Below are 121,896 nucleotides of genomic sequence, written 5' to 3'. Positions count from 1 at the left end.
TGCCGCTTATATCGGCGAGACCAAACGCCCCCTAGGCATCAACGGATGCCAAAATCCTGGATACGGACCCTTCATGGGAGGGCAGAGGAGTCCGGGAAGCGGCTCACATCAGACAGAGCAGGAGTAGCTTGAACAGGGACGGAGGCCGGTACTATCTACCAGCAGTTTACACCTCGCTATTGAGATGTCCAGCACCGTCTGACGGTGCTGAGTCTCAATAGCACATCCAATAGCGCCCCCACGTGTTTATTGGGGCTGAAGAAAGTCTAGCGAATTGCAGACAGAACGTTACCCAAAGGTGAGCTAATTTAGCTATTTGAAAAAAAAAAGATCTGTTCAATATTTTTCACTATTACTGTAATTATTACTAAAGTGAACGGTTGCCCAAAACAAGCGAAGACGGCACTTGTTTGTTTATCCATACGCAGGGTGTCTTCCCCTCTGAAGTTTTTTTTTCAAAATTGAAACTAATTGAAGCCATTTGGTGCATTTAGTTTTAGTTTTGTACACTATTATTCTTTTTAAAAAATGCGGGTGTCCAAAACAGAGGCGAAAACAGCCACCTTTTCAGTGGTGGGCACACTCGAAGTTAAGCCGCTACCATCGCGTCGCGCTTTGCTTGACGCAGAGGATGTGTCTGAGGGGATGTGCCCCCCAAAAAGAGAGAGTCAGAGAGACAGACACGCAAGTGAAGAGACTGAGAGAGAAAATTAAGCTAATGCTTTTAAAATTCATTGAGTCGAGAGTTCTTTAAAAAGACGACATTTATAATATACATAAGAAAAATCTCCTTTCATATTTTATGAAGGTCATATTATTAAGAGAAAACCTGCAATGATAAGAAGATTAATTTTTTGCCTTTAATTGTCTGAAATGAAAGCCAGTTTAGAACACCTCATTATAAAATTAAATATCAATTTTGCTATTGTTAATCTACAGTGTAAATGCTTTTAGAGGTTCGTTAGATGTTTTGTTCTATTTTTATATACATCGTCATCATCATCAACAACTGTCTTCAAGACTGGGCTATTCAATTGAAATCCATACCCCCATATGGAAGACTCAAAATCCACCCCGTACATGTATATTTCAAATAGAGTCACCCATTCAGGTAACCCCATTTGAAATTCACACCCTGTGTGGAAGATTAAGGTAATATCTTCCATAGGGGTGTATGGATTTGAACAGGAATAGCCCATTTTGACTAGAAGTAACTATAGCTAATGCATTTTTTTTTTTTTTTTTTTCCCTTAAGGTGGGACAGGTGGAATTGACATTTTTTCTAGTGGAAACATACTAGGAAACCCTTACTAAGTATATGAAACAAGTATATGCTGAAATACACATTTCATACTTAATTACATATTTTACGCATATTAATTAGCTAATTTGCATAATTAATTAGCGCAAATTGGCCATTTTTCAAAAAAATGTGGAGCCACTATGCAATGTCCTATGAAGTTCATTGAGGTGTCAAAATAAAGCTCTTTGAAAGATCTAGAGCATGGACCTACTTCTGGTTACATACATGGTTAGGTAGGGTTACCCCATTGGATTTTCCAATTTGAGGTGAATGCAATTTTGAAAATGTACCAAAATCACAATTTCAGGTATTTTGAATTTACTTCAATTTAAGTCCATGCCCTAGATAATTAAATAAGCTTTATTTTGATACCTCAATGGGCCTCATAGGATTATTATAGCGGCTCCACATTTTTTCAAAATTCAATATTTGCTGAGAAAATGAAATGCGTAAAAACGTCATGCAACGGATTCGTAAACAATGAAAATAATAAGATTTTTGTTGTAATTAGCATGTTTTTATACAATTTGCATAATTTTTCCAGATTTTTTTTATGTTATGAAAACTACATACATTAATGTGTCTAAAATGACAAAACTCATTTTTGATGAAATGATGATTTTGGCCTATCTGATTACACCTGTCCCACCTTAAAAGGGCATTTCGTGATCCACAGCCTCATCCCCCACTTTTCTCAAAAAAGTTGAGATTTTTATATCACTGGAAACCTCTGGCTACATAATGTTTATGTACACAATATTTCTTGCATATTTATTCGTTTAGCAAAGATATCGTGAAATTTGAATTTCGTTCTGGTGCACCAGAACGAAATTACAACGTATTGTCTATGGAGCAGAGTAATACACCTAATCATGCATAACTCGCAAACGCAATATCGGAATCAACTGAAATTTTGGGAATATGCTTTTTTCGTGGATATGTACTGAAAAATGTCATAAAAAGAGGATGCTAGGATCACAAAATACTCCTTTAAGTGCTTTCGATTTGGATTTAATTCCATTAATAAATAGTTATAAACATCACATTTTTACACTTGTTTGAAATGCAATGCAACAATATATATTTTGTCTGTATTTTGTCCATATAAATAAAAGGAAGCAATTATATTTGACTTTGAGTAGATTGCCTAACACTCTAATAAAGTGTTCTTTGTGTTGAACTACAAGAAAAGAGAAGCCTCTCCTCTACAATAAATATTGCCAATTTGTCATTATTGATTCTACAGGGTGTCCCTGAAAGAACTGAATACATGAATACAAAAGCCACCCAAGTCCATGGGAAGTGATTTTGAGAGAAAAACCTGTGTATCATTTTAATTCCTTAAGTTAGATTTACTTGGTCAATATGGTAAGTTTTACGTGCAAATGAGTGTATTAAACTGTATAAAGTATGACGATTTTGTAGGGTTCATTTTAAATTTTGGACTTGGGTGGTTTTTTGAATCATATACAAAAACAACAACGTTGGAATGAGATTACCACTAGTAAGATAATACAAAATAAAGCACACAGGTATGTATAATGTTGATAAACATTCTGCCATGTAATATAAACCACATGTAATAAATAGTGAGGCATAGTCGATGATCATGGGTCCGGGGGACCGATGGAAGATCCCCTTGGTCGAAATCCAGCAAAAGAAATCACAAAACGCAATAATTCATGATAATTACTGAGAGCCAGTTTCAGAATGTATTGATGGTATATCAGATCAGCATATGAGAGAGAGTTATTTTAGATGTTTCTAAATCTACACATAATAATTAATAAATATGAAATATCAAGATACCTTTTTATGAGATCATGAGAGATCTGGGAAGGAAGTGATGTATAATAATGGAATGAACAATTTGCAATAAATAATAAATAAAGTTGACAAACAAATAAAAGTTTACTTAAGAAAATGTAGCAGAAAGTTAGGGCCTAAAGTAAAGTAAAACACTGCCAGGGGTGCCACATGGCAAGCATCAAACATGTGGGTTGACCAAGGCCAAAAGATCAAATTAGGGGATTAGGTTACCTAGCTGATAGAGGGCAGGAATCAATACCAGAGGATAGTGCCAGCCAGGGTCAAACATTAATTTGGTGAAATAACAATTTTACTACACACACATGTTCCTTTATTAAACCCATTTTTTTTTCAAAAGTCACTCTCCAGCAATGAATGTGTTACAAGTGGACTTTTATACATACTGGATTTCAATCAATGTGTAACAAGACTCAAATCACGGAATTGGGTGGTTCTTTCATACGTGCTATTTCTCACATGCTCAATAGGGGGGCACTACACTAAATCCTTCTGCATTTGGTGTAACCTTGTATAGTCCCGGTAAAAAATAGCGCCTGGGCGAAATATATCAGCCTCTAGAGGGTACTGAATTTAAGTGAATCGTGCTTGCTTTTATGAAAAGAATAAAGTAGAACCTCAACATTAAAAATCTGTTCCAAAAATGTTTCAAATCGATTGTGAATTAGTGACAGGCTGTCGGAATAATATCAAGGCCGGAACTGGTAAAGAGGCGAAATTATCGGCTGAAATTCGTGAGGGCGCTGTTCAGGTGCCCGTAGCTCAAAAGTTCGACTGAAGGGACCCCCAAAAAATAAATTTTTATTAAATTTCAGAGTTTATACTTTTAGAAAATCCATACGACATTTTCTCAACTTTAGGCAAAAGGGTAGAAAAACGAATTTACTTTCTTGTGTTTTCACGTGTATTTCAATGGGACGATTATTTAGTGGTGTGCCCCCTTCGAAGGCGCTTTTTTTCAACTGGGGCTATAATCGGCTTTTTGATAAATTCAGGCAAAATTAAAGTCGGCTTTTGCTTGAATTATGTTAATTTCGATTTATATTGATAGTTTAGATGTTAATGTGTAATTTTAAATCAAATTAGATGCAAATCGTGCTTGAAATAATTCCGTCAGGGGTCTTCAAAGCTGAACAAAGTGTCGAGATATGTGAAAAAAATAAGATTTCTATGATTTTAATTGATTTGGTTTGAAGGTTATAAATCTGCCCGGGTCCTTAAACGCTTCCAAACTTGTTTTTATGAAGGGGGGGGTAATTACTGCACAATTTTTAGCTACTGCAGCCTTACAATTAATTATTGACGTGACCTTCTTTTATTTAAAGAAAATTTGAGCATTTAGAGGTAAAACTAGATAGGCCTACATCACGTGTTTTGGGTATAGGCCTAATGCAAGATAAAACGTGTTTTTTTGGCTTAAATTTGACAAAAGCGGCATTTGCCATTTTTTCGGAAAAAACGCTCTCATTACGTAATTAAGATACATAGAAGAAAAATATTTGACCCTTTTTCTTTAAACTGTCTATTCTTTCAAAATATTTAAAAAAATAAAGAAAAAAAATAAATTGTTCTCCTTATAAGGGGCACTACACTAAATCCTTCCGCATTTGGTGTAACCTTGTATAGTCCCGGTAAAAAAAATAGCGCCTGGGCGAAATATATCAGCCTCTAGAGGGTACTGAATTTAAGTGAATTGTGCTTGCTTTTATGAAAAGAATAGAGTAGGACCTCAACATTACAAATCTGTTCCAAAAATGTTTCAAATCGATTGTGAATTAGTGACAGGCTGTCGGAATAATATCAAGGCCGGACCTGGTAAAGAGGCGAAATTATCGGCTGAAAGTCGTGAGGGCGCTGTTCAGGTGCCCGTAGCTCAAAAGTTCGACTGAAGGGACCCCCAAAAAATAAATTTTTATTAAATTTCAGAGTTTATACTTTTAGAAAATCCATACGACATTTTCTCAACTTTAGGCAAAAGGGTAGAAAAACGAATTTACTTTCTTCTGTTTTCACGTGTATTTCAATGGGACGATTATTTAGTGGTGTGCCCCCATAGACACAAAGGATGAATTTGAGTTGTTCTTTCATACATATGACAGGCCTATGTATAGCAACAATTTCCCATGCTTAACTCAATTTGGCCAACGTATGGACTTGGGTGGGTTTTGTATTCATATATTCAACTGTATCGTCGGAAACGTATTTATTGGGGTATTTTAACGCCACAACTCAACGTAACTAAATACTTGGTGTGGTTGAGGAATAAATCAGCTATCACATGTGCTAGTAGATTGCATTGGAATCGTTGAGAACGTGGGGGTTGGTAACTTCAGAGAGGCGATTAGTGACAAGAGGGCCTGATGGAAATGGAAGTGGAAACTTATAGTTAATAGATCGTCGCCAGAGTGCTACACTATCGTAAGTGACATTTTTGGCCAAAATGAGATTTTGACGAATTATTGAAGGCCATATAAAAACACACATTTTAAACTTTAAGTTTCAAAATTGCTTAATTATTTTTCAATTAATAAAATAAAATATCGTAAGTGCAATGCAATTTTAATTGATGCATGCAAGACTATCGTATGTGCCACTTACGATAGTCTTGCACGCTAATTTTGTTTTTCATTTCCTGCAAGACCATCGTATGTGCCACATACGCTACTTTATTGGGCCTAAACAACAAAATCACGGAATGCTACACCATCGTAAGTGCAAAATAGTCTCTAACACATCACTGGCTCTGACGCTGACGGCTGTATGCGTTGTCATCATACTGGACAAGTTCATAGTTCCCATGACTGGTAATAGAGACGATAAATCCGGTGTTTTTATTTTTAGATTCAGTAATAAATCTTGAGAGACAACATTACGCCAAAAGGTGTCTTGCTATTGTAAATATTATGTGCCAAAATAAATTAACACTTGTTAAGAAACATAAAATGACAAAATATTGGACATTTGAGCCGATATTACGCACATCCTAATTTAGCAATGAATGATACACTATCGTATGTGGCACATACGATAGTGTTACTCTACACATATTTCTATTTGAGTGCAACACTATCGTATGTGGCACTTATTTATCTAAATCAGTAAATAATTCATCGATTTATTAACTTTAACACCATATATATAGTTTATATTATTAAAATGAAATAATTTTTTTGCTTTACATTCCCATGTCATTTTATGGCTACTTGGAAACAAACAGCTACGCAAAATACAAATATGCTCCTCCTGTAAAACTGTCCAAACTGCACTTACGATAGTGTAGCACTCTGCCGACGAGATAATCAGCAAAAGGGTATGAGGAATGTAAGAGCAATAAGCAGATTGAATTTACTCAACATACAGCCAAAAAATACCACCCATATTATTGATCCTTTTGTTTAAACACAAACTGCTTTCACACATTCTGTCAAATTACACCATGGTTATTACAGAGTCATTTATGATACATGTGCTATTTTCTTAATGGGGTACTACACCCCTGGCCAATTTTGTGCTTATTTTTGAATTTTTCTCAAAAATTATAGCACATTGGTGACAAGTAAGATATGTATATTATAGGGGCAAGGACTACAACTACTGTACTGAAAATTCAGCAACTCAAAGCAATTGGTTATTGATTTATTGATCAAATATTGGGTTTCCCTCATTTTTGACTGTAAATCCACAACTGATGTCTGGGCTGAAATAAAATTTCCAGTGCAGTAGTTGTAGTAATTGCCCCTATAATATACATATCTTACCTGTCCCCAATACACTATAATTTTGCGAAAAATGCAAAAATAGGCACAAAATTGGGCAGGGGTGTAGTACCCCCTTAAACCTGCCATTCTAAGCAATATAGTATTTTAAACACAATTTCAGCAACATGATTAAAATATTTGGAAAATAATAATTTTGACACATATTGTATTTGGTGCGATGGATAGCTACCCAGCAAATACAAAAAATACAAATACAACAAATCGAAAGTCATTCTTTTTAGGACTGACCCTCGAACTCTATGATGTCTGAGAATTACCTAATTTACATGCAAAATCATTACATGTGTTTGTATAGAAAGGGCTGCTAAAAATCATTAAAAAATAATCGATCTCTCTAATCTGTTGTACACTTGCAGGATACAACATTACTAATAATGACCAATCCAAATTTAGCCAAAATTGTACAAATTTCTGTTCACAGTAATGCTTGCTTTAGGCGCTTACTTTAATGCTTACTTTAAGGGTGCACAACCATAATAATACTAGTTGGTGGTGCGCAATCTGAATGCTCAAAATGTACGATTTTATCAAAAAAAACATTTGTAGCCCACAACCCCCTCCCCTCGGATAATACCAGACCAGTATTTGATCCGGATTTCATTAGAGAATGAATTTGGAGAAAACCTTCTGATAATTACAAACACTCGCTGAGCAGCAAGACCTTCCCTCTAAGCTTTTAATCCGATAAGCTGATTATCTCTTTGTTTTCATGAATTGGAAGACATTCTTTGATGTATTACTGAGCTCAATCATCTGAAATTACTGGAGCGCGAGCCACCCAGGCTGGTGGCTCAGCATAGTATTTTATTAACAGAAGGTTTCCTCCAAATTCGTTTCCTAATGTTGGAAGTCGCATAGCATAAATGTCGCTAACTTTGGAATTCATGATGATTACAGTTGCGTTATCAACTATTTTCTCAGATTTGCGCATGATAATTAATCGTTTGCTGTCGCAGTTCAAAATATCCAGATTGGAATTATTACTGGTGCATTTTTATGCATGCTACATGAACAATTATTGACTGTGATTTATCACATCATTGTTTAAAGTACACCTTAAATGTGTGATATATATTTCCTTCTAATATCCTAAATCAATAAGACAATAAATATTAATGATAAAAACTATCGGCAAACAAAAGTGACTTGCCCCTCCAAAATTGTGGAATATATTGTAATTAATTGCAGAATACTTGTTCGATATTGGACTCTCGGTATATCCCATGTTATCATGTATAGACCTTTTTACACAATATTCAGTATCATATGGATTGATACTTTTTGGTATGACTGGATTGCGGAGACCATAAATATACATTGATACCAAAAATAATGGTATGTGACGTTTAACCCTATTTCTAAATTGGTATATGACGTTTAACCCTAAGATTTTCAACCGTCATAAAAACAATGCGCGTCTTTACGTCCAAGCGACGCGACTTAAGCTAATCGTAGATCCATTCCTTGCGCTCAGGAGCAATTTTTTTCTCAACATTGTTTTTAATATTAAAGAATAAGAGGTGTTACCTCCCCCCCCAATGTGGGTGGCTCTGCTCGCGACCAAAAAGGTATAGTTTAATTATGTTTCACAACTTTAATCAACCTTTTCCATAATTTTCAGCCCTTTTTTTCAATAATTATTCTTCTTGCCGCCCCTTCTGCCCACCCTTTTTTCTTTAATAATTCTTCTTGTCGCCCCTTCTTTTTTGATGCACCTTGCTTTTACCCCGAGGGGTTTAGCGTCAATAAAGCCCCATCCACACCCCTAAAAGCGCATGATTGGTTATACGACGATCATGATATACAATTATTCTGGTTATTGACAACATAAAAGGACGTCGTCCTTTTCATCTTCACCATGTCAACACCTGTTGAATCAATCGTTGTTGGTACGGTTACATGTACTATGTTATCATGCATGATTACGTTTTAAACAATAATTATATCTAATATTGTTATTTACAGACAATCGATGAAATAATATATCACGTATATCTACACGTATATTTCAACTGGTTGTGATTAAAAATAATTTAAAACATTTTCATTACCAGTTGCGGTACCAGCAATTCTCTTGGGTGACAAGGAGGGAGTAATATTAATTTCAGGCGGTCTTTTAATTTACCTATATTTTTGCCTAAAATAATACCAAGCAAGCACAACAAAAATGTTTTTAAAAACGTTTTAAACAAGTTATATTGGGTTTTGGGTTAGGTGTAAACGTTTAATAAAATTAAATGTCAGGTTATATAAAGGTCATTATTCATTAAAATGTTTTAAAACGTTTTGTATGAAAACACACTATAACAATATTTTTTAAACATTTTCAAAATCTTATTGCATACTATTTTTGCAAACATTTTTTGCCAAATAATTATGTTTTCAACACTTAAAAAACATCATGTTGAAATATATGCAGTAGATTATCAAAAAATATGTTTTAATGTCATGAAAACCTGTATACCCTTTATATAACCCGACATTTAAACGTTTTGTGACAACCTTTTATAACATTTTGCGAATGATGTCGAAAACGTTTTGTGTTTGCTGAGTGACCTTTTTGGTTTTGATTTTGGGAAACTGAGAGAAAAGTCCATGTTTTGTTTAATAACCGACAGTTTAGCTACGTTTTTCAAATGATATTCATGGATTGATTTTGCGCAAATCGGTATCCGAATATCACATGTTTACATAATCAATAACAAAAAAAACATAATACATTATTAGCCGCTTATTGCAATGTAAATTAACCATAGCAAACCTTTTAGTAGCTTTAACAAGTTCTTTAGCTGTTATCACATGGGTAGATGATGAGATTTCTGATTCGAATGCACTTGCATAGCAAGAGCCTCGGGACCCATGGATAAGGAGCAGTGCGGGGTCTTTTAACATATTATTTATCAGCCCTTTCTATGACCCAAGTCCATAAGTGATTCTTTCCGCATTCAAAGAATTAAGGCCTGTATTACTACGGATTTTCTTTTTACAAAGTAAATAATACCATCGCATAAGATTAATTCCTATGACACGTCTAAAGCAAAATTATAAAGTAAGAGTTTCCATATTTGTATTTGTGTTACTTGACAATTATAAACAAACATATATATCAAAACATGAAGGCATATACATTCATATAATTATATAGTAATTAACTGAACTAAAGTAATAATCAGGAAGGTCTGCGTTGGATCTAACGATTTATTTAAAAAAAACAATTTAGGTCTTTTTGAAAACTTCCTGAAATATCTACAAACACTTTAAGGGATCTGGAATGAGCGTTTTAAGCGTTTCGACAGTATTTTTTGTGGGACATGAGAGCACATCAGACATATCGAATTGCATTCTGAATACGAAGAATGTCACGGTCTTTCTGATATCAAATAATTTTCATTTTTTGAAATTCACGATATAATAGAAATTTTATGACAAATTATAAAAATTTGATATTTTTCACATTTTTGATATCAGTCCTCGAAGTAAATTTTATAAATCTAATCATATATTCTTAAAGTGTATGTAGCTGGGAGGAAAAGCCGACGATCAATTGCAAATTTTGACCTTTCATATTGAAGATATGGATTTTTTTCCCAAAAAGACCTAATTTTTGTTGGTGTTTTGGGAAAAAATCCATATCTTCAATACGAAAGGTCAAAATTTTCAATTGACCGTCGGCTTTTCATCCCACCTACATACACTTCAAGTATAAATCATCAGATTTATAAAGTTTATTTCGAGTACTGTTAAATATCAAAAATATCAATTTTTAATGATTTGTCATAAAATGTGTATTACATTGCGAATTTCAAAAATCTAAATTATTTGATATCAGAAGGCCATTCTTCGTATTCAGAATGCAATTCGATATGTCTGATGTGCTCTAATGTCCCACAATAAATACTGCCCAAACGTTCATACCCCAGCCCTTAAGTACATAACATTAGATTATACCTAGTTTATTTCAAGTACTGTTAAATGTCAAAAATGTCAAGTTTTAATAATTTTCCATAACAAACCGTTTTGGGGGGAGTGGGGCCAAAAATGAGCATGTTGGTCCAAATTTGACCTCATAGACGAACGAATCTATCAAGTCTTTTCTATTCTAAATATGCATACTATGATACTTGCATATACTTCAGACCAACGATATAGCAGTTATGAAGCCCGAAGGTTTCCATAAATCCAGAGTGAAAACCACCTTAATTCCATACAGATCGAAAACACCGGCGGAAGCTACTACTGACGCCAAATCATGTGATATCGACAATCATTGTATTCAATTAACGATTCGTTTCGATATACATTGTTATATTGTTAAACAGACGTGTATATGGTTGGTTCAATCAATCACAATAAATCTGACACTTGTATACCTGCACGAAAGCATATTTTTCATATATCTGGGAGTTTTAACACCTGTTATTTACACATGTAAGTCGGGGCTTTGTCTATCCTGAAAAAAGACAAAATAAATCTTTTGTGGATACATTTAATCACTTTAACTACTTGTTTCTATAGGATCCACAACTTTCTGAAGCAAAATACATTAATTTACGAAATAGTTGGTTTATACGGTACAATTCTGGTTTACCCTGCACACCCTGTGTTTTAGGGTCAGGGTTAGGATTAGGGTTAGGGTTATAATTAGGGTGGATAAGGATAAGGGTTATGACTATAATTATGGTGGTTTAGGATTAGGTTTAGGTTTATACTTGTGCGCAGGGTAAACCAGAATCATTGTGGCTGTACGCAAAGCTGTCTGACGCTATAAATCGGTTTACATTCCATATGAGCCAACTCTCAAATAATGTAATAGGCCAGCATTATTCATGTTTTTGTTAAGGAAAACATTGGACTCAGGTGTAACTTTTGCATATTTTGAAACGGCTTCTTTTTTACATAATGAACCATTGTAACTGAACGCTATTATGTGTGACGCTATAAAGTAGTCCACACGTGTAAAGCAAATAAAGCAACACATACATTTTTAACACTTCGTCAAACATTTTATTTATTTCAAAAAGTGCGAGAGAGGAACTTTTAAGTTGTGTAGGACCTATTTAAACAAACATACAGTTAATAATGAGCTATTAGCTCATTTGACATGATGCAGTCATGTCTACAGTAGAATTCATCTCGACCTTTGCAGGACTTAACCCCATTAAAAGCTATCAAACAAAGATAACACTCATTGAAACAGCTCAACTGATTAAATCGGATCTTCTCTGGTTGTGCACAAGTGTCTGTTTTCATGTGCGATATCGCAATAAAGCTGGTATTATAGCTTCAGTTGGGTAACCGATTATAAAGGAAACGAAAGGAAACAATTGTATGTGTACCTTTGTTCACGAAATGAGACAATGGTCTGCTTTTTGTAAACCAGCATTCTTGAAAATGAGCAACATAATGATTGTTGACTGAACACGGTTTGGAAATAATTTCTTCATATTTTTGGTGTTATCTGTCGTTTACATATCCTTCCTAAAACAAAGTGCGACCCTCTCCAAACACCTAAATTACCTAAAAATTTAGGACATGTTACAAAACTATATTGTCTAGAATTTTAGAAGAGTACTTTTAATATTGGCCGGTTATTTTTCACACAGCGACGTTAACTAGGCAATGTACTATTACCTATAACATTAACTAAAACACCAAAGTACGAATATTTCCAAACATCTAAATTAGCTAAAAATTTAGGACATGTTACAAAACTATATTTTCTAGAACTTTAGAAGAGTACTTTTAATATTGGCCGGTTATTTTTCACACAGCTACGTTAACTAGTCATATCCCCATACTTTTAACGTAGGGCTATTTGTAGAGGTCACGCGTCAATGGGAAAGAGCACTGTGTATTGTGTATAGGAAAACGGACAGTAACTGCAGTATGACATAAGTGTAATTTTAGGCACAATCTAAGAGTGCCCTCCGTAAAGTTCCCACCAGCAAATAAGGGCACGGAACTTTATTTATTATTGAGATTTCAGAGGAGAGAACTCTCTATTTGCACATGAAATCTACTCCAAAGCAAAGGGGCCCAAGTGCGCCATTAGGCGAATCTTAACGGTATTGGAATACTTCATACAGTCACATCAAATAGGTCTTTCTCGACCTATAGACATTTAGCCATATACAGGGGCGTAGCATGAGGGTGGACATGGGCCGAGGGTTCAGGGGCACCGAGCAAAAGCGAAAATGATATAGGGCAGATAAAGGAGATGTTAAAAGGGCCCCGCACTGCTCCTTGTCCATGGGCCCCCGAGGCTCTTGATACACCCTTAGCATATGGCGCTGCACTCAGTCTGGTATAAAAATATTCAACGGCGCCACAAAAAAAGGAAATGTTGAAGGCACTGTTTGTCACGTTAAACTCCGTTTGTTGGAACTTCTGGAGTGACTAAAAAAAACTGGCATCAAGGGAGAAAGTAATTTTAGATAAACACTACACTGTCTACACATTCTTAGTCAGTCACTGTAGTCCCGTAACAAATATTTAACTTAAGGAGGATCCGGTGACATAAAAGTGGAGCTTTTGTATTTTTTTTTTCTTGCTTCAAAAGGGCGCTGATTGCAATGATTTTACCAGAACAAATGGAACTTTCTTAATTTGTTCTTCAGAAAAAGGCTGAATTTCAACGTATTTTTACAGAAAAGAAATGGAATTTTTATTCGTTCGGATTTGCGACTCTCCTCCGTACTCCCATTGGCTACGTGATTTAGCTTGTAAGTTGAAAGCGCTGAATTTCATTGCTTTCTGGATGTCGTTTATCACGCGTCATCTCGGAACATACTTGCGCGTTGTAAGCGTAGTGCATAATGCGCGACGCAGCACTTTTGTAATTTATAAATAAGTTTCGCTTACTTGAGAGAGAGTACGAGAAGTCTTTTAAATAAAACTAATTCTTCTAGTTATCAAAATTAAAGTTTCACCTTATAAGTGCAAAGTATGAATAATGATATGCATTTTTGTTTTTACTATCTTCTAACAAATGTTATCGTACTGGATACTGGGCATTTGTTCACTTATTCATGAATTGATTATTTTGACAACATGCTGGGTTTAAGCCAGAGATAAAATATCACACTTTTGAGGTACGAGTACCATGGACAATAACGTCATAATCAATAGTTTCATATCGTCACTGGGCAGGAAAAACCTTATATGTACTTTTGGCCCTTGAACATGGATAAAGCCTTTTATGTGTAGACTTTATATTGTAGAAGTTGCTCCATCCATGTTCAAAGGCCAAAAGTACATGCAGGAAACACCTCATATTTAATGGATAAAGCATAAAGAATATAAAATGGATAAAGCGTTGTAGGTGTAGACTTCATATTGAATGGTTTGCTTCATCCATGTTCAAGGGCAAAAAGTACATTATGAGGTTTTGCCCGACCAGTAACGATATCTGATATGTCAGTCGTGATCATTTAGTAACAGCTCCATTTTGAACATCGACATCAAACGATTAAATAGCATCCACACATTTGAGAAGATTGTTGGTAACTCAACTGTAATCACCATGAATTCCAGATACCTCTTGGTACTGTGTCTCCTACTGGGAATTACAATGTTTGATTCGTCTGTAAGCGTTAACCCACTGCTTCGAGCAAAACGAGAATTAGTACGAGTTAAACGATGCGCATGGTATGGTGGTAGATGTGAGTTCAGGTTTTTTTTATATACATTTGAATACATGAATTCAAAACCCACCCAAGTCCATGGGAAGTGATTTTGAGAAAACAACCTGTGTATCATTTTAATTCCTTCAGTTAGATGTACCTGGTCAATATGGTAAGTTTTACGTGCAAATGAGTGGATTAAACTGTATAAGTTATGACGACTAGCATTTCAGGGACTTTGTGAGGGTTCATTTTAAATTCTGGACTTGGGTGGTTTTTTTAATCATATACAAAAGACAACAATGTTGGAATGAGGTTACCACTAGTAAGATAATACAAAATAAAGCACACATATATGTATAATGTTGATAGGCATACTGCCATGTAATATAAACCACACACTTTTCTTGATTAAACCCATTTTTTTTTTTTCAAAAGTCACTCTCCAGCAATACATACTGGATTTCAATCAATGTGTTACAAGACTCAAATCCTGGTCATGCGTGGTTCTTTCATACATGTTATTTTTCACATGCTCAATAGACACAGAGGATGAATTTGAGTTGTTCTTTCATACATATGACAGGCCTATGAATAGCAACAATTTCCCATGCTTAAGTCAATTTGGCCAAAGTATGGACTTAGGTGGGTTTTGTATTCATATAGTTCAATTTTCAAGTTCAATTTTATTAAATACAATCAGGCCTTTGGCCCATAGTATTACAAAATATTTTGCATTATAGAGCATCACAAATACACAAACAACACCACAAATTATTTTAAATAATTATATAACTTGTATATATTCATTTGTATGTTTTTAGGTGTAAGTGGGTACGTGTATGTATTTAGGTATGTGGCCAGTGTGATTTAGCCAAAAATCTAGCAAGCACCCAGACATACGTACATGGTTTATAAATCCGTTTACTGATCTGTGATTGAGCATACGTATTAATCTTAGCAACTATTTTATTGGTAGTTCACAGCTGCATCTTGCGAATGGTAGTGACCTTTGGCTGGCAAAAATGGCATTGATCATTTAATAGCGAGTGTGAAGAAGAATTCAAATATCACAGATATACTTTTGTAGGTCCTTGAGTTATGTTGTAAAGAGGGCTAAAACAACAACACTTTTGTAAAACGTACACAACTCATTAACAATAATAAATCAAGCAAGTCTTAAAAATATATGATTTGTAGAATGAACTTTTGCAAAACATCAAAGTCTTATATTTATATTGATTTAGATAATGAAAATCGATATTTTGGATGCTTCGACCAACAATACTGCGTCTACCCTAAAGTCATTGTTTTATGATTTCCAATGAGTTAAAAGTGCAAAACAACACCTCGCATGCCCACCTAGCTCATCAAAATGGTCATCTATTTCTAAAGTTCGATATCATTAATTTAAAATAAGGTTTGCTGTCTCTAATTTCAAATAAGGTTTGCTATATCTAATTTCAAATCAGGTTCGCCATCTCTAATTTCAAATAAGGTTCGCTATCTCTAATTTAAAACAAAAGATTTCTTGATTTTTTTTCTATTTTATTTAAGATAAGAACCTTAATTAGACAGTGAACCTGATTTAAAATTAGTGATAACGTACTTTATTAAAAATTAGTTTTTAATTAGAGATATTGAACCTTAAAACCAAGGAATCTTCATCATTCATTTTCATCATCATTTATTCATTCGTCATCATCATTTCGTCATATATTTCCATATCAAATATATGCCCACATCAAAATCAGACAAAATACATCAAAATCAGTAAATCAACTTAATTCCTTCAAATAACTTCAAGTTCAAGACTGGAAGGCCAAAGAGGCCGGTAAAAGCCTTCCATATAGGAGTAAAAACAAACAAAAAATACTTTTAAAAAGACAGATAAAACAACTACGGAACAAAACAAAGGACGGGGCTCAAATAAATTTATAAACTATAGTTTAAGTTTTGGATAAAGTGCTCAAAAGAAACAAATCAAACGTAATTTGAAATTAGCGTTTGCTTTAATTGATTACGGACATTTATAATTGATTTAGACTGCTTAAGTTGATTTTCTAGAGAATTCTTAAGATAGGGACCACTAGTACAAACCTTATTGCTAATTACATCGGTCGCATCACCTACTGTTCATTACGAGATTTTTGACTGTTTTGGTGCTCTTCAAATCTACCAAATTACAGACCTTTATAATTATAATTATTAATGAGATATAAAATATTGCTTTTGGTCTATTTGCTGTTGTGGGTTTTTTTGTGTGTGTTTCACGTAAAACGACGTAAGCTAATTTTACCCGTTCATCACATACAGACATATTAATACACTCTAATGACGGCCTATTAATTTTTTTGAATAGAAAGTCTATTCATTTTATTTTGAATAGAAACTCGTCAATTTGAATAGATCCCTTATCATTTTTAAATCGAATCATACCGTTTGATGCGATTTAGTATCAACATCGCAGAAAACTTTGAATCGACACACTCATCAAAATGACGTCAACGATAATGAGGGATTTCATTGGTCAAAAGTACGCACGCTGCTGTATCCGGGGTCTTTTGCTTCTTGGTCGGCCGCCATTACACATTTTACAAATTTAATGATATAGTCTTAAAGTGTATGTAGCTGGGAGGAAAAGCCGACGATCAATTGAAAATGTTGACCTTTCATATTGAAGACATTGATTTTTTTCCCCAAAAGACCTAATTTGTTTTGGTGTTTTGGAAAAAAAATCCATATCGTCAATACGAAAGGTCATAATTTTCAATTGATCGTCGGCAATTCATTCCCCCTACATACACTTCAAATATAAATCATCAGATTTATTAAGTTCACTTCGAGTACTGTTAAATATCAAAAATATAAATTTTTAATGATTTGCCATCAAATGTGTATTACATTGCAAATTTCAAAAAATCAAAATTATTTGATATCAGAAGGACATTCTTCGTATTCAGAATGCAATTCGATATGTCTGATGTGCTCTAATGTCCCACAATAAATACTGTCCAAACGTTCATACCCCAGCCCTTAAGGGTTAAATGTCAACATTTGGATTATACTCCACTTGCAAGAACATTTAAAAAAGAATAGTTTGGCATATCTCATATGGCTTATCAACTTGGTCAAAAGATCAAAAGCCATTGAGCCCTGTTCACCTATTTCGTGACGTTACCTATGTATAAACATCCATTTATTTTTGCCAAAGGAACAATTTGAGACCAGCTGGATTAAAATTAGAGCATTCTTCAACTGTAGACGCCTGTGGACCCAAAAAATTTGACATTTGACCTTTTCGTCTATAACTGTATGTCGGATACACATAAAACTATACTTTTACTGAACCCTAATGATGAGAGAAAAATACTGGTATGGCTTCCAAATTTTAAAAGATTTTACCGACTTTAAAATTTCACCCCTGCATAAACGGACATTTTTATTGTGTTATTAAATATGATTATGAATGAATGGGTTCTGTTGCAATTAGTGGTGAGTTGACCACTTATCTTTCTTATTTTGACTAGCCTATAATCATACCATGTTAGGATGGCGCCTTGCTATGGTCTTATTTCCAAAAAGGATAGACGGTGAACAAAATGTCACTTGGTACCCCCGCGAATTGACCCCACAGGTGTCAAACGTGAAATCACCTACCTCTAGCCAAGGGGGCATCGATGGCCTGGCCAACGATTCCATGCGTATTATGGCCTAGGGTGATTGAGTCATGACCACACGTAGTATCCTTGCATTGCAGTGGTTTTCCTTGCAAATTTATGTAAGATTTTTGGATGTTTGGACCGTATCTTCTTTAGTGCCCTGGCGACTTTATGCTCTCGAATTTTACTTTATATGTCAATTTAGCCAAAATGAAACTTCCAAGTCTGTTCTTTATAAATACCCTGTCGAGGAAAATATGGGGACTTAGAATAAGGGACCGTTTTTTAGGTATACCCTTTTCTGTTTTAGCGAACACTATTGGATTTACGCGCAGCTTACCTGGTGCCAGATATGTTGTCGGTCGCATCGCGTAGCGACAAAAACCATGACATAACTGCGCATGGGACACATAGTGACACATAACTGCGCATAACTTAGATACACGTACGCCAAGGTGGGGACCGTGGGCCATGCAGTTGTGTCGTTTTTATCGTTCAGTCAGGGAAATGCACTCAGTTGGGAGAAAATGAGGGTTTGACAATTATTGTCGGCGAATAGAGGCGAATTCTCGAGCCCCCGCCCACCCCACGCACTTTTGAAAACCTATGGATACTGATTTGTAACAGCTGTGTTACTTTTTAAAGCTCTTTACATTGCGTGCGTTTCTTTAAATGACAATTTGCGACAGCAATGTCAAACGACCGACGATATTAAAGATTCGTGTTTGTCAAGATGGCGGACAGCAATTGATATATCAATAATGTGAGAAGGATCAATCAGGGGCTGGATGTAGCCCTAGGTGATAACCGATTCAACAACCCTTATGGCAAAATACTAGTACGTCGTCACTGGGCGGGAAAATCCTCAAATGTACTGTTTGCCCACAGTCGATGCGAAGAGATGAGGTCCGACCGAGTCTCCTACACAGGTTACGCTCCCTGTGGAGGGAGCGGAACCAAACTGGCTGATGTGGAGACTAAGTCAGTTTGCGTCGGTCTGATACTCGTCTATCCTCGTCTTTGACCATGCGCAGATCTGGCTGGTCAGGAAGATATTTAATATCTCGAATTTATAATATGCCTACCAGTTCCATCGTATAACCGATTTGCTAGAGAATATTTGTTACCATGTTTAATAAATTCGTATTTATCGTATAATAAAATGTGGCCAAATGTATTATGTGTACATAGTTTGTTGATCACAAGAATAATATCTTCTTCGGACTTGGCTACTAAGCATGTCGGGAAGGATATGGCCGTATGCTGACCTGGTTCAATATGTTTTGGCCAGATGAGGTCCGATTGCCTACGTCACTGTGTGCGATCATGTGTGACAGGCAATTCCCGATATCATAATAAATTCCCTAACTGGGATGATCTTTGACCTTTCAGACAACTGATACACAACAGTATTTTTTTATTAATTTTCACATTGTAATTCTTTTGTTGCTGCTGTGTTTGTTATTATGTATGCATTATATTATCCATTATTTTATTCGTTATTCAGGTAATATTCGAGGTGGTATTGCTGGAACTGGGGTAGGTATACTGGATGATAACGTAATCAAAATAAAATAGAAAAAAAATCAAACTATTGAATAACTGAGTGGAAGAAGGGCCCAGCTCCATCAAAAGTCGTTTTGAGAAAAGAAAAAACTTAATAATATTTGGAAAAGTTTCATAAACAGAATGTTTTCATCTTCAGGGGACCTTTAATACATGAACATATAGTATAATATACATTCAAAATTATATATGATGTTTCCATGGCAACGGTACAGGTCTTAATACGAGCTTCCACTAATATACTGCAAGTGCCAGTTCCGTAAGCAGATGCGTTATAAATAGCTGCAGAAATTTGGTAATTATCCATTAAAAGTAGATTTCATAGATAAACACAATTCCTCTATAATCCAATATTTGTGGAAGAAGAGCCCAACTCCATGGAAACCATGATTAGCTGTACGTGGAAGACTACTTTAGAGAGTGGACTTTGGCTCATCTTTCACATACAAGGAAGAACAGGCTGCTGGCAATAAAATGCTGCAATCCCGCGCGAAATGTTTGGGACATTTTGTTTATTTTACGTATCCCCCGCTCCCCTTATTCAATGTTGAATGCTGAAAAACAGTAAGAAGTGGTTGCGCTCAATGTCTGCTCCAACATTGTTTCTAGGGGAGGAGAGGGAGAGTAAGCAAGTACATAACATGAGCTATGAAACGTATTATATATTTTCAGCCTCATGTTCAATTCACAGGAAATTGATCTATAAAAACATCATCTGTCCCAACGATTTTCGCACAAGATTGTGGGTGTAACTCATAAAATCGCAATTGTACCACTTTACTATAGGGCTGTACATGGAAATAAATGATAGCATCGAGTTTATCAAGAGTATCTTTTATGAAATCAAAAGAATGCATTGATTACACAACAATACAAAATTGTTTTTACTGTTTACTGGTATTTTCTCATGACACAATTATAACGATTCCCTTTTGCCACATACGACAGATTAAAGATAAATCAATTATAATTATGTATCCAGCCTACTATGGGCCATTGAGGAGAAAGTTGAAGAGGCCGCTTACAGGTTCGAATTTCAACCAGCCTAATCATAACGCTAGCGTCTGAAATAGAACATTTTTTGAACTGTCTATGAAAACCGGAACACCCCCCCTTCCCGACCCTACTAAGTGTAAATAGGGAAATTCCCTATTACCGCCTCATCATCAGATAAAAATGTTTTCTCTTTTTTAACCATTACATTACAGGACCCCCCGCCCAAGGATGATAGCACATCAGGTAAATAATTATTTTTGTACAACCAGTAAATGATATGCAGCGAAGCACGTGGCTCTATGCAAAACTGCTGTGTTACAATAAGTTGAAATCATACTGCGCGGTGAACGATTGGTATTTGACCAATAATGTACCTCGCTTTTCCCGTAATTCTATCTCGTAGGGGTATCCCGTAGTTCAATCTCAATAGCTCCTATTGTTGCACGTCGGACAACAAGACTGTATTTAAAATAGCGTTTCGCTGTCTGTATAGAATTGTACATTGCTAAACCACATACTAGCATTGAGATGATTTGATTGAACGCCACTTGGATTTATACCTGGTATCTATTCCTAAATTTCTATTTCTAAATATAATGAAAAAGAGTCACGTGTATATGGTGGTGTGTTTACTATTGATATTCAATGTATGATTACACAGCCGTGACGTTAGTCACGGCTGTGTCTTTTTTCTTACAGGTTCTTTCTTCTTTCTTTAGTCTAGCCGAGCGGCGGCTAGACTCCTGTTTCCCAGTAGTTTCTTTCTTCTTCTTCTTCTTCTTCTTTCTGTCAACATTTAACATAATTTGCTCTAGCTCCTTTATTATTTGACCGATTATGACCAAACTTGGGCACAAGCTCCACTATCCCAGCCTTTACATTTGACATGACCCATTTGGGGTCAAACGTCATGCATGAGTAATTTTGGCTAAAAATGTGATTTTTACCAAAAATGCTTCTTCTCCTACAGATTACATGGTACAGTAATGAGATTTATACATTGACCTTGGCTATAGCCGGGGCCTATGGGGTCCTCACAGATTTGGGGTCAAAGGTCATTAAGGGGTATTTCCGGCACATAACCAAATACCTTCAAAATGCTTCTTTTCCTACAGATTCTATGGTACAGAGATGCGACTGACACATATGCATTGACATTAGTTGGTGTCTATGGGGTCCTCACAGATTTTGAGTTCAAGGTCAAACAGGGGACAAAAATGGTTGATTACTGAAAATCACTTTAAAATTCAATATTTTCTGCATATTACGTGCTGTGACCATCAGAATAATGCCAAAAGGGCTCTAGCATTATGTTCATATACGATTGTAATCAGATTTGGCTTAAACATGGAGGAGGGGGTCTGTTTTGGGGTCAAAAAGGGTAAAATTCTAAAGTTTGTCCAATTTAAATGAAAATTAGTATATGTGATCTTGATATGATTCAAAATATATTGGAGGTCATTTCAAGGTCACCAGAGGTCAACGAAAGGTCAAAGGGGTCAAATTCTAATATTTGTCCAATTTAGATGAAAATTAGTATATGTGATCTTGATATGATTCAAAATATATTGGAGGTCATTTCAAGGTCACCAGAAGTCAACTAAAGGTCAAAAGGGGTCAAATTACAAAGTTTATTCAATTTGAATGAAAATTAGTATATGTTATGTGGATATGATGCAAAATGTGGTGAAGGTCATTTCAAGGTCATCAGATGTCATTTCAAGGTCACGGCTAGACTTCGCAGCCTTACTAAGGATGCAATATATCTAGTTCTTCTTTCTTTCTTCTTTCTTCTTTCTGCCGACCACTTCATTTGCTCTAGCACTTACATGCTTACACCGATTTTGACCTAACTTGGTCATAACCATCATTGACCATGCCCCTACATGTCATATGAAACTCGTGGGGTCAAAGGTCACGCAGGGGTCATAGGGGTCAAAAACGTGATTTCAACTCAAAATGCTTCTTCTCTCACAGATTACATAGGACGGTGACACCACTTGCACACATGAATTGTTATTATCCCGTGTCTATGGGGTCCTCACAGATTTGGGGTCAAAGGTCATTAAAGGGTCACTTCCGGTATAAAACGAAAAATCTTCAAAAATTTTTATTTGCTAAGAAAAACATAGGACAGTAACGGTATGTTCACACATAAATTGTAGTTACCCTGTGTATATGTGGTATTTTTTTTATTTAGGGTCAAAGGTCATTAAGGGGCCACTTCCGGTATAAAACTAAAATACCTTTAAAATGCTTCTTCTCCCACAAATTACGTAGGACAGTGATGCACACATGCATTGTTATTACCCAGTGTCTATGGGGTCCTCACAGATTTGGGGTCAAAGGTCATTAAGGGGTCACTTCCGGTATAAAACGAAAAACCTTCAAAATTTTTTATTTGCTAAAAAACATAGGACAGTAACGATATGTTCACACATGAATTGTGGTTACCCAATTCATATGTGGTATTTTTTATTTTGGGTCAAAGGTCATTGAGGGTTACTTCCGGTCTGAGACGAAAACCTTCAAAATGCCCCTTCTGCCACAAATAACATAGCAAAGTGGTGCCACGTGCACCCATACATTGACATTAGCCACTGTCTATGGGCGTTTTATATATTTTGGGGTCAAAGGTCATTAAGGGGTCACAACACGGCTGTGTTCGTGGTCTTAGACCACAGCTAAGTCTAGTTACATCTCTACCTGGTTAGAAATCCTGGAACATATCCCGTTGTTTTTGGTATCTGTAAAAACCTATTGTAAGACTTGCAGTTGAATATATATGTATTGGAAGGAAATGACAAGCTTCTTCTCTGTGCCTATTTATAACTCCCAGCCTGTGCCTTGGTCACAGAAACTGACAAAAATCCAATTTTGTAGCAAACAAACGAGTTCTTAAGCCGATGAGTGGCTACGACGCATGCGTAGTGTGGAAGAAACGTACCGATCTATCCAGGTGTCTATCGTATTTTTATCATATGGAAAGGTTTCTATACAAAAACGATTCTTTTATAAACCGAGAAATTTGCGAGGACACTATAGTATGTGTGCAAAAACCACTCAAGTCCATGGACATGGGTTTTTGGATTTCACATGCTCAATAGATGCATGTAGATGGTGGATTTGTGTTGTTCTTTTATACATATGATAGGCCTAAGTATAAGCAACAATTCCCCATGCTTAACTCAATTTGACCAAAGTATGGACTTGGGTGGGTTTTGTATTCATGTATTCAATTATTGTTCGCTATAGACAGGTATGTAGAACAGAGATGATTTTCATTTTGGACTTTACTAAGTCCAGATTTATTTTAAACTTGAAATTAAATTCACTTTGTGTAACAAGTATGATTTTGAATGTCCAATTTATTATCCATTCCAAAAGGAGCACCCCTTCCAAGGCTATATGATTAGGATTTGGACTAAGGTTAGGAATTGATATAGGAATATGGTTTGCCTGTTAAGGGTATGTTAGGGTTAAGGTTGGGATTAGGGTTAGGTTAGGGTTAGGATTAGGATTAGGGTTAGGATTAGGGTTAGGATTAGAATTACGGTTAGTGTTATGGCCCATGTTTAGGGTTTAGGGTTATAGGGTACCGTATGTAGGAGGGGTCTGCAATTACCTTGGATAAAATACAGTTGTTTGTGTGGGTGTGTGTACATCTGGACAGGTACATGTATGGCTATGTGAATATAGGCCTGTGATTCATATGAAGAATGTGCATGGTCTTTTTATAGTACAAGGACAAATTGGCCAATGCCAGAGGCTATATGCATACCAATGTGTGTACATCTACAAATGGAAAATTGTTGGTGGTTTGCTTTTCATTGCAAATTGCAGTCATTTTAAATTATCGCAGTTTTTTTAGTTGCAACTTCCTACGCACAAAATGGCGTTTAATTTACTCGCAACATTACGCGTCTGGTAAAGCCGTGAAATTGTGCCTATTTAGAGGATATCTCATCATTTGTATAATGTACATCATCACTATACTTGTCCATGTTATCAAAGATATGGCTATATGCAGCTGTGAATTTCCAGCCCCCCCCCTTATGGCCAGGGTACCAGGGGGAGGGGTGGCTGGGACTTATACCAGGGCTAAATTTCAAAAATGTTAAAACTCCCGGCCAAGTCCCGGACCGACGGGAAACAACACATGGCCGACCCTACAGGGACAAATTTTGTGTCAATGCCCGTCTGTTATAAACTGCCCGGCTATTTTTTCGGGTACTCTGCACTGCAGGCAGGGGTTGGAGTGGGTCAGAGACTCAGGGTTTCAATTGACAAGTGCATTATCAAGAGTCTTCATTTTCACGTGCATGAAATCTATAAGCTTAACTACTGAACATACGGGCCTATGCACCACCCCTACAATCATAATTACTCACATCACTAGTATCACAGGGTCAGGGTTTCAATTGACAAGTGCATTATCAACAGCCTTGCATTTTCACGTGCATGAAATCTATAAGCTTAAATACTGAACATACAGGCCTATGTAATAATTACTCACATCACTAGTATCACAGGGTCAGGGTTTCTATTGACAAGTGCATTATCAACAGCATTGCATTTTCACGTGCATGAAATCTATAAGCTTACGGAACATACAGGCCTATGTACCCCCCCCACACACACACCCCATCATAATTACTCACATCACTAGTATTACAGACATTCAAATTCCATCATGAAATCTATTCGGCTTTCACAGTACACCGATTTTCAAGTTCAAACGCTAGCTCTTCAAAGGTGCTGAATTCGACCATCGTGCATATCGCCAGATATCGCATGAGCAAATTAACATAAGGGCGCACATCACTGAAAATGATGCCAGTTTTTCTCTATAAAAATGCTAATTAAAATCATTTAAACAATTTTTGATATCTGCCATCTGTGATACACTTGTAGGATTTAATATTACTAATCATTACCAATCCAAATTTAGCCAAAATTATGCAAATTTCTGCTCATTTTAATGCTTACTTTTATTATCTATGTTTTTTTCTTAGAATAAAAATTAATTAAGATTTGTTCCAATTCTACCATGTTACAATACTGATAATTCAATAAAAAAACTTTTTAGACTGCAACAAGTCTGTCCTAAAACATTGTATTTATTTGGATAATGAATTGGAAATTCAAAATCATATTTGCTACACAAAGTAAAATTATTTGAAGTTTGAAATATATAGTGGATAAAATAAAGTCCAATATGAAAGAATTTAATGTTGTAGGTAAATAGCTAGTAACATTCTCCAAGAGATCCAAGTCGGTATTTTTTTGCCACACCCTAATGTACGGTTACCTATAAAATAATTGTTCCCTTTCCAGGACTCACTCAATGTCAGACTGACATTCAGGCAGCTCAAAGATTGCTAGATGCTTTCACCCCACAATGCAATGCAAATGGTGATTACGTGCCCAGACAATGCTACGGATTCACAGGCGAATGTTGGTGTGTCGATCAAAAAGGTGAAGAACTGCCAGGAACTAGAAAGGGTCACGGACAAGGAGATGTTGTATGCAGTGGTACGGGTAAGTACCGTATGATTGCATTGCAGGTGTCGGTGTGTGCATGTTTTTCCAGCAATTGAGGATGTTAGTATGAAAGCACACATGGAATTACGGATGGTCCTTGGTCAAACTTATGCAAGGCACTAGAAAAACCTTTTTGACAAAAAGTCTCGTTTTGGTTTAGCTCTACATGTAGGTGCAACCACGGCTTTGGTTAGTAGTAAGTCCTCGGTTGGGATGTACTAGTGCATATAAATGTGTCTATAATTGTGGGGTGTGTATGGGTGGTAAGATGTTTTGCATATCAGATGACAGATTTGACACATAAAATGTCACTTCAGAAATGTACAGTAGGGTGTGAGAAAAAAACACTCGACTTGGAACTATCTGGGAATTTTGGTTCAGATATTTTTCGGAAACCGCTCTACTTACAAACAACAGAGGGCGCTGCTGAATATATAATATGCAGCAGGTGTGCATTTATTAAAATGCTAAGTGTACACATTTTAATAAAGGAATCATGTTTGCGTAATATACACATTTTAACACCAAAATTACACATTTTAGGCTGTGAATATGTATTATTATTATTATTATTATTATTATTATTATTATTATTATTATTATTATTATTATTATTATTATTATTATTATTATCTTTAAAGATGAAAACGAACCTGAAGATAGTGACGAAACTGAAATAGATGATGACGGCGAAACGGAAGTCGATGATGGAGATGACGAAAGAAAAAACAAAAACAACAAAGATAAAAACAAAAACAAAAACATAAACAAAAACAAAAATACAAACAAAAATACAAACAAAAACAAAAACAAGAACAAAAACAAAAACAAAAACAAAAACAAAAACAAAAACAAAAACAAAAACAAAAACGATTAAAGTTTGGACTATGGCTTAACTCCACAGTACAGTCATTCTATTCAAACCATTTCAAAAAATGTAGTTTTATCTTATCTAATAGTTACTATGTGAACAAAAAATCTCGCATCTGATTTGCGGGCAGGCTAGGACAGCATCCTTCAGTATTCAACTGTAAATTCCAACTGAACTGCACTGAACAGATACCCGATTCCACAGAATAATATAGCAGATGAATTTCCACTGGAATTATCAAATATTATTTATTTACATGACTATTTACATGACCATTTACAACGCAGCCGTTATAAATATAGTACTATTATTCGTATTCACAGTATTTGAACATAGAAAGACAGGTGTTTTTACAAAAATCCCGGAATTTAAAAGTTGTACTTAAATGCAAGTTTCATCAGGTTATAAACTTAAAATTAGTTAAAATATAAACATCTACCAAAAAAAATAATTACCCCGCCCCCTTAATAAATGACCCTATTCTAAAACGGTTGTTCGTATACCGAATTTGGGATATACATTCGAAGTAGAATTTATTTCTGCGCATTAGGACATTCCATTCAGATAAACGTATCCCAATATTTGAAAGTTGCCGTAAAACCCTATTGCCTTGTATCAGTATTCATTGAAGAAAATCTGTTCAGCTCTGATTGGATTATCATTTCAGTTTCATGCTCTTGGAGTGGATCAAAACATGCGATAATCAATAATAGTTGAAGACCTGAGCGCAAGAAGACCGTAAATCCATACTTGGCATTTTGAGATATGATCGTTTAAACTTTTTAAAATAAGATAATTTGGAAACCAAAAAAGCCATAATACTGATACTTCTCAGGTACATGGGTATAGGCAAGAAGAATCATTTTGTATATCAACCAAGTAAATATCTGGACTTTTTTTTATTTTTGGACTTACGGGCTCAAAATGTATGATAAATTATATATTTTCGTAATCGTTGTGATGAGACGAGTAATTTGACATGTCTCTTGACGACATTGGACAATTTTTCATTTATGACCCCTCTTGACCCCTCACGCGAACCCTATGGGGAGGGGCCAAATGTCAAAAAAAATTGTCAACATTTTTGTCTTCATCCAATAACTTCAAAACCACATGTAACTCAATTTACGTCAATTGCTGCTGTGTCAGTTGGACAACTGCTTGGTTACTGACATGTGTTTAGAGTAGAGTATTAAAATGATCATGTATGTAATTTTGGTTCATTAGGATGGACAGGATTTATAAGTTTCTTTTTGAGCTCAGTTTATGTTATGTACTTGCAGGGCCTCCGTGGGAATCAGTGCTTTGTCATTTACAAATAAATAAATAAATATCTTACAAACAAAGTTAATCATATGTTCATTATTCTTTATTCCCTTTAAAGTATTGTAAAATGTATGGTGCATTCTCGTTTTCGCCTGCATTTTGTACGTGCATAATCTATAATAGCCGCCAGCTCCTATCTGGGTGACCAACAGTGACCGAGTTACATAACGTCAACGTAGCACTCGTCAACCCGCAACAGTGGCCAGCGTGACGAGTTAAGGCCACAACCCCCAACTAATATGGCAGCACAAAGTATGAAACGGCCCTCAGTCCCCAGCAGCTCTCAAGTCCCTGACCACGGGAACGGTTATGGTGAGGCGAGAGTAGATGGTGCTAAGAATCACTGGGAAAGGACAGGCGTCCTAAAGGAATTGACTATTTGCACATATAATGTGCGAACCCTCCTTGGCGAACCAAACCTTTATGAGTTGGAAAAAGAACTTGATCATTATCACATAGGATATCCTCGGCCTATGCGAAGTTAGACGGCGTGGGGAAAATTTTCTTGAACTCAAGAGTGGACACATGCTTTACTCAAGGGGTAAAGAAAATGTCAGCACTGGAGGAGTCGGCTTCCTAATACGAAAAGACTTGGCATCAAATGTTGTAAGCTACAAAAACCAGTCACACAGAGTAGCACAAGTCATCATCAAAATCATCTCCAAAAGACAAACCTTGAAAATCAAGCGTATTTGCCAATAACCAGCTACCCAGATGAAGATGCAGATCCAATCTATTAAGAAATTAACGAACTGCTCAACCAAGACAAAGAAAATCACACAATCATTATGGCAGACTTTAATGCTAAAGGAGGAAAGAAAACAAACACAAATATTGGAAAATATGGTGTGGGAGATCAAAACGAAAGGGGCGAAAGCCAGAATTTAAAAATCATGAATACCTTCTTCAAGAAAAAAGAATCTAGTAAGTAGACATGGCAAAGCCCAAATGGATTGTATCGAAATGAAATTGATTTCATCTTGACAAGTGAACCAAAAAATGTGATAGATGTCTCAGTTCTTAACCGCTTCAACACGGGAAATGACCACAGGCTAGTAAGAGCAAGGATCTCCATCAACTTGAAATTGGAAAGATACAAACTCGTGCAAAAAAGAAGGATGCAGGTCAATCTGGATAAGCTACAACAGAACAAAGAAGAATTCCAAATGAAGCTGCAAAACAAGTTTGATCTCCTGAAGGATGAAGCTGAAGACCTAGAAGTAAATGATGTCTGTGAGAGACTTACAAACACAATCCTAGATTGTGCTTTGGAGACAGCAGGGAAAAAAGACCCACAGAAGATAGACAAGATTTCAATGGAAACTTTTGAAATGGTGAAAAAGAGACGGGAAATGTAGAACACGATTGGAATTTAACATATCGAGTACACAGAGTTATGAAAAACCATAAGGAAGCGAATGACGAATGAAATCCGAGCACACAAGACAAAAATGATTCAGAAAACTCTTGAAGATAATAAAAGCTACAAGAAAACAAAGCAAGGACTTGCTACTGGAAAATCTCAAATAATAGCACTGAAGGGGGAAGACGAAAACATAATCTCAGACAGAGAACTGGTCATCAAGCGGGTAGAAGAGTTCTACCAAGATCTCTACTCCAGCAAAGTGCAAATAACTCCACCAATTATAGACGTTGAAAGGGCAGAAGAAAATATACCACCAATTGGAGAGGATGAAGTTGAAAAATGTCTCAATGACATGAAAAGGGGTAACGCGACATTCTCAAGGATGGAGGCAGCGCAGTCAAGGCAGAGCTTGTAAAGCTGTTCACACTATATGTATCCAGACTAACCAGACACCGGACAGTTGGAATAATGCCCTTATAGTTCTCATCCACAAGAAAGGGGACATCAAAGATTTCAAACACATACACACTTTTCACCAAAGTTCTCACAAATCGGATCACCAACATTCTTGCTTCAACCCAGGGAACAGGCGGGGTTTCGGAGCGCCTATTTAACCATGGATCGCCTTCATGTCATCAACCAAATTGTTGAAAAGATGGGTGAATATAGACAGCCACTGTGCCTGGGATTCATTGACTACTAAAAAGCTTTTGATAGCATTTGAGATCCCGGCACAGCCCTCAAACAGCAAGGCGTCCATCCTGGATACATACAGATAATAATGATATTGCGTCTGCACCTGAAGCACCAGTCATTGCGTCTTGTCTGTTGCCATTGATCGATATTATTTAAAGGCGGAGGCACCCTATTATATCTGTTCTTGTGTATGTGAGTACTTTATGCAGTTCTGATCATTTTGAGAAGGCTACATTTAAAAAAATCTTCTGAAACTTGTGATTTTCTTGCATTTTCTGCTCGTCTACTGGCCTTTTGCTATACTACCGTTGCCAGTATAGAACTCCGTTGATTATCGATCATTGATTAATCGTTTCGGATGTATTGATTGTTGTACTTTGTCACCACAGAAATTCGTATCTGTAACAACTCTTTACCTACACACTTAAGAAAAAAAGTGTGATAAACACTTTTCACTGTGCTTCCTGAAGCGATATTGAAAATGGCCCCACTGTATTATCAATGTTATGACTGTAAACAAAGAAAAGGGAAAGAAGTATCTATTCGTCAATGTGAGGAATTTTTATGTAATGCATGTGATGATATCCGACACGGGATCCAACCCAAGCAAATGCCCTCTCCAATAAAAACTATAGAGGAGACTGGACTTGGCAAATATGTTGCTTCTCTGTCTGCTGCTACCAATCAAGCACATATTGAAGATGAGGCGACTCCCCCCAACACTAGCTGCTTCAGTCCCAAATGCAGTGCTGACCCAGAGGATTCCCGAATAAGTTGTGCCATCTGTGCAAATGATTACCACATCTCATGTACCACCCTAAAAAAACGGCCCTCCAAATCTACAAAATGGACGTGCCAAAAATGCAAAGACTTTCATGAAACAATGAAAAACTTACAAAAGACAGTAGCTTTTCTAACGAGTCAACAAAAAGAAATGAACACTCAACAACAGACAATTCTGAAAACCCAAGACATCCTCAAAAAGGAAAATGAATCGCTCAGAAAAGACCAACAGGCACTGTTGAAAACTCAAGAAACTCTACTAAAAGAAAACGAGACGCTAAAGAATGAGATAAAAGAGATCATAAACTCAAATTTGGCGACAAATTCAGCTGACAAAAACAAGCTGAACTCCCTTTAAAGAGTGACAAAGCACATCCTGAGACTGAACCTTCTGGTACTTTCATCATTGGAGACTCAATGCTGAGAGATATTCACAGTGATATGTTTGAGAATGCTGATGTCCAGCCCATCAGTGGTGCCACAGTGTTAGACATTTTCAGGGAACTGAATTGCAAAACAGACCTAAAAAGTTATAAAAACATTGTCATTCATGCTGGCATAAATGACATCTCAAACAAAACCCCCGCTAAAAAGGTTACAGAATCCATGGAAGCCTTAATCACACTCCTTCTGGTTGAAACTCCTATGTCAAGTATCTATGTATCTGCTGTCTGTCCACGAGGTGACAAGCGCTACAGAGATGAAATACAGCAACTAAATCAAGAACTTCATGATCTTGCCGTCGTGTAGACTGCAATTTCATCGATGCAGGAGATAACATGACCTATAAGAACGGGTCAATTGACTCGTCACAGTTTGTAGACGGACTACACCTTAGTGCGCGAGGTAATGAAACCCTAATATCCGCGTTCACAAACGCTGTTGATGATCTAAAGCACTCCGGCAATTGGACCCAAGTCAAGTCACAGTCCAACAGAAGACGTCGCCGATCTGCTCCAAAAAGTCAACATGAACGTCGTGACCAGGGACATTTACGCGAACGCGCCTATGAAGCTCGAGGCTCCAGAAATCATGGATACCACATTGCGAACACTCAAACCCGCGATAATACCGCCCAGTATTCGGCATCACAATATCGCAAACGCGCCTACGGATCTCAAGTTTCCAGACATCATGGATCCCAAGTTGAGATCACCCGGGCCCGCGATAATACCGCAGGGTATTCGGGTTGCTTTAATTGCGGACTCAGAAATCATAATCAAAAAACTTGTAGATTTGACCGTCGTGTACGCTGTCGTGCATGCAATAAGTTGGGCCATAAGGAGCGTTATTGCATAAACTTGGCAAATAGGAAATAGGTTTCTGGCCACGTAAAAATGTGTGCCGAAATAGAGCAGTGTGGTATTGTAAAATATAATGAAGTTCAAGTACAAAACAATGGTGAAAATGATATTTCATTTAACAATGATACAGATGAGACTGTTTTTAAATTCAATGCACACAATAATGATGCAAATAATGATGTACATGTACTGGATAACGATGCAGAGTGTGTTTATGTTAATGAAGTTCAGGTAAAAAACAAGAGTAAACATGATTATAGTGTTATTTCATCTAGTCATGATATAAGTGAAACGAGAACACAATCTATAAGTGTGTGTAGTAATGACATTGAAGTTGAAGCAAAAAATAGTTTTCAACATGGTCATGAGTTTATTCCATCTAGTAATGATACAGATGAGACTGGTTTAGCTGTTTCTTATAACAATGACACAAGTGAAACTGAAACAGAATGTGATATTACATGTGTATATGAATTTGATGTTGAAAACAGTAAAAGTAATCATGTTATTTCATCCAATAATTATGCAAATGAAACTTGTTATAATTGTATTGTATCCAATAATGATGTAATTGATAACGATGAGACTGGTTTAGCTGTTTCTTATAACAATGACACAAGTGAAACTGAAACAGAATGTGATATTACATGTGTATATGAATTTGATGTTGAAAACAGTAAAAGTAATCATGTTATTTCATCCAATAATTATGCAAATGAAACGTGTTATAATTGTATTGTATCCAATAATGATGTAATTGATAACGATGCAGAGTGTGTTATTGTTTATGGTAATGAAGTGCAGGTAAAAATAATAGTCATCATGATTATAGTGTTATTCCATCCAATATTGATATTAATGTCACTGATTTATTTATTTCATCTAGTAATAATACAAGTGACACTGGAACAGAGTGTATAACTGTGTGTGATAATGACTTTGAAGTTCAAGCAAAAATACTTGTCAACATGGTCATGAGGTTATTCCATCAAGTAATCACATTAATGATACAGAAAAAGAGTGTGCTATTACACATGTAAATGAAGTTCATGTTAAAAACCGTAATATTAGTCATGTTATTTCATCCAATAATAATGATACAGGTGATACTGAGAATACAAATGAGTATTTACAACTGCAAGATGGTAAAATCCCTGCTCTAAAAAGCAAGGGTATAAAATTTGCCCATCTAAATATTTGTAGTCTTGTCAGTAAAATTGACGAATTTAGATACATGTGTGGTCATACATTCGATGTTATTGGTGTAAATGAAACTTTGTGTGACTCGACAATCAGTGATGAAGAAGTGAAATTAGATGGTTATAATATATTGAGATGTGATCGTAAAAGAGATGGAGGAGGTGTCGCTGTTTTTATTAACAATAATTTCACTTTTAAAAGAAGAGATGATTTATGTGACAATACTGTTGAATGTATTTGGGTTGAGGTTACTCCACCTCACATGAGTTCAATCTTAATTTGTGCAGTGTATAACCCAGACGGCAAAAACAACCTGTTTTCAAACAAACTGTCTACCATGCTTTCAAATGCGTCTGTTGAGAATAAAGAAATCGCATTGCTTGGTGACTTCAATTGTGATGTTTCAATTGGTGTAAATTGTAAACAAACTAATGACTTAAAATTTGTTTGTAACATGTTTCAATTGCAGCAATTAATTACGGTTCCAACTCGTGTTACACCTACGAGTAGGACAATCATCGATTTATTTTTTACCTCAAAAGGTGAACTGTATAATGAGAGTGGTGTTATACAAACCTCCATCAGTGATCATTATATGATTTATGCAGTGCGTAAAGCAAGGCCTATAAAAATGGCCACAAGTCAATTAATTACCGTTGTTTCAAAGATTTCAATGAACAAATTTTTGTGAATGATCTTTACAAACAGCCATGGTTTGATATTACTAAACATGATAATATTGATGATGCGTTGAAATTGTGGGATAAAATGTTTTTTGATGTCGTAAATAATCATTTACCTAAAAAGGTTAAACGTGTTAAGACCTCTCCATCTAAATGGCTAAGTGCCGAGATTAAGAAAGAAATGTGGAAGAGAGATTCTCTCCACCGACAGGCAGTTAAGTCAAATAACAGTTCTGATTGGAAGGCATACAAAACTGCCCGCAATAAGGTAACTAGTCTTATAAGATCTGCTAAGACTGAGTATTATAAAGAATTGATCAGTCAAAATTGTAATGACTCGAGCAAACTTTGGCAGTCTCTTAAAAGAGTCCTCCCATCAAAGAGAACTTGTAAGCCATCTTCCATCGTGTTTGAAGGTAATGTTTTAACATCTGATGATGATATATCAAATGGTCTTAACACGCATTTTGCAAATGTTGCAACTAAATTGATTAATGGTCTCGATAGTACAAATACGAGTAATGATAATGATCAAAAAAGAATGATAATTTTATGTTCAGGTCCATCCTTGACTTACCTCTCATATCACCTGATTTTGTTGATAAGGAAATTCGTAAAATGAGTGCAACCAAGGCAACTGGTCTTGATGACTTAAGCTGCAGAATTCTAAAGTTAGCTCGTCCTGCAATAATTGAGAGTTTAACATACATTCTAAACCTTTCTTTATCAACAGGCGTGTTCCCATCTGCATGGAAAGAGGCTAAAGTTATTCCGTTGCACAAAGGTGGTGATCTTGATGACACAAACAACTACAGGCCTATATCTATCTTGCCTGTTGTCAGTAAAATTATTGAGAGGGCCGTTCACAATCATGTGTATTCTTATGTATCGCAACATGAAATTCTTAATGAGCACCAGTCTGGTTTTCGTCCTGGGCATTCAACAGAATCAGCCCTTGTTGATATGGTGGACGACTGGCTCTCTAATATCAATTCTGGTAAAATGACGGGCATGGCCCTTATTGATTTAAGGAAGGCGTTCGATACCGTGAATCATGATATCCTGATTAATAAACTTCACGATATTGGAGCATCAAACAACACCCTCAATTGGTTTAAATCCTATCTGAGTGGCAGAATGCAAAGAGTGTCGTTTAACGGAGTTGTTTCAGATACATTACCCATTAATACAGGTGTTCCACAAGGCAGTATCCTTGGCCCACTTTTGTTTATAATTTTTATCAATGATATGCCTAAAGTAATAAAACATGGTAAGATTTCTATGTATGCTGATGACACTACATTGTATGTCAATGAAAATGATGTTAACATTATGTCAAATAAGCTTACGGAGGATCTTGAGGCGATAACTAAATGGCTGCATAAAAACAAGCTTTTCCTCAATACAAATAAGACTAAAGTAATGTTATTAGGCAGTAGTGCAAGATTACGTAAAGTGGATGAAGATTCTTTTCAGTAATTGTTAATGGTTGTAAACTAGAGAGAGTTAACAAGGCTAAATGTTTAGGTGTTTTAATTGATGATGAATTACTGTGGCATAAGCAAGTAAATTGTGTTATTCAGAAATTGTTCTGTAAAATATCTCTTTTAAGACGTCTGAGCACATTTCTTGATAGTAACACCCTTAATATCTTGTACAAGTCATTGATTCAACCCTGTTTTGACTATTGCTGTGTTGTATGGTTTGGTCGATATGAAAATGATGTACACAAACTCAATGTCTTACAAAAACGATGTGCTAGAATTATTTTGAGCGTTAATTCCCAAACCTCGTCTAATGTTATGTTTCCAGTATTAGGATGGAATTCACTGTATGATCGTTGTAAATATTTTAAAGCACTGCTGATGTTTAAATCTTTAAATGGCCTGGCGCCATCATATCTTTCTTCCAAATGTAAATATGTATCTGATAATCATGGCATTCATACAAGACAAGCTGCAGCTGGTCTGCTAGCGTTGCCACCTTGCTCTAATGGTAATGATACCGAATATTTTAAATTTTCTTTCTCGTACAGTGGTGTTGAGGTATGGAACAAAATTGATTATGATGTTAGGAACGCCTCAAATGTACAATGTTTTAAGAATATGTATAAGTTTAAGCAATGAAGTACTTCCATGGTTTAAGCCGGGGTTTAAGCTATAATATGATGTTATTAGTGGTTTCATATGTATTTAACAGTGTATTTATATAATAGAGATGTTCAATTGTTTGGTTTTTTTTTTTGGTCAAATAATTGTTCCTCTAGTTGGTGCTATATTATTTTGTCATGCTGGTTTGATTTGATATGTGTTAATAATTTTTGTTGTATTATATGTAATTTTAAATTTCTGTTGTGCAATTGTTATATGATGCAGGGCCCCGTGTAAGAACAGCATTTTTGCTGATCGGGTTACCCTGGGTAAATATGATGTAATAAATAAATAAATAAATAAATAAATACTATCTACAGCAAGGGCACTTCAACAATCCGCCTCCACAAGGACAGTGATAAGATATATATCCAACGAGGGGCGTGACAAGGTGATACCATTTCACCTAAACGGTTTAATGCAGCACTTCAAGACATTATATGTCACCTGGACTGGGAGAGTAAGGGCATCAGCATAAACGGAGACAACCTAAGTCACCTTTGCTAACAGACAATGTTAACGATCCAAGAGAAATGATCAATGATCTGAACCAGAGAAGCAACCAAGTGGGACTAAAGATAAACATGAAAAAGACGAAAGTCATGTTTAACCAGTTCGCCGCAGAACAGCTGGTCATGGTAGGGAACACAGAAATAGAAAAGGTGGACCAATATGTGTACTTACAATCACACGGATGAAATAAAAAGGAGACCTAGGGCTGGTTGGTGTGCATTTGGTATGCTCGATGACATCATGAGAAGTAAGATGCCAACTTGTCTGAAACGAAAGGTTTTCAACCAATGTGTACTACCAGCCATGACCTATGGAGCTGAAACATGGTCACTTACTAAGAGAACTGCACAGCACAGCATGGAAAGATAAATGCTGGGCTTAACCAAAAGGGACAGGAAAACAGTGGCATGGATCAGGAGCCAAACAGAAGTTACAGACATAATCCACACAATTAAGATGAAGAAGTGGCATTGGACTGGCCATCTTGCAAGATCAACAGATAATAGATGGACAAAGAATGTCACAGAATGTAGGCCTTGGCTGGGCTCAAGACACCAAGGCAGACAGAAAGTCAGATGGAGGGATGAGATAGCAAGTTTCATAGGGATCAGGTGGATGGCAAAAGCAAATGACAGGAATCTTTGGAACCAACTTGAGGAGGCTTTCTCCTGCAGTGGGCTGAATACGGCTGATGATGATGATGATAAATCTTCAATGATGGCTAAATACGTGACCTGGCATCGTGACAGGAGAGTGGTTTTGAACAGTTGCAAGGGCGTATGATCACGATTTCTAGAGAGTTAACGAAATGCAGTTCAAAAGCACAAACTTCAATGTCTAGAAGATTATAGAGGATTATCTATTCAAAACTACTATGAAGAAGTCGAAGTCTATAGTGAGCAGTAAAGTATGCACGAAAATACGTCAATTTAACAAGAGTTTTAATAGTTTCCTCATGCAGTACAAAATTACAAGTTTTGTATTATCTAGTATTATTGGAAATCTCTTTTGGTTTTGCAAAAAACACGCATCTATATTAGTGATTGAATTAATCAGGTTAATATGTTTTTGTTCTAAACGTCATGCTTGGTATATACTTTTGTGTGTGATCAAGCGACTTTATTACAGATATTATAAAGACAAAATATTGTTCAATAAAATATTTATAACAATAATCTTTGGGTTTTTATTCCTATGTGTCGTTATATGACGTTAAAGTTAACACATGTTTATACATGTACCATGTACTTGGTAATAGGTAGAGGTGAATGAGGCAGTTTCAATAAAATACAACTATTGGTTTGTTAAAATGACCTTTGATTATCCTCAGTGACGTGTGACTTAATTTAAGTATTCACTTAAGGGATCTGGAATGGGCGTTTTGAGCGTTTCGACAGTATTTTTTGTGGGACATAAGAGTACATCAGACATGTCGAATTGTAAGCTGAATACGAAGAATGTCTTTCTGATATCAAATAATTTTCATTTTTGAAGTTCACGATATAATACAAATTTTATGACAAACTATTAAATTTGATATTTTTAACATTTTGATATATAACAGTCCTCGAAGTAAATTTTATAAATCTAATGATATATTCTTAAAGTGAGTGTAGCTGGGAGGAAAGCCGACGATCAATTGCAAATTTGACCTTTCATATTGAAGATATGGATTTTTTCCAAAAATACCTAATTGTTTTTGGTGTTTTGAATGACATCGTACATTAGTATTGATTTTTTCCGTTAAGCATTATCAAGAATTAATATTACAGGTTTTAGTGCAGATAGGTTGGCTTAGTGATACTATCCGTTGATTCAGAACCGGAAGGTGCCGGGTTCGATTCCCACCTATGCCTATTTTGTTTAAACACTTGGAAAATTACTGCAGTAAGTTTATTTGGCGCGCGATCTCAGTTATTCATTTTCTGATGGCTGTGCCTCTTACAGACACCCTCCCTGTGGAATCCAAACCACGGTTCGCTCATTACACCTCAAAAGGCCTAAAGACTTGTATAGTATAGTGCATGTACTGAGTACATCATGGCTGGATACATAGGACAAATGGTACAATTTGATAGTTCAGTGGAAGACTGTGAATCTTAATGTGGAACGTTTCAAACAATTTAAAACAGTGTTGCAAATGACAAGAAAGTAGCAGCTATCACTTCAGTATTCAAACTTTTTAAAGAATGTGACTGCTCCAACGGATGCAGCAACCAAGACATTTGATCAATTATTTACGTTCAGATTTTGGAGATTTTCCCAATCAAGCCCTTTGTGATCGTCTGGTTTGTGGTCTTCATGCAGAAAACATTCAAACAAAATGTCTGACAGAAGAAAAATTAGATCTTCAAAAAGCAAGTATTTAGAAGTAGTATATGTAATTTTTTTGGTAAGCAATTTTATTTGAAAATTATTTAATTTATCGTGTTTTTCAAAATGTATTTGTAGGTGCCATATTATTATATGCTAAATTGCAAACCAAACCAACTGCCGTCTTACAATTTGCCGCAATTCTATCATGCAAAGAAAATATTAATGTTCACCAACTAATTCATAAAACATTCAAGCCCCGTCGTATCTGTAAGTCTTTCATATCCTTTTTTACTTCAGGTGATTTTTACCATTTGCACAGTACCTGTGAAGTATTATGGCCACAGAATAAAACAATTGTAATATGTTACATACTACTTATTATGTGTGTTTTATTATATCTCCATTCTTATTTTAGCCAAAAAATAAGTAGTTATTCCTAGCATTCATTTCCTACTTCATATTCACAATTAATAATGCTTTATACATCTCTTCCTACACGTGAGCTTGTCCTTTTTAAGGACTCTTCTTGTTAACATTACTTTTCAGACTGCCCCTAAAAATCAAGACAAACTTGATAGAGGAACTGAAATTGATAAACATGATGACAGCAAACGTCGACGATGAGATGACGACGGGAAAAACAGAAGGAAAAAACAAACAAAAACAAAAAAACAAAAAAATAGAAAATAATTAAGGATTGAACTATGGCTTATTTGTACAATAATTCTATGCAAACCAAAGTTATGTAGTGACAACATTTTATCTAATACTCATAGGTCTGTCACACTACACCGAATAGGTCTTCCGTACAAGAAACGGATGGCATTTTAGTAAATCCGTTGTTGTTCGTCAATGATCGTTTTATGTTCTTTTTATGTCCTGCTATCATTCGCCAAATGCGTTTCGTGTTAGGTGATGTTCGTTAAGTCCGTCGGCAAGTTTGTGCATGCACAAAACTTGAAACGGAGTGTACCGAATCACACATGTTCGGTATTTATCCGATGTGTGTTCGTATGGTGCTGCATATTGCCGGAGTTTGTTCGCTCTCCTTTCGTTCATGTTCGTTCTTTGTTCGTTGCACTCGGCCCGTGTTCGTTGCAAATACGTTCCTGTGAGGCCTTCACCACCGGATAGCATATTTTTGCATTCGGTGATGTACGTTGACCCAGACCGTCTTAGTGTCACACTACACCGGATCGGTCTTCCGTATAAGAAACGGATGGTATTTTAGCAAATCCGTTAGTGTTCGTCAATGTTCGTTTTATGTTCTTCATATGTCCTGTTATTATCCGCCAAATGCGTTTCGTGTTAGGTGATGTTTGTTTAGTCCGTCGACAATACGTTTCAAGTTTTGTGCATGCACAAAACTTGAAACGGAGTGTGCCGAATACACATGTTCGGAAGTTGTCCGATGTGTGTTCGTACTGTTCTGTATATACCCTGGGTTTGTTCGTTATTCTTTCGTTTATATACCGCGGGTGTTTGCAAGGTTTCGCAGGCGCTTGTGCCGGATGTAGGCCTATGGCGAACATGTGCATCGATCATGGGGAGGGGGCTTTCTGAAGGGTGTGTGACGCAATATCATATTTCCCCCAGTACTTTAGTGACTGACAAGTAGAAAAAAGGGGAAAGGAGAGAAAAAAGAAAAGAAAGTGAGAAAAATTGAAGAGAGAAAAGAAGAGAAAAGTTAAATTGCACGTAATTTAGTAGTAGGCCTATGCATGTAAGTAGTATTGAGGAGGGCACTTTCTGAAGGGTAGAGGACGCAATATCAAATTCCTACCAGTTTTAGTGATTGACAAGAAAGAAAAAAGAAGAGAAAACATGGAAAATGTTAAATTGTATACGTTATTGAGTATAGGCCCAGGATAGTAGTATTAGTAAGCCTAAGTATAGGCCTGTGATTATTATAGACAGTGCTTAAATGTGGTTCCTTGGCCCAAAAGCCTGTGAAAATTACTGCCGGCCAGTCCATATGCAGGGCCCGTGATATTTTGTCACCAAAGTCAGTATTTAAGACGGACTTATAGGTCTATTCCTGACTTTAACATATCAATCCATGCATGCTTTACCTGAAATTACGAGTCTAAAGTCTTATATCTAAGTGTCAGTGGATCAGTGTAACATTTTAAATTTTGCAAATTCAAATCGGGCCTTCTTTGTTTTTTGTTTAAGGCAATAATAGTGTAAAAATGATGCACTAAAAACAAGTTTCCATTTTTAAAACTAAATTTATACACAATAGGCCTAGGCCTAATAATGTAAATAGGCCCTACAGTCCCCGTGCAAATGGCTTCAATTGGAAAAAAAAAAAAAAAAATGGACAAGTCTTCCTTTTTGCTTCTGCTATGGACATCCACGTGTTATTTTTAAAACAATTGTTTACATTATACAATAATGGTGAAAACTTTTTAATGGCTTCAATTAGGCTTTCGTTTCACCAATTTGCGGCTGTTTCAAACTAAAATAGTACCCAATAATAGTGCTAAAATAGTGCAAAAAATGATAAATGGCTTCAATTGGGCCTTCATTCTCATTCTCATCTCTATTGCCCCCGGACGTTGGTTGCCCTGATATATCAGATTTGTAGCCCTTTTGTACTTATTAGCCGATATTTGACCATTTTCGTCAAAATTTACACCCTTAAAAGTTGTCTTTCCCCACTTTGTTCACCCTCTGAAAAAGTGCTTGCTACGTCACTGCCTCTAATGGGTCAAAACCCTCTCAAACACCCTCTCCTCCCCCACTTTTCTGATAGGGTGGACGTCCCTGTTGGTGCCACATGCGACGGATTCGACGGTCATTTGTCGGACGTTGAACGATTGAATATAAAACGCCTGCAGGATTATTAGCGGCCACAACGCATAGAGAGAGAGGTATGAGAATCGGAGCCATGAGCCGGTCATTTGTCGGACGTTGAACGATCGGATATAAGACGCCTGCATGATTATTAGCGGCCACAACGCATAGAGCGACGAACGGGAATCGGACCCAAAATCCCACCGAAGCTTCTGCCGGACTGGTGGTTTTTCCACCGAATGAAATATTTTGCAATTCGGTGATGTACGTTGATCCAGTCCGTCGTAGTGTGACAGACCTATTACCTTGTGAAAAAAAATTTCGCATCTGATTTCTGGGCTGCAGCCTTCAGTATTCAACCGTAAATTTTAACTGAACTGCAACTGAACAGATATTTGATTTTACAGAATAATAAAGTAGATGAATTTTCACTGAAATATGACTGACCAATTTACATCAAAAGTGGACACTTTGCGGCAAACATCTTTTCAATATTATTATGGATGAAATCATGCATAAAAAATAAAAGCATAAAAGAAATCATGACTTATTTTCCTGAATTGATGTCTCAAAATAAAGCTGTTAAAATTTTACTTAAAGGGCATATCTATTGCAAAAACAAGTTTATCTCCATTCGAAGAGAGTTATTATTACATTACAAAGTGATACTTGTTGCAATTTTTATGCGTATTTCTCCTGCAAAAAGAGAAATTGTGTTGGTAAGTTCGGGCTCGTACGTGTCCTTCCCCTGTTCAAAGCGAAATTAATTTTCAAGGCAGCGGGCTGAAGACGTAAGTAAATGAAGCGGACACTATAGGGGAGAGTGGGTTAATCCCAAATATCTTTTCATTTAAGCCTATTACTACACATTAAAACAACGTAAGATAGAATAAACCATACCAATATCAAGAGTGGGATTACCCGCCGTTCCCTTATCATGCCTATGTTCATGATAACACAATGAGCCTAGAGCTCTTTTCATGTCATGTTCATTCATGCATAGATCATCTAGATCAACGCTCTGCAGGGTCTATTGTTCTATTGTTTCCGATTAGAGCGCTGACATATTGGAAAATGTTGCCAATCAATATTCATGAGAGTGTACATTCAACGTCCAGTTTGCGAAATTGGGTGAGTTGTGTTTGGTAGGTGTGAAATACATCTGACTGGGCGTTTTAATTACGTAACGAATAAAGGCATTGACATCATCGAATGGCTGCCCAGTGCTGTTATGTGTTTAGTTATTAGCTGTTATTAATAAGGCCTAATAATTATTATTAAATGTATTCATCATTCCTTTCTTTTCCCTTCTCTGTACTTATTCTTTCCTAGGCCTACACTTTATCACTCCCTCGCTCTCATTGTCCCCTCTAACCCTCCCTCTTTCATTCCCATCATTTTCCTTATATTTCTATTTATATACTTGTCTTTATTATATCTTTTAATTTCTCCTTCCTCCAGCCCTCTCTCATTCTCCATATCCCTCCTCCCTCTTCCTCCTCCTCCTCCCTCCCAAGACTTCTCACAGAGGTGAATCTGCCCCTCCCCAACCCCCTCCCTCTTTGGGTACGCCACTATTTCTATACCAATCTCCTTCTTAAAATAAAATTAAATGGAAATTTCTTAAAAACCACCTTTATAGGCCTATACTTGTACTTACATGTATACGTATAGCGATTACCATTATAGTGTAATAGAGATATATGGACTGGACATGGCAGCCTTCATACATTCTAATGTGTATCGATCAGCAAGAGCATTCAATTTATTTAAATGAAACGCCTTATGTCAGGTGGGTGGTAAAGATGATTGCATCGACAGCTAAAGCCTCCTTATAGAATTCAGACCCACACAAGCACACATTTGGGATACATCAGTACAATGGTACCACTTTACACATGACTGCCCTTACACATGACTGTAGTGTGGTCACTTATTGATACTCGCCTGTTGTGTAGAGCGTTAATATGATGCCGGATCAGTGACCAATTTAATGGCGGAACCCCTTTATGCGAAACAATGGTACCACTTTTATGAATAGCCTGTCGCATCTTCTAATCGGCATCAAACGAACAAAAGATTATATAATCTATTGCGACTCTATTTCTATTAAAAGCTCTTTGATCTAGATGATCTATGATTCATGTATAAATGCGCGACCTTCAATGGTCAACAATGGTTAGCTACCAGCTCATTGAAATTGTTTATTTGCATAATAAATACAATATTGATATTTTATTTTTTTAGTCCAAATATTTCTCATGATATTGATATATAACAATTTACTAATATATATATTAAAAAAAATTAGCTTGCCAATGATATGATGTTGTCAGAGCAATATATATGCCCTTTAAATAAATAATATCTCAAATTTGATCAAAGAGGGGTAACCTTTTGCAGTAAGTTAGGCCCGCGCCACCCCTCCTTCTGGAAATCAAATGGCATCAACGCATTCAGGCAGCTGTTTTACATCCGCATCTATGCAGCATATTTAAACGCGTGCGTGTGTACGCCAGCGATTGAAACGTCACTGCAAGGTGAAAATCATGATGGTGACGTTCTTATTGATTCTTTATTGAGTTCATTTTTGGTTCGCAATTTGGAGAAATAGTCTTCAATAACTGATTAATGCTCCTAAATATTTTTACAGTAAGTAAGTATTTTAAGTAAAATATGTAAGAATTTCTATAAAGTAATACCTCCGACGTAATTGTCAACAGTCCATAATCTTTTCATCAGCATAATATTACCATTATGTGTCGCTCAATCTAAAGTCTGCACAAAAAGTAACGCAGCTGTAATACGCCTATTGTGAAAATATTTTCACAATATTTCAACATTAAAAGAAAGATAATTTATTTACGCGCATTTTGGTACCCAATTTGGTCCAATTTTGTTCAATATTAACAATACAGCAGTGTTTTGAAAGAAAGATACACGATTTTAAAAGTTGCAGCTATTTGTATTGATTTGTAGTAAGCGCGAAGATAATGGCATAATAACCATTGATCGATGTAAACTGCAACTTTTAAATTAGGGTATTTTTATTTAAAAGCACTACTGAGTTGTTAATATCGAACGAAATTTGACAAATGCGGTATCAAAATGCGCGTAAATAAATCATCCTTCACTCTATGTTGAAATACAGTAAGCCAAAAAATTAAGGTACCAGTTATGTTCACCTCCTGTATATCATAAACAAAGACAGATATGTCATAATTGCTTTCATTGATTAGAACACAAAAGTGCAACTTTTGATTTCGTTTCTTCATTAGGATTTAGATCACCGTTTCTTTAATTCTCAACCAATTTCAACAAATAAGGTCTTAAATCAGAGCTAAAGAGTACAGGTATTGACTGTTTGTTTTAATTTTGACATATTTGTCTTTATTTGGGATATACAGGGGTGAACATAACTGGTACCTTAATTCTTTGGCTCACTGTATTATACAAAACCATTATTAGTTCTGAAGCTATGGGCGTATTTATAACAGCTGCGTTACTTTTTGTGCAGACTTTATTTTATTTACGCACACATAACCATAATAAAGGCAAATCTACTTTGTAGAAGCTTGCGAGACAGTTGTCCACGATAGTTTCACGCAAAATTGCTCGACATCAATTCAAGTAATTTGCATATAGTAAAAGGCGAGTGGAATGACAGGAGCCATATTTTCCACCTGTGGCTATTTCATTATATAATTGCTGTGCGTTTCTTAATATTAATATATAGATATATATATATATATATATAGAAGCCAAATATCGCAATTATGTCTGCATAGGTCTTGTTATTCTAGCCAATAATTATACCGGTGGAAATTGTAAACATTTTCCCGAACCTGAGATAAATCATGCACATGGGGATGAATTGGGCTAGGTTATTCTCTTCTTTGACCGCCTTAACTCCTTTAATTCCATACTAATCGAAAAAAACCGGCGGAAACCAGTCCTCACGCCAAATCATGTGATGTCGACAATCATTGTTTTCAATTAACGATTCGTTTCGTTATACATTGTTATAGTGTTATATGATTGGTTCAATCAATCATAAAAGATCTGATACCTGTATGAATGTACTTTTGTCAGTTTAACATCTGTTATTTATAGGTCGCATTCAACGCAGTGATGAGTGACGCTATAAATTGGACGTTTTGGAGTCTACCAGACGCCTTTTCTACAATATTGTTGTTGTAGCGATCTTCTGTTTACCACTGAATGCTGGTTGTTGCTTAGCAACGTGGTTGCCAGGGTTTTTTCCAAGAAGGTCGTCAAACACGTGACTGAGATTGTATTGCCCTCGTTTCTGTCATGCGGCCGTATCGTCGCGGAACATACTTGTCGCAGCGCGTTGAAAGCGTAGTGCATAACATGCGACGCAGATTTTTTGTAATTTGTAAAGAAGTTTCGTTCACTTTAGAATAAAAAGCTTTCATGACAGTAACTTATTTTTAAAATAAAATAAGACTAATTATTTTAGCTATCAAAATTATATTTAACTTTATATAAAAATGCAAAATAAGAATAATGATATGACTTTTTTTGTTTTACTTACTAACATCTATCAATATTTTATCGTACTGGATACCGGGCATTTTTTCTCTCATTCTTTAATTGAATTTTTGACAACATGCTGCGTAAGCCAGAAATAAAATATCACACGTTTGAGGTACCCTGAACAATAACGTCATAAACCACAATCAATAGTTTCACATCTGACATATCTGACATGATCATTCCGTATCAGCTCCAATCTGGACATTTTGAACATCGGCAGCAAACGATTAATTAGCATCCTCAAACCTGAGAAGATTGTTGAACGCAACTGTAATCACCATGAATTCCAGATACCTCATGGTAATGTGTCTCTTACTGGGAAGTACAATTTGTGATTTGTCTGTAAGCGCTAACCCACTGCTTCGAGCGAAACGAGGATTAGTACGAGTTAAACGATGCGAGTGGTATGAAGAAAGATGTAAGTTTAGGTTTTTATGTATAATTTTGTATGTTTTATTTGTAAGTAGGTACGTGTATGTATTACGGTATGTTATCCGCGTGATTTAGCAAAAAATTAGCATTCACTCAGATGTACATAGCTTATAAATCACCTCACATGCCCACCTAGCTCATCTGGTAACATCCTGCTATCTCTAAGGACCTAATTTTCGCTATCACTAATTACAAAAAAAGGTCCTTTACTTCTAAGGCTCGATATTACTAAATAAGGTTTCTTTACATCGAAGGTTCATCATCACTAATTTCTAATAAGGTTCGCTCTCTGTAATTTCAAATAAGGTTCGCTATATCTAATTAAAAAAATGTTCGCTAGCTCTAATTTCAAATAAGGTTCACTATCTCTAATTTCAAATAAGGTTCTCTATCTCTAATTTCGAGTTCGATTTCGAACCTTATTTAGATAGCGAACCTGATTTAATATTAGTGATAGTGAACTTTTCTTAAAATTACTGATATCGAACATTTTTTTTTTAGAGATATTGAACCTTAAAACTAGCGAACCTTATTGCTAATTACATCGATTGCATCACATACTGTATTTTCGAGATTTGTGACTTATTTGAGAAAATATAGCAATATGTTTTGGATTTCTTCAAATCCACCAAATTACAGACCATTCTAACCAATGAGATATTTGGATCTATACGGTGAACTATAGATTGAAATGCCTTACTAAAATGCGCATTTAAGCAGTATTTTCTATAGAGAAAGACTGACATCCTTTTAAATGGAGAGCCGATTTGGTGATCTGCGCCCTTATGCCAAAAATAGTTTTCAGCAGAGAACTTCAGCGGTCTGCCAATTTGGCGCAGTTATTGTCGTATACGTAAGTGTGCTTCTGATTGGCTAATTGAATCACGTCATCATCACATCGATACCTCATTCGCTGGTCAAGCTGTGTTGCAACGCGTGACCTAAGTTCTTTTTACGCGATAATCAGACAGAGCAGACGAACATCGCCGAAGTAATTTGTTGAATTGTATCATCATGCCGCGTGAGCAAACTCAAAAATAGCGCGAACGTACATAAAAGTAACTTTTTTACCCGAAATTTACATGTGCCTGCCCATAGACCCCATTCGTAGCATTGAATTGGTTGTCAGGGATTTTAATGAAATTTCAGCATACATGATATGCAGCCAGCACTGGTTACCATTCAACGCCTTTATCAGTGAGAGCGTACATTATAGCTATATGAATTATCACGCCATAGCACTTCGCGCGATGTCGCCAGGTCTGAACGCTGTACCGGCGCGGCGTCAGCTGAATTCAAGTACGCTTAGAGGGCACAGGCATGGAAAATTCCAATCTGTTTATTTATTAATATGTGAGTATAATCCCATTTGGGGTATAATACATGCATGACTGACCGAAAAACTTTTCAATCGAAATTACATGTATCAGGGTGTTATGAAAGCCGGTTAGATTTCATGATGGACTTCGAATGTCTATATGATAGTGATGTGAGTAATAATGATTGTATGGGGGGAGGAGGATTAGCTGGGCAGTTATGCCGGCCATGTGCCCGACCTATTCAATGGAATTGGCCGAGAGTTAGTCGGGGAGTTTTAACTTTTTAGAAATTTAGCCCTGGCATAAGTCCCAGCCACCCCCCTGTACCCATGGACAAGTATAGTGATAGCGTACATTATAGCTACATGATGAGATTATCTTCTAAATAGGCACAATTTCACGGCTTTACCTGACACGTAATGGCGCGAGCTATAATTATTTTTGTAGCGTACACTGATGCAGAAATCATATTTTGCAAAACCTGATTTCAACCTCTGCATCCGGGCTCTGCATTGAATGTTGGTTGAAATCAGGTTGAAATTTCAACTTTCTGTATCAACGTTGAAATTTCTGCACATGATATCAACGTTACTAACCACTTTTAGGTTGAAGGTATGAAATCAAGTTTGGTTTGTAAGTTGTAATTTAAAAAACGGCGATAATTTTGCAATGAAAAGCAAATCCACCAAAAAGTAGAGCTATAACACATTGATATGCATATAAGCCTAGGGCATGAGCCAATTTGTCATTGTACTATAAAGACCACATTCTTCAAAGGCAAACACACACACACCCACCCCCACCCACCAATGACAATTTTTGTTAAAAAACAACTGTATTTTGTCCAAGGTAATTGCAGACTCCAGTCTTCCCATACGGTACCCTATAACCCTAAACCCTACACCTGCGCCATAACACTAACCATAATGCTAGCCCTAATCCTAACCCTTACCTAGCCCTTATCCCAACCCTAACCATAACATCCCTTAACATGCAAAGCCTAATCCTAAATCAATTTCTACCCTTAGTCCAAACCCAAATCATATAGCCTAAGGGGGTGCTCCTTTTGAATGCATAATGGTTTGGACATTCAAAATCATAGTTGCCACACAATGTGAATTTTCTTAAACATGGAATTTTCTTAGTGACAAATTACCGTACATCAGGCTAACATTTTGTTAATATTTTTAAATGTTTTCAAAAATGTGATTGTAAACTATTTTTGCAAACATTTTTGCCAAATATTGTGTCAATATTTAAATAACATTATGTTAAAATATTTGAACCCAGCAAACACAGAAATGTTCTTAAAATGTTTTTTGAAACCTTTTAATAACATTTAAATGTCGGGTTATATAAAGGTCATGAAACGTTTTCATAACGTTTTGTATGAAAACACACTACAACAATATTTTTAAATATTTTCAAAAAATATTATTGTAATCTATTTTTGCAAACATTTTTGCCAAATATTGTGTCAATATTTAAATAACATTATGTTAAAATATTTGAACCCAGCAAACACAGAAATGTTCTTAAAATGTGTTTTTTTCGAAACCTTTTAATAACATTTAAATGTCGGGTTATCTAAAGGTCATGAAAACGTTTTTAAAACGTTATAGAAAATATTTTGGGCAAACATTTTTCGCAAAATATTTTTTCAACCCCAAAATAACATTATGTTTAGAATGTTTTGTATCAAGTTTTCAAGAATGTTTTTGGAATGTTATTAAAACGTTTTTTATACCCTTTATATAACCCGACATTTAAATGTTTTCTGTAAAACATTTTTGTTTGCTGAGCAGTAGATTATCAAAAAAATTTTTAAGGTTATGAAAACGTTTTATACTCTTAATATACCCTTTATATAACCCGACATTTAAACGTTTTCTGACAACCTTTTATAACCTTTTGCGAATGATGTCGAAAACGTTTTGTGTTTGCTGGGAAGTCAACCCCCAACAAAAAAATTCAAAGCCCACTAAAACCAACCCCACCACCCAAAGAAAATTGTTCAACACTCAACCGCCTTTTGTGTAAAATTGACAACTGGCCCGGTAAATACACAATTTATTTTAGGCGAACATTTTAGGCGATTTTTTAATAATATATTTGCCACTTCAGATAACTGAGACAACACTGGGCATGTCAAATACTTGGCCCCCCCCCCCCCGGATTTTTAAAAAGCCAACACTACATACAACATTATATGAATTATATAGTATGATTTTTATTATCATTATTAATATTGTTATTATTGTTGTTGCTGCTGTGCATGTTATTATGTATGCATTATATTATCCATTATTTTATTCGTTATTCAGGCACTACTAATGGTGGAATTGGTGGTGGTGCGGTAGGTATTCCGTAATTCAAATAGCTTAAAAATAAAAATGAATGAAAATAAAGTATGAATCTGTGTATGAACCTGAGCCCTCAAATGGGGGGGGTATTTTTAATGGACCTTTATATTTCGTCGGCAGAGTGCTACACTATCGTAAGTGACATTTTTGGCCAAAAGGAGATTTTGATGAATTGTGGAAGGCCATATAAAAACACACATTTTAATCCAGGTTTTAAGTTTCAAAATTGCTTAATTATTTTTTAATTAATAAAATAAAATATCGTAAGTGCAATGCAATTTTAATTGGTGCATGCAAGACTATCGTATGTGCCACTTACGCTACTTTATTGGGCCTAAACAACAAAATCACGGAATGCTACACCATCGTAAGTGCAAAACAGTCTCTAACACATCACTGGCTGTGACGCTGACGGCCGTATGCGTTGTCATCATGCTGGTTAAGTTCATAGCTCCCATGACTGGTAATAGAGACGATTATTAGATTCAGTAATAATTCTTGAGAGATAAAATTGCGCCCAAAGGTGTCTTGCTATTGTAAATATTATGTGCCAAAATAAATTAACACTTGTTAAGAAACATAAAATGACAAAATACTGGACATTTGAGCCGACTAACACATATCCTAATTTAGCAATGAATGCTACACTATCGTATGTGGCACATACGATAGTGTTGCACTCTACACTTATTTCTATTTGAGTGCAACACTATCGTATGTGGCACATACGATAGTGTTGCACTCTACACTCATTTCTATTTGAGTTCAACACTATCGTATGTGGCACTTACGACATCTAAATCAGTAAATAACTCGTCGATTTATTGTTTCCTTTCGTTTCCTTTATAATCGGTTACTCAACTGAAGCTATGAATACCAGCTTTATTGCGATATCGCACATTAATCAGTTGAGCTGTTTCAATGAGTGTTATCTTGGTTTAATAGCTTAATGGGGTTAAGTCCTTTAACACCACCTTTTTTATATAGTTTATATTATTACAATCAAATTGCTTTAATGCCATGTCATTTTATGGCTACTTGGAAACAAACGGCTACGCAAAACACAAATATGCTCCTCCTGTAAAACTGTCCAAACTGCACTTACGATAGTGTAGTACTCTGCCGACGATTTAACATGTAAAGAATAAAGAGATAAGGATTGAGAAGGCTGGAAATGGCGCTTTAGCGTCATTTTATGCCATTTTAGGCACGTAAAAGGTGCATAAATGAGAATCCCACACAAATGTGTAACAAAATTCGCATCAAATGCTACTTGAGCAAGTACATATATTTAAATACTAAAGAGAGTGCTATAACCAAATTAAAAAATGTCATATACCTTAGTGGTTATAAAATAAAGGTGAATCATTTCAGCAACCTTTTCTAAATTAAAATAATATAACAAATGTGCCTACATGATATTTAAAAACAGTGACATGATCGACGGGAAATATAATAAACACAATTTTTCATCACATTCGCCATCACACATAACAAAGGACGATTATTTGCGACGGTGAACCTGAAAATTCTGAAAATTGCGTTTATTATATATAATTCCCGTCGATCATGTCACTGTTTTTCCACTGTTTTTCCATGTTATATTTTCTCTGCAGGTTAAACACCACTAATTATGTATTACACGGGTTTCAATGGGAAAATGGCTAATTTCGGATGGAATTTTCTCATATTCAGAACTCTCACAGTTAAATGCCACTAATATTAGGTGAAACTATATGGCGAATATTTACTAAAAACCGAAGCCACGCGTATGAATTTTGGTACTATTCCAACAAAAATGTCATGTAATGAGAGAAAATATACCAAGTACTTTTTGGCTATATAACTTGATCAATTTCAGCGATTTTAATGCAGTCTTTTCAGATGCCATGCAAACAAATAGTTACTTGTCGTATTTCCATGTATTGCCCAGGCCTTTTAGTGGTATGTAACCTGCAGGGAGAATGGCAATTTATTTCTCGTACTTATGACTTATGACTCTTCGGGTCAATCGAAAATATTGACATTTCAATCTACCAAGAGTGAAAATCACATATTTTTTTCTCCATACGAGTAAAATTTTCACTCTGCAAAGAGTGAAATTTCAATCTTTTTAGAGTGAAATTTTCAATCTTTTCACAGAGTGTTCCCTCAGCATAATCTCTCTCGATTGAAGTTTATTTATGTTTATTAAATTTAAATGTTTCCACCGCCACTGACTTAACTGAGCAAATTCCCCATGCCCTTATAATCAGTATCATTTTCTTAATAAATTTTAGAATACAATATCGAATACTATTCTTTTACAAATCGCACACTGCTCCCTGTAAGCGAGACCGGGAAGATCAATTGAAGATAATAAAATGGGATCCTTTTCACTGTTAAATTTCAGGAGGCCCCGTCTGGGGATGTGGATAATGAAGAAGGTTCCGATGAGGATGAATCGAACCAAAAGTCCGATGAGAGTAACGAAAAGCAAAGCTCCAATGAGAATGGATCAAACGAAAACTCCGATGAGAGTAAAGAGAACCAAGGCTCCTAAGCGGACAGGGGAAAATAAAATAAGACAAGTATAAAGTGGACAAAAAGAAGAACAAAATTACGGCTTAGCTGCTTTTAAAATCATAGAGAAAAAAACGTCTTATAGACGAATCCAATTTCACGCATTCCTACACCTCAATGGCAGCCATAGCTGGGTCCCCGTCGGCTCCATCTCACCTAAAATCGTATTGTACATTCAACAACTAATGCAACTGAACTGAATTGACACCTGGTTGTGGAGATCTATTAGATAAATTTACTTTTTGTTCCATCACATCACAAGGGGGACTTTTCGGCAAACTGATATCGATATGGTTAAAATCATGCATGACAAAATAGAGAGAATAGAAACAGAAGTCATGACTTATTTTCACTTATTGTAATGCCTCTAATAATTTCAGTATTCACAGCCAATTCCAACTACATTGAAGCGCACTGATACGTGATTCTACAGATATATATCGTCGGCCGTATCACATACTGACGTATTCGACATTTTTAACATTTTTGAGAAAATTGGTATATTAGTTTCTTATGTTCTACTCTATATATTCACCAAAAACCATGCCTCAAAGTGGCTTAAGGGATCTGGAATGAGCGTTTTGAGCGTTTCGACAGTATTTTTGTGGGACATGAGAGCACATCAGACATATCGAATTGCATTCTGAATACGAAGAATGTCTTTCTGATATCAAATAATTTTCATTTTTTGAAATTCACGATATAATACAAATTTTATGACAAATTATTAAAATTTGATATTTTTCACATTTTTGATATATAACAGTCCTCGAAGTAAATTTTATAAATCTAATGATATATTCTTAAAGTGTATGTAGCTGGGAGGAAAAGCCGACGATCAATTGAAAATTTTGACCTTTCATATTGAAGATATGGATTTTTTCCCAAAAAGACCTATATATATTTTTTTTTTTTTGGTGTTTTGGGAAAATAAATCCATATCTTCAATACAAAAGGTCAAAATTTTCAATTGATCGTCGGCTTTTCATCCCACCTACATACACTTTAAGTATAAATTATCAGATTTATAAAGTTTATTTCGAGTACTGTTAAATATCAAAAATATCAATGTTTAATCATTTGCCATAAAATGTGTATTCCTAGCAAACACAAAAACGTTTTTAAAACGTTTTAAATAAGTTATATTTTGGGTTTTGGTTTAGGTAAAAACGTTTTAATAACATTAAAATGTCGGGTTATATAAAGGTCATTAAATCGTTTTAAAACGTTTTGTATGAAAACACACTACAACAATATTTTTAAAATGTTTTCGAAATGTCATTGTAAACTATTTTTGCAAACAAATATTTTGTCAACACTTAAATAACATTATGTTAAAATATTTGCACCCAGCAAACACAGAAATGTTGTTAAAATGTTTTTTACAAAACGTTTTAATAACATTTAAATGTCGGGTTATATAAAGGTTGTTAAGACATTTTAACAACGTTATTGTACATATTTTGGGCAAAATTTTTTTGCAAAATATTTTGTTCAACCCCAAAATAACATTCTGTTTAGAATGATTTGTACCAAGTTTTAAAAATGTTTTTAAAACGTTTTTATACCCTTTATATAACCCGACATTTAAATGTTTTCTTTAAAACAATTGTGTTTGCTGTGCAGTAAATTACCGACAAATGTTATCTAATGTTATGAAAACGTTTTGTACCATTAATGTACCCTTTATATAACCCGACATTTAAACGTTTTCTGACAACCTTTTATAACCTTTTGCGAATGATGTCGAAAAAGTTTTGTGTTTGCTGGGTTACATTGCGAATTTCAAAAAATCAAAATTATTTGATATCAGAAGGACATTCTTGTCTGATGTGCTCTAATGTCCCACAATAAATACTGTGCAGGACTTGGGCATTATATTGTTACATGTATACATGAGCTTGATCGATATGTTACATTATGTTTGTGAATAGTAATTATTGATTAAAGAAAAGTAGGGCACAATCCGGAAATTGAGGTATAATAATAATGATCAATCACAATTGCACATGTTGCAATCATAAAATCCATCAATGACAGTTCCAATCTGGATATTTTAAACTTCGACAACAAGTGATTAAAGGAAATCTGTACCATAAACTAATCAATGGCTAATATAGTTATATACCCCTAAATTAAACATATCAGACCGTCTATATGAATTTCGGAATATTCCTAACAAAGAAATGGCACTTTTAATCCTTTGTTTCTGCGATTCAAGGTAGCCGCCATGATAGCTGCTTGCGAATCCTTTCTGCCACAAGCGGTAGTGTAAGCTTTCACACAGACCCTCGGCTACCACACCACTCCACGCCATACATAAATTCTCCCAGTCACATTTCCCCAATATGAAATTTAAAAAAAGTAAAATTAAATTTGACGGAGGCGGGGTTCGAACTCACGGCGCACCGCTTTGGATACGCTATGAGCCTAGCGCCTTAGACCGCTCGGCCTCTTGTCTTATTGGTATCCATTTGAAACTTCAACATAGGACTACCACGTGACAAGCAAAGGCAGAAAACGTACCATATTTTGGAATTTTATTTGCCTAAAAACATTAATGTGTATTAATAGCGCTCAATTGTTGTTAACTGCGTGTTTTACATACAGAAATCCGTTTTGACACGTGCTCGTGTGTCAGTACATTTCCATGGTCAGTAAAATACTATAGAGGAACCTACCATTTTTCTTGTATACACGTTCGATGTTTTTATCAATCATATAAAAAATCCACATTAGACCCCAAATGTTTTTTCAGGAAATAAAAGATTAGATTACCATAAAAACGAAACAGTAATCTTTGGGGGAGTCTAATGTAATTTTTACATAGAATTTTCAACGTTTTTTCTATCCTTATTCTTGCTCAATTAAAAAAAATTTGGCGTATATAACATTTAAATAAAATTCTCTGCCTCTTAAACGACATCAAATGTGCCACAATTGGGTATCACAAATCGTTATATATGGTGTGCAGAAAATATTCATATATTCTTTTGTACATAGGATGCTTCAATTTTGACACAAAAAATATTTCATTGAAAACCCTCTCACTCGGCTATTTAAAAAGGTAACCACGCTTCCCTAGAATGTGCAATAAATTAGCATTAAAAGTTTTCTTATTTTAGCAGCATTCTAGAAACTCTTGCCGTTTGGCGAAAAGAGGAGTACTCGGCTACCTTCGGCGAGCGTGTGTTGCTGTATGGCATTCGCGACCCCACAGCGAATTTTGGTTTTTAGTGCTGTTTTCACATTTTTCGTTCTCAAAAGACATGGTTGATCATAAATATTACTTAAAATACATTTTTTTTATGTTCTTCTGTAGTTTTATGGGTAAAACGAATGTTGAATCTGAACTTTGGTAGTATTCGCTTCGTGTCACCTCAAAGTTCACGAGGGACGAGGCTTGTGGCACGGATTTCGCTGGTTTCAAAATCGGGGTACCGTTACAGCGTAATAAAAATACATCGGGTATCAATATGGCAGCCACCATGGATTGCAAACTGACAGCTGATCGTCGTAAGGAATTAAGAATTTCTCCTTTATTTGGACGTATATAAGCTTGGGACTTTTACTGTTTGTCGTTTTTATTATTACTGCAACTATATAGCCATTGATTAGTTTATGGTACAGATTTCCTTTAATTAGCATAAGCATGTCTGAGAAGATTGTTGCTAACGCACGCCATACATACATTCGCCTAGCTTCATCTCACCTAAAATGAAATTGTCAAAAATTGAACGTGGCAGAGGTGGGCCTCGAACCCATGCCGTAAACATTTGCTTTCGAACTAATATAGACCCAGAGCCCAGAAGATTTATTCAAGTGAAAAGCGCCGGAACAACGGATCCCATAGGTTGAAAGGGTCATATCCCCACATCACAAAAATAAATTGCTGCCTGGTCAGGGTTTGGGGTTTCGCCCAAATCCGCCCATTTAAGGACGTATTATCGTGTATAGACCTTTTTCGTAGTTGACCACTTCGTTGCCGTTGGCGGCGTTTGGCTCTGCTAACTAATTAGGCCGAGCAGAAAACTGGAAGCGAGGCCAAAGATTTAAATTCCCCTTATACCTTTTTTAAAATCTAGCTCCCCTTGCTTGCTACAATGCCCCCCACCACACACACAAACACAGGTTCTTATTGGCTGTGTTAAAAGCAATGTTGACATGTGTATTCTATTGTTGTTGTATTTCATACATTGTGTTTTGTGTTGCATTTTATTAGGCCCTCCTGTTTGCTTGATTTTCAGCGTGTACTATGGGTGTTTGTACATTCTTTTATTAATTTTGATGTAGTGATTAATGAAGAATGATTGAATTCATAAATTACAAAATGTATATACATGACATCATGGAATATACCAATATGGAATAAAATTTACTCTATTATAATTCTTTATTCCGTTTTTTTATTTTAAACCCCATCATGTCCAGAGTTGAGAGTGAGTAGGGCAAAGCCCCTTTTTTGCTCCAATAATTTTTATATTATGTTCATGAATAATAATTAATTTAGGGAAAGTAGGTCAAAATCACGAAATAGATATCATACACACAATGCTGTGATCAATCATAATCAATAATTTAACATTTAGCATTAATAGAAATCTATCAGTTACCTTCACATTTTCAACATCGACAGCAAACGATAAAGAATCATCCGCAATTTTGGGGAAATTGTTGATAACGCCACTGTAATCACCATGAATTCCAGATACCTCTTCGTACTGTGTCTCCTGCTAGGATGTATCATGTTTGATTCGTCTGTAAACGCTAACCCGCTGCTTCGAGCCAAACGAGGAATAGCACGAGATAAACGGTGTCTCTTTTGTAAGTGCAACATTTTAATATTACCAGATGTTTGAATGTATGTTGGTGTAGGTGTTACGTGTGTGAGAAGGGTTGGTTATGTGGGGGTGGTAAATTGCCGCCATGTTGCTTGTAATATCTGCAATAATTAGAGAGAGCATTTTTGAGAGCATTATTAAGAATTAATTATCTCATATGGAAAGGTTTCTATACAAAAAACGATTCTCTTATAAACCATCAATCCACAGTTTCAACCTCGATACACCTGAGCACACATTTTCGTCCAAGAGCTCTCAAGTAAGCAGTGAATTGTCTACAGTATTTGATTACACTACACGGTTGAGTGCATAGCATCGTAAGAGCTGTGGAGCCTCTAGCTGGAATTGTTTGTCGAAACCTCAAGAGTTCCTTTCATCCAAACAGATAACACAATTCAATTTTACAGCAAGGCGAATGTGGTAAATCTATTAAAACTACCTAGCCCAGCACATTTTTTGACCAAAATGTAGATTTTAAAAGTCAAAACCTTTTAAGAAAATTTGACAAATATTGTAAGGAACACTTAAAAGTGTTCCTTACAATATTTGTCAAATTTTCTGTCATTAAGGGGTGAGGTATGAACGTTTGGACAGTATTTATTGTGGGACATTAGAGCACATCAGACATATCAAATTGCATTCTGAATACGAAGAATGTCCTTCTGATATCAAATAATTTTGATTTTTTGAAATTCGCAATGTAATACACATTTTATGGCAAATGATTAAAATTGATATTTTTGATATTTAACAGTACTCGAAGTAAACTTTATAAATCTGATGATTTATACTTAAAGTGTATGTAGGTGGGATGAAAAGCCGACGATCAATTGAAAATGTTGACCTTTCGTATTGAAGTTATGGATTTTTTTTCCCAAAACACCAAAAAATTAGGTCTTTTTGTTGGGAAAAATCCATATCTTCAATATGAAAGGTCAAAATTTTCAATTGATCGTCGGCTTTTCCTCCCAGCTACATACACTTTAAGAATATGTCATTAGATTTATAAAATTTACTTCGAGGACTGTTATGTATCAAAATGTGAAAATATCAAATTTTAATAATTTGTCGTAAAATTTGTATTATATCGTGAATTTCAAAAATGAAAATTATTTGATATCAGAAAGACATTCTTCGTATTCAGAATGCAATTTGATATGTCTGATGTGCTCTCATGTCCCACGAAAATTACTGTCGAAACGCTCAAAACGCTCATTCAGATCCCTTAAATGAAAAAGCACACTTATATTGTCCATATACTAGCGTCATTAGAATGAGCAATGGACAATTCTCTTTAAATTGCCAATCTTGTGCAAAACATTACTATTTTCGCCTGTTTTGTCATACATCTGTAAATTCAATGAACTTTGACCAATTTTGACTTTGCTAAAGAGCGCTTACAAATTGATATGTTATTCTTTTCTGAAATTAACTTCAATCTGAGTTTCAACTGCAGAGGTAAGTACTGTTGTTCTGTATTCTGCATTAAAATCTGAATTTCTGTATTATATTATTCGTTATTCAGGTACTCGTAATAAGGGCGGTGGTATTGCTGGTGGTATGGAGGTAAGTATTCTGAATACAGGGGAAAGAAGAATTAGATAAATTAGCATCTCACATCAGCACAATTAAAATGAAATTCAGCATCGAAATTGGTTACGTAATTCTCTTGGTTAATGGATCACGCTATTTTGATATGCCTTCAGTGCCATATACTTTGTGTGGTGATTGTTTCGATCGTGGTTCATAACTCAAGCGCGTGATCCCGTTGACATAGTAACATTACGTAACTTCGATACTGAATTACAAATGGCAACATTGCATGCACAGGCAGATATACCAGAGTAAAAACTCGGGACATACCTGTCAGTGGGGCTATGCTAAATTTGATTTACTGTCCCAAAAATCGGTTCAGGGGTTTTCTCGCAAATATGACCTCACAGATAGATTTCTCAAGCCTTTGCCATTATAAATATGTATACTTTTCTTGAGTCACGCGGTAGCGTGACCAGCAAGTTGAAAAAAAAACGTCTGATAAAGAAAAATAAATAGTTGCTCCCGCGAGACTATACTTACACGAACCGGTATAACACATGAGTTTATTGTTCGAATAATATTATTCGCTGGATTCAAAAGGTATCTAAAACCATGTTAAATCTTATTAAGTGTAATATTTTATCAAGTCATTAACTCAAAAAGTGACGTCTATTCGCAGTCAATCATTGTTGCATCATTGCGAACATTCTTGATTATTCTGATATCCAGATTTTTTTCCAGACTGCTACAGGACTAGCGCGAATCACTTTCACACTACTTTTCCAGATTCACTTTCAAAATACCCTAGCATTTTATTGAATACCCTACATACAATGAACCCCATAAAAAAAAAAAAAAAAATCCCAAATCTTTCATTCTTTCCGGAACACAGCATACATTCATATTACTAAATACTCCATTTTCCACAACTGATTTATCGCAGTGGCCTGTGGCGCAGCAGTTAGATCGGTGGACTAGCTACTTATCCATGTCTGATTTTTTTTTCGCTCACAGTTCAAACCCGAGCACCACCTGTTTTTTGGGGGTTTTTTTTTCAATGTTTCAGTAACCAATTTATTGTCTTAAATCACGATCACAAAATTTTAAACACCCATTGCTGTTGTGATATTATTTTTCATCAAATAAAAATGTTTGATTTTCATTCACATTTACTTTGACCAAGCTTGGCCATACTCCCTCTCTTACTACAAAAATAACAGTTACAATTTGCAATCAAATTGGCAACAACTTAAAGCTGACTTTGTCTATAAAATACCTCAATTCACATCTCTGACATTTAGAAATCAAACGAAACTAACAATTAACTTTCCCACATATATACCCACTTCATTTATGTTTATTGTGATTCCAAGAGTTTCAAGCTCTGTTGGATTTTCGAAAATCCTCATGTTGTGGCCGTAAATGAAACTTTTTTAGGCGAGAACATAGCTGACGCCGAAATAGTGGACCCCTCTTACATACTTTTCCGACGTGATCGCAATCGCCATGGCGGAGGTGTCATGATCGCAGTAAAAGACTTTTAAACCCTATAAGAGTTTAAGGAAGCTTCATCTGTATGGCATTTGTGGTCCTCTTTGGCACTGGATCGCCTCCTTTCTTTTAAATCGTTACCAGTGTGTTCAGTTCAGAGGGACATCCTCTGAGTGGGTCCCTGTTAAATCAGGGGTCCCACAAGGGTCTGTGGGTCCTCTTTTGTTTAAAATCTTCCAAATTTTGTTCAGTCTCTTCTTCCACAATATGCAGATGACACGCTCCTTTTATAGGCCTCTATACTCGGGAGATGTCGTCAATACCATTCAAAATGATTTAAATGAAATTGTTAGCTGGTGTAATATTAATAAGATGGCTTTAAACCCAGACAAATGTAAGGTCATGAGGTTATCCAGGAGAAATGTTGCTGGTCGACAGGTCCCATCGTATATCATTCTTTGCCCATTGATGTAGTCCAAAGTTATAATACCTTCTCTAATATGAAATGGGGTGAAATGTTACTTGCTTCATGACTCTTTGGTTTTATTAGGCGGCTGGTCCGTTGTAACGATCAGATATTCTCGTCAGATTATTTTCCACCTTATATAGACCCATCTTGGAATACGGAATACCAGGGTGGCTCACTTACAAATTGGTCATTTAAAATCACTTGAAAAACTAAAAACTTCTGGCTCGTGTTTGTGTTCCTGCTCCCCAATTTCAGATTAGAAATGCTTGGTTTATCTTCTATGCGTAACAGATATATTTACCTTGCTTTGTCTTTTGTTTCAAAATGTTTGTATGGGAGGTATGATATCAATCCCTTTAAGTTTATCTCAGTGGATCCCCGCCACAACGAGAATTAAAAATTTAGGCACACCTATGCTCGCACAGATGGTTTTAAATTCACTGTTTTCAACAGATTTCCTGCTTTTTTTGATCAACTTCCTCAAAATCTCCGTAATCAACTTCTTTTCAGTTTAAATGGGTTTTTAACAAATTCCAAAGAGCACTTCAAAAATCTCAGCTGGAATTGATTTTTATAGAGTGTTTCTTATGTAATATGTTTAGTTTATTTATTTACCCCACCTAGTTCATGGGGAGAAATCCCGTCTCCTTCGGTGTGATCTCTGTTTTGTTGTGTTGTTTTTGCAGAGTTTTTAGGTTTAGCCACTTTTAAAGCGACTTTTGTTACTCTTGGCTATCCCTGCCAGAGGCTCTGTGTCTTGTTCTCCTGTTTTTGCACACCGAGGGAGTCTTGGATTCCTCATCATGGACTGGAGTCTTGCCTTTTAATAACTCCTATATGAAAATAACTCAGGTTAATTGCTGGTCAATTGAAAATGTTATATAATTTTAATATTGTGCAATCATTGTATGTGTTTTACTGTATGGTTAATGTTTTTTTCTGGCAAATAAAATGAAATGAAATGAAATAAAATGAAATGAAATGAAATGAAATGAAATGAAATGAAATGAAATGAAATGAAATGAAATGAAATGAAATGAAATGAAATAAAATAGCCTCATTAAACCTTTTGTCAAACATACTGTATAGTACGGAAGCGTCTAATGCACGACTTACCAAAAATCATGGAAACATAAAGGCTATTTATGAATAGGTGGCTGACCATGAATATTACCTTTGTATAAATAACATGTTTCCTATCAAAATACTTGCAAATCCCCCTCGTTATAAGTATACTGTTCTTGATCTTAAAATACAATACCCGATGCAATGAATGGTGAATGCGATTCTTTTACAAATCACACACTCCTCCTGTAAGCGAGACCGGGAGGATCAATCGAAGATGTTTTCCTCTTTTTACCGCACATTTCAGGCCCCAGATGAGGATAGCGATGAGGATGATGGAGATAGCCAAGGCTCCAATGAGGATGAATCAAACCAAAACTCCGATGAGAGTACAGAAAACCAACGCTCCGAAGAGAATGAATCAAACCAAAACTCAGATGTGAGTAAGAAAACCAACGCTCCGAAGAGATTGAATCAAACCAAACTCAGATTAGGAGATTGAAAGAAAACTCAACGAGGAAGGGAAGAATTGAATCAAAAAAGACTCAGATGTGAGAAGAAAACCAACGCTCCGAAAATTGAATCAAACCAAATCTCAGATGTGAGTGAAGAAAACCAACGCCCCGAAAGATTAATCAAACCAAAACATATGTAAGAAAACCCCCGAAGAGATTGCAAACCAAAACTCAGATGTGAGTGAAGAAAACCAACGCCCGAAGGATTGAATCAAACCAAAACGCCAGATGTGAGTGAAAACCAACTATTGAGATCAGATGTGAGTGAAGAAAACCAATCGAAGAGATTGAATCAACCAAACAGATGTGAGTGAAGAAAACAAAAGGATTGAATCAAACCAAATTTTGACTGATTTTTATTGAAAACCAACGCCCGAAGAGATTGAATCAAACCAAAACTCAAATGTGAGTAAGAAAACCAATAGACATGAATCATACAAAACTCAGATGTGAGTGAAGAAAACCAAGCTGAAGAATTGAATCAAACCAAACTCAGATTTAAGAAAACCAACGCTCCGATGAATGAATCAAAACTTTAGGAAAAAGAAAACTGAGGATGGGTAAAAATTAAGACAAAGGCACAAAAATTGACACGTACCAAATTTGTGTAGCTATAATAACACATATGCCATGTCTGCTTACGGAACTAGTACTGTAAATATATTATTGGAAGAAGGGCCCACCTCCGGCTCGTAATAAGACCTGTACCGTTGTCATGAAAACATATATCATTTCACATTTACTTTTATGTATTGAATGTCCCCTGAAGAAGAAAACATTATTTCTCTAAAACCCTTTCCAAATATTAAGTTTTTTTCTAATTATTTCCAAAACAGTTTTGATGGAGTTGTGCCCTTCTTCCTCTCAGGTATTCAATTAAAAGTGCTCATTTCTAATATTTAAACATTTTTGGCCATAATATTGGGATTTCTACTTTTTCAGTGCTCTTTGTTCTGACTGCAACATCATGCCCCCTCGCCAAACTTTGCTTCATCCTTAGGTTTTAAAATAAGATTATTTAAAAATCAGCTCTCAGCTTTCCACCCAGTTCTGTAAGTGAGAAGGGGATTGAGCTTGAAGCATATAGTCAATGAAGACAAATGAAAATATTTCTCTAATTTTTTACCATTACATTTCAGGTTTCCTCTAAAGATGAAGACGAACTTGATAGAGAAGATGGAGACGAAACTGATATAGATGAACATGATGACGGCGAAACTATAGTCAACGATGAAGATGACGACGGAAAAAACACAAACAAGAACAAAAACAAAAACAAGAACAAGAACAAGAACAAGAACAAGAATAAAAACAAGAACAAAAACAAAAACAAGAACAAGAACAAAGACAATTAAAGATTGGACTATGAATTCACAGTTGTTTGATGGCCTGTAAAACTACGTCATTTTTAAGTAAAAGTGTACACTGATGGCGCTATTTATCTTAAATCGTGTTCGTCTTTACAAGGGGTAGACACTGGTATAATGACATTAAAAATTCATCCATCGTGAAATATAAGAAATAACTTAACATTATTTGGCTAAATTAAAAAAAAAATATATGTAAATAGAGCTCTCAATTTGCATACAAATGTACAATAATAAAAATTATTACAAAAAAGCAGGAAAAAGTTGAATAAGTCGATAAAGAAAAGAAAATCTCAAAATGTATGTATATATGTATGTATTAGTGTGGCAGCTGTTGCTATTGTAGAGATCTAGAATTGAACATTGTTTAATATTTTGTTAGAAAATTTAATAAATGCCCACATCAAACAACCGTGACTTAACTCCACAATACAGTAATTATATTTAAACCATTTCAAAATCATGTAGTGAAAACATTTTATCTTATCTAATAGTTACCTTGGTAGGCAGGCTACGACATCAGCCTTCGGTTCTCAACCGTAAATTCCAACTGATTCGACAGAATAATAAAATCATCGTGAGGAGTTTGAATTTCCACTGGAAATTCAAATATGATCAATTATATCAAAGGGAAGGTCAACTGCTTTTCAATGTATGGATGAAATACAGAGAAAAATAAAGAATATAAAACGAATTATGACTTATTTTCACTTCTATAATCTGAATTGATGTCTCAAAATAAACATTCTACTTAAAACGAAAGTAATATTTCAAATTTGATTTCTTTATAAGACATTTTGGAGTAAATTGAGGTTGAGGCTCTGGAACACGAAGTGCCCTTTTTAAAAGCATAACAATTAATATGAGAGAGGACAATAAATCGTGGTGTAGTAATTGTGTAAAGAGTGCATCATTAGATTCTTAGGGAGTGCATGGGAGTTTGAGCCGAGCGGATTATTTTAAACATAACATGGCCCGCTTGTAATTCTTGCCAATTTTTTACTCTAAAATGAATTTATTATTTTTATTTCTTGTTATTTTATAGCAAATATCTACATGTACCTGGAACAGTAAGTGACTCAAACGTCTGATAAATCATGTACTCAATACAATCCAATCACTATTTTCTAAATGTAAGATAAATTTCTCAATTGCTCAATTTACTCAATGACGAAAAAGTGATATAATCTCAATTCATTATGCATGGAATCAAGAAAATCAACAAATTGCAACTATAATACTCCGAACCAATTGATAGGAAAATGGCGTAGAAACATAAATTGCAAGTTAATGACGTCACCTCATGAATATGCATATGACATTCCTGACATTCCTAGGAAAGCTGAAAGTAGGTATAATCACAAACATCAAAATTCGAAACTTACAGGAGATATAATGAAAGACCAATAGAAAAAGACTAGTTTGCGTCTGACGTCATTGCAATCAAATTCTCTACAAGCCTTGATTGGCTAATAGCGCGTATAAGGAAGGTCGATTCATCTGACTGGTGCCGATCGGAGGAAAGGAATAGCAGTGAATGGCGAAAAATACGTACTCTTGCAAGGCAAAAAGCAACTTTTCTAGGTATTGTAGACATGGTGCCTTCGCCAAAGAAAGTTTCCTACTATCAAGACCTAACTTTTGAGATGGTTTGCATGTTGGATGGTGCAAAATTAACAATAAGGCGCCCGGTTTAACCGCCGTGTTCAGCAACTTATATCATCACGACACTTGTAAACAAACCGTTCTCGGAGTTTGATTGACAGATGACGTCAGACGCAAACTAGTCTTTTTATCTTTGTCTTTCATTATAATCGAAAATCGATGCGGAAACCGAAAATCATCTGACTTGACTTCTTGCTAGTGATCTCGAATTGTCTTCACCGTATCCCAGCCGCTTCTAAGAACGCGTCTCGATAGAACTTACTACTAAATGCGTAAATGAATGGATTTATTGCAGAATTCAGAAACACGAAACACCTGCTGTACAGCAATAGCAATTGGTATTTTTCATACGATGTTATATTATTGTCATGAAGGATGTAAATTACACCCGCGATCCTATTTGGAAAGTGACACAAGAAGTACGAAATGCCAGTAATTATCAGTAGACTTCGGATATACCTTTTGTCGTTCTGAGTCTGTCACTGATAGACGCTTTCCAAGAGTTTGTATGATTTTCGAGTAGGCAGCTATATTGATGACGAGAAATATAACGAAAACTAACGTAAATAGAGTTTGAGAGAATACCTGATATGCATCAGATATGGGTGTGCATTGTCTGTATATTGTAACAATTGCATCACCGTTGTGGAGATATCTGAAACAGATAGTTTTGAGATTCCCTCTCCAAGAAGTACTTAGAACTCCAAATACGAGAGCACAAACGCAGGCTCCGCACATCCACCGAGTTGTTCGCTTTCGTCCTTTGTAAACATTGTAATGTAGTGGATAACATATAGCAAGAAAACGCTCGATTGAAACTAAGGTAATAAGTTCATGAGATAGCATGGTGCCAACATAGATGTTAATCCAAAACAACCAGCAACCTAGTTCATTATGAAACGGATAGTTGTATTTGAAAGAAGAAGTGAAATAAAACATCAAATAGTGGGAGGTGCCAATAATCAGAAAGTTTATATCAGCTAATGCCAAACAACTCAAATAAAAGTTTGCTAAAGTCTGCATTCGTTTTACTTTTATGACCGTCAATATAAAGCTTATATTGGCTAATAATCCGATTGATCCGATGAGAGGAATTATGACAGTTATAGAGATCATTTCTTCGTGAGACCATGTCCAAATTGAAGACATTTCCTTCGATATGTTCAACGTGTTTCTTCGGTCGCACATGGTGAATATCTTTCTGAATGTATCAATATGTTCCGCACTGGATGCTTGATAGCCTATTTGTTAAAAAAAGACAGGTGTACGTTATTAGTTTGGAATTACTTATGGAGCCAAATCCAATATCATGAAAGCAATTGACGTGTAACGTTTTAGGCACCACGTATAATTTCGTCCTATAGCACTGTCGGTGTCCGGTAGGGTAACGATGATTCTTTTATCATACCCTGATGATGTAATACAATGTATCAAGAAGAATAATTAACATTTGCATCTTTCATAGTGTTATCGTTTTTCATTGAAATAATAATTAACATTTGCATCTTTCATAGTGTTATCGTTTTTCATTGAAATGAAAAAATGAAAGCACTACGCAAAAGTTTAGGATACGATAGAAAGAGCCAATCGGGGCACCGATAACACTATAGGACCAAATTAGACGATGTGCCTTAATATGTTGGCCTGTATAGGTATTTGTAATAACGCCTGTGTGGCCATGAAAATCAATCGGCTGCAGGGTGTCAAATTTAGTCAAATTTCAAAATTGTTTAAATCTTGTTTCAAACCCACCAAACTATTCCTCTGGTCACCCGGATTACATATATACAATCCACCAATATAGGTTGCTAATTTTCACACATATGTAACGGATGTTTGGTGATGGTAACAAATAAAATTAATATTTACATACCGTTCGTTTACCAGGGGGCAGAAACCAAAAGACACGAATCAGTTGGAAGTTCACACGTCTTGAGTGAATGTTTCGGCTCAAATCTAACGTAGAACAGTCGGTAAAAAGCAATTGAATGAAAAAACATTAGTGTTTCGTCTTTGTATCAGTAATTTTCCTTAACTGCTGCCGAAGAAAGATGATTGTAATCGAGCCTTTATCGTTGAGAGTAACATAACATGTTATCATTAATGTTCGAAACCGCACGTGGAGCATCGTAAATAGCTACATTAATGTAAGATACCAATGACGTAGTTCAGGCAATAAATAGCTTCTTCAATGTTAATCTTAATGAGATATTGCTAGTTTACTACCTTTTCCTTAATCTCGAATGGGCCTTTATTCATTATATTCATGAGATACAAGAAGTACTTTCTAGATGTAAAGACATTTAAAGTCAAGCCTGCCACTTTACGATTTATTTATTCATTGCCCGATACCAGTACAGAAATGCAATTGTCAGAATGATTTTTTATGCGACTAGTCAATAAACGTGGATTGAGACAATCGGTTGCAAAAAATAAGATGGAAAGACGACATTGTGAGGTTTACGTGCATGGCATTGATGAGAGCAGCAAAGGAAAGGTCCAAATGGCACCAACTTTGCTTAGATCTTCTCCCTGCAGTGGGCTGAGAATGGCTGAGACAGGTAGGTAGATTACACCGCTTGGATGCTTCATTTTGACATTGAACAGTCCTCGAGGTAAACTTTTTAAATCTAATGAAAGTGGGTGTAGCTGGGAGGAAGAGCCGACCATAATTATATGGAAATTTTCGTATTAAAGATATACATGAAATTCCCCAAAAGATCTAACATTGTAGGTTATTTGAGAAACTTCATATATATACCTTCAATACAAAAGGTTAAAATATTCATATGATGGTCGGCTTTTCATCCCAGCTATATACACTTTAAGTTCGTAGCATTCCATTTATAAAGTCTACTACTTTGAAGACTAAAAAAAAAAAAAAATGTAAATATTTAATAGTTTGACATAAAATGTGTATTACATCGCAAATTTCAATAAATCTAAATTATATCTTATCAGAAGGACATTCCTCGTATTGAGAATGCAATTTGGTGTTTCTGATGTGCTCTCAGCAGGTCCCACAAAAAGATCGTGCAAAGGTGGGTACCGAGCACTTAGCTGTAGACAAAATATACGTGTTCAATACTAGAAAGTAAAATGAAAGACAAACAAACAGTAATGTATTACATTTTATTGGTATTTTAATAATCATTTTAAAATTATTATTTACGACGTATTTGAACAATTTTTGGTAATTCTGCTCAACTTTTTACCCTAAAATGAACTTCCTATTGAAATTTTGTGTTATTTCATAGCTGACATCTACATGTACCTGAAATATATCTGTGATTCAAGAGTCTGAAAAATATTGAATTTAAAACAATCCAATCTGTCAATGTTGGATAATTTCAGCAATTTTGGTCATATTTCAAATTCTAGTGCTCAATGACAAAATAGTGACATCATGTGAATGTATTGTCTGCGTATGCTCAGAACAAAGTATTCTAGCCTCAAAATCAAGAAAACCAAATAATTTGCAACTAGGTCCTACTCCTAATTCAAATTTCCGACCAAATTTGACTACATATATTCGCATCCCTGCCCGATCTTGATGTATCTGTATTAATAGACCTTGTAGGTCTAACAGAGCAAATATGACACTATAAATGGAGTCGGGGTTACTTTGGAAACAGAGTCGGGCCACTGCGCGATTCAATGACTCTAAACGTCATTTGACTCCCTTGAAGAGTCTAAATTTGGTGACTCCGTTGATGAGACTCTACATAGGAGTCATGTGACTCCCAATACCAATTCATTTTAGACAAAGAGTCGCATAGTGGCGGACACTGCTTTTAGAGTCACCCTGGCTTTCGGTGCTCAAATAATTATTAGGACAAATAAATCTGGCACCGGGTTATTATCACTATTATTATTATTGTTATTATTATTATAGTCATGGGCAAAAGTTTGGAATATTTTTATTCTTTTGCATAGCCCTGTTTTTAAGTACAGATTTCTTACCACCAATGACCCATCAGCCATGCAAAATGGATCACGGGTGTCTGACAAGGTCTTAGGTATAATTCCATATCACACGGCCCCGAAAGACAACCGCCACGGAAGACCGAGATTTTGCCGCAATGGCCGCACGAAGCCTGCATCTCGGCTACGAACAGAATGGCTGAGGTCCATAAACGCGCATGTTACCAGGAAACCTGTGAACAATAGACTGGTTAGTGCGAGTTTTTTGCACAAGACGACCAATAAGAAAGCTGATACTTCTGCAAAGACATCGGCATATGCGCTTGATTTGGTCACAGAGACATAGGAATTTGACAGTAGGCCACAGGCATAATGTGATCTTCAGTGATGAGGCCCGGTTCCTCCTCTAAAGACAAGATGGTCGATTCAAGGTCCGAAGACTGGTTGGTTAAGCCCTGCTTGAGGATTGTATCCTGCATAGAGTCCAGAGATGGTGGTCGAATCACAGTATCAGGAGCACTTCACAGTAGGTCGAAATCACACCTATTCATGTAAAATGGACTCTTGAACCAGGACCAATACCTGCATTTTCTTGATACAGTTATGCTTCCACTTGCTAGAAGGGACTTCGGGAACTTCGTGATCCAAGATGACAACACCACGGCGCTACAGAGCCCTACGTGTGAGGGAATTCCTTAAAAATGAGAATTTAGAACACCTGGACTGGTCGGCTTTGAGCCCGGATATGAACGCTATAGAGAACTCGTGGGTAGAAGTATCCATTAGGTTAGGTAACATGGGCGACCAACCAACCACCCTGAAGGAACATAGACACGCCCTTAGTGCTTGCTGGCTAGATAATCCACAAGGAACCTTTGCAAACCAGGTCGAGGGAATGTCACGTCGCGTACATGACCTTGGGCTGGCAAGGGGTGGACACACCAAATATTGAGTTGTGTTTTCTCAAGCAAGATACTTATCCAAACATGTCAGAGTGAGAGTTTAAGTTTTGTTTAAACAACAAAGTTGGCTAGTGTCTTTAATCTCATTTTGTGATACAAAGAGACCGCCAAAACAATGTTGCGATTATGTGATCCTTCCATTATAATGCGCTTCCTCAGGTAATTCTTGGATTAATCGACAAACGGTGTGATGTAAACATCAAAGGACATTTGTATCTTTCAATTAAATTCAACTGAGCCTACCTACTCCAGAACAATAAACCTGTTCCTAATAATGATTGAAAACTGCATTTGATACAAAATAAAATATTCCGAACTTTTGTCCATGACTGTATTATTATTATTATTATTATTATTATTATTATTATTATTATTATTATTATTATTATTATTATTATTATTATTATTAATAGGGCGGTAATTGTCCGTAATTGAGCGCGACAACCTGGAGGAAGGGGCAAAGCCCTTTTTGAGTCGATAATTTTTATATAAAATAATATTGATTTAGTAGGAAATAACTATAAATTAAGGTACAATGTACAATGACTGTGATCAGTCATAATCAATAACTGTACATGTAGCATACATACAAATCAATGAATAATAGTTCAAATCTGGATATTTTGAATATCGACAGCATCCGATAGCATCCGCAAATCTGAGGAGATTGTTGATAACGCAACTGTCATCACCATGGATTCCAGATACCTCTTCGTACTGTGTCTCCTGCTAGGATGTATCATTTTTGATTCGTATGTAAACGCTAACCCGCTGCTTCGAGCGAAACGAGGATTAGTAAGAGTTAGACGTCAATGCCTCTTTTGTAAGTTTAGCTTTTTTTATGTGGATGTATTTTTCAATGTTCGAGTATGTATATAGGTTCTGCGTGTGTATGAGGAGGGGCTGTTGTGTAGTACAGAAGTTGTGTAAATTGACGCTATCGTGCTTGTGATATCTGCGACGACAATGTTACTGTTTTTTGAAACATTATTGAGCATTTGTATTCTTTGCTTTTTTATGGTGTCCATTGGGTTTATATATGCTAAAATCAGTGGAAAACAATACCTTACATTTCGGCATCTTTAAGATGGTGGCGAACGCTATATTGATAGCATTTGCTAGAAATTAATTATGTCCATAAATTTATAGTCATGGTCCAAGTTTCCATTAAAGTTCACAAGCATTCATAAGTTTTGAGTACGCAAGGAAATAACATGGATATAAAAGGTCATAAAACTATAAATCCAATGTATGTTGCATATTGAGGAAGCAGGCTTGTCAATAAACACCAAAAACTGATGGGTACCAATCATTTTGATACAGCCTGTACTGTTAGTGGATGGATAGCATACAGGGTATATTGTTATCCTGTAGTTTCTTCTCCATCTCCTTTCATCTTATCTATGCCTGTGTAACAGGGCATAGATATTCTGCTTATGCTCTTAGTCTTTTCTTTCGTCTCCTTCTTCTCCTTTTCATCTCCTTAAGACGCTTCTTAATGACAAGGGTATCTCAAATCTACAAGGGTCCCAGGTACACTTATGGGCTTTAACCAGTAAACGTGGGTTTTGTCTATTTCTGCCCCATTTTCTATTGTCCCAAATGTAAATACATGCAGCATGTCATTTCTCAGCATATAAAGCAGCCTCGGAGCTCTAGGCTATTTTATTGTGGGCTCGCGGGCACCCAAATGTTAAAATAATTGGCACCAGAATATCAAGGCATGCTCTAAAACTACAAAACCCTTAGGGCTTATATTTGGCACAAGTACAAATATGGGCCCTAAACTATTGCCCATTGTGGCCCCAGATGTTCAAGGCTAGGGGCCCCAGAGGCCCAAATGTTAAAATAAAGGGCCGCCGGTTTCTCTGTACAAAGACAAGCTACAGCACTTTGGGTTGGTATATTGATATAAAATTGATAGATTGAGCCCATATTTATTGTTCGAGCTATGAGTTTTAAATATTGGACGAGACGTAGTCGAGTCCAATATTTTAAAACTCATAGCGACACCAATAAATATTGGGCGTAAATCATCCAATTAGTTGTTGTTGTTGTGGTTGATGTTGTTGTGGTTGTTGTTGATGTTGTTGTTATTATTGTTCTTGTCGTTGTTGCTGTTGTTGCTATATTTTATGTTCTATTGTATTATTTTACTCGTTATTCAGGTAAGCGTGGTAATGGCGGTGGTGTTGCTAGAAAAAGGAATCCGGTACGTATTCTGGATAATGACGTTATAATGTAGCATCCGTAAAGACTGTAACGGAACAAAATTACACAAATACATGTTTGTTTGAAAATAAATCAAATGAACATACAATTTACAATGGCGTAACAACCCAGCAAACACAAAAACGTTTTAAAAACGTTTTTAAGGAGTTATATTTTGGCTTTTGGTTTACATAAAAACGTTTTAATAACATTAAAATGTCGGGTTATTTAAAGGTCATGAAAACGTTTTAAAACGTTTTGTATGAAAACACACTGCAACAATATTTTAAAATGTTTTCAAAAATGTTATTGTAAACTATGTTTGCAAACATTTTTTGCCAAATATTTTGTGAACACTTATATAACATTATGTTAAAATATTTGCATCCAGCAAACACAGAAATGTTCTTAAATGTTTTTTCAAAACGTTTTAATAACATTTAAATGTCGGGTTATATAAAGGTCATGAAAACGTTTTTGAAACGTTATTGCAAATATGTTGGGCAAACATTTTTGGCAAAATATTTTTTCAACCCCAAAATAACATTCTGTTCAGAATGTTTTGTATCAAGTTTTCAAAAATGTTTTTGGAATGTTATTAAAACGTTTTTATACTCTTTATATAACCCGACATTTAAACGTTTTCTGTAAAACATTTTTTGTTTGCTGAGCAGTAGATTATCAAAAAAAAAGATTTTGAATGTTATGAAAACGTTTTATACCCTTAATATACCCTTTATATAACCCGACATTTAAACGTTTTCTGACAACCTTTTATAACCTTTTGCGAATGATGTCGAAAACGTTTTGTGTTTGCTGGGAATTTCCTACTACTAGAAGCACTTAGTCGGTTTCTGTCAATGCTTGTGTTCAAACGTTATGTAGATTTCTGAACAGATTCATCGGGATCGTTCATAAATCACTGGTAAGCAAATGTTCTCAACACAGATCCAAATAGTAAATTAGGTACTCACTAGAAATATTTCGATTAAAAAAAAAAAATCCGTGTGCGTTGGTTTTCTGTAAACGCACGGTTTAAGGGATCCATCATCTTTTCAAAGTTTGCCGATAACATCTAGAAACACTACTACTCACCACAACCAGAGTGAACAAGATTCCTGATAGGAATCGAAATATTTCTAGTGAGTACCTAATTTACTATTTGGATCTGTGTTGAGAACATTTGCTAACCAGTTATATAGGTTTTCCCGATTAGTCAATTGTCTTGGGTACAGTCAGATATGTTCATTTGGAGTACAATTCAAAACGTGGACTTACGAATTTTAAAAATAGTTAACGATTTCCTTCTGCGCATGTAAGTCATAGCTTCTACGAAATTTCTACCTCCATTATCACATCTCTGTTATCTTACGTGCCAGGATATTGAAATTATCCATGTTTATTCTCTTAAATCTTAGCTACAAAATAAAATTTATTTGATTAAATCTATGTGGAAATCATTACAGATTTATTACTGAAAATAATTAAATTGCTCTATTTTTTTTCAATTACTTTAATCAATGTCTAACGCTTGCCGATAGTATAGTTTTACTGGGTATCATATCTTTTGTACAACAAAACCGATACATGTTCAGAATAGCCTTCTTATTGACCCTTTTCCACAGGTTGTTGACTTCGATCGGGTGAGTGTTGGTTCAAGTCATATTAATTAGTTCATAAGTTAAAATCAATTAAGTCTTATGCACACTTTGTTTGTATTTTTTAAGTATCTACAAGGTTATCAACAAACTGTTTCTACATCAAGATGCACCCATTGCTTAAAATATGATATTTATGAATTACCCTTAAACGTGGGGTCTAGTCAAAATTTAGGCAAATTACACTAACATTTGTGTGTCTGTTGAACACTTCGGTGTTTTGTTTTTTCTCATATAAAACATGTTTTCTCATATAAAACATGTTTTCTCATATAAAACATGTTTTCTCATATAAAACATGTTTTCTCATATAAAACATGTTTTCTCATATGAAACATATAAGCATGTTGGGGAGCTCAACAAGAACCAAAATATTTATCCTGACTAAGCAGTTGGATAACCACTTTTTACATTTTTATGGACATTATCCAAAGTAACAATAATATGATGGTTACTGAACATCTGGCTCCAGTTTTAACCGTTTCGATACACCAAATCTGTATTCGCTTTTACCAATATATCTTAAGAACCAACATTGACATTTTCATCAAATAACTTATTCTGTAGCCAAGATTTAAGGGTATAAGCATGGATAATTTCAATATCCTGGCACGTAAGATAACAGAGATGTGATGAAAGAGTGGGTAATGGTGCATCCAACGGACGAGGACACAAAACACATCAAGGATCAATAAATGTTACAAGAGGATACAATAAACTGAAAAGAAAGAGAGCAAGGTATACCAACTTGATGTGGGGAAACAAAATACATACTAGAAGGTATGCAGAGGGGACAAAAACAACAAATGTAGGCATAGAATGTAGGTAAAGTTCGATAGCCAAAAATTACCAATTCCAAGGCCCACAGAAGTGTTAAACCTGCAAATGCAATAGAGGTCAATATGAATACGAAAGTGCACTGGAACAAGTGATGAAAATCACTGTGCACATAAGCAGACATGAAGAACCAAACAACCAACCAAAATGGCCAACAATTGCCAATTAGCCCACAGAGACGTGAGATGTGATGATGCAGGTAGATCTTTTGAGTGAACCTCGTATAATTCCTCATTACCAATTTAGTTTAGTTTTGTTTTAATTTTTCTAGTTCCAGAATTTGCATTGCGAGTTTTCAATTAAAGTAGTCAAAAAACATTCCATAAATAATTTGTCCGTTGTTTAAGGTTGGTCTTAACCCTGGAATTATGGAAAATTGTGGGCCTCGTAACTGCTAAATTGTTGTTCTAAAGTATACTGCGCCAATAAAGTATCATTACAAATGAAAAAAGAATCACAATTTCAAAACTGAACAATATTGGGGTAAATGTATTTTTAATAGATGCACTATCTAATCATGCACATTATGACACCACATTGAATCCAATGTGACCTCAAGAAGTATAGTTACAAGTAATTGAATAGACGAAGGTCCAGTTTTAAAAGTGACAAATTTGCCTATACAAGGCGCAAAAAAAGATTCCAACAAGCGCAATAAAGAGACAACACAGTTTCTTCAATGAAGCGTTATTTAAAGCAGTTTTTATTTTAGTTTTTACTTCACTGTACTTTTCATAACTTTCATTTTATTTGTTAGTTCTTTTGTTTCAGTTTTCTTTTGTTCCTTTTTGTTTCAAATTAAAGCCAAACGCATAAATTAGCCATTCACCACTCTCAAACCAGATTTGTGGTCTGTGGAGTTTTGAATAGGCCAGTTTGTCACTTTTGAAACTGGACCTTCGTCTAATCAAATGCTTGTAACTTTACTTTTTGAAGTCACATTGATTCAATGTGGTATCATAATGTGCAGGATAAGATTAAAATTGTTCAGTTTGGAAATTGTGATTATTTTTCCAAGTGTAAGGATACTTTATTGGCGCAGTATATATACAAGGTGTCCCAAACGTTTCTATACCATTTTAAATGGACATAACAAAGATGAAGGTGTCGTTGCTCATTTAAAAAAACTGGTGCAATTATTTTGACACCAAATTTGCTATATACCCAATAACATAATAAATTAACTACGGTGAAACGGTTGGGCATATTGCACACAAACCATAAGTTTATAGCACATCTCCGCATCCCAAGTATAAAATACCCCCTCTGTACTTCCAGACCAATGCCTCCCGCCCATTCAATTCAATTGCAATATCAAATAGTTCTCGTATTATATAAAAAAATAGACTATCAAGATGATATACAACATCAAGAAATGTGTAAATGCTTTGATTTGATTAAGAAAGCAAGCCTTAAAGCTATCTTCGGAAGTTGTGTAATATTCCACCCTTCAATTTTCTGCTCTTTCACTAGACATCACTGTAATGACATAACTCTTGATAATTCGAAGTGCATGATGAAAGACGGCGAGGTCAGCATTGAATATAAGTGTCGTTCTTCATAACTCCAAACTCAAGGAAAATAACCATTTTTTTTTTTTTCGATAAAAGTGTTCCAAAGTCAAGGCATATCATCAACAGAATAAGATAAGATAAGATTTTTCGTCGAAATTTTACTACATTTTTGCAAGCAAGAGGAAACCGGAGATACCAAAGAAAACCCGCGAGAGCGAGCGTGGAATCGGGATAAACCAAGTGCACATACATTCCTGGGCACGGCCGGGGCTTGAACCCGAGACCTCAGTGGTAAAAGTCGAAGGAACAACTCGCTCTCCCTTTCTCAAGTAGTGCGCTCTCTCCAAGTGGTGCGCTTATACATGACTCTTATGATTAAATTGTCGGCAAATCAATTCGGCATCAAAGGAATAATATTGATTCGTTACGTAATCTGTTGCCTCTACACGTTTATTATAACCTACTTGATTATACGCGTATTGTCGCAATTTAGTATTATTCTATTTTATTCTAAAAACAACATAATGTCGGGAGTATAGAGGTCAAAGGTGATTTCCCGCATTCTGGAAAGATGGAGCCAATCACATAAGTCTGTGTTTCTGCTCAATTGCAGACGGCTTAGTCTCAGGTTGAGCTGTTACTGTTTCTGAATCATTGGCAATCATTTCACAAACCTTTTCTCAATTAAAATAAATATACAACTACAAGTATACTCTAAAATGTTTGACCCAAATAGGGTCGAGTCTCTTTTTACTAGGACGGGTGCAAATGGGAAAATCCCCTATGCCCACTTTACAGTATCATTTTCTTGAGCCATAATTTTAGAGTATAAAACCCAATGTAATGTATGTGGAATACGATTATTTTACAACTCATATACTACTTCTGTAAGCAAGAATAGGAGGATCAATCGAAGATAACAATGCTTTTCTCATTTTTAAACGTTATATTTCAGGTGGCTAATAACGCCAAAGACAAAAAGAAAAAGAAGAACAAAACTATGACAGGGGGATAGAAAGAAATGACAGAGACAACAAGAACAAGAGGTAGTTTCAGCAGACTCTGGTATTCAACAGCCAAGTACAACCAACTTTGGTACAACTGAACTGAACTGATTCCTGACTCTATTAGATGAATTGATACTTAGTCCTATTAGAGTGGACTTCGCGGCAAACTGTTTTTCAAGATATGGATGAACTAAAACATGTAAAAGGAACATACAAAATGACTTATTTTCAGTTTTAGAATATGAAGTAAATTTTACTTAACATGATAAAAATCCTAATATGATTTTTCCTAACAACAAAAGCATTTTAATATGACTTTTCTTAACTTAATCTTATTCTAGATAGTTCGGTCGTAATGAGTAATGTAATTATTCTTATCAGTTTTAAAACGTTTTACATAGGTTATATTTTGGGTTTTGGTTTAGGTTAAAGAAGGTTTAATAACATTTAAATGTCGGGTTATATAAAGGTCATAATAACGTTTTAAAACGTTTTGTATAAAAACACACTACAACAATATTTTTTAAATGTTTTCAAAAAATGATATTGTAAACTATTTTTGCAAACATTTTTACCAAATATTGTATCAATACTTAAATAACATTATGTTAAAATATTTGGACCCTGCAAACACAGAAATGTTCTTAAAATATTTTTTTCAAAACCTTTTAATAACATTTAAATGTCGGGTTATATAAAGGTCATGAAAACATTTTAAAACGTTATTGAAAATATTTTGGGCAAACATTTTTCGCAAAATATTTTTTCAACCCCAAAATAACATTCTGTTTAGAAGTTTTCAAGAATGTTTGTGGAATGTTATTAAAACGTTTTTGTACCCTTTATATAACCCGACATTTAAACGTTTTCTGTAAAACATTTTAGTTTGCTGAGCAGAAGATTATTAAAAATGTTTTTTAAGGTTATGCAAACGTTTTATACTCTTAATATACCCTTTATATAACACGACATTTTAACGTTTTCTGACAACCTTTTATGATGTCGAAAACGTTTTGTGTTTGCTGGGTACATAATAAAAATTAAACTTGTTTGGTAGTGTATCTTGGCTGAAGTCAATACAGGGTGTCCCTGAATGGTTAGTATCGTGTATTCTCCGATTTTATATGAAAACATTAAATCAACACTATTTCGAATTTGAATACAAGTATTCACCGTAGAAATAGTGATGTAACATGAATAGGTACCACAACAATGGTTTTACAATATTTTGGAATGTTTGCCCTGTACTATAGTAGGCGTTACGCTGTTCCTCTTTATTGCACATAGATTATCAAGAACAGGGAAAAAGACCCGGATCGTGATTCTATAGAATTTTACATCATGCTGATTACTCGCACCTTTAAGATTAATGTCTATGAAAAGAGCGGTATCGTAGTCAATCTATCATTGCACATGTGATTGATGCGTCCTGCTTTTAGCGCGGGCCAATACATTCTAAAAAAAAAGTTTGGAAATTGCATTTATCGGAGTTAACTAACTCTTCATATTTTAATAATTGTGTCTGTTTTGACATATAATATGTTATAATAACTACTTACCTTAGTTTTGAACTGAAGCAAATAATGCTCCAAAACATAGTTCATACAATTCAACGAGTTCCTTTAACACCATTTGAAGACCTGAGCGCAAGAAGTCCGTAAGTCCACTTGGCCCCTCAACATGTATACACTAAAGTTACGTATAGTTTCTTAGGGTTTTATAGTGTTTAATACATGTTCCAGAGTGAAAACATAATGAAAGGTTGTGAAAGATTTGTTTTGGCGCTGAATATGTATAAAACATTACCAAACTATACAAAACTATACGCAACTTGAGTGTATACATGTTGAGGGGCCAAGTGGACTTACGGTCTTCTTGCGCTCAGGTCTTCATTTATCTTATCACTTTATTCAGAATATTTTACAGAGCAATATTCATTCTATTTCCTCTAATGCACCTGTTATTTACCTCAGATTTATGTATAATTTATTATGTTTAACCTAAAATTAGTTTCTGTACATGCAAAATCTGAATAAAAATTAGATGAGAATAAACAAAGCATTTAAAGGACAAAAAAGAAAACATATCACCTCCAAATCTAGGGCTACTCAGATGTTATGAAAATACAGACTGAATTATTTGATTGCAATATTGCCCCTTTATCCCTGATTGAGAATAATTGAATACAATATTTTATGTTTGATTGAGCTATGTTTTGTTTTATCAAATTTGATTCTGTATTTTTGTGTGAATCTGGAGCAGTTCTACATCACAGCTTTGACAAAGCTATCCAGACTTCTACCACATTGGTAAAAGAAATCATGAAATTAATGGTCAATCCATGCCTTGTTAGCCTTAATCATTTCGTTTAACCTTTCTTTGTAGTAATATCATAAAGTTTTTTAACTCACCCTGTATTTGCAGGGCATGTTAGTTTAATAAAGTATATTACAATCGTGTAAAAAACAGAATTTTTAAATCTATTTATGGCGTCCTCCTAATGTTATAATATGGCTTTAATACAGATTTGGTACGTCCAGAACGGTCTTAATAAAGGCTAATTTTGACTGAAAAGGTTGCCAACATCTATGTTGAAATCATTACAGATTTATTTCTGACAATAATTAAATTGCTCTATTTTTGTTCAAATACTTTAATCAATATCTAACGCTTGCCGATAGTATTTACTGGGTATCATATCCTTTGCACAACAAAACTGGTACATGTTCGGAATAGCCTTCGTGTTGACCCTTTTCCATAGGTTGTTGACTTCTAAAGGGTGAGTACTTGTTGGTTCAAGTCATATTGATTGGTTCATAAGTTAAAATCAAATAAGTCGAATGCACAGTTTTGTATTTTGTAAGCATATCTACAAGGTTATTAACAATTTGTTCATCTTATTTCCACATCTAGATGCGCCCATTGCTGTCAAAAAATAGGACGTATATACGAATTACCCTTAAACGTGGGGTCTAGTCGAAATTTAGGAAAATTACACTGATATTTGCGTTTTTGTTAAGAATCAAAAATCACATTTCTGTTGCCAAGATTTAAGGTACAAGCATGGATAATTTCAAAATCCTGGCACGTAAGATTAAAAGGTGATTTCAAGCATTCATCTGGAAAGATGGAGCTAATCACATAAGTCTGAAGACTATCATATCATTGGCAATCATTTTAACAACCTTTTCTTATTAGAAAAAATATACAAATATACCTAAAATGTTTGACTTAAACAGTAGGTTTTGAGCAGTAGCGTAGCCAGCGAGGTAAGGGCAGTCTGCTCTCCGGACTCCTAAAATGGAAACGGAGAAGCGGGAAATGGGACGAGAACAGTTGTCGCGCCAAAGAAGAATTTGGACGCTTCGTCTATATGAGGTCAAAGGTAATACAAGTGGATTAAATTTTAAAATGCTGTAAAAATAGGTCAAAGGGTAAAATCAAAATTGTATAGGGGGAAAATTTCAAAATTCATTTCAATTAAAATGGTTTAAAATAATCCATTTTGACAAGAAAGAAGACCAATATATGGTTTGCTTTATCTACGGAGTCTAGTATTAATGTAGAATAGAATTGTTGAACTTGGAATCATAATTCTAGAATAAGATGACTTTTCAAATGATATATTTTTGTATTTAAAGACGAATAATTTGACACTATTTTTTATTCAATTTGCAGGATTTGAAAATTTGACCTATACCTCATGAATTATATATCCTGGAGATACATGACCATTGACATCTTTTTATTCCTTGGAATCAGACGAACAACTTGTGGTAATTTATTACTTCGTCAAAGCATTTTCAAATTTAACCCCTCGTATGACCTTTGACCAAGATGGCTTTCTTGGCACCCGGCAAATTTTAAATATACATACCCTCCTCCAATATTTGAAGCAAAACGACTGTTAGTACGCAACTGGGTCTTCAATGATCACGACTACGAATTAATTCAAAAAATGTTACGAATCCGTTCAACAAAGTTGCCCTGCTGTTATGGAGAGAAAGACTTTATTTTCCTTCATTTAAGAAAGTGATGCTGAATTTGATATACGTTATAGTACTACACCTGGCCAATTTTTGTGTTTGTTTTTGCATTTTTCTCAAAATTATAGTACATTGTGACAAGTAAGATATGTATATTATAGGGGCAAGGACTACAAATACTGCACTGAAAATTCAGCAACTCAAGGCAAGTAGTTATTGATTTATTGATCAAATATTGGTTTTCCTCATTTTGACTGTAACTACACAACTGTTGTCTGTGTTGAAATAAAATTTCCAGTGCAGTAGTTGTAGTCCTTGCCCCTATAATATGCATATCTTACTTGTCACCAATACGCTATAATTTTTGAGAAAATGCAAAAATAAGCATAAAATTGGACAGGGTGTAGTACCCCTTAAATCAAATATTTGCATAATAATACTAAGATATTTATTCTGACATCTCCATTTTGCACATGAGTATAATATAGTATTTATATAATACTACTAAGACAACTAAGATGCTAAGATACAAATATATATTTACATAATACTACTTACCCAGCAAACACAAAAGCGCTTTTAAAACGTTCAAAACAAATTATATTTTGGTTTTGGTTTTAAGTAAAAACGTTTTAATAACATTAAATGTCGGGTTGTAAAAGGCCATGAAACGTTTTAAAATGTTGTGTATGAAAACACACTACAACAATATTTTTAAAATGTTTTAAAAGTGTTATTGTGAACTATTTTTTTGCAACATTTTTGACAAATATTTTGTCAACACCTTAATAACATGATGTTAAAATATTTGCAGTAGGTTATCAAAAAGTGTGTTTTAATATTATGAAAACGTTTTATATCCTTTATATACACTTTATATAACCCGACATTTGAACGTTTTCTGACAACCTTTTATAACCTTTTGCGAATGATGTCGAAAATGTTTTGTGTTTGCTGGGTAGCTATTTATACTGTACCCTTAAACTTGAAACTTGTATGAAGCAGTTTCGGTTTTCATTTCAGTTTGTTACATAATCGTGTGACCAGAAAATAGTTTGGTTTGAAGATACTTTGAAGTTTTTAAATTTCGCAGTTCAATATTCACCAGTAGAGAAGTCGGACAAGTCAATGTTCAATGTAAATGAGTGTGTTATTTGTTAGGTGTACGTGTGAGTTGCAAGCTAAAATATGGCATTTACAGCGAGTAGAAATATGGTTACAGTCGACAATTATTACCATATTTTTTAGTCAAAACACACAAACATTACTGCAACATAATAACTCATTCATTTTTGGGCGAGACGTGGATTTTTTAAAGAGAGAAATACTCGGCCTCTTTTAACATGACTGTTATTTGCTAGCCAAACTATGCATTTAAACCGGGATAACAGTGCACAATAGCTACTTAATCATTCATAAGCGTCATTTAAATTTGTCATGAAGTTGTTGCAGTAAATTGTACTGATTTGATATCAGCGCGAAGGGTTTTACATGTCACAATTCAGGTTTTGTCCTAAACAGTAAACAGATGTTACTCTTTTTTTTTGTCACCAGGTATGATACTCCAGTAAGTAGACCGCATCCAGTATCGAGTCATGTAACAAGTTACGTAATTACAGAAATATGCATGTATACCGATTAATGCAAAGAAAACTTTAGACATTATAGACATCACGTCCAATTTGGTCCTATAGCGCTATCGGTGCCCTTGTTAGTCCGATGGCTCTTTCTATCATACCCTGGTGATGTAATCATTGTCGTGTTATCGCTTTTCATATAAAAAAAAACGAAGCATTGTGCAAATGTTCAGGATGCGACAGAAAGAGTAATATGGGCCCTGATAGCAATATAGGACTAAACTAGATGTTGTGTCTTATTAATATCGAATTTTAAACTATTTAAATATATTTACATATTGTGGAGTCACGGTTGTTTGATGTGATCATTTATTAATTTTTCTAACAAAACATTATTATAATGTTCAATTCTAGGCCTGAATAATACCAACAATTATGACACTAATAAACTCTATATACACATATATTTTGTAGGAATTTTAACATAGATTTTCGTTTCTATATCAAATTATTCACAATGTTCTGCTTTTTGTGGTAAATTTGATTCTATAAACTGTACATTTGTGTGCAAATTAAGAGCGCTATTTATATATATTATTTTAAACTTAAATTAGCCAAATAATATGAGTTATACCTTACATTTTATGATAAAAAAGCTTTTTTGAAAATTCCCTTGTCATTAATGTTAGTATTTGCTGATGTTCTAATACCATCATACAAGTGTCTACCCCTTGTAAAGGTGAAAACAAGATTTTAGATAAATAGCGCCATCATTGTTCAACATTTCTTTAAAATGACTCAGTTTTACATGCAATCAAACGGTGGCCTGCCACCAGCATCCACTGGTCTTGAGTAACTGACAGTAGCGGGAAAGAGATAATTTACTCTCGATAGTATCCTATTCGATATAGACACTTATCTCAAGTTATTTGTGTTCTGAAAGTCGTTAAATCAGTGGTTTGAGGTTTAACATAGTGTCCATCATTACCATTCATTTTCTTGAATCCAAAAGCTTCCCAAAAGCTTTCTATAGAATTCACTGCTAAAAGCATACACAAATGGATTAAGTGTTGAATTGATAAGTACCAATATACGACTCACTAACAAAATAGTTGATTTTGTTGTGGTGTCAACACGTCAATATCAAATCGGTTTAATATATAGAAACATATAGCAATACGATTTGGGAAATAACACAAAAAAGAATATCGTACCATTGATAACCAAAGTACGAGCAACTTGATTACGTACACCTGTTATAGATACATCATTTTTTATATAATGTTTTACCCGCCTTTTACTTAGAGTAATAACAATTCCCGAATAAGCTACGATATTGATAGCCAAATATACAACGTAAACCACCATGATAACAATAGCAGCAATAATATCTGCGTTTTCTGTAACGGATGAGCAACGTTGGTATAAAAGAAACACAGGTTCATTGTGTTCTTGGGTTCCTGACGAGGTGTCCCACATAAGGCATACCACAGTAAGTCTCCCGCCCCATGTGGAGGCGATTATGGCAAGCAAAAAGGCTAACATTAAGGTTCCACATATACATTTAGCGGCTTGAGCTTTTCCTTGATAAGCTGTGTGTTTAAATGGATAACAAATTGCTATGTATCGGTCAATTGACACGGCAGTTGTCAGATTTAGTGACGCGAAGACTCCAAAATACCATAAGATATATAAAGTCCAGCACCAAATGCTAGATTGCATTGGAAAATTGTACTTAATATCGGAATTAAAGTACATAATAAAGAAATACGTCATGGATAGGGTAAGAAACAAAACATCTGCCATTGCGAGACTGCCAAGATAAAAGTTAACCACTATATACATACGACGAATCCGGAATATAGTAAACAAGAATGCGGAGTTTGCCAACACGCCGATAGTAACAGAAACCGGATTGCAACTGTGATGAAAAACTTTTCGGCATCCGTCCAAATCCATTCACCCGTATTAGTCACATTATGAATGTATTTTCCATTACAAGATGTATTTGTGTTATCAACAGACTCATTATGAAACATTGCCTGCATCATTGTAGAAAAGTTCTTCACCCGCAAGAAACAGGTTACGTTACAAAAATATGTATTCCATAAGACCACAGACTTACTTTTATTTTAAATCACCCTGAACAGGTAAAAGCCATGAAACGAACATACACGAACAAGCTTTACTTGTCCACAGTCTGGCGAGACAACTTTTTCATGTAGTACACAAATACAAAAGTGAACTCACTTCACGCTAACCTTTAATATTCGACTGGATTGAAAAAATCACGATATTTATTTTTATTATCTGAATATATAAGTAGTTTTAGTCCTGGATATTTTGACCTTCTGCTCAAGTGTGCCGTACTGCAAATTCGTTATTTATAAATGCATACATTTTCGTAGTGTTAACTTAATCTAAAGACAAACTGTTAAATCTACTACAGGGACTTCTGCGAATAGTGCCTCTATTACTGTAGGTGAAGTTTTCCTTCCGAGGGTTTGCATCCATATAATAGAGAACTTGTGATTTAAGGTTTCCACAAAATGAAAATCCTCACGATATCCCTGTCCTAAATCTTTACCTGGTCATATTATGACCATTTGAATGACACGGGCGTATGTAGCATCTTGTTACATCAAATTTGACAAATTGAAAAAGAATGATATCGGTATTTGAGATTTGGTATATTTTTATAAGTTGCAAATGAAAACGATCACTCAGCCGATATTGCTACGCATGGCCAAGGCCACTTGTCCACAACGAGCCCCTGTAGACTATCCAAAGTGCCCGAACAGAGCGCGGTTTATTCAATTGAATACATGAATACAAAACCCACCCAAGTCCATGGGAAGTGATTTTGAGAAAAAACCTGTGTATCATTTTTATTTCTTCAGTTAGATTTACCTGGTCAATATGGTATGTTTTACGTGTAAATGAGTGGGTTAAACTGTATTAGGTATGACGATTAGCATTTCAGGGACTTCGTGGGGGTTCATTTTAAATGCTGGACTTGGGTGGTTTTTAATCATATATACACATGATGCAGCCATGTCTACAGTAGAATTCACCTCGACCTTTGCAGGGCTTAAACCCCATTAAAAGCTATTAAACCAAGATAACACTCATTGAAACAGCTCAACTGATTAAATCGGATCTTCTCTGGCTGTGCACATGTGTCTGTTTTATATGTGCGATATAGCAATGAGCTGCTATAATACAGCTTCAGTTGGGTAACCGATTATAAAGGAAACGCAAGGAAACAATGGTAGTGGACCTTTGTTCACGAAATGAGACAATGGCCTGCTTTTGTTAACCAGCATTCTTGAAAATGAGCAACATAATGATTGTTGACTTAACACGGTTTGGAAATAATTTCTTCATATTTTTGGTGTTATCTGTCGTTTACATATCCTTCCTAAAACACAAAAGTGCGACCCTTTGTCAATCACCTACAGTACCCAATTTCGGCATACTATATAAGAAACTCATCATGATGATTGCCAGAGAATAGTAGCTTGTACCGTTTGTTTGTGGCATCCTTCAGAAGTGAGCGGTCCGATACCAATATTTTCGGTCAAATCTCCATTCAATTAACACGGGGAGTTGGCTAGCTATGCCTTGCCCTCACTCATATTTTACAAAAGTGCGACTATTTCTGAACATCTAACCTAGCTGTAATTTTAGGTCATGTTAGAGAAATATATTTGCTAGAAGTTTGGAGAATAAGTTTCTTCATATTTTTGGTGTTATCTGTCGTTTACATATCCTTCCTAAAACACAAAAGTGCGACCCTTTGTCAATCACCTACAGTACCCAATTTCGGCATACTATATAAGAAACTCATCATGATGATTGCCAGAGAATAGTAGCTTGTACCGTTTGTTTGTGGCATCCTTCAGAAGTGAGCGGTCCGATACCAATATTTTCGGTCAAATCTCCATTCAATTAACACGGGGAGTTGGCTAGCTATGCCTTGCCCTCACTCATATTTTACAAAAGTGCGACTATTTCTGAACATCTAACCTAGCTGTAATTTTAGGTCATGTTAGAGAAATATATTTGCTAGAAGTTTGGAGAATAAGTTAAATATTGGCTGGTTATTTTTCACACAGTGATGTTAACTAGGCAAGTGCCCATTCCTCCAATATACATCATTTGTAGAGGTCACGCGTCAATGGTGAGAGCACTGTGTATTGTGTATAGGAAAACGGACAGTAACTGCAGTATGACACTTTCCTTGAATAAGCCCATTTTTTTTCAAAATTCACTCTCCGGTCAATGAATGTGTTACAAGTGGACTTTTATACATACTGGATTTCAATCAATGTGTTACAAGACTCACATCCTGGACGTGGGTGGTTCTTTCATACATGCTATTTTTCATATGTTCAATAGACACAGAGGATGAATTTGAGCTGTTCTTTCATACATATAACAGGCCTATGTAGAGCAACAATTTCCAATGCTGAACTCAATTTGGCCAAAGTATAACTTGGGTGGTTTTTGTATTCATATATTCAATTGTTAATTACAAACGTGTGGATTGTTACAACAGATAACTGCTGTACACGCGAGCATGGTGCGCGATCGATATTATCTAGCAGGCTGTATCATGATCTGCGGGCTTCTTTTAATTAATAAATTTTAAAATGCATTTTCAAAGGGCAGACATGAGCTTACCATATTTTTTCAACACATATATTCAACTGCAATTCATGCCAAAAGTTTTTACAAAGACAAAAACATAACGGGATATATTCAAGGATTTAAAATATAATCATGTCAAAAGAATAATACACCACCAGACCACTCCTAGGAATAAAATCAATGCATCTCAATATGCAACTATGTGTTTGAGGAATGTGATCTTATTGTCACTGAGTTTACCATTCTATACAGACATTGAGAGAATCGACCTTTAACAATAGGATATTTTGAAAGACAACTCATAGCTGAATTAATTACATCGCTAAGCTATTATATGGCAAAATTGCCCAATGATTGGGTTTAACCAACCGCCCACCGAGCGTGGTGTATTATTGTTTAAAGACATTTTTCGTATTCAGAATATAACTCAATATGTCCGATGTCCTCTCAAGCCTCACACAAATACTATGCAAAGGCAGGCGACCGACCCCTTAAGCCACACGATATTAAGAGCCAATTATTTCAATAATATTCAAATGTTGGCATATAAATAGCTGTTAATTAGTTTGCTTTAGCACTCAAGTCAAGGTTTTCTTTTTAAATATTAATATGTATATCTTCAAGAAATCTCGACCCTTTTGAAATTATTATTAGGACGTGTGAGTAGAAGTAACCCATCTTCACTGTAGAGTGTTCTACGGATTCTGTGTAAATAATATCCAATATAATGTAGTAATTTCAAACTGCAATTGTAGATTTTTTTAAATGCCATCTTTAAAAATATGTTACCATGACTACAGACAATATTGCCCTTAAGCTCTATTGTTACACATTATCTTTATTAAAATGGCAACATGCGTAGAGGCCAAATGACTGATTATTAGTTTACTTACAAAAAAACCCAATATTTGTGTATAAATAATACATAATAATATATCATCACACCACCAGGAAAGGAAAGAGTTTATAAAAGAGATTTTTTTCAGAGATAGATCTAGATGAAGATAATGTAAACGCTTCTGAAGTCACATAAAAATAAAGATTAACCGCGTTTTTTATCAAAACTATTAACACATACCCAGACAACATAACAATGTTTTACAGAAAACGTTTAAAATGTCGGATTGTACAAAGCATTGCAACAAACGTAATAGTTGCGGACACTTTATCAAAACAAGTAAAATGACGGTATCTTGGCAGCAAGCCAAACTAATGAAATACAATGTATCTAGAAACGATTATAGAAAGGACCACAACTTACATGTAGAATTACGGAAATAAATTAAAATGCATTCATAATTCGATCTAAAGTCTGCACAAAAAGTAACTCAGCTGTTATAAATACGCCTATAGATTCAGAACTAATAATTGTTTTCACAATATTTTAACATAAAAAGAAGGATGATTTATTTACGCGCATTTTGATATCCCATTTGACTAGCGAACCTTCGGACTAAAGAACATTCGGATTATAGAGGCGTCGGATTATTGAGCAGTCCCCGGCATTATAACCATTGATCGCTGTAAACTGCAACTTTTAAATTCGGGTATTTTTCTGTACTACTTTGTTGTTAATATTGAACGACATTTGACGAATGGGGTATCAAAATGCGCGTAAATAAATCATTCTTCTCTCTATGTTGAAATATTGTGAAAACAATTATTAGTTCTGAACCTATATATATGCGTATTGATAACAGCTGAGTTACTTTTTTTTTGTGCAGACTTTATGTGTAAAGCTAACGAAACTATAGAGGGCTATAGTCCGTGTAAGAGTATTGTCAGACGACGGTGGACTACATTATTAACTGTGGCAACAGCCAATATCGTAAACAAAACAGACAATATGACGGCAACACTGCCTGGACATTGGACGCCCCGTGCCGAGTTGTGTTTTTAGCTCTATTGGCCACCTATAAAAATAAATATTTTGGGATTCAAAATGAACCATTACATCACGCTAACCGTGATACACAATGGGAGGAAATTTTAGGTATATATCATAAACATACCGTGCGTTATTCATACAAAACATTCAAAAAACAGTACTTATAATGAGGTTCACTGGCGAACCTCAACGGATTTAGACTGATCTGGAGAGGGGAAGCAACGAGCTACCCCAAATCACAGCGGCAGGTAGTGACTGGGCCGCCAAGTGCGAATATATATTTATTTTGGAAGCTTCGTGTTTGTTTTAAATTTTGGGGCGTTTTTTCACAATTTTATATTTTTGGTGATATTTAAAAAAGGTTCATGCCAAAGACAACTCTTTGGGCGCATATTTTGTTATTGTTATTGCAGTTCTTTCAACATACCTACGTTTTTACAATCGGTTTGGTGAATTATATACTAATATTATATATTTATGACTGCAATTTGACGTTTCCAATGCGTTTTAAACGTATTGTGATGTGCCCTGAGTAATTTAATTTAATTATTTAACTTTAGCTGAAAGTATTTCATGAGATGGGAATCTCCTTTAGAGAGAAAAGCCCAGGAAATGATGTAATGAGAAAGGTCAATGTGTATAATTAATCTTGGGAAATCCCAAGCTTGCATCATCTGTGAAGATGTGAATGAAGTGATAGTTTATCAATAGATGATGGGTTTTGCATGAGTACTTGTATAAAAAGCTGGAGGCTTGAGTTTGGACTTTACAGAATGTCATGGGAGATTGCAAAACTCCACATGTGTGTGATGGTCTTAGGGTTTCAAAACTTTTGCAATTTTTGCAGAATTTGTTTCAATATTCGTTGACTACCCTGGCACTATTGAGGATTGGATTGTAGAAACCCGGGATCTTTATATGGACTGTGTCGTGGTTGGAAGCGGAAAACCGAGCAGGTAAAAGGGTCATTTTGCTGAGTAAGCTGTGCTTGTAACTTAAGCTTTGTCAGTTGACACATAATGTATAAAATGTAAAAGAATTGACCCCCCGAGTCATTGAAATATGGCAGAGCTCCGCAGCTTCCAAGCTTCCATGTTACCAACTCATCCTAATCCGTCGGAGTGGGAGAAGAACTCCAGTTTAAGAACTGTTTTTGATTTTGTTTGTATGACTAACGGTTAAAATGTATATAGCTGACCAGTATATTACCTGATCTGGGTTGCTGTCACGTTGACTGTTGTCTGGTTAGTCTACATCGGGGCTATTGTAAGCTAATGGGGCAGGACTTGGAACTTGAAGAACATGAAGAAATTTCCTTTACAAACTACATCAATGACATTTTCTACAACATTAAAATTATTATTTTGATGGAATAAAAGCGACTTACTTTGAAGAAAACAGCCAGTCTAACAACAATTAAACGCCACTCTATAACGCATTATTTGTTTTGTTATTGTTCGGAACTGGATTACACGGTTAATGTATTATTTCAAACCGAGTCCGTCAATAAGATCTAAACTGTGAGGTTCTTTGTAAAAATCACGTCAGAACTATTTTGCTCTAACAACTCTATCTCAGGGTATTTCAACCAATAACAAGCCTCGATTGTGTCCGTTTGTCTGCAATGCGCGTGCGCCACGCCGCTCAGCGGCAAGCGGCAGGGTAGTATGAAACCAGCTTCACTGTTCTATAATGGCTACGCACCTTGAATAATCACCCCAAGATAATCAACAGCAAGGTGCTTTTCTCCGGCTGATATTTATTAAAATTATATGTAACACCATTAACGAAGAAAATAACTAGAATTCCCTAGCAGAGTCACAATTGAATGGACGGCGTGGGCTGTGTTTTTAGAAGTTTGTGTGATATGATGTGCGATGATTTAGTATTAGGTGCATGGCCTATAAAATGGATATGGGGTTTTGTGTATTCTTTTAAGTCGTGGGGTATGAGCGACCTTGAAAAACAGGTATCTGGAGAAGGGAAGCAACGAGTTACCCCAAATCACAGCGACAGGTAGTCGCCGAGTGTTGATATATATTTATTTTGGAAGGTTCGTCTTTGTTTTAAATTTTGATATTTTTGGTGATATTTCAAAAAGCGACATGCCAAAACAAATCTTTTTTTCACATAATTTGTTATTGCTAATACAACTCTTTTTAGCATACCTACGTTACAATTCGTTTTGGTGATTTAGCAATATTATAAATTTTGTGACTGCATTTTGGCGTTTTCGATGCGATTTTAGGCTTACCGTGATTTAACGTTGATATCTGGTCTTGCTCCTTTTATAATTTCACTTTGATTGTCGTCTGCTTTTGTAAATAACAGAATGTAGATTGGTTCTGAATAAGTCTCGTAGTCCTCTTGGTGGGTTTTTTTATGATATATTTAGTTTGTATTTGCATGTAACAACCCAAAACCGACCTCTGATTTCAGGGTTGAAGGCTGTTTTTGGAATGCCCGTGGACTCAAACAAGTGCACGAGTGGCGACTATGGTTTTATACTTCCCGCATTGATGATTGCGTCTACGCCTAACAATATACCCAGCAAACACAAAAACGTTTTAAAAACGTTTTAAATATGTTATATTTTGGCTTTTGGTTTAGGTAAAAACGTTTTAATAACATTAAAATGTCGGGTTATATAAAGGTCATGAAAACGTTTTGAAATGTTTTGTATGAAAACACACTACAACAATATTTTTAAATATTTTCAAAAAATGTTATTGTAAACTAATTTTGCAAACATTTTTGCCAAATATTGTGTCAATACTGAAATAACATTATGTTAAAATATTTGAACCCAGCAAACACAGAAATGTTCTTAAAATGTTTTTTTCAAAACCTTTTAATAACATTTAAATGTCGGGTTATATAAAGGTCATGAAAACGTTTTTAAAACGTTATGAAAATATTTTGGGCAAACATGTTTCGCAAAATATTTTTTCAACTCCCAAAAATAACATTCTGTATAGAATGTTTTGTATCAAGTTTTCAAGAATGTTTTTGGAATGTTATTAAAACGTTTTTATACCCTTTATATACCCTGACATTTAAACGTTTTCTGTAAAACATTTTTGTTTGCTGAGCAGTAGATTATTAAAAATGATTTTTAAGGTTATGAAAAAATTTTATACTCTTAATATACCCTTTATATAACCCGACATTTAAACGTTTTCTGACAACCTTTATAACCTTTTGCGAATGATGTCGAAAACGTTTTGTGTTTGCTGGGATACTTCTTTTTATGTGTTGACTGTAGCTGGAATATCACTGGTATACAAAGAATTGGTTACATGTCAATGACCATTAACTTCAGGGATAGACCATTCGATTATTTATGTGCCTTTCTATCATGCAGTATCTTTACCCGCAGACATGTGCCCGTGTCATGTGACAATATTGCGTAACGTTAAAGGTTAATACATTTCTTTGACTTCGAAGAAACTGTGTGATTCTATGGCCTAGCGCTTTCAGTTCAGTTCAGTTCAGTTTATTTCATCCATTCAAAATACATGTTAACATAATACAGAATAATATTTTCTTGTATAAAACAGTGTGGAACATTTTAAATTATATGACAAAAGTATGAGAAACAGAGGATGAGGATGCCACCAAACGCACAGCGTGATGACGTGGCACCCTATACATAGTGTTTCAATTTTACAATAAGCAAAACAAAATTTAATACATTAGGAAAAAAAAACGAAAAAGACAAACAAGCCTTGTAAGTAGAGAAAATACAAGATTTACCAATGCAAAATTCAAAGTATACAATGCATATTAAATAAGAAATAATTTTATAACCAGTAGGCATATCTAGAATATTAAGTCATTTTAGGCAATTTCCAAAATATTACATGAAAAAGATGTATTGTAAATGTAACAAGTATTGGATATAGGCCTACAACCTTGAAAACAAAACATGTATGCATGAGCAAATCAGAGGCCTAAATCCAACATTTACATGTGAATTTGTAAAAAGGCTAGTACCTACAAAGTAAATGATAAATATAGCAAATGATAATGATATTCAATATTGGAGTTACATACAAAAAAATTGTTGGAAAATAATTTATTGGGGACAAACTCCAACCAAGATCTACCCGCAAGGCAGAGGGACAATATAACACAAACACACGAAAACAAGTCCAATCTGAGATATATTTTAATATAGTAATAATAATAGAAATATAAAAAATATTTGATCCATTAGCCAGAAATGTAGCTACTGATGAGATGCTTTTTAAAATTAGTTTTGAAGGATGACACAGAGGGGCTGGATTTGATTGACTGGGGAGTGAATTCCATAGTAGAGCACCTTGAATCTTAATGGTATTATCAGCAAGTTTTGTTTTGGTTAAATTGACATGGAAATTACTGGCTTGTCTTGTGAGGTGATCGTGAATACTTGCGTTTGTAATGAACAAGTTATTTAGAGACAAGTCAGTTGGAAATAATTTGTGGTGGGAATTGAACATGAACGTTCCAAGTTGGTGAAAATGTATATCTTGAATCTTAAGTGTGTTAAGTTGCTTGAAGAGGGGTTCTGTGTGGGCCAGCCAAAGGGAGTTAGTGCACGTGCGGATGATTCTTTTTTGGAGGAGAAAAAGTGATTCAAGGTGCGAGTTGTTTTTGTCAGCCCAGATAATATTGCAGTATGAAATATAGGGAACTGCAAAGGTGTTGTAAAGTGTAAATAAGGATTCCTGAGGAAGAAAAGGACGAACTTTACGAATAATGCCATTATATTTAGAGACTATTTTAGATATATGGGACGTATGAGATTTCCAGGAAAGATTATCGTCAATTAGTATGCCAAGAAATTTGCTTGTGTGGACTTTTTCTAGTTTATTATTATTAATATGAATATTAATTTCCTTTTGATGTTTGGTAGTATGTTTATTTTTAAAAATCATGAAATTAGTTTTTTTAACATTTAATGAGAGTTTATTTAGCTTAAACCAGTTGGAGATAGTTTCCAATTCATTATTAATCAGGGTTTCGAGAGAATTTTCGTCCTTGTGAGAAAAGAGGATATTTGTGTCATCTGCAAAAATGATGAAGTCAGCTGTGGTAGAACAAAGGGAAGATCATTAATGTAAATTAGAAACAAAAGTGGACCTAATATCGATCCTTGCGGGACACCGCATGTGATTGATGTCATTTCAGATGAGGTTTGATTGAATACAACGAACTGTTTCCTGTTATTAAGATAACTACGGATCCAATTATTAGCAATTCCTCTAATGCCGTAAGTGTCAAGTTTATTTAAAAGAATTTCATGGTTGAGCGTGTCAAAAGCTTTGCTGAGATCAAGGAAAATACCTACAGTGTGAATTTTATTATCTAAATTCTGGGTAATTATGCTATAAAGTTCATTAATTGCCATATAGGTTGATCGTTTTTGCCTGAATCCAAATTGGTTGGGACTAAGAATGTTATGCGATGAAATGAAATCATGGATTCGGTTATAAATAACCTTTTCAAGTAATTTAGAAATGGCTGGAAGGATTGAAATTGGTCTGTAATTCGAAAAATCATGGGTGTCACCAGATTTAAAGATTGGTGTCACTTTGGCAATTTTGAGTTTATCAGGAACTAAGCCATATTTAATTGAAATATTGAAAATGTGGCAGAGGACCATGCTGACATTGTTTATGATTGATTTCAATAAGATAGTGCTGATGCCATCCATGCCTGAACTATGGCTTGATTTTAGGTTAGCACATAATTTAATTAGTTCCTCCGGTGTTGTTGGGGATATAAAAATGATATTCATTAGTGGCGGTTTTGATGGAGCCTGAAAATCGCCACATGGAGGTGGAATTTTATCAGCAAGGGAAGCACCAATGTTTGTGAAAAAATCGTTGAATTTGGTGGCAATTTCATGGGCATTGGTGATTTTGCTACCAATGTCATCAGTAAAAAAGTCAGGAAGTTTTGAATGTTTGTTACGCCCGAGTAAATTGTTCAAAGTTGACCACATTTTTTTCATGTCATTATTGTGGAGCTCAATTTCTTTAGTGTAGAATGATTTTTTGGCAACACGGAGGAGACTATTAAGGTGATTTCTATATTTTTTATATTTAATTTCATTATTATCAGTAGGTTTAGAAATATACTTTTTGTATAATTTATCTTTAGTTTTGATCGATTTAATTAGACCTTTAGTAACCCAGGGTTTTTTAGGAGTATTCCGGTAGTTAGATTTAGTAGTTTTTATTGGGCAGTGAATATCAAGTAAAGTAAGTAATTTATCATTAAACTTATTATAAGCTTCCTCAGGGTCATCAATATCATACACAGAATGCCAGTCGGATTGAGAAAGAGCATTATTAAGGCCTTTGATGTTATCAGGCTTGAATTGTCTAGCTTGCCTAACAGTTGGTTTGGGTGGTGGGAAGAACCTGGAGCCCTTTGATATGGTGAACACAGGGAAGTGATCCGAGAGATCTGTAATTAAAGCACCAGACTTGTGATTAGTTGACACAACGTTGGAGAATACATTATCAATACATGAATAACCAGTAACGCCATGCCGGTTGCGATATACACGAGTCGGACGATCGATGCATGGATAAAAATCATGAGAAAAGAAAAGGTTAACAAATCTGTTAACTTTAGGCAATTGATCGTATTTTAGAAGATCGATGTTGAAGTCTCCCATAATATAACATCTTTTCTTTTCTTTAGAGATAGTTTCAAGGGTCTTTGTCAACTGATTGATAAAATCGTCAAAAATCACATATTCCGGCTTGTATATAATTCCAACAATAGTTTGTTGAGACTTGTGGTTAATCTCAACGAACACAGAATCACAATGTTGGCAATCTAATTTAAGATCACATCTTTCGCGAAAATTGATACATGGATTGATATAAATTGAGGCGCCGCCACCATTCCTTTCATGCCTTACACAATTTACTGATGAATAATTGCTAAGATCAGCCAGATTTGCATCATCATCATGAGAAAACCACGTTTCCGTGAAGCCATAAATATCAAAGTGATGATCGAGCATAGAAAGATAGTTTGCAACATCGGTGGTATGTTTGTTGAGGCTCCTGATGTTAAAATGCAGAATGGAAAGGTCGCTGGCGCCTAATTCAGTCGCATCGGGTAAATTCTCACTACTATAATATTGACAGTTATTGATCTTGTTATAATTGAGGTTCAAGGTGTCATCAAAGAAATCATTATGAGAATTAAGTGAGCAATTAAAAGAAAATGGATCAAATTTGATATTGGACATGAAATCGGACATTATACGAATAACACAAAACTTAAACTACCAATAAATTTACTTAAATTACAACTTGTAAACAAATCAAAAGATTTGAATAATTAGTATAGAAGGGAGAGGCTGTGCCCAGTGATGAAAAAAAATGCACCAGTCTCTTAAGCTCTCAGACTCAAATATACATGTAAAATATGAACGAAACGAACTTGAATAAAAAACCAATTAAGTGAACTGAATAATTTAAGCAATAACCAAATCATCAATAGAAAAAACAAATATAGCTCAAATGTGAGCATGGTATAGTAAATCAAACTATTTTGGTATCAAAATGCAAAAGATGAAACAATAAGCACATGTTAATAATACCTTTCGACATAGAGAAATATGAAAACAATTCTAATAGTCAGATCAGTCATGAAATAACAGAAATATAATGAAGTAATAATCTGACGAATCATGACGTCATATATAGGTATTAAATTGTACAGATAAAACAAATAATCAAAATGATGTGGATGACATAGAATATCTGCAGCGTTAATGGGGGATGGGAATGGGAAGTGAGGATTTGAACTCATGTACACAGATGATATCAGAAAAGATCAGATGAAAATGGTAATGTGGTACGAGCAGCAGACCAGATACCAGTAGGTGTACAAGAGAACAGATCTGGTTTCCACATAACACAGTCTCTGGTATTATGTGCTTTTATTTTACACCAAGGCCATGGAAAACAGCAGGCACAGGAGTGAACCTCAGAACATTAAAACACAGAACTTATTAATCATGACAAGCATATAGAATACAGAAAGTAGTAAGATCATGGCGATTGAAATACAGTTAATTCACTGAAATATGTTTGTACGGATAAAACAACTATACATGTATAATAATACATCCAAAATAATCAAAAATATTGATGTAAATGACAAAGAATATTTGCAGAGCTAATGGGGGGATGGGAATGGGAAGTGAGGATTTGAACTCGTGTACACATATGTGATATCAGATTAGAGCAGATGAAAAGGGTAATGTGGTACGAGCAGCAGACCAGATACCAGTATAGGTGTACAAGAGAACAGATCTAGTTTCCACATAACATACTCTCCGGTATATATGTGCATTTATTTCATATTAAGATCACGGGTAACAGCAGGCACAGGAGTGAACATTGAAACACAGGACTTTATAATCTTGACATGATATTGAATACAAAAAGCACTGAGATCATGAACATCGAATTACAGTAAATTCACTCAAATATGTTCAGAGACCCTTAATATAATAAAATTAGGTATATGCCCAAATCATAATATAACAAGGCAGAACTTTACAGACCGCAATCAACACGGATAATGAAAGCCGTGATAAATACATCGATGAGAACAATATTTATAATAAGGTCACCAATTAAGTAAAGTTGGAACTGCAAGGGATTGATGTGACAATGATCAATGATATGAGGCAAAGCTGGTAGTCGAATCATGGTAATGTGGTGTAAACAAAGCACGGTATGACAAAAAGGATGTGATTAAAAACCGTAGACCATTGAATACGTGAAAGGAAAGCCTCAATTATCATGATCAGTAATCACAACAATATCAATAATGTTGACGATACAAACCAAAATACAAATGATGAGACAATAATTATTGATAATGGGAGCAATTGTAACATGGTCACCAAATAAATAAAGGTGGGACAATAAGGGTTTGTTGTGTAACAGTGATCAACGCAAATGAAGCAAAGTAGGTGCTAATCATGCTGACGCGATGTAAATAAACCATGATAGCATGTCAAACAAGGAATGTAAGATGGGAAATCCCCGTATGAACGAATTACGTAAAATGAAAGCTTCACTTACCATGATCACTGATCACAACAAAACCATTGATGATGACGATGCAAACCAAAATATTAAATAACAATAATGTTTGGCCACGAACATACAAATAAATATAGGCCGTAAATCTACAAAGAGCTTTGACACATTATGCATAAGACGTAAAGCTACACTATGTTATGGTACATTGGTCAAGCCAGTGATACGGGGAGTGCGCACGAAAAGCAATCCGAAGACAGGAAAGCGTACTCTACAACTCAATGCACTGAATGAAGATGATTGATGCAAAACTGGCTTGATCAGCGAACATTAGACTGTGTAAATAGGAACAAAAACGCAAAATCGGTTTAAATGACCAACAAGAGCCAAATTAATGAACGAAAACACAGTCAGAGTGCATCCAAGCCATGATGGAGGAATCGAAAGTGTGATAATTAATGAGCACAATGAGCGAAAATCAAGTGATTGGCTCAAGAGCATCACAAAGGAGGATGCTGGGGAGGAATGACGAGCGTAACGAAGCATCCCTGATAATACAGAAATCAATGCACACAAAATCGACTGTGTCCATCATGGCAAGGAAAGACGAATAAATAAAACAAATATGGCGGAAAGCTGAAGGCAGTATGGTCCAAAGCAAATAATTAAATGTCAAAATTAACAATAAATTTAAACAGTTACCAGCAGAATGACAAATACGATGTAATAATAGAAAACTTCATTCTTACCATTAGTTTTGCAGATGTAAACAAGATGATAATTGCATCAGCAATATTAATAAGATATCAAATTACACACATGAAATGATATATCCAAATATAAACATGATAAACAAATCAAGAGAGTCATGTCCGATTATATCCAGGATCGCGGACAGTGATGTAGATGGAATTTGAAAATCTTAGACCGCGATATTTAAGTCCGATTTTGTTGCAATTGATATCTTCTTGCCCCGGTTGTCTAGAGCGAATATTCTACCATCATAGCTCCACACACGCTTTATACCGCCTGATTTGATCATGTCTTGAGCTCCGCGGAGTATCTCCATCCTTTTATTGGTCAAGCTTTCTGTGATCAGGAAGTCAGATCCTTTGAGATCCTTCTTTGTGCCGAAGACATTAGCGCGTTTGGCATATGAAATAAATTTCATAATTATTGGTCGCGGTTTCGCGTCTTCATCAGATTTTGGTTTACCGATACGATGAGTACGGTCGAGGTCTTCAGATTTGATGTTTAGGCCGAGCCGCTGGTTGATAAGATGGACACAGGCATCAGTGGTATTTTCCTTATCGTGCTCTGGTATTCCATGGAGAAGTAGACAGTTCCTTCTGCTGTACTGTTCGAGATCATCCATCTGTCTTTCTAGTTTGTCTTTTTCTCCTGACAGGGATTGGATCTGTTCTTGTAGATCGTTGATTCTTTGGGTATTGGTTTCAATATCCATCGATACCCCATTGTAGACTTCTTGCTTTATTGCTGCAAGCGAGTCTTCCTTGATTTTTTGGTAGACGGATTTGTATATACCATCTACCAGTTCATTGAGTAGATCTTCATTTGTTAAGATACCGTTAACCAAGGTGGAAAGCAGAGGTTTTACGGTCTCTTCCTTGTCAAGTAGGCCACGTATCGTTTCTTTAAGTTCGGTTTTCTATATCGCTCTCTACTGTTTTGCCAGCCGAAATTGGTGTTGAATTCGGCGGGTCACTAGTAGCAGAACTCCTAGTACTCTTCGGAGGTTGTCCACTCGGTTTCCTAGGCATTTTCTGACCTTAGAGGTGGTAATGATCAGTGATGATGGTTTCTGCAGAAGATACGCTTGGTTTAACAGATGAAACAATGGTATAATTGATGATTTATGATAATTTATGAGAGCCGTTGTGAGCGCGATGTAGTCGCTACATAATCGATCGAAATAATTCTAAGTTGCTGTTCTTGGCGTCGCTTGTTCGAAACCGTGCGTCTGTCACTTTTCTTATGCTGCTTTATTTTTCCAACGTTAGGGCCTAGAAAAACTTTTCGATTGATTATTTGATGATTGCGTCTACGCCTAACAATATACCCAGCAAACACAAAAACGTTTTAAAAACGTTTTAAATATGTTATATTTTGGCTTTTGGTTTAGGTAAAAACGTTTTAATAACATTAAAATGTCGGGTTATATAAAGGTCATGAAAACGTTTTGAAATGTTTTGTATGAAAACACACTACAACAATATTTTTAAATATTTTCAAAAAATGTTATTGTAAACTAATTTTGCAAACATTTTGCCAAATATTGTGTCAATACTGAAATAACATTATGTTAAAATATTTGAACCCAGCAAACACAGAAATGTTCTTAAAATGTTTTTTCAAAACCTTTTAATAACATTTAAATGTCGGGTTATATAAAGGTCATGAAAACGTTTTTAAAACGTTATGAAAATATTTTGGGCAAACATGTTTCGCAAAATATTTTTTCAACCCCAAAATAACATTCTGTATAGAATGTTTTGTATCAAGTTTTCAAGAATGTTTTTGGAATGTTATTAAAACGTTTTTATACCCTTTATATACCCCGACATTTAAACGTTTTCTGTAAAACATTTTTGTTTGCTGAGCAGTAGATTATTAAAAAATGATTTTTAAGGTTATGAAAACGTTTTATACTCTTAATATACCCTTTATATAACCCGACATTTAAACGTTTTCTGACAACCTTTTATAACCTTTTGCGAATGATGTCGAAAACGTTTTGTGTTTGCTGGGATACTTCTTTTTATGTGTTGACTGTAGCTGGAATATCACTGGTATACAAAGAATTGGTTACATGTCAATGACCATTAACTTCAGGGATAGACCATTCGATTATTTATGTGCCTTTCTATCATGCAGTATCTTTACCCGCAGACATGTGCCCGTGTCATGTGACAATATTGCGTAACGTTAAAGGTTAATACATTTCTTTGACTTCGAAGAAACTGTGTGATTCTATGGCCTAGCGCTTTCTAAGTTGCTGTTCTTGGCGTCGCTTGTTCGAAACCGTGCGTCTGTCACTTTTCTTATGCTGCTTTATTTTTCCAACGTTAGGGCCTAGAAAAACTTTTCGATTGATTATTTGATGATTGAGTGAGCAGATTTATCGATTGCTAGTTTAGTTGTGGGATTTGATTTTCTATTTGATTTTGAATGACATCGCCTCATTTCAAATATTGAGTTTTAGTTTTGGTTTTGGTTTTGGTCACGTGGTTTCCTATTGTCCTGCCTAACCACTTGAATCACAAGATATCGAACTCATTGTTTCTACCTTTTGTTTAAAACTAAACTTTTGTGACAGGTAGTTTCGGCTTTGGTTTCAGTTTCTTATAAGTGGTGTGACGAATAAAATTACAGGATTTTCGAGTTACCTGATCTAAGTATACAAAAGAAAGGTTTAAATTTCGCAGTGCAATATTCACGAGCAGAGAAGTCGAACAAAGCAGTCTACATTTGAAAGCATTGATTTAGTTTGAAAGCATTGACTTGAGACTACGAAATAGCCTAAGCTGATTTCACTGTGAAAATATATAGACCATCGAAATATTTCCACAGACATTACAATAGACACTTGACAGATTATGACTTCAGTGATATAAACACTATTATACACAACTCTATTTATGTGCATGTCGTATGACGGAAGATCAATATCATAGAAAGCTGGTTTAAACTGACTTTTATTCAATTTATTTATTGGAGAAGAGAGAGAGAGAGAAGAGATCGCCAGGGAAAGAGGGTGTGTGTGGGGGGGGTGTGTGGTGTGAGGTGAGGGGGGGTAAGGGTAAGGGAGAAAGAGAAACAGAGGGGAGAGAGCATTGGAAGTGGGAAGGGAAGGAGGGGGAGAGGGGAGCTCAAGAGTGGAGTGGAATAATACTAATAATAGGGAAGAGTCGATATCGATTGTGGGGAGGGGAGGGAGGAGGCTATATATAGGTGGCGGAGGGAACATAGGTAAGATGTATGGGTTGTGCTGTCCGAGGAATAAACAAATTCATAATCAAATCATCTACATCATCATGCATCGTTTATATTTCAGACAAATAAACAAAACACCCCCTCCCCCACCCCTCAATATATGCACATGATTTCTAAATGTAGGCCTCGTATATATGCATCCTTTATGTCTCAACGATGATGTCTATGCATAACTTTAATATCAAACGAATCTCGGAACTCGGGTGTAATTATAAGGTGTCATGGAAGTGTGCCACCTACGGCAGAGAGCATCAACAGTCGCCCGCGTTCATAGATATCGATAATGAAAATGTTAGCACAATAGGCCATTATACTTTTGATTATAATACCCTCTTGTGTCCTCCCAGCACAATAGTGTTATGATTGCAGACCAGTTCATCTCCACTTTCTAATCCCTTGAAGTTTGGTTTCTGAACAAAAGAGAAACCAAAACTAATGATTTGAAATGAGGGATCGTACATTAGTATTGATTTTTTCCGTTAAGCATTATCAAGAATTAATATCACAGGTTTTAGTGCAGATAGAAAGTTGGCTTAGTAATACTATCCGTTGATTCAGAACCGGAAGGTGCCGGGTTCGATTCCCACCTATGCCTATTTTTTTAAAGACTTGGAAAATTTCTGCAGTAAGTTTATTTGGCGCGCGATCTCAGTTGTTCATTTTCTGATGGCTGTGCCTCTTACAGACACCCTCCTCTGAATCCAAACCACGGTTCGCTCATTACACCTCCCTTAAATTGTCCGATTGAATATGGAGATCCGTGGGAACACGCTTTGCAATACGGAATAAATTCTAACCTCATCGTGATATCATCCAAGCAGCAATGTTCATTTCCCATTGAAACAAGTATTCCTGAAAAAATGGGTGTCAGTTCCAATTTACAATGTTATTTTAATGTAATGTTAAAGAGAAGTTTTGCACTGCAGCACAAGAACATTTAGTGGTAGTTCATTTTATCATTAAATAGGCCTAATTATACACTTACATAGGCCTGCGTGTTTTGGCGCAACGTCAGCCTTCTATTCTTTAAATTTTTCACAGGAGGAAGATGGCGAATTTCATCATTCGATATCAGCAAAGTATCAGGCCCTTGCAACTCCTATACCAGCGCAATACAAAACGATTTTTGTTTAATTAACACTGGACATGCTGGATGTTTTTATAAAAATATTGTATGTGATGAAGAAGGGGGCTGGTGGTTTATTTGTGTAAAGGTCGAAATAGGATTCGGATAGGGTCAGGACTCTGTTTTGTCATCTTCCTTCTGTGGGTCTTTGAACCTGCTCATTGTCTGGTGTGTGTTTTTGTTTTGTTTTTATTTTTTTGTTTTTTTGTAATTTTGATTTTGAAATGGAGCCTTCATCTTTGGTTCGAGTTGTATTTTTTTCCTGAATGTATTTTAATGCTTTCTCTCCCCCACCAGCTCCAAGTACTGATAAAATACAAAAAACTGAAAAAGAAAGAAAGAAAAAAAAAAAAAGATGTGGACACCGTCAGTTCCCCCGTGTATTATCCGCCGGCGCCATTATCACGTGACTGTAGAAAAATGCTGCTGCCACCAGATATAGGCTAAGTAAAACAGCGTATTACTATTATGTTTGAAAGCTAAGTGTCTGACGTCATCTGTCAAAGTCGTTGATGGTGACTTGCAAAACCCGGCGGTAAACCAGGTCTTATTTTAAGCTTATTGTTAATTTTGCACCTTCAAAGATACAAACCATCTCAAAAGTTAGGTCTTTATAGTAGGAAACTTTTTTTGGTGAAGGCACCATGTCAACAATGCCTAGAAAAGTTGCTTTTTGCCTTGTAAAAGTACGAAATTTTTCGGCACTTCCTGGTATCAGGTCGATTCGGCCAAATCAATTCGTCCACAGTTGACTTGGCCATATGCCAATTCATGCATTTGGCCCCAAGCTAAGTCAGCCACACCCGAATTCGATATTGACTAAAAGGGATAAACGATTTTAAATATGTTAATGAATATATGTGACCGTCCATCACGAAACAGCTGTAAAGTCGGCTCACGGTCAATTTTGTTTTATTTCGTGTTTAGAAAATATATCATAAGCTTTAAAATGAAAAATCATTTGACTCCAAACGATATCCAGAATTAAAAAAAAAAAAAGAGGGTTAAGTGCAGAACGTACAAAAAAGTGACTATATCTCATTAACCGATGATCCTACAGATATGCGACCACTGACTTTTTTTCCCTTATGACCAGAGGAAAAATTCGACATATGGCACGACTCGAGGATATTTGGTTAAAAAGATAGAGGGTTAAGTGCACAAAATTAAAAAAATGTGACTATATCTCATTAACCAATGATCCTACAGATATGCGACCACTGACTTTTCTGTTCCTATGACCAGAGGAAAAATTATGGCACGACTCTCTAGCATATTTGGTTAAAAATTTTATAAAAAAGTGACTATATCTTATTAACCAATGATCCTACAGATATGCGACCACTGACTTTTTTTGTTCCTTATAACCAAGGTAAAAGTTTGACATATCTCACGACTCTGTAGGAAATGATGTACATCATCATCATCATTTTATTTTCATTCAAATCAACATACAAAATATAAAAGACACAACATTTGAATGAGGAGATGCTCAAAAGGCCCAAAGGCCTGAAGCGAGCACCCCTTACACTGCCTTAAGTTACAACATACAATTACACAAAGTTAACAAATAAAAGAAAAAAGAAAGAGGAGAAGAACATGCAAAGAAAGAACCAATATAAATATTTATAACATTAATATTCATATATAGACATTCCACAGTCCACACAAGAAATTGATAGTTGGACTGGATATGGGTGGGGGGGTGGAAGGATGGGTGAGGTCATTAAATAATCCCTAAATATTAGATGTAATTTTTTATTAATTAAGATTTGATTTAAATCTGGTCAACCAGACATACCTATTTTTTGACGGACGAACCGACGTTGCGACTGAAACCTTCAGTCTTCAGCTGGGTTGTGATGCAAATGACCTTGAGTACCGGACACTTCCGGTATTGATGACAATCGACGAGGAATGTCCTTTATGATTCGGTCCCAGCCGTGTGACAGCTTGGCCCGGACGCCTCCTCCACGGTTGAGAGATGGTTGCTCCGCTCTAACCCAGATAGCCTCTTTCACACCCCGCTCAAACCAACGCTGCTCACGGTCTAGAATACGGACATCCTTGGTGTCAAAATGGTGTCCGCTGTCTTTTAGATGTAGAAAAACCGCTGAGTCGTTACCACCTGAGCTGGCTCTGCGGTGTTGTAGCATGCGGTTGTGAAGAGGTTGGGCGGTTTCTCCTATGTAGGAGTCCTGACAGGCTGATTCCTCCGAACAGCGTACCCCGTAGACCACTCCACTGATCCTGCCCTTAGGCTGTTTGTCCTTGGGATGCACTAAGGACTGACGGATCGTGTTTGTAGGTTTGAAATGAGTGGTGATCCCGTGGTCGCGATAAATTCGTTTGAGTTTCTCAGACAAGTCACCGTGGTATGGGATAGTGATGCTCGTAGTTTTCCCCGTCTGATTCGAGCTCGTGGCAGCTGTTTTGGTGTTGTCCTTGTTCAGGGCCTTATTTATAGCCCAGTCCTGGTAACCACAGTTACCCAGAGCTTTGCGCAAGTGCTGATATTCCGTGATCTTGTCGGAGTCCTTGGTAATGATAGAATCAGCTCTGTGGAACAAGGTGTTTACCACGCCTAGTTTCTGAATTAGCGGGTGATTGGAACCGAATTGTAGGTACTGGTCCGTGTGTGTCTGTTTTCGATAAACAGACACAGTAAGGAGCGCTCAACTTCCGCGGACACTAGACAGTCGAGAAAAGCGAGTTTGTTGTCCGACAAACCTTCCTGCGTGAACTTGATATGAGGATCAATTTGATTGATGTGGTTGAAAAACCTGTCAAGTTCATTAGATCTAATTATGATGAATGTATCGTCCACATAACGATACCATCTAGAGGGCGCTATACCAGGAAACGTTGACAAGGCAATACGTTCAAATCTTTCCATATACAGGTTAGAAATTATCGGTGACACGGGCGATCCCATGGAACATCCATGACGTTGTTGGTAAAAATTGCCGCTGTATGTAAAGTAAGTGTTATCTAGGCAGAGACTAAGTAGATCACATAATTGATCAGGCGATAAGGCTGTCCGCTCATGAAGTGTGGTGTCCCGAGTCAGAACTTCGCGAACCGCTGAGACTGCTTCCTTCGGAGGAATGCTCGTAAAAAGGGCAGTAACATCGAAAGATGTTATAGTCTCATCCGGAGCCAACGATAGGCCTTGGATTTTATCCGAAAAATCCTTCGAATTCAGAATATGGTGGTCCGATAGGCCAACCACAGGACCCAAAACTCTAGCCAGATACTTGGCGATGTTATAAGTAACTGAGCCAATACTGCTCACGATCGGACGTAAGGGAATGGTGTCCTTGTGAACCTTCGGGAGGCCGTAAAAACCCGGGATGGTTTCAGATGTTGGGTACAGCTGATGTTTTAACTTGAAATCAATTGACCCATTTTTCTCAAGTTCACCAAGTTTAGAAGTCAACTTCCGCTTTATACCACTCGTTGGATCTTTTCTGAGAGGAGTGTAAGTTTTAGCATCGTCTAACAGTGCTTTAGCCTTCTGATCATAGTCTTTGCTATTTAAAACCACAGTGCAACGGCCCTTATCAGCCGGAAGGATAGTGATGTTTTCATCCTTCTTTAAGCTTTCTAGCGCACTAAATTCATTTTTGCTCAGATTATATTGAGGTGGTTTGGCACTTTTAATACTGGCACTCACTCGCGAACGTAATTCTTCCGCTTTATCTGGCCCGATAGAAGCTCCTCTGATCGCTGATTCAGTAGCAGTGATAATATCAGTGACCTGAATTCGCTTAGATGCAACCGCGAAATTTAGTCCCTTTTCAAGTAAACTTTGCTCACTTACCGAGAGTTTTCTATCCGATAAATTCCTCACCCATCTATCTTTGATGTTATGATCAATTAAGCTCTCCTTTTGTCTCCAATTCCTATCCTTATCGGCACGTGAAACCGCTGCAAGCCTGCCGAATTTCTCTACCTGTCTAGATTTTGTTGTTTCGTGTTGTGCTAACTGCGCACGCTCACTGAACTGCGTGACCCTGTTGTTTATCTCCGTTGGCAACCGAGCACCCAACTCGCGGGAAATGTCAGATTTCTTGTTGTTTAAATTCTTGATAGTAAAATTAACCTGTCTAACTCTCTCGTTTAACAATTTGCGTTCAGCACTGTGAATGATCTTCTCCGCACGCGATCCCTTGATATTAGAGCTGAGTTTCGCGCTACGGGGTATCACATCAGCCTGTAAACACCGGAGGTTGAATCGTAAATGGTTGCGATAATTCGCTACTTTCCTCGCCGTTTTCTCAAGGTCCTTTGTTAATTTTAGGCAATCCTTGCCGTATTCCTTACGAATCAAACTGTGTAGACTCTCATTCATCTGGGTATGTTGAAATTAAGATTTGATTTAAATCTGGTCAACCAGACATACCTATTTTTGACGGACGAACCGACGTTGCGACTGAAACCTTCCTTTTTATTAGACTTTTCTTTGTTTGTAACTTAAACTGGTTTACTGATTTTGCCATCTATATATATTTATCAGTAATATTCCATTTCCTAGGACCGGAAGCCCATGTTGTGAGGGCCACAAACTGCGGCTACGAATACAGATACGCGAACGCTGACTTGTTTTGTTCTTTATGACCAGAGGAAAAGTTCGACATATCACACGACTCTTTAGGATATTTGGTTTAAAAGATAGAGGGTTATTGCACAAAGTACAACGAATTGGTTTGTGACCGAATGCAAGACATCAATTCATCTAAATATACAGATTTGGTGTAAAAACAACGGTTATGGAGAAAATCACGAAGTAGTTAAATTTGGCCAACTTTTTTTGTACATCATTATACAGGGTTCGAATTGGCATGTGGGCGATTTGGTTTGGGGCTGAATTGACGAATAGTATCGATATCGATATGATATTTTTACAGAGCACGTGATATTTCGATATGATGATTCGAATTGTCACGTGATCGTCAAACCTGTACTAAAGGTGTCAGTTCTGCAGGAACTCAACCATTCTGCAAAAGACAAGCTGTGTTCACACATGCACTTATTACCGGTAATATTTTATCTAGGCTTATGTCCGATCGAATTAAATATTTCCGCTAATCCCTTAGCGTGTCCACATTTGTCGGCAATAGCGCTATACGCTGTCGAAGTTACGTAATAATCGGATTAACTACCATAGCAATAGGTTGCGTAACTTCGCCAGCATATGTGACGTATCATGTCAAAAGGAGACACTTTTAGGCAGGTTATGAAATTTGAGGTTTTTACATATCTTAAATATCGAGATATTTTGCTCCACAACGCCGTTTTCCCCATTGAAATCGGACATTCCTAAGCGAAGATATTGAGTTCGTAAGTTATGGCATTATAAAATTGGAAATTGAGATATCGGCCTTTAAAAAATAATATTGACAATGTTGAGAGTAGGAAATAACTTGAAAAATGTCTCAAAAAATACAAGATGCCAGTTATATTCCGGTCTGAAACTATCAGACAATATTTTTAACATTAATAACATCACAAAGTCGCAACAAACCCAAACTGTGAAAAAATCACCCATCGGCAGATTTTTGGCCATTTCTCCATTACGATCCTGCCCAAAAGTGTCTCCTTTTGACATGACACGTCACATATGTCCGACGTGTTATGTCCGATAAGCCTATTACCGGTCATAAATCCCTCCTTTCTACATGAGCATCATCAGAAAATTTAACTCGATTTTAAATTTTTTCACTGAAAATTCACTTTCAATAAACGCCCCTCTTTAGAAAAAAATTAGACAATGCGGTAGGTATGTCATGTAAGAAAAATTCAAAAGTTCCAAAATTCAGACCAATTTTGTATTTATGTAGGTTCTATTATTATTATTATTATTATTGTTTATTATTGTTATTGTTATTATTATTATTATTATTTTAGTTTGACAAAGTAGTCACATTTTTGGCGACAGAATAAGTTTTGGTTCAATTGTGCGCGAAGCGCGAAAAATTTTTGCTATTTTGAAACTAAACTGATGAAATAATGGTGTAAAAGTAGAATAAATGCGCACGAAGCGCTTGAAAATTTGCACTTTTGGGTCAAAAAATGGGCAAATATGAGGTTAATTTGGTCAGAAACCCATTATCAGGCGTCAACATGGGGGGGTGATTGTATGGACCATCCCCTGGCAAAATATTGGGGGATTTATCCCCCCCCCCCATCCCCCCGGGATATACGCCTATGACTCTGCTTAAAATTTTGCGCGAGTGATATACTCACAGTTATATCCGACAGCCCAATAGTGCTGCATGTCCACACGTAATTACTATTACCGGACGTAACGTTTCGATCAGTCTTAACAGCTCTTAAGCGGGCTCTTAAGCCTGGTCATCTTCAGCCTTAAATTTTCGGATTTAAAGCACATTACGTCGGATATAGTAATTTTTTTTATATCCGACGCTCATTCACACTGCCACTTATATCCGATACTATTACCGACGTAATTTAAGTCCGACTGTGTGAACAAATTGTCGGATTTAAAGCACATTACGTCGGATATAGTTATATCCGACGCTAATTCACACTGTCACTTATATCCGATACTATTACCGACGTAATTTAAGACCGGTAATAAGTGATTTAAGTCCGACTGTGTGAACACGACTACAGTTTTTAAATCAGTTTAATCAATTAAAACGGGTGATTCTCAATCTGTTATCAATTGAATACGGATCAGTCAATTCATTTTATTGTTTTCAATCTTCTACCGACTTAAGGGCTGGAGTATGAACGTTTGGACAGTATTTATTTTGGGACATTAGAGCACATCAGACATATCGAATTGCATTCTGAATACGAAGAATGTCATTCTGATATCAAATAATTTTGATTTTTGAAATTCGCAATTTAATACACATTTAATGGCAAATCATTAAAATTGATATTTTTGATATTTAACAGTACTTGAAGTAAACTTTATAAATCTGATGATTTATACTTAAAGTGTATGTAGGTGGGATGAAAAGCCGACGATCAATTGAAAATTTTGACCTTTCGTATTGAAGATATGGATTTTTTTCCCAAAACACAAAAAAATTAGGTCTTTTGGGAAAAAATCCATATCTTCAATATGAAAGGTCAAAATTTTCAATTGACCGTCGGCTTTTCCTCCCTGCTACATACACTTTAAGAATATATCATTAGATTTATATAATTTACTTCGAGGACTGTTATATATCAAAATTTGAAAAATATCAAATTTTTATAATTTGTCATAAAATTTGTATTATATTGTGATTTTTAAAAATGAAAATTATTTGATATCAGATAGACATGCTTCGTATTCAGAATGCAATTCGATAGGTCTGAGGTGCTCTCATGTCCCACAAAAAATACTGTCGAAACGCAATAAACGCTCATTTTGGATCCCTTAAGTTACGCACAAATCCTTTCCAAAATGTCAAAGGAATTTATCGAATCCCACAAAGCACATCCGTCGTCGGCTATTCTCATGACCCGCTTCAAACGCAAAGATTGGCCAACTCGAGAGTGTTTTGGCCCAACATTTGTCAATATACGTCCATGAAAGTTCATCTGTGTTGGTACAAACCATGATTTTATTTAAATAATTCCTACCTCGAATTTCAGATGGTACTCCTTCTTTCATCAGCGATTAAGTGACTGTATCAGGTTGTATTCTTTTTGACCTTTGACCTGATAACAAACTCGTAGACTCCTGGTAGTTTCAAGCTGCCCCGTCTTTGTTGAGAGATGGTTGGTTTGATATCAAAGCCAACCAACCATCTCTCAAAAAAGACATTTTTATGTTTTTTGGATATGTGTTTTCAGTATTCAGTTTTCTTCATCATACTGCAGTTATTGTCCGTTTTCCTATACACAATACACAGTGCTCTTACCATTGACGCGTGACCTCTACAAATAGCGTACGTTAAAAGTATGGGGATTTGTCTAGTTAACGTCGCTGTGTGAAAAATAACCAGCCAATATTAAAAGTACTCTTCTAAAGTTCTAGAAAATATAGTTTTGTAACATGTCCTAAATTTTTAGCTAATTTAGATGTTTGGAAATATGCGTACTTTGGTGTTTTAGTGTATGTTATAAGTAATAGTACATTGCCTAGTTAACGTCGCTGTGTGAAAAATAACCGGCCAATATTAAAAGTACTCTTCTAAAATTCTAGAAAATATAGTTTTGTAACATGTCCTAAATTTTTAGCTAATTTAGATGTTTGGAAATATGCGTACTTTGGTGTTTTAGGAAGGATATGTAAACGGCAGATAACACCAAAAATATGAAGAAATTATTTCCAAACCGTGTCTTAAAAGTCTGCAAACCACCATGCTTCTCATTTTCAAGAACGCTGGTTAACAATAAGCACGTATTGTCTCATTTCGTAAACAAAGACCACACAGAATTGTTCTCTAGCGCTAGCTTTATAATCGTTCACCCAACTGAAACTATAATCCCATCTCATTGCTCCATTGTACGTGTAAAGCAGACACATATGTTGTGTGTATTTAACCAGAGAAGATCTGATTTAATCAGTTGAGCTGTTTTCAATGAGTGTTATCTTGGTTTAATAGCTTTTAATGGGATTTAAGTCCTGCAAAGGTCGAGGTGAATTCTACTGTAAACATGACTGCATCATGTATTGTGTTAATATTTTTGAAAGACACCGGTTAATCAACCATTCAGAGGCGTTTACATTATTTGTTGGTCTTTATCTGGATCTATCTCTGAAAGTCTCTTTAATAAACTGTTTCTATTCCGATTACCATCACGTGACCAGACCAAACCACCAGTCAAGTCTCTGCGCAGTCTGATCAAGACCTGGTGAACGGGTCGCAACGTTACCGAAAAAAAATCTTTGGTGAGTCCAGAATTTGATTCATATTTTTGTCTATTTTATACTACTGGATGACTCAAAACATTCATAATCTTATTATTATATATTATTTATACATATATTATTTGTTTGTTTGTTGTTGTTTTTTTGTTTTTTTTGTTGTTGTTGTTGTTTTCAGTGTTTTGCATGATGCGGTTTTAATAAAGATAATGTGAGATAATAGAACTTAATGGCAATATTGGCTTAGCAGTAGACATGGTAAGGAGTTAATCATATTTTGAAAGATGGCATTTTTAAAAATCTACAATAGCAGTTTGAAATTACAGTGTGGGTCAAAAAAGTGCAGTAGAGCAAAGAATCATATTTATGTAAGAACCAAATTATTGAAAGTTTCTATAAATGCCACACTTAATAGTCTCCTTCTGTAAAAAAAATGAAGTGACTTGTTACTACCGTTTAATTTTTATGATTCCTTTTGCTGTGATACCCAATTTCATTATTTGTCCACGAGGTATCATGTAATTTGAATAAAAACTGACTTTAACTTAAATAAGGTTGATTTTTTGCGTTGTTTTAATTTCTTGTTTTGTTCAAACAAACTTTCTAACATTACTTTAAGTCCTTCAATTTTTTTTATCCCAATATGTCCAACTAACTGGATATTTTGCAATTCACTCCACTTCAATTTGCGCGCATTTCATTTCGACATTTGAAAAACCCGCCTACAAATTTATATGTTTTTGATAGAGCATAAGCATCTTTAAAGTAAAGGAAAAAATGAAAATAACAACAATTCTCCTTAATAGGTCTGTCACACTACGACGGACTGGATCAACGTACATCACCGAATACAAAAATATTTTATTCGGTGGAAAATTCACCAGTCCGGCAGAAGATTCGGTGGGATTTTGGGTCCGATTCCCGTTCGTCGCTCTATGCGTTGTGGCCGCTAATAATCCTGCAGGCGTCTTATATCCGATCGTTCAACGTCCGACAAATGACCGGATTTGGGGTCCGATTCCCCGTTCGTTTCTCTATGCGTTGTGGCCGCTAATAATCCTGCAGGCGTCTTATTTTCGATCGTTCAACGTCCGACAAATGACCGGATTTGGGGTCAACGTCCGACAAATGTCCGGATTTGGGGTCCGATTCCCGTTCGTCTCTCTATGCGTTGTGGCCGCTAATAATCCTGCAGGCGTTTTATATTCAATCGTTCAACGTCCGACAAATGACCGGCGAATCCGTCGCATGTGGCACCAACAGGGACGTCCACCCTATCAGAAAAGTGGGGGGAGGAGAGGGTGTTTGAGAGGGTTTTTGACCCCTTAGAGGCAGTGACGTAGCAAGCACTTTTTAAGAGGGTGAACAAAGTGGGGAAAGACAACTCAAGGGGGTAAATTTTGACGAAAATGGTCAAATATTGGCTAATAAGTACAAAAGGGCTACAAATCTGATATATCAGGGCAACCAGTGTCCGGGGCAATAGAGGTGAGAAACCTTTGGACAATGAAGGTCCAATTGAAGCCATTTGTCATTTCAGCACTATTATTGGGTACTATTTTAGTTTGAAACAGCCGCAAATTGGTGAAACGAAAGCCTAATTGAAGCCATTAAAAAGTTTTCACCATTATTGTATAATATAAACAATTGTTTTAAAAATAACACGTGGATGTCCATAGCAGAAGCAAAAAGGAAGACTTGTCCATTTTTGAGAATAAAGGTCCAATTGAAGCCATTTGCACGGGGACTGTAGGGCCTATTTACATTATTAGCCCTAGGCCTATTGTGTATAAATTTAGTTTTGAAAATGGAAAATTTGGAAAATTGTTTTTAGTGCATCATTTTTACACTATTATTGCCTTAAACAAAAAACAAAGAAGGCCCGATTTGAATTTGCAAAATTTAAAATGTTACACTGATCCACTGACACTTAGATATAAGACTTCAGACTTCAGGTAAAGCATGCGTGGATTGATATGTTAAAGTCAGGAATAGACCTATAAGTCCGTCTTAAATACTGACTTTGGTGACAAAATATCACGGGCCCTGCATATGGACTGGCCGGCAGTAATTTTCACAGGCTTTTGGGCCAAGGAACCACATTTAAGCACTGTCTATAATAATCACAGGCCTATACTTAGGCTTACTAGTACTACTATCCTGGGCCTACTCAATAACGTATACAATTTAACCTTTTCCATGTTTTTCTTCTTTTTTCTTTCTTGTCAATCACTAAAACTGGAATTTGATATTGCGTCCTCTACCCTTCAGAACTTACATGCATAGGCCTACTACTAAATTACGTGGAATTTAACTTTTTCTCTTCTCTTCTCTCTTCAATTTTTCTCACTTTTTTTTTTTTTTTCTCTCCTTTCCCCCTTTTTTTTACTTTTCAGTCACTAAAGTACTGGGGGAAATATGATATTGCGTCACACACCCTTCAGAAAGCCCCCCCCCCCCCCATGATCGATGCACATGTTCGCCATAGGCCTACATCCGGCACAAGCGCCTGCGAAACCTTGCAAACACCCGCGGTATATAAACGAAAGAATAACGAACAAACCCAGGGTATATATACAGAACAGTACGAACACACATCGGACAACTTCCGAACATGTGTATTCAGCACACTCCGTTTCAAGTTTTGTGCATGCACAAAACTTGAAACGTATTGTCGACGGACTAAACAAACATCACCTAACACGAAACGCATTTGGCGGATAATAACAGGACATATGAAGAACATAAAACGAACATTGACGAACACTAACGAATTTGCTAAAATACCATCCGTTTCTTATACGGAAGACCGATCCGGTGTAGTGTGACACTAAGACGGTTTGGGTCAACGTACATCACCGAATGCAAAAATATGCTATCCAGTGGTGAAGGCCTCACAGGAACGTATTTGCAACGAACACGGGCCGAGTGCAACGAACAAAGAACGAACATGAACGAAAGGAGAGCGAACAAACTCCGGCAATATGCAGCACCATACGAACACACATCGGATAAATACCGAACATGTGTATTCGGTACACTCCGTTTCAAGTTTTGTGCATGCACAAACTTGCCGACGGACTTAACGAACATCACCTAACACGAAACGCATTTGGCGGATGATAGCAGGACATAAAAAGAACATAAAACGATAATTGACGAACAACAACGGATTTACTAAAATGCCATCCGTTTCTTGTACGGAAGACCTATTCGGTGTGGTGTGACAGTAACATAAACAAGACCAATGGGAATAACACTTTGTGTGCTCCATTTTATTTCAATGCCAATGAGGTTAAGAAAATGGCAGTTGTTTCAAATCAAGTTTCAAAAAGTGAAGATGTGTTACGTCTACTCACACATGTCACAATAATAATTTCAATAGGATCCAGATTTCTTGAAGATATACGTATTAATATATTTAAAAAAACCTTTTTATTTCAAAGTAAGAAAAAATGGAATTGTAATAGTAATATATAGGGTTGTTTATTCAATTATAGAATAGTATGCTGTTGCTGTTGTTGTATACTAAAAATTAAGGTTAATACTTAAGTCATGGTATTTGGTCATATCTAATTGTAATTGTACTAGAACCAAATTAAACTTTACAATAATACAAAGAGCTTCTTTGGACGCCGAACAGTTTTTTCAACGTGACGTGTTTCTTTATGGTTATGGTTTATAATTTTGGCTGTTTCTCCATTCACAGAATCATGGTCATGCCCAGAGGGGCCGCCAATAGACATATTACGTCACATTTTAATAATTTTGTTTTCTTATCCTTATATTCCTTATATAATAATCAAGAATAATGAAATGTTATATATACGTAATACGGTGTGCAAAAGGTTTGTTCCGCCCTTATGTCCGGTTTGCTCTAAGCATATTATCACTATAGTTAGAGCGCCATCAGATTTTGCCCTCAGGATTTATTGCTATGAATGTCCTTAAGGCATAGACGCTGTAAACAATTCTCAAGCCATTCTAATGTTCTTGTAGTGTGGACAGACGTATGTCTTGGGGAATTTAAAGAACCACAAACCTCAGCGAATTTAAAGATGGCGTCCAAAAAACCCTCAATGGCTTGTTCAAGGAGAGAGAAATTGCTAGAGAATAGATGAGTCTTAACCCAATAGGAAATTATGGTCTATTCTAAAAGAAAGATGTTTTGAAACTCCTTATTGCAGAATCATAACACCACTTACAGATAGAGTCCAGAGTGTATGGCCAAGTCTAGATGAGAATGAGGAATGTCTTGTGCCATTAGTGAACGGTAATTGGGGCAAGCGTAGTTTGATAATGGTGATTGACCACCAAGGATACTATGATTTCAAATAATTTTTTAACATTTATACTAATGTAAGAAAATAAGAAATAACAAATAGCCTTGAATTGCATTGTGTATGTTTCATTTTAAACACCTTATAAATGCTTTTGGAGAGGGCAGAACAAACTTATTGCACACAGTATAAGAAAACTTATCGACTTTATTTATTCAAGTAATGAAAAGAATTTGCCAAATCAAAAACTTTCTTTACAAAGTAAAAATCCGTACATGCTACACCAGGAACACATACGATCGGGAAACGACAACAAGAGTAGCAGTCGGTACTGCTATGTTAGCTGTCATCGTCCAGGGGCGTACCGGAGCCACCGACCGAGCCAGGGGGTCATTTCCAAATCGTCCCGCTAACCTGCTACTAAAATTACTTTCCAGGACACACATGTCAATTTGATTGAGGGTGCAGCATCTTGTTCTAATTTGCCATGTTTGCTACCAAAAGCTCTAAAGTGACCAAGGTATAGTGAGGATTTGCTTTTGTATAAGCCTTATATAGATGCAAACCCCCGGATGGAAACCTTCACCTACAACAATAGCGACACTTTTCGCAGAAGTCCCTGTAGTAGATTTAACACTTTGCCATTAGATGAAGTTAACACTACGAAAAATCTATGCATTTATAAATAATTTCAGGAAGGTGTTCATGATTTTGTTTATGTCGTTTAAATACGTGCATGCATGTTAAAACATTAATGCAACTATTCAGTAAATTATCTCATTAATGACACGAATTTGAACGTTTTCAAATTAAAATGCGAATCTAAAAATGCACCCATCATACGTGAAGTAGGAGGCTAACATATCCAGGAATAAACTACTCAAATATTCAGACAATATAACACGTATCGTGATTTTTTTCAATCCAGTCGGATATTAAAGTATAGAGTGAAGTGAGTTCACTTTTGTATTTGTGTACTACATGAAAAAGTTGTCTCGCCAGATTATGGACAAGTAAGCGTAAGGCTACTAAGTTACTTAAGTCTTATGAAATATATACATATTTCTGTAAATTGATCTGTTTCTTGATCTTGACTTTCCTACAATGATGCAGGCTATGTTTCGAAATGAATCTGTTGATAATACAAATACATCTTGTATTGGAAAATATATTCATAATGTGACAAATACGGAGGAATGGATTTGGACGGATCCTGAAAAGATTTTTATCACAGTTGCAATCCCAGTTTTTGTAATTATCGGTGTGTTGGCAAACTCCGCATTCTTGTTTACTATATTCCGGATTCGTCGTATGTATATGGTAGTTAACTTTTATCTTGGCAGTCTCGCAATGGCGGATATTTGGTTTCTTACTCTATCCACGGCGTATTTTTTTTTATTATGTACTTTAATTCCGATATTAAGTACAATTTTCCAACGCAGTCTAGCATTGGGTGCTGGATTGTATATATCGCATGGTATTTTGGAATCTTCGCGTCACTGAATCTGATAACAGCCGTGTCAATTGACCGATACATAGCAATTTGTTATCCATTTAAACACACAGCTTATCAAGGGAAAGCTCAAGCCGCTAAATGTATATGTGGAACCTTAATGTTAGCCTTTTTGCTTGCCACAATCGCCTCCACATGGGGCGGGAAACTTACTGTGGTATGCCTTATGTGGGACACCTCATCTGGAACCCAGGAACACAACGAACCTGTGTTTCTTTTACACCGACGTTGCTCATCCGTTACAGAAAACGCAGATATTATTGCTGCTATTTTTATCATGGTGGTTTACGTTGTATATTTGGCTATCAATATCGTAGCATATTCGGGAATTGTTATTACTCTAAGTAAAAGGCGGGTAAAACATTATATTAAAAATGATGTATCTATAACAGGTGTACGTAATCAAGTTGCTCGTGCGTTGGTTATCAATGGTACAATATTTTTTCTGTGTTATTTTCCAAATCGTATTGCTATATGTTTCTATTTATTAAACCGATTTGATATTGACGTGTTGACACCACAACAAAATCAACTATTTTTGTTAGTGAGCCGTATATTGGTACTTATCAATTCAACACTTAATCCGTTTGTGTACGCTTTTAGCAGTGAATTCTATAGGGAAGCATTTTGGGAAGCTTTTGGATTTAAGAAAACTAGTGGTAATAATGGACACAATGTTAACCACCAAACAACTGATTTAAGGATTTTCTGAACTCAAATAACTTTATAAGTGTCTACATTGAAGAAGATGCCATCGAGAGTAAATGATCTCTATACAAGACCCAGTTTCCCGCTAACTATCAATCGGTATTGAAGACCAGTGGATGCTGGTGGCAGTACCGTACTCCACAATAGTTTTAAATTGACATGTCTCGATATTAATAATGAGCAACATCTAATTAATGGTCCTATAACGCTATCGGGGCCCAATGGTTCTTTTTATCGCACCCTGAACATTTGCACAATGTTTTCGTTTTTATTTAAATGAAAAGTGATAACACGACAATGATTGCATCACCAGGGTATGATAGAAAGATTCATCGAACTTAACAAGGGCACCGATAGCGCTATAGGACCAAATTGGACGTGATGTCTAAAGATGTTGTCAAAGATTTCTTTGTATTTATCGGTATACATGCATATTTCTATGATTACGTAATTTGTTACATGAGACATTACTCAATCCTGGATGCTGTCTACTTATTGGAGTACTTACATAGTGACAGCAAATAACTTAAATCAGTAACATCTGTATACTCTTCAGGAAAAAACCTGAATTGTGACATGCAAAACCCTTCGCGGTAATTTAATCAGTAAAATATTTACAGCAACAACTCCATGACAAACGCGTGCGTCTAAATGGCAACAACATAAGGAACTTGAAACGACCGACTGTCCGAGGAGTCGTAGAATTGCAGTTATGTGAGACTTTTATGGTTGAAAACAAATTGCAAAAAATATATTCTATATTAAATGTCAAGTATGTACTGTTTAGATATCCGCTTTATGCTTTCAGTGTTTAAATATATCAAATAAATATCAAAATTTGCTGGGAAAAGGATAGCAATTAAATTCAATATTTTACTCATATGCATAATTGAAGTGTCTGAATAAATATTGTTCAAAGAAAAAGATTTTAGTAGTATTATGTAAATACTTGATTTATTGTGTATCAACTTCAGCAAAGAGAAGAAAACGTCACTTTTTAAATGAAGATAAACCTCCTCAAAATAGCAGGGTAAATTTGTTGAACGGATTCGATACATTTCTGAATTTATTTTTGTCGTAGTCATTGAATACCCAGTTGCGTACTAATGATAGTTTTTTGTTTCAAGTATTAGAGGAGGGTGTGTATATTTAAAATCTACCGGTTGCCAAAAAGACAACATTCAGCAAATTGAGTTATTGTGGTCAAAGGTCACACAAGGGGTTAATTTCAAAATGCTTTGATGAAGTTATAAATTAATGTTCGTCTGGTCCCACGGAATAAAAAAATGTCTATGGTCATATATATCCAGGATATCTAATTCATTAAGTATAGGTCAAATTTTTAAATACATCAAATTGAATAAAACGGTATCAAATTATTCGTCTTTATAATGAATACACAAAATATATAAGTTGCTGTATGAAATGTCATCTTATTCTAGAATATGAGCCCAAGTTCAACAATTCTATAGAATTAAACATTAAATTAAGACTCCGTAGATAAAGCAAAACATACGACATATATTGTTTGTTTGTTTTTTTCTTGTAAATATGAATAATTTTAGACCATTTTAATTGAAATTAATTTTGAAATTTTTACAATTTTGATTTAACCTTTGACCTATTTTTACCTATACCTCATT

General features: G+C 35.6%; 5 protein-coding genes across 6 annotated transcripts; 4 read left to right on the top strand and 1 right to left on the bottom strand.

Moving 5' to 3' along the window:
- The first annotated feature begins 14,210 nt into the window (after positions 1-14,210).
- Positions 14,211-28,508, top strand: LOC140138659 (uncharacterized). Its single transcript, XM_072160398.1, has 5 exons — positions 14,211-14,570; positions 19,701-19,732; positions 20,968-20,998; positions 26,093-26,296; positions 26,941-28,508. The coding sequence occupies exons 1-5, from the start codon at positions 14,432-14,434 to the stop codon at positions 27,174-27,176; spliced, it is 642 nt and encodes a 213-aa protein (XP_072016499.1). The 5' UTR covers positions 14,211-14,431; the 3' UTR covers positions 27,177-28,508.
- An 18,500-nt stretch (positions 28,509-47,008) lies between these two features.
- Positions 47,009-54,418, top strand: LOC140138658 (uncharacterized). The gene is made up of 3 exons (XM_072160397.1): positions 47,009-47,284; positions 50,942-50,973; positions 53,373-54,418. The coding sequence occupies exons 1-3, from the start codon at positions 47,146-47,148 to the stop codon at positions 53,520-53,522; spliced, it is 321 nt and encodes a 106-aa protein (XP_072016498.1). The 5' UTR covers positions 47,009-47,145; the 3' UTR covers positions 53,523-54,418.
- A 3,719-nt stretch (positions 54,419-58,137) lies between these two features.
- Positions 58,138-65,477, top strand: LOC140138657 (uncharacterized). Of its 2 annotated transcripts, XM_072160396.1 has the most exons (5): positions 58,138-58,366; positions 59,909-59,949; positions 63,252-63,428; positions 63,629-63,636; positions 64,599-64,792. In XM_072160396.1, exons 1-5 carry the CDS (start codon positions 58,240-58,242, stop codon positions 64,654-64,656), a joined length of 411 nt encoding a protein of 136 aa, XP_072016497.1. In that variant the 5' UTR covers positions 58,138-58,239; the 3' UTR covers positions 64,657-64,792. The 2 variants fall into 2 exon arrangements, with proteins under 2 accessions (XP_072016497.1, XP_072016496.1); XM_072160395.1 differs by lacking the exon at positions 63,629-63,636 and having other exon boundaries at positions 58,141-58,366; positions 63,252-63,383; positions 64,599-65,477.
- Positions 65,478-68,916: 3,439 nt separating this feature from the next.
- Positions 68,917-81,451, top strand: LOC140138656 (uncharacterized). The gene is made up of 4 exons (XM_072160394.1): positions 68,917-69,052; positions 72,015-72,200; positions 73,546-73,589; positions 78,553-81,451. Exons 1-4 carry the CDS (start codon positions 68,929-68,931, stop codon positions 78,610-78,612), a joined length of 414 nt encoding a protein of 137 aa, XP_072016495.1. The 5' UTR covers positions 68,917-68,928; the 3' UTR covers positions 78,613-81,451.
- A 19,247-nt stretch (positions 81,452-100,698) lies between these two features.
- On the bottom strand, positions 100,699-109,270 carry LOC140139129 (uncharacterized). The gene is made up of 3 exons (XM_072160910.1): positions 108,146-109,270; positions 106,920-107,558; positions 100,699-101,403 (listed from the first exon to the last, which is right to left on the bottom strand). The coding sequence occupies exons 1-3, from the start codon at positions 109,268-109,270 to the stop codon at positions 100,699-100,701; spliced, it is 2,469 nt and encodes an 822-aa protein (XP_072017011.1).
- Positions 109,271-121,896: the final 12,626 nt, after the last annotated feature.

This window comes from Amphiura filiformis, chromosome 18 (assembly GCF_039555335.1).
Source record: "Amphiura filiformis chromosome 18, Afil_fr2py, whole genome shotgun sequence".
Taxonomy (NCBI): Eukaryota; Metazoa; Echinodermata; class Ophiuroidea; order Amphilepidida; family Amphiuridae; genus Amphiura; species Amphiura filiformis.
The sequence above is the reverse complement of the archived record's forward strand: the minus strand, read 5'-3'. Positions and strand labels throughout refer to the sequence as shown.

What these genes read in the sequence shown, in the direction of transcription:
- LOC140139129 (XM_072160910.1), bottom strand. Translation starts at nt 109,270, where the DNA reads ATGAATGAGAGTCTACACAGTTTGATTCGTAAGGAATACGGCAAGGAT. An exon ending in CTAGAGTTTTGGGTCCTGTG is followed by an intron (nt 107,559 to 108,145) that starts GTTGGCCTATCG and finishes TATCGAAAACAG; the next exon opens with ACACACACGGACCAGTACCT. An exon ending in GTGTGAAAGAGGCTATCTGG is followed by an intron (nt 101,404 to 106,919) that starts GTTAGAGCGGAG and finishes CTACTTGACAAG; the next exon opens with GAAGAGACCGTAAAACCTCT.
- LOC140138659 (XM_072160398.1), top strand. Translation starts at nt 14,432, where the DNA reads ATGAATTCCAGATACCTCTTGGTACTGTGTCTCCTACTGGGAATTACA. An exon ending in CGCATGGTATGGTGGTAGAT is followed by an intron (nt 14,571 to 19,700) that starts GTGAGTTCAGGT and finishes TTCGTTATTCAG; the next exon opens with GTAATATTCGAGGTGGTATT. An exon ending in GTGGTATTGCTGGAACTGGG is followed by an intron (nt 19,733 to 20,967) that starts GTAGGTATACTG and finishes ATTACATTACAG; the next exon opens with GACCCCCCGCCCAAGGATGA.
- LOC140138658 (XM_072160397.1), top strand. Translation starts at nt 47,146, where the DNA reads ATGAATTCCAGATACCTCATGGTAATGTGTCTCTTACTGGGAAGTACA. An exon ending in CGAGTGGTATGAAGAAAGAT is followed by an intron (nt 47,285 to 50,941) that starts GTAAGTTTAGGT and finishes TTCGTTATTCAG; the next exon opens with GCACTACTAATGGTGGAATT. An exon ending in GTGGAATTGGTGGTGGTGCG is followed by an intron (nt 50,974 to 53,372) that starts GTAGGTATTCCG and finishes GTTAAATTTCAG; the next exon opens with GAGGCCCCGTCTGGGGATGT.
- LOC140138657 (XM_072160395.1), top strand. Translation starts at nt 58,240, where the DNA reads ATGAATTCCAGATACCTCTTCGTACTGTGTCTCCTGCTAGGATGTATC. An exon ending in AGATAAACGGTGTCTCTTTT is followed by an intron (nt 58,367 to 59,908) that starts GTAAGTGCAACA and finishes TTCGTTATTCAG; the next exon opens with GTACTCGTAATAAGGGCGGT. An exon ending in GTATTGCTGGTGGTATGGAG is followed by an intron (nt 59,950 to 63,251) that starts GTAAGTATTCTG and finishes CGCACATTTCAG; the next exon opens with GCCCCAGATGAGGATAGCGA.
- LOC140138656 (XM_072160394.1), top strand. Translation starts at nt 68,929, where the DNA reads ATGGAAAGACGACATTGTGAGGTTTACGTGCATGGCATTGATGAGAGC. An exon ending in TAGACGTCAATGCCTCTTTT is followed by an intron (nt 72,201 to 73,545) that starts GTAAGTTTAGCT and finishes CTCGTTATTCAG; the next exon opens with GTAAGCGTGGTAATGGCGGT. An exon ending in TTGCTAGAAAAAGGAATCCG is followed by an intron (nt 73,590 to 78,552) that starts GTACGTATTCTG and finishes GTTATATTTCAG; the next exon opens with GTGGCTAATAACGCCAAAGA.